This window comes from Condylura cristata, unplaced genomic scaffold (genome assembly GCF_000260355.1).
Source record: "Condylura cristata isolate star-nosed mole 26May11 unplaced genomic scaffold, ConCri1.0 scaffold00009, whole genome shotgun sequence".
NCBI lineage: Eukaryota > Metazoa > Chordata > Mammalia > Eulipotyphla > Talpidae > Condylura > Condylura cristata.
In genome coordinates, this window is record NW_004567110.1 from 58,107,655 (window position 1) to 58,251,833 (window position 144,179).

A 144,179-nucleotide genomic window follows, 5' to 3' on the forward strand; every position below is an offset into this window, starting at 1 on the left:
TAAGAGAAGTAAAAATTTGTTTTTGGAGATAGTCATACCAAGGAAGTTAAATGAACGGTTCTTTAATGATAAAGACTACTGTTAACTTAAACCTTTAAAAAGTCTATAAAATGAATCATCCTTTAGTATCGACTTGAAACTTCTGTCCCTAAGGAAAGTGTCCTAGTTATTGTTAGGGCCATTTTCTGTTTTCCCGTCATTTGATCTGACTGTAACCTATGACAACGATAAGTGAACACTTACATTTTGAAATTTTCTCCCTTTAATGTCATTTCTGCATAATTTTCCATCATGTATCTGAAAACTTCTTTTTATTATTTTTCTTCTTTTCCTTATCCACAATGATATGCTTTCAGACTCCTTAAAGTCATACTCTTTTGGCTGACTACATTTGTGCTAGAGATTTGAACTTGATTATCCTCACGGACAATCCTGAAAGCATTGTCTGCATTGTAGAAGTCCTTCCTGAATTCTTAAAAGATTGATTTTTGGATTCCTTGCCATTCCACCTGGCTGTTCCACCTGAATTTAAAATTCAGCATTTCCAAATTACTGGGATGAACAGATCCAGCTTATTTAGACTTCCAGTGAAGCCCCCAAAAATATAGAGGCCAGTTTTGTTCAATTACGTTTTGCTGATATCCCAGTGCTGGAGGCATCAGTAGAGAATTAAATATTTCCTGCTTTCAAACTGACTTACAGAAATTTCACATGGATATTAGGGATGAACCTCTGGGTATATTACAATACAGTATATATTTTAATTTCACACTATTTCAGTTTCATTCACATAGCAACCCATATTCTATAACTAAGTTATTAACAAAAGTAGCAGGATACAAATCAATGCACAAAAATCAGTAGTCTTCTTTATGCAAACAATCAACCTGAAGAAGAAATGAAGAAGGTCATCCCTTTTATAATTGAAATAAAAAAAACAGATAAACCTAACAAAAGAGGTGAAGGACCTCTATAAATAAAATTATAAAACATTGCTAAAAGAAATAGAAGAAAATGTAAAGAAATGGAAAAACATCCCCTGCTCATGAATTGGAAAAATCAACATTATTAAAATGGCCATCCTGCCAGAAGCAATTTACAGATACAACACTTTTTTGATAAAAATTTCAATGGCATTTTTCAAAGAAATAGAACAAATATTGATGAAATTCATATGGAGACACAAAAAACCCTCGAATTGACAGAGCCCTTCTGAAGAAAACAAGGGAAAATGGGGGTATCATATTCCTGGACTTCAAACTATAGCATAGTCATAATAATTAAACAGTGTGGTACTGGAACAAAACCAGACACACAACGATGGAATTTTTAGAAAGCCCAGAAATAAAGCTGCACATGTGTGGAAAACTAATCTTTAACAGAGGAGTAAGTAATATGCAATGGAATCAGGACAGGCTGTTAAATAAATGGTGCTGGAAAAACTGGGCCAACTTAACCAAAAAAATAAAACTATACCACTGCCTCACACTCTGCACAAATTTAACTCAAAATGGATAAAAAATCTGAACCTAAGACCTGATACCAAAAAATATATAGAAGAAAATATAGGTAAAACATTATAAGATGTATACATTTCAGTAACATCTTTAAAGACTCATCCCCGTAAAGCATAGAAAGTAAAGGAAAAGGTAAATAGCTGGGAATACAACAAACTAAAAAGCTCCTGTACAGCAAAAGAGACATTAACCAAAACAGAGATACCCTACTGACTTGGGAAAATTTTTTGCTCTCCATAAAACTGATAAGGGACTGATCACAAAGATCACAATTATATACAAAGAACTCATACCACTCAACAAAAACAAAGTAAACAAGCTAATCAAGAAATAGGTAGAAGAGCTTAAAAGACACTTTCTCAAAGAGGAAAGCAATTGACCAACAGATATATGAAAAAATGTTCAACATCCCTCATAATGAGGGAAATGCAAAACAAAACCACAATGAAATACCACCTTATACCAGTAGGAATGGCACACATCAAAAAAGAAACCAAAAAAACTAGAAACATGAAATTATGTCAAGGATGTGTGAAATAAGAATGATCCTACACTGTCTATGGGAATGCATGGAAAGCTATGTGGAGGTTCCTCAGACTTCTAAAAGTGGAGCTACCATATGACCCAGCAATTCCACTCCTAGGGATCTACCCAAAGGACACAAAAACTTTGATTCAATAGAATACTTATATCCCTATGTTTATTGCCACACTATTTATAATAGGTAAAATCTTGAAACAATTCGAATGCCCCAAAACAGATGACTGGATCAAGAAAATGTGGTATGTACTATGGAATACTATGCAGCAATCAAAATGGTAAAACTAACGCCATTGTAGCAACATGGATGGTGCTAGAAGGAATTATGCTCAGTGAAGTAATTCAGAAGAAAAAGAAAAATACTGAATGATATAATTTATAAAAGGAATATAGGTGAAGACAATAAGGCATCGGTGGAAAAAAATGATAAGAAAAAAACAGCACAACAAAACTAAATAAACAGACATCTATAAACCAGAGACATTCTTCAGGGGAGTGGAAAAGGGAGGGATCAGAACAAGGAAGGGGAGAGCAGCCGGGACTGTGGTGATGGTGCACCAGTAAATTGGTGGTAGAAATTCTATGGGGGTAACATCTGAGAAAAGCAGGCAAGCACTGCTAAAAAATGAACAATAATGCATAATATTTAGAAATTAAAAAAGGAGAGAAAAAAGACAAAGAAAATGCAGAAAGATAGAGCCAATCAAACTGTTCAAATCAGTGTTAAAAAGAAAATCTGAAAAGTAGCAGAAGATTAAAACTAAAGGCAACAGAGGATTTCTCATTAGGAACAAGGCAATTATAACATACTGGAGAAATAAAAGAAAAAATATCAATAAAGAATTCAAGTGCTGAAAGAAAAATCAAGTATTGACAATTAAAATAATTTATCCATTCAAGACAGAGCTCAAAAATGAAGGCAAAATAAGGATATCTTCAGTCATGTAAAAGCTGCAAGACTTAATCTTCAGTAGATTTAAACTAAAAGTGCTAGGTAAATTTCTTCATATAGAAGGGAAATGATCATAAGTCCTCATATCTGGATACAGACAAAAAAATGAAGAACACTAAAACTGATAACTATGAGGAGTTTATGAACTTTACAAATTATGAACATTACATGTTTATTTACTTTACAAATTATTTTATTCTCATTAAAAGACTTTCACACAGAATATTTGTCAATAACAGTATAAAAAAACAAAAGAGGGGAGTATGAACAATTTTTTAATAGAGAAATTAAAAATACTAACCTAGACTTTCACACCTAGAGTGAATTCTACTTTCTTATTTAGAATCAAATTTACATAATCCAGCCAAAAAATGTTGCAAGTACAAATAGTAACAATGCATGTTAGTGTTCATAAAAATATTACAAGGGAAATAATAAAGATTAGGGTGAAAATCAGTGACATAGAAAGCAAATAAGATTGAGGACAAAACCAAATAATCAAAAGCTGGTTCTATCAGATGAACAAAATTAATAAACCTCTAGACAGAAGGATCAGATGACTGTTACAACCTCAGAAATGAGAATTCCCATTTCTGAGATGGGTAGTGTCAGTACTAATTCTATAGCTATCAAATGGATAATAGGGAACATTGTGGAAATTTTATGCTAATAAATTAGACAACCTAGATGGAATGAACAGATTCCTTGAAGGACAAATATCAAAATTCATGTAAGAAGAAATGAAGTACCTAATAACCTTATATACTAAGGATATAGAGATTCTAGTAAAAAATCTTCCCAAAGTAAACTTTAGGCCCAGTGACTTTATTGGTACATTCTATCTTCAGTTTTTAACAGTTAAAAGTAAATCATGCTAAGTAAAACACATGCAACTATACAGAAAATTTTAAAGCAAAAAATCAGCACATCAGTCTCACAGTTACCCATTTTTGAAACACTTTATATCATTACAGATTATATTCTTTTCCATTCCCCTCTGTAGATGGGTTAAGTTTGAATTGGGCCATGTACTGAATGTCTGTATTCCCTCAAAATTTGTAATTGAATTTTGATTTGAAACCACAGCTCCCAATTGGCTATATTTGGAAATAAGGCTTTCATGGGGGTATTAGAGGGTAGTAAAGTTTTAAGTCTGGAGCTCTAGTCCAACAAGCTTAGTGTCCTTGTAAGAAGAGACAGGAGAAAGATGATGGCCTCTGTCCATCATGTCTGGTAACAGTGAGAAGATGGCCACCTGCAATTTAGGAAGAGAGTGTTCACCATAAACTGACATAGTCAGCACATTGATCTAAGACTTCCAACCTCCAGAACTGTTGGAAATATGCCACTTCGTCTGTGGCATTCTGTTATGGCAATCTGAGTTGGTAAATAGGGATTTTTTTTGTTACTGTTATTACAGAAAATATTGCATTGAAATCCTTATGCAGTTATCTTTGTACACTCATACTTATTGTTTTGAAGTTTAATTGCTGTTATGGAGTTTGCACTTTTAACACCTGGATAGACACTTAACGGTATTTTCTTCTTTAATGGCAGTGCCTAGCTTTGTGCTCAGGTTCTCCACTTGAATGTTATTCTGTAACAGTAAGAACATATTTCCACCACAGCATAAATTCTGTCTTCCTACTTTTGAACAACAGATTATCACATACAGTTATCTAATACTTTCTCCATGAGAGGACTAGTCACATTTCACCCAGAAATGAATTGCATGTGTTATGGTGATGCCTTTACTCAACATTTATCATCCCAGCTGGGGTCAAAGAGAATTGATGTTGCTAACTCTTAAGGTGGAGGAAGGCTCATGAACCAGGAAATGGGAATTGGAAGAAAATGGATTCTTCCCTAATATCTGTAGAAGGAACTCTCCTGCCAAACACCATCCAGTAAGACTCCTGACCTACAAAACTCTAAGATTAATTTGTATTGGGTAAAGCCAGCTAATTTATTACAGCAGCAATAGAAAAATAATACGGCATTATTAATAAACGTATTATGTATATTGGCTTTGTTTGAAAACTTGATGTACATTTGTAATTTGACCAGAAATATGTTGGCACTAGTAATATCTTTCCATGCTGATTAACTAAAATACGCGATTAAATACACTGACCACTATTTGCAGTGTAGTTTTATTCTTTATCTTAAGACCAAAATCGTACATGAGACCTGCATTAAGGGAAACTTATGCTTAAAATATGGTTGTCAGATAAAAATCAGGAAGGCTTGTTAAATTTCATTTAGAAAAACTTGTATAATTGCAAATACTACATGGCACATACACTATTTGCTAAAGTTGCAAATCTAAGGCAGGATAACTTTCGTAACTCATGGCTCAGCATCAGTTGCTTATTTAAAAATCAGTAAGAAATGTCTGCTTCATTGCATTGTTAAATTCAAGTGCAAGTCAATCCACTTAAAGGTACTAAACCTCGCGATTCAAAAGAATGACGGTTAAGGTAAATGAGATTAGGTTGTCCCGTCTGACTGTGGTGGGGACGGGGGTGCTCAACGGGCTCCCCACGCTGGGCACTGGGTTTCGGGGAACTGTGGTGCTCGCCCCACCGCCCTGCCCTTTCATAGCCCAACCAGCTTTAGCTCTAACTCACTTCCGCGAGGTACGGTCGCGTCGCTTTTCTTTCGTTTCTCAGCTTCCGGCTCAGGGACAGCCCCTCTTAAGAGCAACGCCCCGCTGCGGGCATTTTTGAACCTTCCCGGCTTCCGGCTCCAGGCTCGTCACGTGCCTCTCATCACGTGATCGGCGCTCCTGTCATTCTACTGCGGCCGCTCCGGCTTCCTCCTGCCTGTGTAGTCCTGAGCGAAGGCTTGGTGCGGGACTTCTTCATTTTCCGGTATCCGAGTCTCTCACAGCCGTTGAGACTTCCGGACCGGGCAGGAGATAACGACTTGGCTCCGACTTGCCACCCCAACCCGGCCGTGGCGCGGACCACCGCATCCGCCCTGCCTCCTTTGGGTGCGTTATAGGGTCCCTAGGTTTAGCTAAGTTAGGCCGCACTTGGGTGGTTTAGTCTCGGGTGCCAGCCCAAGTGAAGCGACCCCTTGGGATTCTCCACCTTCCGTGGTGCGTGCTTATTCTGCCCCTCCTGCCCTTCAGCCCCAGGTTCCTAGATTTCTTCCTGGCCTGAACTAATAGATTTACAGAACTACGTAGTCTTCCCCTCAGGGGCGAGGACTGTGAGGCGGGGGTAGCAAGGGAATGAAGACGGGCAAAAAGTACACTTTCTGTTACTGGGGTTGGGTGACGACCCGAGTCTGCTGGAGGTTCGAGCTTTTCATGGACCTAGATGACCTTTCTGAAACACCTTCACCTTCCAGGAGATTCCTTTGGGTTCCAGCCTGGCCCGGATAGAGCCTGTTTCTACCAGCGCCCTGCGATTTCAAATGCTCTTGCTTATTTAGGCAGCAAACCTCAGATACAGAGATTAAGTAGGAAACTGATTAGGTCGTTGGAACCCGCAATAGAATTTAGCATATGGTTTGAGCTGCTCTAGTAGCTATGGCTGTGAGCAGATATTTTGTGAACCTTTATTTTGTGTGATAAAATCAGGCTTAAGCTTTTATCTGTAAGGCAAGGAATGATAATTAAAAGCTCAGTATTACAGATTTTTCAACAGATCAGATTACCATTGTTAAATTGTAATTGGCATATGTCCCAAAAGTTTCTCCCAAGTTTGATTTTGAAAATATTGTGAACTTTTGTTGAAAATAGGGCCCAATTGTTTAAGAAGTTGCAGTTTCACTTTGGGAATTTGAATAATTTTAGAAAGCGCTTGTAGGTTTTTCACATGCACTTCAAAATGAAGCTTAGTAATTATATAAGTCAAATAATTGTCCCTGTCTGTACACATAGGATTTTATTTTTTCCTCTAGTAGAAGAGGATAGTTAACCTCAATTGTGTACATTTAATATATTTTTCTAACTTGTATGCCTAGTCTATTTCAGTATGATTTTTGATGTTATAATATAAATGTTTTAAAATATTTTAACCACAATATTAGTTTTAGTAACTAAAAAAAACTGTTCCTGGAAAAGCAAAAACCAGAGAACTTTTTTTTTTACTGCTGCAATAGAAAATTTAATCACTTTTTTTTTTCCACAGAGGACATTTTTAGGGAGCAGGACACAGTGGGCAAGATGAGAAATATTTTGATATGCTTATTATTTAGAATATTTAATATTTAGGTAGAATGCTAGGGAGAATAAAGTGATAATGATGATTATTTAATAATAATGCCTGGTAATCTGGTTTTACCTTGCATCTGAATTGAAGATCTCTTGAAAAAGGTTCAAGATTATAAAATTTAGATGACCAAAATGGATATCCGGGGTGCTGTGGATGCCGCTGTTCCAACTAACATTATCGCTGCCAAGGCTGCAGAAGTTCGTGCAAACAAAGTGAACTGGCAGTCTTATCTTCAGTAAGTACTGATTTTCTATGAATCATGGATAATCATGTGCTTTTCTAATAGCCTTTTTCATGGTCATGCTTCTATGAGAGAAATACTGGAAAATGCTTATGAATGTGGAAGAAAACACTTCCTTTTTAGAAGAACTAGCTCTCATATAGAGAGACTGTGTAACAGAGTAGTGTGGTGAGAACAATCTGGAGTTCTATGAGAGGCAGAGCTGCATATGGGACTTTTGGCCTTCTCTATCTGGAAAGCTGGTACCTTTCAAATGAGTGAAAAACATAGGAAGAATGCGCATAGCTGTGGAGGGATGAAGATAATGAGCCTTCCAGGTTGGCGCAGTATGCTCAATTATAGTAGTGCATACAGGTGGTATTGCAGAATGGCTCAGGCAACTAGTTTCAAGATCTGGGTTTGAAATCTGGCTCTTTTGTCTTCTCACTTGGTGGTCTTCTGCAAATCACTTAACCTCTCTGAGATATTGTCAATGAAGTAAATGTGAAATGGGGGTACACAACTTGCAGGGTTGTTGCTGAAATAATGTGTTTAAAATATTAGCATTGTTGAAATCAAGCACTAGTTTGTTGAATTCACTCAGTAAATTTAACTCTCCCTTTTTTTGGTGGGCATTAAGAATTAGCATATTGTTGTCCTGTATTTATCTGTAAAGTAAGTTTCTCGACCATATTTTGTTGTATTGACTTTACTTCCTATCTTTATATTGGCGAATTATTAAGAAATTTAATTCATATTTGCATATACATTTTGATCAGAACTGAGGAATTTTTAGTTTTATATTTTTGCAGTTTTGTTATTTGAGAGATACACAGTGTACAAAAATTATCGTTTTGCTTTTGTTAAGTTCTCTGATCATCGGACATTTCTTAATCACCTGCCAAGTTTGAGGCATTTCCGGGCTTTAGGGCTACAAAATAATAAACTCACAATCTAGTAGGAAAGTCAGGTATATTTAAAAAAAATTTTATATTAATTGTGAAAATAGAAAGGTGCAAGGGAATGATGGGTGTATAGAAAAAGGACAGCTAATTCTATCTCCAGGAAGTTTTCCATGTTCCCTGAACTGAGTTTAAAAAAAGTTATTAACCATTTTTCAAGAAGAAGCAACCTTTCCAAGTAGAACAGCCAACATAAGGAAAAACAGAGAATTAAAAACAGCATGCTGGGTAGGAAGTAACACATGTTTGGGGGCAGGTAGTGGAGCGAGTAGAAGCTGGAAAGGTGGCCAGAAACCAATAGTGAAGGCACCATATGTCATCATAAGGTGTTTGGACTTGATCCTGTCAGTGGTTCTCAAGATGATTCTTATGATATTAAATCTATTGTTGAGGTGAAGCCTAATGGAGCTCAGAAAGTAAAACAAGTGAAAATGGAGATAGGAATGTATGTTCAGAGCCTTCTTTTGAGACTGTTCACTGTCCTAATTAAGGTTTCAAAGAGCATTTTTTTTTTTTTAAAGATTTATTTATTTGTGCATACAGAACTGGGGTACAGGCCAGAGGTGCAGGGGCGGTGAGAGACTTCACCAGAGACAGAGTGGGAAGCAGAACAGGCAGATCAACGAAGCACACTGCTGAGGGGAGCAGTGGGCGGGTCAGGAGAGGTCTGCCTCTCCATGTGGATCTCCTCCGGGGCAGGCAGGAATTGAACTCATGAGGAAGTGGTTTAAGCTTCTTTGTGTTGTGCTTTAACCCGCTGCGCCACCAGGGAGGGCCTCAAAGAGCATTTTTTTAAACCACTTTATTGAGATATATATTGACATGAAAAAGCTGTGATTACTTCATGTACAATGTAAGTTTGCTGACAAATACACACTTATGAGATCATCACCACAATTTATGCCATAAACCTAACTCAAAGTTTTCCCCACCTTCCTATTTTCATTTTGTTTTACCTTATTTTGTGATAACACTTAACATAAGTTTAGCACATTTTTGATTACACAATATGGTATTGACAACTATAGGCATTTGACATACAATACCTCTCTAGCACATATTCATCTTGTATAGCTGAAACTTTGTGTCCTTTGATTAATACCTCCCCTCAGTCCCTGGCAACCCCATGCTACTCTTTGCTTCTATGAGTTTGACTATCTTAGATTTTTCATGTAAGTGGGATCATATTGTTCTTGCCTTATTTTAGCACAATGTCCTGCAAGTTCATCCATGTTTTGTAAATGGCAGGATTTCCTTCTTTGTTAAGGATGAATAATACTCCATGGACCATAAATAACACATTTTCTTTATTAATCTAACCATAGAGTAGTTGTTTCTGTTATCTTCACTACTGTGAGTTTTGCTGCAGTGAACATGGAAATGCAAGTATCTTTTTCAGATTCTGATTTTGAATCATTTGGACATATACCCAGAAGGAGTATTGCTTCATCATATATGGTCATTCTATATTTATTTATTTATTTTTTTAGTTTTGCCTAATTGGTACTTGTTTTTTTTTTTTATTTTTTAATTCATTCTTTCCTCCCCATTAGGTATATTTTATTTTTGGAGGAACCTCCATGTTGTTTTCTGTAGTGAATGTACTGGTTTACATTTCTACCAAGGGTTTTTTCCTCCACTTCCTCACCAACACTTTCTTTTTTTAATAGTCATTGTAACAGGAATGAGGTGCTGTCTCCTTATGGTTTTGATTTGCATTTCCTTGATGATTTGTGGTGTTGATCACCTTTTCATATACCTGTTGCCATTTGTATGTTTTTGGAAGGAACTGAAATTGTCTGTTCAGGCAGGTCCTTTACTGAGTTTTAATTGAGCTATTTTTTTTTGCTATTTGTTTTGGATAGTAACCCTTACTCAGATACAGTTTGCAGATATTTTCTCCCACAGGTCACTATGTTACTATATTGATTTTATTTCCTTTGGGGAGCAGAAACATTTTAGTTCAATGTAATCCTAGTTGTCTATGTTTTCCTGCTGTTGCCTGTACTTTTGGTGTCATTCAAGAAATTAATTTAAGTCTAGTCCATTTTGCATTGACTTTTATTAGTTGTGTAAGATGGGGTCCGGTTTCATTCATCCCCATGAAGCTACCCAGCTTCACAGAAGCATTTATTGAAGTGACAGTTGTGTATGCTTGGCACCCTTGTTAAGATCAATTGACCATATATACATGGGGGTTTACTTTTGGGGGAACCCAGAAGCACAGTTTTACAATCTCTGTTGTAGGTATAGGAAATCACCAGCATTTGTAAGTGGATGTTGGTTGTTTATATTTGCCATTTGGTTGGATCACTCTGCCAGCATGCGTTTGTGGCTAACAAACCTAGCGCTCAAAGAAGAGAGACTTTTTGATATTTTCACTATTCATTGCTACCTGTGTAATTGTTTAAATCCCCTATGAAGTTAGTATTCAAGCTCTGTTCTCTAACTTTAATCCAGAATGAGTTCAGAACAGAGAACAAAAGGTGTTGTGTTTATAAAGTCTGAAATCTGTTTATAACCTAAATAGAATAATGTTGTTATTAATCATAAAACACTGGCTAGCTGGCAGAAGTTCTCTAGCAGGGACACTTGGAACATGTAGTTACATGGAGCTTTTTCATTGCTTTCTCTTCTTTTCATCCTGTCCTTTGCCTCTGTACTGTGTATGTTTTATTCTCCTTTTTCTTTTTTTTTGGTCCTTTATTCTATTGGATTGTATGAATTTTTTCTTATAAAACCTCTCTTACTTGTAAGTCTATGCAGAAAAATTCACCACATGTTAACTGTGTACCTGCTGTTCATGTGCTTATTGTGGGGACACTAATGGGTGTGGAGCATACCTCCCGTAAAAGTGCTCACAGGTCGTTGGGGACCCGGCATGATAGATGTCTTCTTAGTGAATCTTCTGCCACATCACATGCTAAAAAAATGATATCCATGGAAGAGTTCCCTGGTGTCATAAGGGCAGTATGCTTTATCCTTCAGATTACAATGCTATCATGACAAGGCAGTATTTAAAGTATCTATTTATATTTGATTATTTCTTTTTGTGAATTAACTAGATAGGACATAAAGGAATTTAAATGCTAAAATTTCACTGAGAATGGAATCCCTGAAACTATGTTTGAGGATGTGAGAGTCTAAAATGGCATTCTTTCTTGTGAATTTATAGTTTAATGAAGAAATAAACCTTTAGGTAGCGTTTTAATATTGTGAGTGTTAAAATGAAGACAGATTGCCAGGTTTTCACAAATAATTATCTGCATTCAGAAGCAGGTAAAAAAACCTTTCAAATAATTACATGGAGCCTCAGGAACTTTACAGAACACACAACAATACTAAAGAGCTGTCTAAGCCCAGAAGTCGGGGCTATTGTGCAGGAAGCTCTCTCACCTTGTGGAGGGTTGGGTAATGAGTCTTGGAAGAATGTGCAGGTAGTCTGGGTAATTCCTTTGAGCTGTGAAAGGCCAATTTGTGGCACTTTCATTTACCAGTTTTATAGGGTAAAAATCTGGGAGTTATCTCCACTCTTCTCTTTCCTTTACAACCCATATCCATTAATAAATTCATTAGGCCTGCCTGCCTTCAACACTTGTTCCTTGCAGGTCACTTCCCTTGAGTTCTGCTACTGCTCTAGTGCAGGCTGTGATCATCTCTCATACATCCTCTTCTTACAACTTCAGACTAGTGTCTCTGCTCTCAGTGTTCTACCAGCAATTCCTTAGTTGCAGGAGTTATTTCAAAAAGTAGAAATTAGATCATGTCACCCTGCTCACAGACTTCTTGCTCTTAGCAGGCATTGCTTACTTGGGTCCTTCTACTTGCACTTCTGTCTCTGTGGAACTTACCCTCTCAGGTCACTTGACTCATTAGCCACTAGATTGAGATGTCTAAGTAGATACCTTGGAATGTTACTTCAAGGCTGAGCTACTATAGGTGACCTTAGAGAGGTCTTCCTATAATCCAGTTAAAATTGGTCTTTCTCTGTTGTCACTTTCTTGCTCTTTATGCAGCTTCAGTTATTTTCATCGCATTTACAGCCCTGGCAATATGATTGTATGTATGTAATTTTTTAAAAAGTACTTTTTATGTGTGTGTTTTTTATTTTCCCAATGAATTGCAAGCTCAAAGATGAGTATCTGTGTTGCCTGTTCTTAGAGGTATTTTTCTGGAATGTAGTAGACTGCCAATTAATATGAGTTCATTTATCTATGGTCATACCACTCAAAATGTGCCAGCTGAATCTGTCTGATCTTGGCTAATATTGGCTGCTTAAGTCATGATTAAGTAAATTTCTTGTTGGGAAATGGTGGAGGCAAGGGTTTGCAAAATGATACTTGGCAACATGTGGTTTCACATGGAAAAGAATGTGAAAGGTTCAGTTGTGATGATGCTGAATTTGTGAAAGAGGCATGATGGCAAAGACAGTTGGAGATGGTTTGGGAGAGAAAGACAGGACTCTATTGATTTGAATCTCACTGAATGAAATAATTTGGAAGGGAAAAGCAAGATTCCAAGGATTCAGTCATAGGGAGAAGCCTTGAGCACAGAGCCATTGAATAAGGGAGCCCTGGAAGAAGTAGGGGGACTCAGGGTAGTGTAGGGTCTGCCGGAAGGGTAGGAGGGCATTAGGATGACGAGTGTATTTTTTCAGAGATGAGAAAGATCACGTTTTTTGAATCTTGAGGGAAAGAATATGCAGGAGAAAATGACTGTAGATATTTATACAGTGATTTTGTCTTGATGAATTTGAGGTCAAACAGATTGTCTGGAGAGGGGAGCTAAGGGTGAAATTTTGGATAATACATTTTATTGCGTACTTATTGTGGGCCAGGCTTTGTGCTGATTATCTTAACATTTGATTAACATCCTCGGCATAGCTCCTTAAAGGCAGTAATGGTTATTGCTCCCATTTTACAGATAAGTTAACTCATTTCCAGAGGTTGTACTATCAGTGAGTAAACTAAGCTTTGAACTCAGATATTTTAGATGCCATTGCATCACTCCTTGGCGTTTACAACAGAGAAGAGAGGAGAAAGAATGGGAATTTCCATATTATTTGCTCACTGTGGTGCTTCAACATTGATGAACAAAAACAACTTATTCTTACTTTCTAGGGGGCAGATGATTTCTGCTGAAGATTGTGAATTCATTCAGAGATTTGAAATGAAAAGAACTTCTGAAGAGAAACAGGAGATGCTTCAAAATGAAGGCAGTCAGGTGACTGATGGAAACATGCATCATGAACACTATTCATTAAAAATTCGAGAAACCCTTTTTAATCACTGTGTAATATTCCATTATTGGCATGTGCTATAATTTAACTGAAAAACATCTTTTTACGGGGAGACAGATGAGTGAATTTCAGTTTTCTTTGGAAAAAATGTTTTTTTTTAATGTTTATTCTTTCATTCTTTTCTGTATTTCTGAGAATCTTATAATTGATTCCTAGAGGGAAATTTCAAAGTACATGATGTTTTCAGAGTTGCTTAGCTTTTCCCCCCCTTAGGAAATTCTTTCCACTTTGAATTCTTACTAGAATAAAATGCAATTCTACTGTCCATCAGATTTTTTCACATTTCAGATTTCTTCTGCTTGGCTGAATAAACCCATATTCAGCTCAGTTTGAGTCTCACAACAATACTGAGAATTGGGGAGGAACCTGCAGCTTTTATTGTATTTCAGCGAGATAATTACGTAGTTGAGAAGTAGTAGAATGAATACACGTCAAGGCCTTTGAATTGCAATCCACAGTACCCTTGTTACTCTGGAGTTTTGCTTTCCTGTTTTAGCAAAGCTAAAACCCCAAAACTAAATATAAATTTCAACTGTCTGTATAACTTAATCTTTATGCTCTTGTGGGCAATCAGGGGTTGATAATGATTAGGTCTGTTTAAGAATGGTAAACATTCTGAAATTTATCACTAGAAATAATACAAAAAGTCTGTGTCATATACTTTATAATATTGGTAAAAGGTGTATATTTTTCTGTAGTAGAAATCTTTTAGGTGCTCTTGTATGATAGTAACATATACATGTCTATCTAGGTTTTAATTAGTTAACTCATTAAAATTACTTTTTATGATTTCTGTGAGTAAAATAATATTTTACGAAATCCCATTAAAAATTTTGCAGTTGAAACAGTAATTAACGTTAATTTTATTTTTTCTAGTGTGCTAAAACATTTATAAACCTGATGACTCATATCTCCAAAGAACAGACCGTTCAGTACATACTAACTATGGTTGATGATATGTTGCAGGTAGGTATTCTTAATACATGTGGTGACTTCATCTTTTTGTGTACTGTGCTCTGACAATCCTTTTTGTAAGAGTTTACTGATGGCATTGTTTCTCTCCTAAAATGCAAATAAAATATTTTTCCTCGTTATGTAGTTGTAATTTGCTGAGACAGGTCATTTGATTGTTAAGTTCAATGCCTGTCTATGTCTTAGTCTTGAAGAAAAGAGTGTCTTGCAGGGAATTGTTTTTGGTGATACTATAATGTGAGTCAGGATCAGAATTCAGCCTGGACTGGTGCAGGCCTGTCGGAAAATGTTTTCCATCTCTGGAAACTTTTTCTTTTAAAGAGTTAAGAAAAATGGAGATGGCAGACGTTGGTTATCCGGTTATTGTATAAGACTGCACCTAGAATGAGGAAGCTGTGAGGTTCTCTGCTTACCTTGGGTTCTTACACACACACACACACACACACACACACAAGTGCTCATAAAATATAGTGAAATTTTATACACACCTGTACTGTACTATATGCTACAAAAGTAAGAGCCATGAGTTTTTGCTATTTCCCATTTCATTTAAGCTCAACACCAGATTTTATTGTAATCTCCCCTATAATATAACACTTTTCTGTGATGGTGGAATAGTAAGCTCCTCTTACTCCTTGTATATTTACTTGTTTGTTTTATGTGTAGTACCAAAAATGTGGTTTCAAAGTTGTTGGTCCATATAACTATGAAAACAAGTTCTTTATAGTGTCAGTATTTGTAGTATTTTACCTTTAAATTGAGGGTAGGTTGTCAGAGTACTGTATTCAGGTTTATTCAGAGTTATATATATAGTTACATAGTTATATTTCTTGAAATGCAGTTACATTATTTTGTTTTTGCATTCTTTATTTTTTGCTTATGTGTGTTGATTTTATTATTTTTGACTATGTGAAACATTAATGCTTCCAGAAGTCAAAACTTTGCAAAATGCTACACTCAAAACTTTGCAAAATGTACACCAATCCATATCCCATGTTTATGTACTTCTTGTAGATAACCAATATTGGAGATTTCAGGTTTATCCCTCCTGTTTCATTTTTTGCAAAAATAGATAGCTAAATATGCGTTTTCTTATTTTCACCCTCTTTCATATAAAAAATACATATTGTAATCTCCTGTATTTCACTTAATAAAACATAGCAGAACATATAGCAAGGGAGGGGGGACAAGAGGGGTTAAGTAGGGGAAAGAAGAGCACAAAATATAATGGTGGATCACGGGTGCTATGGTGGTGGGAGAGCTATGGGACTACACCTGAGGGGAGAAACCAATGACTGTACAAAAACAAACAACAGTGTAAGAAAATATAAAATGTGCCAGAAATCATTTCATGTTAGTTATAGAAATGCCCCCATATTCTTTTTTGACAACTATAAAACACGTGCATTACCATAGCAGATATGCCATAGTTGACTTAATCAACCTCTGTTGTAATGTACAGTGAGATTGGTTCCCATATATGTATGTGTGTTTGCGTATATATATATGTAAATATATCTGTATCCAAATTTATGCATAAATATGTATAAATCCACACACAAATGTACTGTTGACTCTTGAGCACTGGGATGGAGAGCTAATCTCTGTGCTGAAAATCCTTCTGTAATATTTGATTCCACCAAGACTTGACTACATTCATCCTTGCTGTCCATAGGGAATTGGTTTTAGAATCCCACCTCACCACCTCATCTCTTCAATACCAAAATTCACAGGATGCTCAAGTTCTTTATTGATATGTCTTCCATATCTCTGGATTTTGTATCCTTGGATTTGATCAATGGACTAGTATCTACCATTAGTTGAATTTGTGAATGTAGAGATGATGGATGGAACAAATAAGTGTTTTGATATAGTTCAAGCTCATGTGCATACATCCCATTTGTTTTTAATGAAGTTTTATTTTTCAAAATATACAATATCTGCTCACTCATGCATTTCTCACCAGCAACTGGGACATCTCTAGCCTTCATGTTTCTGGTATAAGTTACTTGAACTGTGTGCTTTGAAACCTGCGAATTAATTTCTTTACAGAAGTGCTCTTAAAGCATTGCCTTGGCCAGAGAAGCTCCAGTCTTCCATAGGTCAGAGACAGTAGTAGTTGAGCCTATAAGCTTTAGAGTTGGGAACTTCCTTGTGGAGCTTATCATATTTGGTTTTGTCAAATAAGCCTAGGTCATTGATCCAAACTTTGCCTTTGCACTACTTATGTTTTGACCTTGCCCTCAGATTTGTTCACTAGATCTTTGGCTGTCTTATTAGACTTCCTGACATCTTATTTCCTTGGATAACATGGCGTAGCTCATGCAACTGCTATCTGCATCCTTGCTAAGGTGTCAAATAAAAAGTGACTCTAATCTTTTATATTTAGAAATAATGAGGCAAAGAATAACCTTGTATGAATGTATTTTTATATTGTCAGGAGAGTACTTATTGGCAAATTCTGAGAATTGGGATTTCTAGGTAAAAGGGACTATACAAACTACACATTTAGCTTTGTCAAGATACTATGAAATACTCCATTTTGCAGTACCAAACCATAGGAGAGTGGCTTTTCCCCTACTTCCTTGTCCATAGGAGGCACTGTCAAACTTTTCCATTTTTTTTTTAAAGATTTATTTATTTATGCAGACAGATCTTGGCTACAGGCCAGAGGTGTAGGGACAGTGAGAGGATTCACCAGAGACAGAGTGGGGAGCAGAACAGGCAGATGGAAGAAGTACACTGCTGAAGGGAGCAGTGGGTGGGTCAGGAGAGGTCTGCCATGCCATGTGGTCACCTCCAGGGCAGGGATCAAACTCATGCTGAAGTGGCTTTAGCTTCTTAGTGATGTGCTTTAACCTGCTGTGCCACCAGGGAGGGCCCAAACTTTTGCACTTTTACCAGTCAAAATGGTATCATAAGTTGAACATCTTCCTAGCTAGGGATTTGTTTTTTTCTTTCTGAAGGATCTGTTCAGAGATTCAAATTTAAGTAGCTGACATTTTCTTTTACTACCAATTCAATATATTTTAGCATCTGATTTTTTATTACGTACATTTTAGTTACATTGAGAAATTTGGACAACTTTAACTATTTGATTCCTTGTGCTATTTTAAAAATTTTATAGTAAAAATTTTCCCATATTTTTAATCCACTTCACTGTGGCACTTTGAGTAGAATACTTTTGACAAAATTGCTTGTTGTTCTTCACCAATTTGAGTTATAACTTATCTTGATATGCATGTATCTGTTGCTTTGCATGGAACTAGTTGGGCATCTTGAATACTAACCTCAGTTTGGACTCCCTTATTGAGATGGTTTTCAATTCTTTCTTTAAGTAAATTTTCTGTGCTTTTCTCTTTTTATTTTACTGGGACCCCTATGATACATAACTATTTCTCTTTAGGTTGTCCCAGAGGGCTCTCATACTCTAAAAAGTCTTTTAAATTGTATTTTAACTATGTTGTTCTTCTTGTGTGTTCTTTGACATTGTGCTTTTTTTGACTTCGTTAATTCTCTTAATTCTGGTTGTCTGCTTTTGAGGCCCTCTTTGTTCTCTTTTGACTTGATTATAGTATTAGTCCATTACTTCTAATTGCAAGTGCCTTATATTTTCTTGGTCTTTAGTCTGTTCCTCTTTTATTATATCCCCCACTGTATTTTTGAATTCTGTAAGTGATTTCATAACTGTTACCTTGAACTCCCTTCAGTCATGATACACAGTTCTGCTGGAGTGAAACTCCTAGGGTTTTTTCTGTTTTTACACTAGTGTTTGTGTTATGTTCTTATATCTCTTCATTTTTGTCATTAAGGATTATAATAGGGATAGACTTTTAGACTATTGCCTTTGCCCCTATTGAAGTAATTAGAAACCTAGTACTGGCAAGGGGTAGTATGTAAAAAAAGGCCAGGCAATAGGGCACCATAGGATCACCTCTAGTGAGTGTCAGGGATTGAATCTTATATTGTTTTGTGGGGTGTACTGGAGTTGTGTGGTGGGGATTCACAGGGATCCCCGCTGTTAGGCCAGCACTCAGTCTAAGTCTCTCAACTGGTCTTTTGTCAGCTTCCACCTCTAGGCTATTTTTGAGCACTAGATACAATCTGTTCTCAGATTGTATTTGATATAAGGGTCACAGACTGGGAATTGTTTTCTTTTCTAGCACAGAGCCTCATCCTTTGTTATTTATTCCTATTGTTAGCTGGTGCTTAAACTCTGGTTTTTGCAAATTTGCATTTATTCTTTTGTTTTTACTCTTTGGGTAGGGTGGGATGTGTTTTGAATAGCAGCTTCTTCCCTCCCAAGACATTGGCCATCTGATCTGTATTCCCCACTGGTTCGGGCTTCTTTGTTCTGTACTGAGTGCCTCCTGCTCAAGCCAGTAACCCTTACTGGACTCCTGTCCTGCAGTTTTCCCACAGTGTACTGTCTGTCCTTGGTACCAGTTCTGAGTGTCCTCTTACCTAGTGCATTGTGGGGTCTCCTAAGTCCTCAGTGTTGGTTTGGGTCCCTCAGTTAACCCTTCACAGCAGCTTGCCCTCCCTTACTGCCTCAGTAGCACAGTAAGGTCTGCTCACTTAAAGTGTTTGCGTTTCTTTTGAACGGTCGCTCCTAGTGTGTGCTGTGGTCTGTTTTATCCTCCAGGGCTTTTGGCCTTATTCTGCTGCAGTTTAGTTACACATGTAGGAGGAGGTAAGCCTGGGCCTTCACTCTGCCACCATCTTTAGGCTTAGGTTTTAAAGCAGGGACTGAAGAGGAACATGGCTTATTTAAAACATGCAAAGTAGATTCTGCTCTTTACATATGCAGGGTACTTTGTTTATTTCTGTGTATACACAGAATATATAATAAGTACTACAATTTTGTAAATAATCCACCAGTGGAGTGGAGTGATGATGACTTCTCTGAACTTCAAGTTCTTTTATAAACTCATTATCACAACTATTCTAATTATTTATTCTAAATAATGTCTTACTACTTGAGGAAAGGTAGTTTGTTCTCCATATAGGTACTTTTTGGTACAGACCTAAAATTAAAACCAATATAGTTAATTAAAAAGAATTAAATGTTGGTCTGAAAATTTAAATTTTTGCTTACCTGGTTTGTGTTTTCAGACAATACAGTAGCCCCTTTGCCATGATTTCATTTTCTGTGGTTTAAGTTACTTATGGTCAATCTAGTGTGAAAATATTACATGTATATAAGATATTGGAAGGTGCAGAGAGGCCACATTCATTGCTTTTATTACAATATATTATTACACTTGTTCTTTTGTTACTAGTTATCGATAATCTCTTGTTGTGCCTAATTTGTAGATTAAACTGTATTATATATGCACAGGAGGAAACAATGTATACCTACAGTTTTTTACTATGCCTGATTTTAGACATCCATGGAGTTCCTGGAACAGATCCTCCATATGTATTGTTATTTAGGAACCATGTTCACTTAGTGAACCAGAAAATGTATTTCAGCCAGTGATAGACAAAGGAAATTTAGATTGAGAGGTAGAGTTTGCATGACTTGAAGTCAGAATGAATTTTTCTCTAAATCCTGCTAGTGTGACATGCTGTTTTTACTATCTTTATTTGCCCTGATTTTTCTGTTTGTATGGCAAGAATAACCTTGAACATTTGAGTTTCTCTGGTTTCCTGTTTCCCTTGCCTGCTTATAAGTAGTTTGAAGTGCTTTTGTCAATGCTTCTATCTAAAGCTAATCTGTGGTCTGTCTGCCTCTGCCTGAGTTTGTTTGTGTGGAAGCAGTGTGCTCACATGGTTTTATCACTGTGTTGAAACAACACAGGGGACCGTAGGTAGGTCAGAGGTGCAGGTTGAGGAGAAGTGTCACTTAAGGTGCTACAGCTTACAGAGCCGGGACCTGTTATTTTGTCTCACTTGATTTAAACTTATAACATTTTAAAACAAGATTTATTTACTTATGCATACAAGAGCTGGGGTATAGGCCAGAGGTAGGGGTGGGGAGGGAGTAAGTCAGAGCTTTCACCAGTGGGTAGCAAAACAGGTATATGTACTGAAATACATTGCTGAGGGGAGCAGCTGGAGATACAGGAGAGTTCTGCTATTCCTTGTGGGCCAGCTCCTTGGTTAGGGAGTGTGGCGGGTGGGATCAAACTGCAGTGGTTAGCAGGCTGGGCTGATAGCTTAATGGTGCTGTCTTTAACCCCTACACCACCAGGGAGACCCTAAACTTATAATAGTTTTTTTTTAAGATTTATTTATTTGTGCATACAGAACTGGGGTACAAGCCAAAGGCTCAGGGGCGGTGAGAGGCTTCACCAGAGACAGAGTGGGAAACAGAACTGGCAGATCGACAAAATACACTGCTGAGGGGAGCAGCGGGCGCGTCAGGAGAGGTCTGCCACGCCATGTGGTCACTTCCGGGGCAGGCGGGAATCGAACTGATGCGGAAGTGGCTTTAGCTTCTCAGTGCTGTGCTTTAATCCACTGCGCCACCAGGGAGGGCCTTATAATAGTTTTTTTTTTTTTTTTAAGATTTATTTATTTTGTGCATACAGCCAGAGGCTCAGGGGCGGTGAGAGGCTTCACCAGAGACAGAGTGGGGAACAGAACAGGCAGATCCACGAAGTACACTGCTGAGGGGAGCAGCGGGCCGGTCAGGAGAGGTCTGCCGCCCCATGTGGTCACCTCTGGGGCAGGCAGGAATCGAACTCATGCGGAAGCGGCTTTTGCTTCTCAGTGCTGTGCTTTAACCCGCTGTGCCACCAGGGAGGACCGCCTTATAATAGTTTTTAACGGTGTTTTTATTTTTAAAATATCTATGCCCACTCCCATTGCTAGCCTCAATCCATACTAACATTTTATAGACACTGGGAGAAGAAAACACACTGATAGGATATAAAATGAAAGGTTGCATATTGTTAACAATCTTTTGTAAAATGTATTCTAATTGGTGATCTCACTTTTCTTTTTCTATTTTAGGAAAATCATCAGCGAGTTAGTATTTTCTTTGAGTATGCTAAACGTAGCAAGAACACTGCCTGGTCCTACTTTCTGCCAATGCTGAATCGCCAGGATCTCTTTACTGTTCATATGGTAAATTTTTCATTAATCAAATTTCTGATTTAGGAAGGAAACAAAACAGGGCTATTTACATTTTTAAAAGATATTGTCACTGGTAACCTCCCAGTTCCCAGAGGAATTAACTGCTGTGTTGTTGACTTTTCACAGCATTTTTTTTTAAGATTTATTTATTCATTTATGCATATAGAGCTGGGCAAGGGTGCAGGGGCCGTGAGGAGATTCACCAGAGTACAGTGGGGAGCAGAACAGGCAGATCGGCGGAGCACACTGCTGAGGGGAATAGCGGGCAGGTCAGGAGAGATCTGCCTCGCCACATGGGTCACCTCCAGGGCCAGGGATTGAACTTGCACAGAAGCAGCTGTCACCAGCTTGCAGGGCTGCATCCTCACCCGTTGCACCACCAAGGAGGGCCCACACAGCAGTTTTTTTTTTAAAAGATTTATTTATTAGTGCATACAGAACTGGGATACAGGCCAGAGGCTCAGGGGCGTTGAGAGGCTTCAGGAGAGACAGAGTGGGGAACAGAATAGGCAGATTGACGAACTACACTGCTGAGGGAAGCAGCGGGTGGGTCAGGAGAGGTCTGCCACACCATGTGGTCACCTCGGGCTGGCGGGGATGGAACTCATGCGGAAGTGGCTTTAGATTTTCAGTGCTGTGCTTTAACCCGCTGCGCCACCTGGGAGGGCCACACAGCAGTTTTTTAAATTGATGTTTAGTAATGTGGGGGATACTGGGAAGTCAAGGAAGATAGAATTTGCCTGAAATGGCATAAAATCAGTTAGTCTGAAATTGACATAAAAACATGTTTAAACAGCTTTTGATTGTCAGTGACAGGATTAATTGAATTTGACCTCAGAAATTAAATTTTCTTTGAAGCTGCAGTGTTTAATTTTTTATTTTAGTTAAGTAATATTTAATTGCTTTTTAATAGTAAACACACTCCTGTTTTAAAGTTAGCGTTGGGGCTGTTTTTTGAGAGCTTTACCACTGAAAATCTTTTATGTAGTGTGGAGAAATTATTAGAAGAGGGTTGAGAAACTGAAGTTTTGTACAAGCTTTTTCTATTCCGAGAGTGGAGTGGGCTTAGTGGGGGAGGCCCTGAGGCTGCTCCTTTCTGTGGCTGCTTTACATTTTTCAAATCATGAACCATTTCCCATGAAATATTTTTAAAGACCAATAATACCTTTTCTTCCTTTAAATTGTTGAGGCTTTTTTTCATTGTATATATCTAATTTAAATATCTTCCTGATATTGATTGTTTTATAATAAAATTGATAAACAGTAATCAAGATCAAATAAACATTTGATGCAAGCTCAGGCTGGGATCAAACTCATGCTGAAGAGGCTTAAGCTTCTCAGTGCTGTGCTTTTACCTGCTGTGCCACCAGGGAGGGCCTCGAATACCTAGTTTAAAAAAACATAAAGATTTTTAAGTATATATTTTAAACAAGTTTAAGATGTGATCACTTACAAGTAGCTTGAAGTGAGGATGTATAGTGGTGGCGAGACTTTTTTTTTTTGGTAATTTGATGAAAGCCTGCCTCTTAAGAAAACTTTTTGTATTGGATTCTTGCTCGTCTTACTACTTTTGAATCCCAGAAAAATACAGGAGGGTCATGAAATTCTTAGAACACAACTAATTTTGTCTCACTCTAATGGAAATAATTTAAAAAGATGTCGCTATTTTAAAATATATTTTAAAAATGAAAGATTAGCAATTTTATAGAATTGTTAAATCATTTGGCAAATAGTTTTGCGTCTTGAATTTTAAGGTATATGATGTGATTTATCCATAGTATTTTAATGCATTCCTTATTTTTCAGGCAGCAAGAATTATTGCCAAGTTGGCAGCTTGGGGAAAAGAATTGATGGAAGGCAGTGACTTAAATTACTATTTTAATTGGATAAAAACTCAGCTGAGTTCACAGGTAAAAGACATTTCTTTTAGAATCTTTAGAAGGAATAGCATCCATATTCTCTTTTAAGCTATTTATGGTAATTATTTGAAATTAAAAAAAATTCATATTAAAATCATGCCATTTGAATTTGATAAGTAAGACTACTTTTAGGAATGGTAGTATGCTTGCTTTTTCTTTGACTGTATTCAACTCAATGTCTTTTCTGTCATTTGAGAATTTCTTATTTCTGCTTTTGAGTGGGTAGAGAGTATCTTTCTTCCAGGTGGCTGCTGAGATTACACAGGTCGGAGAATTAAAAGGACTCCAACAGTTCCAAAGAGCATATTTATTCAAGGCTTGTAATAAAGGAAGAGAAACATTCCAGCAGGAGAGAAAAGGCAAGCTTTGGACTGAGCAACTTTCAGGCATGGTTTCCATGGACTATGAACCACCCAAGACTTGTGCAGGAAATCTTGGTTTTGGGAGAGTTTTCCAAAAGTTGCTAGTGGGAAACTCCTGATCATGTATCCAGGCCATGCTGTATAATTAGTTACACCAGTAAAGAACCTGGTTCAAATTTCAAATTATAGATTGTAAGTAATCCATTTACCCTAGTCTTGACAAAGATTCTGAACTTGTCTTCCAGCACACTTAGGTAAGCCAGGAGCTGTTTGGTCCAGCTTTCACAAACTGTCTCACACAGTGACATCTTCTCAGGGTTTCACTGCATCTTGGGGAGATTGAAGCCTAATCATTAAGCTTGCTCATTAGTTACTTTGGTTGCTTTGAGGCTGCTGTAACCATACTTCTCCATGGAGGCAGGTAACTTGCTGATTTAACAGTTGGGAAAAGGCAATTTTTCTGTTTTGTTGCCATGGCAAAAGATCTGACACTCGGCTAAGTGGAGTGTTCCTTTATTTTATGCTCCAGTGGAAAGCATTAGGTTCAACTGGGGGTGGGTGGGTGGGGAGACTTGATGGGAATGATATTTAGAAAAGGAGTGAATGAAGGTGTGTGGGAAGAGTATTCTGGGAAAGAAAAGACTATGAGATAGTTTGGTATAGGATTGGTGACATGGCAAAATGGAACCAGAAGTAATGTTGGTCATTACAATGTTAGTGTTAGATTACAAATAAATGTCTATTGGAAATAAATTTTTGTAATTTAAACTTCAAATTTAATGTTTTCTTAGATTTTATATTGAGGCATAAGAGACCCATGATGACATTTTGCTAAGATTTTTTTTTTTTTTAAATCTTGTCACTGCCTGCCTTTTTTGATGGGAGTCTCACTGATTTTTTTTTTTTTGTTCTTGGATTAGGATATTCTAGCACTTGTTTTGGCTTACATTTTAAAAAGTATTTCACAGGAACCACACATTTACAGATATTGCTGAGTTTTTGAGGTGTTTCAACATAAGATATTTAGAGCATGAAAGAATGGGTGTGAAGACGAGATTTAAACTTTCTCAGTATCATTTGGGTTCAGAATGCTTACTAGTTAAATAGTTAAACTCTTCTTCCCCTCACCATTATTATTATTTTTTTTTCCTATTTTGAAGTTTTTCCTTTGAACAGATTACATTCTGCTTTCATGCATAGTGGTAATGAGGTTCTTCTGTAGCTGAATTCATAAAATGAAAATTTCTTGGAAAGATACTGTAGTTTACCACTACCACTAAGATCATGGGTTGTATTTTCATCACAAACTTTTCCTCATAAAAGAAACATTTATTTTGTGCCTCACAGATGATTTTTCTCTTTTGGAACCATTAACTATCTTTGTAGCCATATCCACCAATTGGGGGAAATATATCTCTTGTCAGTAGCTGAAGGAAATGTTTCAATGTGTAGGACAGTTTATATTAGAATTGAGCTTCTTGGTATTAGATAAATGCTCAAAATATGTTCTATATCTTCCTAGCTCGTTCTTTTTATCGCACCATCAATGATTTTTGTTATGGTGTGGCATTTCTGCTTTGCAAGTCCTTCTGCTACAGGTGACTTCAGGCTGTTGGGTTCATTCTGGCTTTGCTTCTCAGAGTCTATTCACTGCTTCTGCTGGGCTCTGGATCACACTATCTTACTGTGAAAAGACATGTCTTCCATGGTGTTTTATCAGGATTATATTACAGAGTTCTTGTTTAAAGAATGAAGTACAGGATCATTGGTGATTTTTACTTGCTGCTTAGCTTAAATATTCCGTGATAGTTCTCTATTTGGCTGGCTTCTTTGTCTCTTAGATATTTTCTCTGTCCTTAAAAGGGACAACATTTACAAGATTCTAATGAAAATGAGCTATCAAAAATCCAACTTAGCAGCAATTTTGGGTATTTTATTCTTTGACTTTATAGTGAAATTTAGGAGTGTTTGGTAGTTTTAAGATTGTTCTTAGGTTACGGGGGCACATGCCTAGCACTTACTATTTAATTATTGAAAAAAATCAAAATTTCCTTTTAGAAATTTATTCATTTTCACTCTTCTCTTGTACATTCAGCTTCTGATTTTCACTCTTAACTTTTCTTTGATCATTTCTTTACAGTATATGAGATACATATACTGTACTTTTACGTATATGAGTATATGAGATTTGATACTATAACTTGTTCATGTCGCTGTGGATAACCTAATTTTAGGTTTTGTGTAGTATCTTCCCATCATCAGGTACCTGTTTTGAACACTTTACGATGGAATATAGTATAGATGGCTCAGCTTAAGGCAGTGTCTTTTTGGGGAAACAACTCAGTAGGTAACTCCTGAGACCTGGAAATTTGTACTAGCTTCACTTATGAATTTAGCTAGAGCCTAATATTCAACTTATTTCTGTTTCAGTTTAAGTAATTTATTGATTAAGTTATTATCTGGAACACCATAATGATATTTGGAATATTTTATAACATCCCTATGCTTTTTACTAGTTGGTGGTACTTTGTTAAATAGGATTAGGGAAAAGATTATAAAATATAATTAACTCCCATACATAAGCTGATAAATTAGAATAAAATTAAAAACAAAACTAAGTAATAAGTTATTTATTTCATAATAGAAACTGCGTGGTAGCGGTGTCGCTGTTGAAACAGGAACAGTCTCTTCAAGTGATGTAAGTATATTCCTTCTTAATTTGCTGATCTCCTAACATTAACATCCTAAATATAAATTTATTTTTGAGTTGTGGACTTCTACAGTTTTGAAAGTGTTTACTAGTTCCCCAAATGTAAATCTATGAAATTGTTTTCATCTCCAGTTGGATTAATGGTATAATTAAAACTACATAAATATTTGTTTTGTGATGATCACTTTTTCCTGTTGGTAGACATGAGACTTGGCTTTTCCTGTTCTTTTTTTCAGGCCCCTTGAGTAATAAACTATAGAAATGATCCCTCAAAGTATAGTTTTGCCATTGTAGAATCAAAACCATAGTCTGACTTCAGATGTACTAGAACAAGGTGCTCTTTGATTTCCCACCTGCTTTCTGTTGGTACCCTTGAAATCTGAACATATTCTCAGTCTCTTTCTTGAAGGTTCTTTTTCAGATAGCTATCAGCTTGAAAAGTAGCCTTCATAAACTGAGATTAGTCTGTTAGCCCTTTCTTTGATAGTTGTAGTAGAAGAATCAACGGGTAGTTAATACTTATTGAATATTTACTATGTGTATAGTACTGTTTTACTCATTTTATCTTTATATATCTTTGAATATTCTTACTTGCTTTTTGACAAAGGTCTTACTCATGGTTTATGAGTTAGTTGTGCAGAAAGGTATTTTAGCTTGTTGCAGGTAATAAAGCTAATGAATGGCAAAACCTCCTAAGAAATTAATTGCTTACTGAGAGAATTATTTTTGAGGCAGCTAAACTGGAGTATTATATCTTTAGGTTTTCTTCATGTCACAAAGCCTATTCAGGTTTAAAGAAATATTTTATTGTATCTTAAAATTCTTTTAGGTTGTCAGAACTATTTGGTAAGCTGCATTATATGATACTGCCACTTGATGTCAGTATAGACGAAAGTTTTATGCTGCAAAGTGAGAAAAAGGCATGAACCAATAGTTCTTATCATTTAAAATGACCAACAAAGTATCATTCTAAGTTCTAAACGGACTATTACATTTGTAAAATAATATCAAATTATAGGTGCTTACTATAAACTATATGCTTCTTTACTGGCTCTTCAGTGTGAATTGTCAAGTTTCTTTTGTTCTGAGGAAGCAGCACAGCCCAGGAAGTAGATTGTTGAGTAGATGCCCTGACAAGAAACTTTGGAGGGTTAGTGAGAATGTGGGATTTCTTTTCTGGTTTGTTTTTCTTTCTCCTCTGCCTGGTTTGTTAGATATGTGGAAGTTGACCTGTCCTGTTCTCTATTTTTGTTGTAGACCTTGTTTCACATTAATTATTGCTAGATAGATGTCGGAGACTAGCTCCAACTTTTGAGGTGTCTGGAGGCAGCACAGGCAGGACCCTAAGATGGGAAGGCGTCGGTGAGCAGAGATTCCAAAAGGGGAGACAGGAGCGGGTGCGAGGAAGACACGGGAGTCAGGATAGGTTGCAAGTCTTCATCCTTCCCCTTCGGTAGGTCTTTATTTATACTGTGTAATAAGTGGTTAATTGTAATAATGTATAGGGTAAGTTAATGAGATATCTCCATAAAACATTCTCAAGGACAAGGGGAAAAAGCATTCTTTTCTTAACAATTTATGGTATAATAGATTATACATTTTGTGATAGTTATCATGTATACAGCTGTCTAGTTATCACTCAAAGGAAGAGGGGTCTGGAAGGGGTGAGCTTGTTAGCAAAAGGTTGTTAGGGGTCTTGGGGTAGTAATAAATTGTATTAGCAGTGTTATCAGTGCTTGTTTTAAAAAGGAGTAAATTAAGAGAAAGTTGTACAGTTGTATATGAAACAACACCTGTGTAGTCAAGGTTAAAATTTGTCCATTATGCCCTGGATGCCTTATCTGAGGTTTGCTTTTTTATTTAAAGAAACCAAGGAAGCTTCCCAGGAGTTTTTATGTCCTGGGGTCTTATTTCTCCTGGGGCTTGCCTTTTGTCTCAGGAGACAGAGGAATTTCTCCTCCTGGGGCAGCTTGCCTGAACCAGGCAGCCGCCTGTGTGGCTAAGACAATCCAGTTATAAACTGAATGTTGCTCAGAATATTTTGTTATTATGTTTATACAAAAAAGGGAGGTCATAACATAAGTTAGCAGTGGACAGTCTGATTTTCCAGAACTTATCCCAATCTACCCGGAATCTGTCAAGACGATGGACGTTGCATAGCTTGTGTCAGATAGATAGTTTTATTAGTGATAGGTAACTTAAGTTGTTAGGTTCTCCTTATTGCTTATTTTTATCTTGCCTTTTAATGTTCGTAAGCAGTTCTGTCTAATAGAACATTCCATAGTGATGGAAATGTATTATATACCTGTCCTTTGTGATGGATACTAAACACTTAGAAATGTGGCATGTATGAAAGAGAAGGTAAATTTCCAGTTTTGCTTGTTTATTTTACAAGATGTATTTTTCATGCCATAAAATCCATTTATTTCTGTAGGTTTTAGTATATTCATAGAAGTGTGCAACCATTTCCACAATCTGATCTTCTTAACATTTTGAGTATCTGAAAAAGAAACACACTAATAGTCATTCCCCATCCCTGCTGCCAACCAAGGCAGCCACTTTGTGTCTTTGGATTTGCTTCTGGGTATTTCTTATGAATGAATCATATAATTATAAATAAATCACATGATTGCCTATGAGTATCTATTTTCACTTAGCATGATATTTTCAAGATTCACCATTTTTAGAATGAGAGAAAAAACTTAACTTTTGAAAAATTTTTCACCAAATTCCTGAAATGTTTTTCTGTGGCAGTAATAGCTTGTTAATGTGCCATTGACTTTACAGCTTTGCTTTTAATTTAATTGTATGTAGTACTTTTCAGTCTTTTAAAAAAAGTGGAATCTTTTTGAAGAAGTGATTTAGTTCTTTACTACTTTGTTGCCAAGTACATCAAAAGTAATCCCCAGATAGCAGAGTAAGTGAACTGTGGCAGTGATTCGTACAGTTCAGGCCTGTTTATTTAAGTGTAGTTTTCTCTGTCTGGTGAGTTGTAAAGTCTGTGAGAATCCAAAATAATTCAGTTACATTGTTTTGTGTAAGCTTTAAGAACATTGTTATTTACCTAAACCAATTCTTGGATGATTTTCATTGTTCACTTGCTTTATACCTTACTAAAATCTTTAACACACTGAAAATATTGAGGATAAGTACAATATATATACAAAATGAATGCTAAAAAGAGGAAATAGAAAAGTTTAAGTTTTAAATTTTATGATCAGAAATTTGGAAGGATTGCTTGGAGAGGCATCTGGCAATGCAAAAGAAAATTAAATGGTAAAGTATTTTACTACAAGATTTTCTTTTACAGTCATTATCAAAGCATAGTGCTGATAATAATAAGGTTGCTTTAGATGTGTTCTTAAAAGTTGTATGTAAAGCAGTAATTTATAAAGTAAATCATACTTTAAGTCCATATTATTTTTGCCTCTAATAAAGAATCCCAGTAGTCATATAATTGAGCTATATGCCTAAGCAAATTCAATTGAAAGTAATATTTGAAGATTTGTAAATTTTTTTTTATTTGTTTATACAGAACTGGGGTACAGGCCAGAGGCTCAGGGGTGGTGAGAGGCTTCACCAGAGACAGAGTGGGGAGCAGAACAGGCAGATAGATGAAGTAACTGCTGAGGGGAGCAGCGGGCGGGTCAGGAGAGGTCTGCCACGCCATGTGGTCACCTCCGGGACAGGCGGGAATTGAACTCATGGGGAAGTGGCTTTAGCTTCTCAGTGCTGTGCTTTAACCCGCTGCGCCACTAGGGAGGGCCGAAGATTTGTAAATTTTTAAGTTAATAATGAAATTACTTTTTCTGTAAGATTGCATCTTCAGTTAGATATCATTCAATCTAGGTATTTTATAAATATTGATTAGAGGATCCCTTTTAATATGCCAACTTCAAGAAAAGTTTTGAGCTACATGTTTTATAGTTCCTTAATATGAGATGGTAATATGGCCCTCCCTGGTGGCTCAGCGGGTTAAAGCACTGCACTGAGAAGCTAAAGCCACTTCCACGTGAGTTCGATTCCCGCCTGCCCCAGAGGTGACCACATGGCGTGGCAGACCTCTCCTGGCCCGCCTGCTGCTCCCCTCAGCAGTGTACTTCATCGATCTGCCTGTTCTGTTCCCCACTCTGTCTCTGGTGAAGCCTCTCACCGCCCCTTAATCTCTGGCCTGTACCCCAGTTCTGTATGTACAAATAAATAAATCTTAAAAAAAAAATATGAGGTGATAATAATCATAACTTACAATGTTTTAGTGCTTTATAGAAACTGATTTTAGTTACTTCCATATTTTAAAAAATCTGCTACTGAAATTAGTATTATTTTCCTTCATTGATAATAAAGCAAGTTTAAAAGCTTAAGTGATTTGCTAAAGATAATTTAGCTGAACTTTTGTGATTAGTAAAATCTCTCTTCTAAACCATTTTATGTGACTATCAACAAGGCACGTGAATCCCATTTGTTAATACTTGTTCTGTGATTCAATGTGTGGTCAGTCCTGGACAGTGTTCCTTGTGCACTTGAAAAAAAATGTATTTTCTTCTTTTCTGGGATGTAATGTCTTATAGATGTCTATTAGGTCCTTGCTGTCTATTCTTTGCTTAATGCTATTGTGTCCTTACTCGTTTTCTGTGTCATTGATCTGTCTGTTGGTGAGAGGGTTGTTGAAATCTTCTACCACAAATTTATTTTTTTCAGGCTTGAAAGTAGTTCCCAAATATATTTTGGAGCTCCTTTTTTTTTTTTTTAAAGATTTATTTATGTATATGAGAACTGGGATACAGGTCAGAGGTGCAGGAGATGAGAGAATTCACCAGAGACAGAGTGGAGAGCAGAACAGGCAGATCAAGTAAAATACACTGCTGAGCGGAGCAGTGGGGGTGGGTCAGGAGAGGTCTGTCATGCTATTGGTGCTTCTTTGTTTGGTGACTATATATTGATGAGTATTATAGCTTCTGGATGTATTGTTCCCCTAATGATTATATCATGTCTATCCCTGTCTTTTCTTACCTTTTTTTTAAAACAGGAAATCTGTTTTGTCAGATACAAGCATGCTTATCTCCACCTTCCTTTGTTTCCCATTCACTTACAGGATTGTTTCCTAACACTTTTTCTTGAGTCTTGATTATTTTTGAGCTCAGATGTGTGTCCTGGAGATAGATGAAAGTTGAATATCATTGGTGATATTGATCAATGATATTTGAAACTCTGTTGCTGTCCTTTGCCCTTTATTTTTTTTGGTTGTATCTGTTTCCTTTTTCAATTCTTTGTGTATATTTTGCAATTTTTGCTTAGATACTGAAGTTCCTTTCATTATTTCTTGGGGAGGAGTGTCTAGTTTTTGCAAACTCTCAGTTTCTGTTTGTCTGAGAAGGCCTTTTATTCTTCCTCATATCTAAAGAAGAGTCAAAGCAGAGTATTCTTGTCTGGCTGTCTTTTTTTTTTTTTTTTTTATAATGTTCTATTCTCTCCTTACCTCCAGTGTTTCTTCACAGATGTTTGATGTTTTTCTGACTGGATTGCTTTATAGGCTAACTACTTCTTGCCCCTCACTGACTACAATATTTTTTCTTTTTTTGAGTTTTTAGAAGTTTCACTATTATATGTCTTGGTTTAGAGCTCATTTTATTTAGGTACTCAGCTGTTGTTTTGCTTCATAGATTTGTGTATTTAGTCCCTTCTCCAGTTTCACATAAATAAGTTCTCTATTCCTTTCTCTCTTCCCCTTCTGGAATACACATTATTCTTATGTTACCGTTATTCATGGTTTTGGCTGGTTCTTGAAGTGTTCTTCCATTTTTTCCCTGTATTTCTCTTTTTCCCTCTTCTATTGCTTCATTGTATATTTAGGTTTTCAGATTCACTGGTTTTTCTCTTCCAAGTCTACTTTCATACCTTCTACAGTATGAAATATCTTTTACAACCTGCAGTTCTGTTATTTCATATTTAGACTATTAATTCTTCTGATTTTATTTTGAGGGCATTAATGTTGTTATGTTGAATTTTCTTAAACCTCTTGGATCCACTTTTCTGTGCTCTTCAAATTTCTTTATCATGGAATTTTTGAGTTCCCTTAGGAAGAATCAGTTTTTAGTTTCTTTTTGCTTGGGTTCTGGGAACTTATCTCTTTCTGTGGTATAATATTCCCCTCAGGACTCATAAGGCCATTTGTTGAGTTTTTCTGTCTACTCATTCCTTGTCATGGCCATACTTCTGTGGGTGGAGCTTTTAGCTGGTCAGTTTTCGCCCATGCTCTTGGCTTGGAAATTGTACTTCTGCCTCTTACACATTGAACTGAGTTTGGTATTTGGGCTATACCTCTTTGTGTGAAGGATATTGAAATTTCTTGCAGTGGAGTTTTAAAAAGAGCTACATATCACTCAGGATTTCTACACTGTTGCACAGAAATTCTAACTGCTTTAGTCTTGTGAAGGGTAATGAAGGGTATTGAGTAACTTATTTATTCTGCTCTCTACTGATTGGATACACAAAACATCTCCTGTAAAATTGAGGTCATTAAAAATTATGTACGCAAATAGCAGCATTGCTCCATAATATTTGACAAGTCATACCTCCAGTTTATGACTACATTTAATAATACCTAATTATATAGGCACCCTCCTTGGGGGTTCTGAGCATAGACATTAAGGGGATTCATAAAGAGGTTATCTGAGAAAAGGTGATACTCTGCTACAACTCAGAGAGAAAGCTTAGAGAGTCTCTTCCTTATTTGATTCTTTCATGTGACATTCCTGTTTCGGAGGAGCAATATTTTATCAACTCAAATACTACTTCATCAGTTTGGTGATTCTCAATATTGTCATGTAAAATAGAGTGTTTCTTTGCCTTTCAGTTCTTGTTTACTTTGCCTTTATATGAAATTGTGTGACATTTGAGGATTTTCTATCAGCAATTATAGCTATTTCAAGAATACTTTTCAAATGTCATAGTGTCTGCTAATAGAATAGGAAATACTAACAAAAGGAAAAATACACAGCAAGCAAAGATCAAGGTTGGTGATTGCACTGACTTGTTTGGCATATAGGGAGACATTCCTATGTCATAATAGAAATCAACTTACGGGAAATGATAATATAAAATTTGGAGCTGTCTACGTTTGGTCCTTTTCCTAAAAATCTTGATAGGTGTAAAACAAAAATGACTTTAGTTGGACCAAATACATCACAATACTTTCTGTTCTACTGTTTTCCTTCTAAAGCCAAATGACAAATTAGCCAAAAATAAAGGTCAAATGGAAGAATAATTATTCAGTAAACAAACACTTTTAAAATGCTGCTATTTACTAGGATTGTGCTTAAGTGCTGTGATAAAAATACTAAACTTTACCACATTTTGGTCTATTGGAAATTATTCTTTCCCCCTTTATTCAGGTAACATTAGTTTACAAAAGTAGATGGGGAAATAGATTCACACCTCATCAGATGCATGTTTCCACTCTACAAATGGAGATGAGTGATAAATATGTGTTACACACACAGACACACACATAGTACAAGTGTAGAGATTGGTATGTGATACTATGGAAGTTATTATTTCCATTGGAGAAAACAAAAAAATAATAGATGCAGCCGCAAACACTTGGTGGATATTACGTGACAGGTAATATTGAAAACTTTCAAACATTAATGAAATTATTTGCTCACACTGTAGGGTTTGTCCTATTAATCTGCTTTGTAGGTAGGAAGTTTATTCAAAGTTAAATAAATTATAAGTGGCTGAGTGTGGTAGATTAGTTTCTAGGATCTTTGTTCTTAACCATTATGCTATGCTGCTGTATTTCTTTCACGGTGAGTAGATCAACCTTGGATGTAAAACTTAGAGCATGTGAGTCAATGTAAATGGAGAATACACAAAGGGAGAGTTTAGTAAATAGTTGGAGAGAACTGGCCACTTCTCAGGTAAAAATAGCTGTTGGAACTGGTAATTAACATCACTGGTAATCTTGTCATTTGCTGTATTAGTGGCGTGGTAAGATAGAAGACAGGTAAATGTTTGGTGATAAGTACTGGGGTGAAGAAAGATGCAGTAATGGGGATAATTTTAAGATGGGAAAGGATTGAGTATATTTAGAGGCTGGGGAGAGGATTATCATCAAACAAACAAACTGAAGATGAACTGGAGGGGTCTGACTGATAGACATTAGGTGGGAGGAATGGGATACAGACCCTGCTGGAGCTGTGCCTCCTGGGTAGGGAAAGGGCTGAGTATCTTTTCTCGGTGAAAGGTAAGAATGGTTTTAAAATTAATTTTAAAGGAGGTGTGTGAGATGCTGGTCCTGACCTTTAACTAATGGTCACTTTTTATCTCTTGCTGGGAGTGAAAGAAGAACTTTTTCTTGATAACTTTTGATTATTATGGCAATTGTACATTCACTATTGTGTTTTTGTAAGTTTCAACAAACTTTGTTTAAAATTAAAATGAGCTTAATAGCATCATGTATATTAGTTTTTGTAAATCGATGTAACATCAGCGATTCTCCATTTTCTTTTATAAATTAGTATGTTCTTTTCTTAAGGGTAATATGAAATTTCTTCTTATCTTGTCGTTTCTGGTAGAAGTAGGCTCCTTGTAAATTTTACTTTAAAAGACCTAGCTTTGGTAAAATGGAGGAGCCAGTGACTTTCTGGTGATATTCTGGTTTATTCCAAGATTTAGATTTAATCAGTATTTGACTAAGACTGTGCTTTTGGACTAACAGTTTTTAAAAATCAGTCTTTTCTAGTGTTAATTAGGCTTCTTATATGCTGTATAACTTTTTCTTTAAAGTTCCCATTTCTACGAAATGGCTTGTATGTGCTAAATGAATTCATTCATTTAATTCTAAATTCCTTGAGTATACTTGGGGATGTTATCCTCATTAAGAACAAAGATACTAAGTACAAGAAAGGTCCAGTAACTCACCTAAGTCCATTAAAATATAGGTCTGCCTCAAAGTATACACTTTTCTCTTATTTTCTTGTTCTTTGGTATTTCTATAATTGTGATGAGCTCTATTCTCTACACTAAGCGGTAAATAAAGCATTGAAAAGTATTGCTACTTACCAAACAATATCAAGGAATTAATTTTTTCCTTTTTTCTCCCTAACTGTGTATGTCAAGCAACCTTGAATTGTGTAGGCTTAGTTTGGCAGAAAAATCAGCTTCATTTTGATAGATAGGAAAGCAAGAGTAAGTTTTGACTTTTAATATTAAGAAATTTTGTTGTTCTGATAAGAAACATCAGTAAAAGTAAAAGCTCAGACTTTTCAAACATGTACCATCTTTGACTAAACTTTGTCTTCCTTCTTGCATAGAGCTCTCAGTATGTGCAGTGTGTTGCTGGGTGTCTGCAGCTGATGCTTCGGGTCAATGAGTACCGCTTTGCCTGGGTAGAAGCAGATGGGGTAAACTGGTGAGTCCCCTTTTACTTTTAACGTATAGTAACATCTAAGAGCATCTCTCCTTGACATTTCAAGGAAGTTAATGCATGTAATCATCTAAAGCAAGTTTTTTTTAAATGTCTGCTAACCTTCACAGAAGTCAGTGACTACCAAACTGAGTATTTCCTCTCTCTCTTGCTTGGTCTGTTATTATAAAAGGTCAAGGATTCCTAACATTTTAATGCTTGACAGAACAAATTCTGGATATTCAGAATGGAAAAATAATTATAGATGTCTCTTATGTAAATACAGGCAAAAATCATTTGTAGTGTGAATATAAACTATTTGTAATGCTATGTAGTTAACCCATCCTTTGTTGGTTTTCATATGCAGATGTCAAAAGTTTATAGGTTTAACAAACTTATACAAACAGCCTAAATTTTTTGCTTGTATGTAATTTCTTAGGGTTGGTAATTTATGTGAATGAATTGTCATGAATTATTTAATAATCACTGACTCAATAAATTAGTAATCTTATATTAATATGCAAAGTTCAAGTATAAATTTTGTTTAAATAAAGTGTATATAATTATATTCCATAGAGACATATTTGTTTATATTTAAACTTTGCATATTTATATAAGATTATTTTTTAACCCTGTTAGCATGATTTGCCATCTATTATGAAAAATTAATGGAATTAAGAATAAAGAGTTAGAGAAAAGCAGCATTAAGAAATTTTAATTAGAATTTATATATAGCAAACATTTTTGTTATACATGGATTTTGATGCACAAATACCATAAAAGTTGAAAGAAAACCATCACATCTCCTTTCAGCAAAATATAATGGTATAATGGTCCTGGTTCTTTTTGTAAATATTGTCTTTCATGTTGAATATCTGCGTAGGTGAGCATGCCATATTTTCTTTTTGCTTTTAGGAATATGTTGCTTGCTTACTGATTTTTGAGTTTGAGTAAATGCACAGTAGTCATTTGAAGACTCACATTCTGAGAATTCACTTATATACTTGACCATCTTCTGATTTACCTAGTATGTGCAAATTGCTTTCTCCAAGTAATTACCATTGCAGGCAGAAAATAAAATGTTCTATATCTTCTGATTCAGCTTGTAGCTATTCTCATGGCTAAACTCTATTACAGAAACAGAATAAGGATATACAACTGCTCACAGGCATATTCACACAGACTGAGTCAGGGAATCTGTAAGGCTTTTTATGCTCTCTCCTTTACATCATGGAGTCAACAGCCCATCCTTTCCTTAGCATCAAAAATATAGCAACATTTGCATGAGGTTTTCACATGGAAACCCACTAGACACTGAGGCACCCTCTGACTACTGTGCAGCAAGTTCCAGACTCCAGGGGGAAAGCATGTATTCAGCAAACATGAAAGAATATTGTTCTGGTTCTTCGTTTAGGTAGAGTGAGTCACCCTTACATTCAGGAAAAGTTTTGTTAGTGTAGAGAATTGTTACTAGTCAAGGTCCCTTAATCCAGCCAGGGGCCAGCTTTGCAAGCAGCGCTTTCTAAGGATACAGTTGTAGGGCTATGATGTTAATTGTCCTTTACACAAAAGCCTAAAGATAGACTGCAAAACTGCCATTCTGTCATTTTACTTTCTTGAGAAATGGTATTGTAGGCAGTATAATAAGAAAGTATAATTATTTTACTCTTTTTATTTTTCTAATAAATGACATTTTCATTGAGTTATAATTGACATAAAATGTGAGTTTCAGATACACAACCTAATGATTCAGTATACACATTTGTTAGGGAGAGGATCACCACAACATATTGAATATGTAACCAGTTACAACTTTTTCCTTTGTGATGAGAAATCTTAAGGTCTGTTAGCAATGTTCAAAGGTACAATACAGTTATTATTTCACTATTATTTGGAAATTCATTCATTTGCCAATTTTCGTTTAATTTTAGCTTTTAGTTTTTTAGCCTAGTTGGAAATAATGAATGAGTAATGACAAAATAATATCTGGGATGATTTAATTCTTTAAATTATAGGTTACATAAAATCACTAAGATCTCAAGTATATCTTTGGTTTATAAATGGATTAAATAGCTCTGTATGGTAATTGCAAAATAAATTTGAACCTTATTCTATTAAACAGAGAGTAGATTTAATTTTGTTCTTTGAAGGACATGTAAGAAAGAATAAAGGTCATGATCAGTAATTTCTACATATAGTTGTAATTGCTCAAAAAAAATCTCAAATACTAAAATATGGTCCAGTGGACCCTGATGATATACCAACATTCTAATGATGCTGTTCTAACTACTGGCACTTAATTTTTTTTAGAAGGGTTATTCAGCTTAATAATAACAGGATAAATAGAGTATTCCATGTTTGTCTTGTACATTTTGATAATCACTGGCAAGTTTAGCAGTAATCAAACAAATAGACATTTAGGTTGAGAAGAGAAAGTAATAGAGAGATGATATATTAATTTGCTGATAGTGTAGCAACTTAGAGAAGTCATTTAATTGTTTCATCTTTTAAAGAAATAGAACATATGATTTCTCACATCAAAATTATGAGTAGGGATCATGTGAGAAAAAAAATTTTCAAGCAAACCTGTTTAAAGAGAACTTATGTTTTAAAAATTCCAGTATGTTTTTATCTCTATGTTTCCGTTATTTTTTCACTAAAAAGCCCTATTGTAGGTATGAAAAAACACTGTTTCTGTTTTGATCAAAAAGATATAATTGCTTATTGTTCACTTCACTCAAAAGACTGAAGGTCAACATTGATTTTTTTTTTTTAGTGAAGCTAACAGGAGGGTTTTGCTGGGTGCTATTGCTCCACACTTTCAGCTGGCATTAGTGAACATTTATATGCCTCACATTTGAAGTACTTTGAATGTATAAATATTTCCATATAAAGTATTATATATATAAAAGATTTATTTTTAAACATCAAAAATTGCATTGTTGGAGAATATTATATGATGAGTACATGTGGGTTTCAAGAGCAGCAGGAAACTTAAAATGTAGAAGTTCAGCTATAAACTAGTTGTTTGACATCGTCCTACTTTAGCTTCATGTAAAAAAACCCCTTTATTTATTTAATTAACTAATTTATTTTTAATGAAGTACCATTTTTTTATTTCCTTGTTAATTTTTTACAGTATAGGAATTTTTTGCCTCAGGTGTTATCCCTACAGTTCTCCCGCCACCAAAACACCTGTAGTCTGTTGATTGTGCTTTTTCTCTTGTCCCTCAGCCCCACTGGATTTCTCTCCCATTTCTTTTCCCTGTCCATTCTGGTGCTGGATACCTCAAATCTCATCTTTCAAGGCTTGTTTTTAAAGTTTGTCGTTATCTGCCCCTTACTTTGTTTCCTCTATATTCTACACATAAGAGATAGCATCCAGTATTTATCTTTCTTTTTCTGGCTCATTTTACTTAGCATATTCCCTTTCATGTTGCTACAAATGTCACAAGTTTATCTTTTTTGATCCCTGTGTAGTTTTTCATCTTATTCATATACCACAACACCTTATTGATTCACTTATCTGTTCTGGGACATTTAGATTAGCTATTGTAAATAGTGCTGCTTTAAACACAGGAGTGTAGGTTTTCTTTTGAATTAGTGTTTTGTGTTCATTGGGTAGATGTCTTACGTTGGAATTGTTGGGTTAGATGGCAGATCCATTTTTAACCTTTTGAGGAACCACTACGTGCTTTCCATTGGGGCTGCTACAGCCTACATTCCCACCAATATATTAGAGGGTTCCTTTTTCTCTATATCTTCAACAGTCATTGCTATTTCTTGGATTTTTTTAATATGGACCATTTTTTTTAAAGATTTATTTTATTTGTACATACAGAACTGGGGTACAGGCCAGAGGCTCAGGGGCGGCGAGAGGCTTCACCAGAGACAGAGCGGGGAACAGAACAGGCAGATCGATGAAGTACACTGCTGAGGGGAGCAGCGGGCCGGTCAGGAGAGGTCTGCCACGCCATGTGGTCACCTCCGGGGCAGGCGGGAATCGAACTCATGCAGAAGTGGCTTTAGCTTCTTAGTGCTGTGCTTTAACCCGCTGCACCACCAGGAAGGGCCAATATGGACCATTTTTACAGATGTGAGGTGGTATCTCATTGTGATTTTGATTTGCATTTCCCTGATTAATGATGATGAACATTTTTTTCATGTGCCTGTTGGCCATTTAAATACCTTCTTGAATAAAGTGCCTGTTTAGCTCTTCTGCCCATTTTTTGATCAAGTTGTTTTCTTTTTGTTAGCTGTATAAGCTCTTTGTTGGTCTTTGATATCAGTCCCTTGTTAGATGTATGGTATACAAATATTTTTTCCTATTCAGTAGGATATCTGTTCGTTTTGCTTACTTTCTCTTGCTGTACAGAACTTTTCAGTTTGATATAGTAGCACTTGTTTATATTCTCTGTTGTTTTTCTTGCTGCTTGAGTTGATTCTGTAAAGCTGTTTCTGAAGGTTATGTTAATGGAGTTTTGGGCTATGTTTTCTTCCATGTCTTTAGGTCTTACATTCAAGTCTGGCATGAATTAGTAGTATAGTTTTATTCTTTTGCATGTGGTAATCCAACTTTTCTAATGCCATTGTTGAAGATGCTACCCTTATTCCAGTGCATATTCTTCACTCCTTTGTCATAGGTTATTTGCCCATACATGTGCAGTCTTATTTTTGTTCCATTATTCTATCTGTCTGTTTTTGTTCCAGTACTATATTGTAGTAATTAGTATGGCTTTATAGTATAGTTTGAAGTCTGGAAGTGTAATACCACCGTTCTGCTATTTTTAAGTCAGAAGAACTTTGGCTATTCAAAGTGTCTTTTGTTGAATTTCAGTAATATTTGTTCTGTTGCTTTCAAGATTTTTATTGGGATTGCATAGAATGTGTAAATCACTTTGGATAGTATGACCATTTTGACAATGTTGATTTTTTTCTAGCCATGACCAGGGAATATCTTTCCCTTTATTTGTGTCTTCTTCTTCTTTGAACAATGTTTTAGGTTTTCCTTATGGTCCTTCACATCCTTTGTTAGATTTATTCCCAAGATATTTAATTTCTTTTGTTAGATTGTAAATGAGATGGAGTTCTTAATTTCTTTTTCTAGCTGGTTGTTTGCATATAAGAAAGCAATTGACGTTTGGTGTTGTTTTTATATCTTGCTGCTTTGCTGAACTGGTTTATTGTTTTAATTTTTCTGTGGTATCTTTGGGACTTTCTTTGTAAGTAGATCATCTGCAAGTACTGATAGCTTTACTACTGCTTTCCCAATTCAACTTCTTTTTTAATTTTATTTTGCTGATTGCTCAAGCTGGGACTTTTAATACTATATCAGTGGACATCCTTATCTTGTACCATATCTTAGTGGAAAGACTTTCATTTGTTCTCCATTGATATCATTCTAGCTGTGGATTTGTCAGTGTGGCTTTTATTATATTGAGATATGTTTCATTTATCTCCAGTTTTCAACATAAATTGATGCTCAGTCTTATCAAATGCTTTGTTGACATCTATTGATATGATCATATGGTTTCAATTTTCTTTTTTGTTGATGTGGTAAATTATTTTGATTGATTTTATGTGTTGAACTGTCTTTATGTTCCTGGTGTAAATTCCTCTTGGTCATGTATAGTCCTTTCAGTGCATTGTGAGATTCAGTTTGCTAAGATTTTATTGAGGATTTTCATATCTGTATTCATTAAGGAAATTGGTCTAAAATTTTTTTTTGTGTTGCCTTTTTTTGGGGGTATTAGCATAATGTTAATCTCATAAAATGTTTGGAAGTATTTCTTCTTTCTCCATTTTTGGGAAGAGTTTGAGCAAGATAGGTTTTAGTTTGTCTTTGAAAGTTTGGTAGAATATACTTGTGATTCCATCTGGCATTGGTCTTGGTATTTTTTTTTTTTGGGAGAATTTTGATTACTGTTTCAATTTCCTTGCTTGTGATTGAAATAAAAACTTTATTTACAAACAAAACAAGATGAGGAAATTTATGCTAGTTAAGGTCTGAATTATTATTAAAATTTCCTCTTGAAATGAAACAGTATCAGAGCAGGTAGTTGCTTTGGCCTATGGGCCCAGACTTCTTTCTGCTCTTGGGTTTGACAATTATTTGTATTTTTTCATCTGTCTGCACAATGTTGCACTGTACTTATTAGGTCTATCTATGAACACACATGTCCTTTCCTTTAGGAAATTTACAATCTAATAGGAAAGTATTCAATACCTAACAAAGTTAGCATGTAGGATTTGACAGAATCATTTAGTAACTTTTTCAGTGACTTTAAGAATACATTAAACTCACCAATTTGAGAGGGTTAGCAGAGACCTATCAGTGCCCACTTTTTCGTCAGTGCCCACATCAGTGCTCACTTTTTCTTCAGGTCTGGACTATCTATTCCTGAAAGGATAGCAGTCTGTATGCTTACTGTTGCTTTCCCTAACACTCTGTACCTGCTTCGCAGATTTTTTTTTTTAAAGATTTATTTATTTATGCATCAGACCTGGGGTACAGGCCAGAGGCTCAGGGCAGTGAGAGGATTCACCAGAGACAGAGTGGGGAGCAGAACAGGCAGATTGATAAAGTACACTGCTGAGGGGAGCAGCACATGGGTTGGGAGAGGTCTGCCTCACCATGTGGATCACCTCCTGGCAGGGATTGAACTCATGCTGAAGTGGCTTTAGCTTCTCAGTGCTGTGCTTTAACCTTCTGCACTACCAGGGAGGACCCACAACACAGATTTTTAATAAATATTTGCAAAATTATTATATCTACATTTATTTGGGGCCTGTCTCCTTTGTGTCTCCTTAACATGTTCTTATGTTCCACTATATTCAGAGTTAGGGTTTTTGCCTCTAAGGGAATCCCATCTTTTTTCTTGTGAACAAGAACTTTATTTTGCTTCATTAGGGTATTTTTTACAATTAATATTTTGGATATAGTTATATTAATATTTTGGATTTACTTTTTTTTTAAGATTTATTTATTTGTACATATAGAACTGAGGCTCAGGGGTGGCGAGAGGTTTCACCAGAGACAGAGCGGGGAGCAGAACAGGCAGATCGATGAAGTACACTGCTGAGGGGAGCAGCGGGCGGGTCAGGAGGTCTCCCGCGCCATGTGGTCACCTCCGGGGCAAGCGGGAATCGAACTCATGCGGAAGTGGCTTTAGCTTCTCAGTGCTGTGCTTTAACCTGCTGCGCCACCAGGGAGGGCCTAGAAAACTTACTTTTAATAGAATCATATCTATTACAAAGTTTATTTTCTCTTGAACATCTTTGCTGTGTTCATAATTGTGCACCATGCCTTCCTTTGAAACTTTTCTGTCTTAATTTCAGCAGTTGTGTTCTACCTGTGAGAATGTGGTAGCTTGGTCATTTAAAACCTTTTGTTGTGGCCCTCCCTGGTGGCACAGCGGTTAAAGCACAGCACTGAGAGGCTAGAGCCACTTCCTCATGAGTTCGATTCCCGCCATCTCCGGAGGTGACCACATGGCGTGGCAGACCTCTCTTGGCCCGCCTGCTGCTCCCCTCAGCAGTGTACTTCGTCGATCTGCCTGTTCTGCGCCCCACTCTGTCCCTGGTGAGGCCTCGCGCTGTCCCTGAGCCTCTGGCCTGTATCCCAATTCTGTATGAACAAATAAATAAATCTTTAAAAAAAAAAAAAAAACAACAAAAAACCTTTTGTTGTAATAGAGATAATTTACCGTGAACTGTTAACTAGGTATTTATTTGTTAACTAGATTTCTGAAAACAGAAGGATTCTCAAGTATCAGGGAGGTAACAATAGTAGATACAATCCCTAAGCTGGTAAGTAAAGGTTAAAAGGATTAGAATAACTAAAATTGCCCTCTTTAAAGAGGGGCCACGTGAAGTTGATCTTAGGCTTTAGTGAGTAGATTACTGCTCATTTGATGCTTGTTACCCTGTGTGCAGTGAAGAACCTCATAATTTGTGCTTTTCTGGCTGGTGGCTCTGTGTGTGGAGCATATGCAGTGAGGTTTGTTTTGCCATAACTGCCGCAAAATGAATTGAGCTGTTGTCACAGGAAAGAGTGGTTACTGTTGGGGTGAGTACAATTTCCCTGAAATGACATTTCAGGAGCAGGAAGCCAATAGGAGAAAGTCTTTTTTTTCCCACTCCATCTTTGCCGTTAATGTTTAGCACCTCCTATTGGCAGAAACAGCAAAGCAGAAAAAGCAGTTTACACTCCACCACAACATCACAAAGGAAAGTATAGAAGACTTAACTACCTTAGTAACTGGAATAATCAGAGAGTAAAGGAAATCAGTACTAGGTATAGTGCCAGTAGTGCAAAATTACATGATTATATAGCTTTTGAACTGCTGATATTAGCATTAAATAGAAACAAATCTTATGGACAGTTGAAAAGCAGGAATGCTCAAGGTAGAAATCAGGCACAAGGAAAGTAAAGACAATTCAGCATGTTTATAATTGTATATAAGTTACAAATATGGAGAAATGGCACAAGTATACCCTTTCACTAAGTTGATAATTTGGGATAGTAAAAGTAGGCTTAAAAGTTAATGTAGGGCCCTCCCTGGTGGTGCAGTGCGTTAAAGCGCAGCACTGCAAAGCTGGCCTCAACTGCTTCAGCATGAGTTCAGTCCCCAGTCAGGGAGGTGACCCACATAGTGCAACAGACCTCTTCTGTCCCTCCTGCTGCTCCCCTCAGCAGTGTATTTTGTCAGTTTGCCTGTTCTGCTCTCCACTCTGTTTCAGGTGAGTCATTTTGCTCCTGGCACCTCTGGCCTGTACCTCAGTTCGATATGCATAAATAAATAAATTAAAAAATATTTTTGTTCATAGACTTTAATATTTTAGAGCAGTTTAGATGTTTTTATTAAAAAAGAAAAGCATAGATAATGTCCACATATACTTATACCTGTCTCCCCCTATAGTGTACAATTATTGTCTTACATTAATGGGTATATTTGTCTCAGTTGATGAATCAGTACTGATACTTTTTTTAAAGATTTATTTATTTGCGCATACAGAACTGGGGTAGAGGCCAGAGGCACAGGTGCCATGAGAGGATTCACCAGAGACAGAGTGGGGAGCAGAACAGGCCGACTGTCGAAGTACACTGCTGAGGGGAGCAGCGGTCGGGTCAGGAGAGGTCTGCCGCACCATGTGGGTCACCTCTGGGGTGGGGATTAATTCATGCTGAAGTGGCTTTAGTTTCTTAGTGCTGTGCTGTAACCCGCTGTGCTACCAGGGAGGACCCAATACTGATACTTTTTTTTTTTTTAAGATTTATTTATTCATACAGAACTGGGGTACAGGCCAGAGATGTGGAGGGTGAGAGGATTCACCGGAGACAGAGTAGGGAGCAGAACAGGCAGATCAGTGAAGTACACTGCTGAGGGGAGCAGCGGGAGGGCCAGGAGAGGTCTGCCTCACCATGTGGATCTCCTCTGGGGCATGCAGGGATCGAACTCATGAGGAAGTGGCTTAAGCTTCTCAGTGCTGCGCTTTAACCCTCTGCGCCACCAGGGAGGGCCCATTGATACATTTTTATAAGCTAAAATCCCACCATTTGTATTAGGGTTCACTCTTTATTTGTACATTCTGTAGATTTTAAGTTCCCCTTAGCCCATCAATCATTTTTTAAAAGATTTATTTATTTATGCATAAAGAACTGGAGTGCAGGCCAGAGGCATATGGACAGTAAGAGGATTCACCAGACACAGAGTGGGGAGCAGAATAGGCAGACTGATGAAGGACACTGCTGAGGGGAAGAGTGGGCAAGACAGGAGAGATCTGCTGCTCTGTGTGGTTCACCTCTGGGGCTGGAGATTGAATTCACACTGAAGCGGCTGTCTAGCTTGCAGTGCTGTGCTTTAGCCCACTTTGCCACCAGGGAGGGGCTCTCAATCATTTTTTAAATGGTCCTAATTGATTGATTTCTAACTTTCATCGTCTAATTGATTGATTTCTGACTTTCTTTGTTTGGATGTAGACATTCACCTGGGAAATTTTCTGTAATGCTTTTCCTTGATCTGTCATTCTATGTAGTTTTCTCCAGACTCATCACTGATCCTAAAATAGTTTCCTAATATATATATATATATTTTTTTTTTAAAGATTTATTTACTTATTCCTACAGAACTGGGGTACAGGTCAGAGATGCGGAGGGTAAGAAGATTCACCAGGGACAGAGCGGGGCGCAGAACAGGCAGATCAACGAAGTACACTGCTGAGGGGAGCAGTGGGCGGGTCAGGAGAGGTCTGCCTCGCCATGTGGATCTCCTCCAGGGCAGGCGGGAATCGAACTCATGCGGAAGTGGCTTAAAGCTTCTTAGTGCTGTGCTTTAACCGGCTGCTCCACCAGGGAGGGCCTCCTAATATTTTTTAAAGCTATAAATGATTTTCTTGGTGTTCTGACTCAAAATCTTGATACATCTGACTTCACAAAGATACATATCTATTGTGTCACTAAATTCTTTTTGATTATGGCTTCTCTGTTTTTCAGGTTCCTCTTCCTCTGTTGTATTCTAAATCTACATTTCCTTTCTCATTTCTTTGCTGCAGCAGACTCTCCTGCTTGCTAAAGTCCTGTGTCAGTAGGAAAAAAGGCTAGGTGTAGTTGTGCAGGAAATGGTCCTCTGTCTTAGGGATTAAACTAGCTTGTTACTGCTGCTGGAAAAGAAACTGAAAACATAATTCAGATAGATTTGTTGCCCTACTACAAAAAGCGAATAATCCATTTTTTTCTTTCTTCGTGTGCCATCATATTGAAATTATTTTTTAAATCTGTTTCCTTTCAGCATAATGGGAGTTTTGAGTAACAAGTGTGGCTTTCAACTCCAGTACCAAATGATTTTTTCAATATGGCTCCTGGCATTCAGTCCTCAAATGTGTGAACACCTGAAACGTTATAATATCATTCCTGTTTTGTCTGATATCCTTCAAGAATCTGTCAAAGAGAAAGTGACAAGAATCATTCTTGCAGCATTCCGTGTAAGTATTTTGTAGCTTTAAAAAAAATGTCTCCGTATAGTTATAAAACTTGAACATGTTGTAAAACATTACTAATCCGTGTTTATGACATGGGGGAGTGGAACAGGGGTGAAGAATTAATTTAACTGGATGAAATATGTGAGTGATAGAATGCTTGCAAGCAAATATATTATGCTTAAAAAAAAGGAAACCCCTTTTTGTTATAGCGTGTTCCAACAGACTGTAATTGAAATTTTTCTCTAAAGGGGCTTTATTTTGTATCTGGTCGCCTTATATTTCTGAAGCAACTTTAAAAGAGGTGTTATTATTTTGAACAGTGAAGTTACCCTACTAGGATATTAGGATTTTGGTGGTTATCAAAGTCAGCTTCCTCCATTGAATAGGTGAGGAAGTTGAAGACAGGATGGGTTGGCGGATCCATGCTAGAATATAAATCCTAAGACTTCTGGCTGCTGGGCTTTGTGACACAGAAATATTGTTAGGAGCCTCCCTGGTGGCACAAGAGGTTAAATCTCAGCACTATGAAGTTATTAGCAGCCACTACAACATGAGTTTGATCCCCAACCAGGGCTGCTTCCCTCAACAGTGTATTTCAGTCAATCTCCCTGTTCTGCTCCCCACTGTCTCCGTGTTCTGGTAAATCCACTCACATACCCCCTGTCCCTGACCCTGCACCTCTGGCCTACACACCAGTTCTTGTATGCATAAATAAATTTAAAAAATCTTAAAAATATTTAATATTGTTGTTTTGTTATACAAAGTCAATGGATTTGCTGCTGTAATTATCTGTTGGTGGCATTAGAATTTGTATGGCTTCTAAGGGCATTAGAATTTGTATGGCTGACCATTCTTAGTGTCTACTAAGAATGTTGTTCAAGAGTAGGAATGGTGTTCACACCTCATTTAATGCTTGCTGTATGCTATGCATCCTTCCAAGGCTTTCCATTTGATAATTTATTTAATGCTCACCACAGTCTGAAGATGTGACAGTTGTTGTTTTGTTAGTGCATTGGTCATTAGTAATGGTTGATCTCCTTTTTTTACAAATGTGGTTACTGAGACAGCACATTGTTAGCAGGTGGTAGACATGCAAATCCAAATTATTGGCTTCAGAATCTGTGCTTCTCACAGATTTCTGTTCTTACGCTTTCTTTAAATAAACAACAATGAAAAACATAGTACAGCTGTATTGCAAAATTTAAATAGCTTAGACATCACATTTGTCAGATATAGTCACTAACATCTTTTGGATTTTTATAAATACAGAGAAAAATGTGTAAGTAGATGCGTCATTTTGTTTTGTATTTAAGAATTAAAGTGGCACCATATTAATACTGTTCTATAATTTTATCCTAAGCAGTATGCAGTGACTGTTTTCATTTTCACTTACATAGCTCTTAAGGATTCTTTTTTTTTTTTTTTTTTTTAAAGATTTCTTTATTTATACATACAGAACTGGGGTATGGGCCACAGGTGCAGGGGCAGTGAGAGGATTCACCAGAGACTGAGTGGGGAGCAAAACAGGCAGATTGACCTGATACAATGCTGAGGGGAGCAGCAGGTGGGTCAGGAGAGGTCTGCTGCGCCATGTGGATCACCTGTTTGGGGGGGTGGGAGGGATTGAACTCGAATGCATGCTGAAGTGGCTTTAGCTTCCTAATGCTGTGCTTTAACAGCTGTGCCACCAGGGAGTGCCCCAGGATTCTTTTTAATGGCTGTATTCCACTGGGTTAATATAAAGTGGTTTATTTTAACCAGTGTCCTATTGATGAATGTGTAGGGCTATTTCTAGGTTTTTTTATTGATTGACTGGAGACAGCTGACTCCTTTACTGAATGGATAGGAATTGCAGGGGGCACACTCAGGAGCTGTTGATGGTGTGGGAGCTATTCATTTTCACTGGTTTCCGGCAGGGCAGGATGGCAGGCATGTGCAGTTAGGGTGGCTCTTGCTTATGAGTGCTGCTGAGGGTGGCCTCTGTGTTCTTGTTAACAGTGGTCTGCAAGTAGGAGGTGACAGGCTTTTGCTGCCCGTGAGATCTTATGATCTCACTATACCTCTGCCATCAGCCACCTGCCCACATCTGATGGTGGATCAGCCAGTTGTAGCAGAATGAGTTGTGGGCCTTGAGATTGGGTTTGGTGCTATACCTGTTCTTGTTCCTCTAGCTGAGGAAAGGGCAGTTCCAGCTGTTATCCAGGGCAGATGTGGTAGTATGCATATCCAATGTGCAGCCATGGTAGTGGCTTCTCTTTCTGTGGTGGCTTGAGATAGAAAGAACAGTTTTTTTTTCCCACATATATTTTAGTGATCTTTAGACTATTAAATTATTTGAAAAGTAATCATTTCAAAATTGTATTGTTAATGAATTAACAGCATTTAAAAAATAATTTCATCAGCCATTTTTTTCTATCCAATAAAATGCTTATTCATATCATTAGTCTCCTTTTAAACCTAAACATTTGACATATAGGATCTCTTTTTTGAATGTTTATAGTTAGTGACAACAATAATAATAGCTAATATTTATTGAGTGCTTATTTTGTGTTAGATATTGTTCTAATTTTAAATGCTATGCATTTAATTTTCTGGTTGCACTAGGCCACCAGAAATAATTTGCCAAAATAGCGAGGAAGTGGTAGAGGAATTCAGACTCAGTTGGATGACTCATGCTTGCTAATCACCTTGCTAATCTCTCTTTAATGCTGAGACTAAGATGTTATAATTTACTGAATGGTTTTTATGCATTGCCATATTTAATCTTCATGATTGCACAATAGTTTCTATTATTTTTTATGGTTGAGTAAATCAAGACTTAGTGTTTCTATGATTTTTTATGATTGAGTAAATCAAGACTTGGTGATTAATTTCACAGTTAGTAGGTGATAGGATTGGAATTTCAGTGAGGTCTTTTCTCCGCAACCATCCCTTCAAAGGAGTCAGCTTGTCCTTTGAAGGTTTACTAGCTATGGTCCTGTAAACAGACTGGGAGAGGTATGTTGTCAGCACACTGAGATATCTGCAAAGGAATTCAGTTATGGACATTAAACTAATTACCACCTAGGGGATCTGTATTATGGGAATAAACCTCTGCTTCCAGAGCTGGTAATAAAATGTTCTAACATATATGAGGCTAATGGTGATGATGCCACACAGAATGCTAAGAAAATTGGACTGCTACCAGAAGGTAGATAATGAAAAATAAGAGCACATTTCAGGATGCTCAAAGCAAAACCAGGAGGACTAGCATAAAGGAGAAAAAGTAGAAAATAACACTTGACAGGAATTTATAGACTTTGAAACTCAAAGTGTATTTTGATACATCTTCAGGAAAGTACATCTTAATAAGTATTGCTGCAGGAGCTTTCCACTGTAGATTTTTTCTTTTTATTGAAAATTGGTATTTAAAGTGAAATGGTGACTTATAATTGGGAAATTGATATTTGGAAGCATTTTACTCTTTAGTTTGCTTCACAGATTGGTGACATACTTTGTTTTGTCACTTGTTGACAAGTGATTGTTTTATGAACTATTTTTTTTTTAAAGATTTATTTATTTGTGCATACAGAACTGGGGTACAGGACAGAGGCTCAGGGGCGGTGAGAGGCTTCACCAGAGACAGAGTGGGGAGAAGAACAGGCAGATCGACGAAGTACACTGCTGAGGGGAGCAGCGGGCGGGTCAGGAGAGGTCTGCTGCGCCATGTGGTCACCTCTGGGGCTGGCGGGAATCGAACTCATGTGGAAGCGGCTTTAGATTCTCAGTGCTGTGCTTTAACCCGCTGCACCACCAGGGAGGGCCCTGTTTTATGAACTTTTTATAAAGAAATGTATACTTTAAGTAAATATATTGTACTATGAGCTTTTGGGGTGATTTCCAACTGTGCTTGTATAGCAAGTGTATTTTGTTCAATTAAGATGTAAGTGAAGGGTAACTGCCGATGTGATGGACATGACAAGTGAATTAGAAATAGAGCCTAAATATGTAACTGAATTGCTTCAATCTCCTGATGAAACTTGAATAATGGAGAGTTGCAAAGAAAGTGGCATGTATGCTTTTTGTGAAGATGCTGTGAACATTGACAACCAAAGTATTAGAGTATTATATAAATTTAATTAATGAGGCAATGGCAGGGACTGAGGGGATTGACACCAATTTTGAAGGAAATTTTATTGTGGGTAAAATGCTAACATTATTGGATGCTACAAAGAAATCTTTCATGAAAGTGTCAGTTGATGGGACAAACTTCACTGTTGTTTTATTTTAAAAACTTGCCACAGACACACCAACCTACAGTGAACACAACACTGATCAGTCAGCAACTAACACCAGCAAAAAGAGTACAGATTGTTGAAAACTCAGGTGATATTAGCATATTTTTAGCAATAACTTATTTCTAAATTAAGTTGGATACTTATCCGACTGAGTGCAATGTAAACATAATATACATGGACTGAGAAACAAAGTAATTTGTATGTCTCACTTTATGGCTCTATTTGCTTCCTTGTGGTTATCTGGAGCTGAACTTGGACTATCTCCAAGTAATGCCCATACTATATGCTGGCTGGCGCATGAGGAAGAGTAATTTGCTATTGTAAAAATGTATTACATCGTTACAACTCAGTATCTACTTTTCTTGTCTGTGACTGTCTAATGGAAAGTCTTTATTTTATTAAACCTTTCTATTCCAAATGAAACACCTTACATTTAAGAAAATGCAAATAGTTTGATCTTACATATAAAAATAGTGCTGTCTTGTGGTTAAGAATAAGATCCTATAGAAAACATTTATGCGTGCTATGATATATGTGTTATATGATAATACACTTAGAAAAAAGCAGATGTGATGTGAGATAAATATGAGCACATAGCAGGCTTATAGTAAGTATTTGTGACTGTAGGAGAGATTGAACCAAAATACTGAAATAGGGTAGTGGCATTGATTTTACTGATATTTTTATTGGCTTCTATATTGACTAGTTAAATTTGTTTTAAAATTTTGACTGTTTTGTTTGGTTCTTCTATTTTAAAGCATGATGATAATAACATTCTATGATGAATATATTGGCTTGGCATTACTTTTAAATTGAGAATAAACTCATTTCCAAGTCTTCTACATCTAGGTTTCATGAGTATGTTAAGATAAATGTTATAATTAGAAATTTATTAAAATAATCCACTCAACAAAACACATTGCAAAAATCAATTCCAAAGGGACAGAGCCCTGATTTTCTGTTTGCCCAGTTTCTGTTTGGAAACTGTTCTAAACTTGACATGAAAACTCTTTTCCAAAAATGAGGTATATTATATATATGCTCAACTATTAGGAAAGAGTAATCTTTCACTCAGTGTTTTTGCAGTTAGATTAACCTAGAAAGGTCTTGGATGATATTATTATTTGTTGCTATTATTTCCATGACTTTGATTTTTGGGAACTAAAACATCATTGTTTGCCAGAGTAATTAATATGGAAGCAATAGTATTATAAATACTTTCCTCTTTATGTTAGTTATGTTTTCAGTTTTTATTTTTCTAAATGCTGAAGATAAATATTTTTTTCTTTTGTTAATTTGTTGATAGGGTAACTTTTTGCTTTAGGTAAAATACAGGTGTGGGAAAAAGAGCTGTTAAAAGTCAGGATCTTAAAGCTAACAAACTATAAATTGAAAACATTTATGGGGGGTGAGGAAAAGGATCAAAATGAGAGTGAAGAAAATAAAAGTCTGTGGTGATGGTTCATGGGTGTCTTGGTGGTGGGAATTTTATGGGAACAACTGCGAAGAGAAATCAAACATTGTAAAAAAGTAAACAGTGAAGGAAGGAAGGAGGGAAAGAGATTTGTTTTTACTGTTTCGTTGCTTCAGACTGTATCTCAACATTTGATTAAATAATGTGAAATCAGATTCTAGTAATTTTGAGTAGTGGGTTGGGATTTAATCTAAAGCTCATCATAAGCAGTTATACACATAAGGTGTATGGTTAGCTGTTCTGTTTGAGCCTTCTGCAAACCTTCTTATTTTGTTGTTGTCCAGTTCCTATTTCTGCATTGGAAGCAGGTATCTCTAATATTGTTATAAAGGTGTTAGTTGGTGTTAGTTTAAAATTCTTTCCTCCTTTTTATCCCTCCCTCTTTTCTCTTCATTATCTGTTCTCTCCCAACCCCTCTTTCATTCATGGATTATCTCTTCACTGGTATGTCAGTGCATCTCATGTTTACTGAAGACTATGTAACAGTGTGCTCCTTAGAGTATGCAAGGACAAATAAGACAGGATAGTTTTTCTTAGTGTTTTTTAGTCATTATTTTCACTTTTCTTTAATTATTTTTTATTGTGGTAACATTGGTTTACATTGTTGTTTGTATTTTTTTTTTTTAAGATTTATTTGTGCATACTGAACTGGGGTACAGGCTAGAGGTACAGGGGTGGTGAGAGGATTCACCAGAGACAGAACGAGGAGCAGAACAGGCAGATCTACAAAGTACACTGCTGAGGGGAGCAGTGGGTGGGCCAGGAGAGGTCTGCTGCACCATGTAGTCACCTCCCGGGCAGGTGGGAATCGAACTCATGTGGAAGTGGTTTTACATTCTCAGTGCTGTGCTTTAACCCACTGTGCCACCAGGGAGGGCCTGTTGTTTGTATTTTGAAAGTATAGGATCTCTCCCTACCAGTAATGTCACTATAGCATTCCTACCACCAGAGCAATCATAGTTCAGCACCCTTGTCTATAATCCTCCCTTCCTTCTTGTGTACTCTCCTCCCATCTTCTCTTCCTCTGAATATCTCAGTTCTATAGTCTTCTTTCAAGGACTAGTTATGGAGTTTGGCTATTTCTGATCCTTTGCCTGCTTTCTGTATATTCCACATGTAAGTAACACTACTTGGTGTTTGTCTTTCACTTTCTGACTTACTTTCCCTAGCAAAATCTTTCCAGCACCATTCATGTTTGTGTACTGTTTAAATATGTGTCTTTGATGGCATGACTTCAAAAAGTCATCTTGAAGGATATTTACAAAATATAAAGCCCAAAAGTCACAAGACTTGACAGAACTAAGCTGAGATGCTCAGTTTTTCTGTTTACCTGATTTAGATTGATTATTTTTTAAATTATTATTACTATTTTTTAAAGCGAGGATTCACCAGAGAAAGAGTGGGGAGCAGAACTGACAAGTACACTGCTGAGGGGAGCAGCAGGGATGGGTCAGGAGAGGCCTGCCACACCATGTGGTCACCTCCAGGGCCAGGATTGAACTCATGCTGAAGTGGCTTTAGCTTCTTAGTGATGTGCTTTAACCCGCTGTGCCATCAGGGATGGCCTAGATTGATTATTTTTAATGGAATTTGAAAAGTAAAATAATTTATATCTTATTTTCCTTTCAGTGTGGTGTTTTAGAGTGTAGGCATTTATAAGGTGTGAATTCCAGTACTAGATTCTTAGGAGAGTAGTTTGAATTTTAGAGTTATTTTCTCCATTTCTGAAAGGTAGGTAGTAACTTTAACTCTTTTCTATATTGAGTTTAAGGATTGAGTAAGATAACAGATGAAGTGACTAATAATAGTACACATCCAAAGTGTATTTATCTCCTGGTTTTCCCCCCTCCCTTTAAATTTCCTACCTTACAGAGTTGCATTCTTTTTAAGTTAATGTTGAACCTAGGCAAAGATCCACTGCTGCTCTGTTTGATTTAAAAGAGGAAGTGTGAATATTTTAGCAAAATTTATAAATTTTGTTTAAACTTTCTTTGTAGTTTAAAATTTTGCCTTCAATGCATGGAACTTATGCCGATTTCTGGGTTTATAATGTCTAATTTGGATTTCAGATTATTTAAAGTAGATCCATTGCGTCGACAGGAAGATTTGTTTTTTGGACTCCCCTGTTTTTTGGGATAATATGAGTGAATATGCTAAAGGCTAAAGGTCAGAAGAACATCTTTAGATATCTACAACTTTGATGTACACAACTGAATTGAAACTAATAATTATAAAGGCATTTGATTTAGGTTGTTAACCTGTTCATCAAAAATGAAGAATGATATTTCCTATTTTACTTTGGCATTCTAAATTTTCATAGCCTTTAAGAAAGATTTAATTGATGAGTTTGTTTGAGAATAGTCTACTTATGTATATTCCTTCAACTTCCTGAAACTCAGGAGGAAATTTTTTTGTGCTGCGGATGTTAGGAATTCTAACTGAGCTGCTGTAAGATGAAGAAATATAGCAGCTACTGTTATTTTTTCTCCCATTTGACTGGCAGGTGCTGACCTCAAGGCCTCTGCAAAAGTTATTTTATTGGTTACATTGACCTGTCAGTCTTTAGTTCCTAAAATTAATTAGTATGTTTTGAGGATGACTAAGACATTGAAGATCATATTTGTTGTCTAGAATTTTAAATGTTGTGAATTTTATTTCTGTTTGATTCTTGAGTGCCTACATAATGTACATATCCTAAGGTAAACTACATTTCTTTAGTTGCAACATTTTTGTCAGAATAACTTAGGGAAAAATATCACCAAATTGAATTTGAATTTTCATTAGATTAAAATTGATATTGTGTTTAACTCACTCTCCCATACATGTATATTCAAACACAGACTTGGTCCTACATACATTTTCCTGTGAAGATAGTTTATAGTCATAATCCTTCCATGGAGGCCAGCTCTACTTTGAGTGTAGGGAGCTGATTTTTTTGAGGTTTTTTTAAAAAGATTTATTTTTGCATACGGACCTGGGGTACAGGCCAGAGGTGCAGGGGTGGCGAGAGAATCCATCAAAGACAGAGTGGGGAGCAGAACAGGCAGATCAACGAAGTACACTGCTGAGGGGAGCAGTGGGCAAGACAGGAGAGTTCTGCTGTGCCATGGCCTGGGATCGAACTCGAACTCGAACTGAAGGGACTGTGGCTAGCTTGTAGTGCTGTGTCCTTACCCTTTGCACCACCAGGGAGGACCCTTTTTGGCATTTTCATAGTTTTACAAACAGAAAAATCACAGCAGAATAATCAGAAATTTGCCTGAATGTCATAGAACTTTTTGATATGGGATAGAAGCTCATGGAAAAAAATTAAGGATTTGCAATGTTGTTGTTCATTTAAATGTGATATTTAACATATCAATAGAAGAGAAGGGTGTAAGAGGAAGTACAGAGGGCTAAGAACAGCACATAACTAATGATATGGTTCCTCATTATGTCTCTGTTTAACTCAGAACTTTTTAGAAAAATCAACTGAAAGAGAAACTCGCCAAGAATATGCTCTGGCTATGATTCAGTGCAAAGTTCTGAAACAGTTGGAGAATTTGGAACAGCAGAAGTATGATGATGAGGATATCAGTGAAGATATAAAATTTCTTTTGGAAAAGCTTGGTGAGAGTGTCCAGGATCTTAGGTATGTTATCCTTTCTACTTATAAGACTGAGTGTATTAGGCTTCATTTCAGTGGCCTAGTATTTAGAAAATTCTAATTTATTACTATCTATAAATTCAAAAGATTTTATTCAAACATTGTATCCTCTGTTATAGACTGAAGGATATCACTATGGCACCAGTCAGCCAGAGCTTGTGTGTTATTTCTTTTGGGAAGATTCCCATCATTTTCTGTTTTAAATCGGACTGGCAGTTCTTCACAGGATGTTAGCACCTTCCTGAAGCCCCTGGATAATCTTCCCCTTGGTTAGGAATTGTTTTAAGCAACAATGGTTCTTAATTTGTTTGTGGAGGTTTGCCCAGATATGGAAAGAATATTTTTTTTCTTGCTTATTTGAAGGTCTTATTGTTATTTTTTTATATTAAAAAGTTATACAAATAATGTTTATGCAGTAAAGAAAAGAACATCTTACAGAGTACAGATGGGACTCCATGTCATTCTTGCATCTTCCTGGCACACGTGCACACACCCATCTAGATGGAGTTCTACATAATCTTCTGAACCTTATTTTTTGTTGTTTTATAATACCTTGAAATCTTTCCCATTGACACACACAGTCTTAGCTTTTGAGTACTGATGCATTTTAAAAGAGAGTTAATCTTTAGAAATAGATCTTTCTTTGCAGGTGGGTTTGGGAGCCAGGTGGACTCCTGTTTGAATTATTTGACTACTTTCTCTGTGTGCCCTTGAACAAACTTCTGGACTTTTTAATGTCTTTTAGTTTTCCTTTTGGCAAAATAACAATAAAAATTATAACTTTTTAGGTTTAGTTCTGAGGTTTCAAATGGCCAGTAAATATCTCATGGTGGTATGTATTCAGAAATGTAATTACCAGATAATTCAATGCAGCCGGTAATTGGAAGGCTCAGAAGCTTTTATAAGATGGAGGTATCATCCATATCAGTGGCTTATAATGGAGTTTTATGAAGATAATCATGATTTTCATCTTTCTATGAATTCAAATATGAGTAAGTTAATGGTAATGTTATAAGCATCCAGAACAAAGTTTTTGTAAATTCTATTTACTTTATAATAGGTATCATTAGCTTTGTTAATATTACAGAAAAAATAAAGAAAATGAAGTTATTATAAAATATTTTTAAGTCAGATTGATAGTAAGCTTTCTAAATTAATCTGTGTTAACCAATTATTACTTTTTTTCATGTCGAATGTAGTAATTTGTAAAGTATTGCTGTTCACATAAAGATAATAGGGTGAAGCCTTCAGTTAAAAGAAATGTGTATGTTTTTGCTATTATAGGTTTAAGATATAAAGAAATGTTAAAAGATATTTTAAAATACTAGCTTCTCATGTGAATAGGCTATATAGCAAAGCAAATTGCTACTTTATGCAACAGGATACTCTGATCAACTTAACCAGCAAATCCTAGTTATATTGAGTTACCAATCAGTTTTTAAATGGCCATTCCTTTTTAAGATTTTTCATTTGAAAGAAGTACATGCATGCCTTATATCTATATACTAACTAGTGCCACTAACAACTTTTAATGGAGTTTTGAATTAATTGAATGATTTCTGAATTAAAGTATGTTACATTGTGTTGTATGTACATAGGACTTAATCTATTTGCATTAATTCAGCTAATGAATTAACCCTACTATATTGGTAATCATACTGTAAAATATTGTATCAGTGCTTATATTTTCTTTTTGTAATGCAGTATATTAATATTATAAGTACTCTACCACTTTATTTATGTTAAAGTAATATAATTTTTTATAAATTTACATTATATATATTTAGTGATTTGGTAAATACAGTATTTTAAGTCACTTGGTATAGAACTTTTGCTATATTATGTGATAATCTATTGTTACATATTAACACATACATGAGGGTAAGGATTTTACAAATCACATGGTCTTCTCAACACCTCACGATGAACATTCATGTTAGATAGGAGAATTGGACCTTAATACCGTCAATAAATTTCATGTTTTTTTATAAAGTTATTTAAGCTGTTTAACATTTGTTTATTTATTATTAGTAGTTTGCTAATGTACAAAGGATGACCAGTTTTTGTAGGTAAGTTATCGTGGATATATTGTACTTAAATTTAGAATAACTAAGGTTCTCATAAACTTTTAATTTTTTTAATAGCTCATTTGATGAATACAGCTCAGAACTTAAATCTGGAAGATTGGAATGGAGTCCTGTGCACAAATCTGAGAAATTTTGGAGAGAAAATGCTGTGAGGTTAAATGAGAAGAATTATGAGCTTTTAAAGTAAGTTTTAAATTCTCCTTTGTACTCTTAATACTTGTTCCACATCCTCATCAACATGTTTTTATCACTATTATAAAAATTTTAGATAACTTTAATTTGTTTTTTCTTGCTCAGTAATGTGAATGAGTAGCTTTTCATAGACATTTTAGTTACTGTCATATCTTTCTTCCAGGAGAGGTGCCTGTTCAAACATTTTTTTTTTTTACGTTTTATAGGCATTCTTTATGTATTCTGAACATGAGTTAATGGTCATGTCTGTTTACCACAGGTATTTTCTCCTATTCTGTCTGTCACATACTGTTTAATTTTAATGTATCTCAATTTATTAATCTTTCCTTTTATGGCCACTAGTTTTTAGTATCCTATGCAGGAAGTTTTTGCCCATCCAAAGTTATAAAAATATATTTCTGTGTTATTTGATGGAAGATTTTTATTGTTTAACATCTCACTTATATCTCCATTCCATTTCGAATTAGTTTGGGGATAAAGCAGGGATCAAGATTGTTTTTCATGACAACTCTTTAATTGAACGAGCATCATTTATTGAAAATAACATTTTCCCCACTGCATTGTCTAAAACTGTTTCTGTTTAAATGAGATATCAGTCACATGCCACATAATTCTCCCATTTAAAATGTTCAAGTCAGTGGCTAAAGAGCAATGTTGCTGGTGTGATTGACAAGTTGATTATTTACTTTAATGAAATTTCAATCAAGTTAAATAGCTCATGTTGTTAGTGACTTCAGTTTGAGTCTGGTTTCCAAAAACACAGATAGAAACAGTTGTGTGTTGCAAATCAGGTTGCCAGTAAACTGACCTCACTGTCAGCGTGCTTTTGGTTTTCTCAAATTATTTATCTTTGTTTTTATGACTTTCCACTTCAGGACATGTTACTTTTGTATAATTCTGCATGTTGTTCTTTCCTTTGGGTTTTGAAAACTTGAATGTGATGGAGGGAGGATTTTTACAAATTACTATTCAAGTATTATATATATATTTATTATGTTATGTCTCAAGAGCTTTCTGAAATACATTTGTGATTTCTGGCATGTGGTTTTAAATTTTATGGTTCCTTCAAGTTACTCCCTTTATCTTTTTATGACCCTTCATGATTTTTCTTAATAATTAGAAGCAATGGCATGCAAAATTTTAGATTTATTTCATGCTTATGTGATGGGAAATTTAAAGTTAAAAAATTTTTTATTTATGTTTACAGAACTGGGGTACAAGAAAGAGGTATGGGGGTTGAGAGGATTACCAGAGAAAGAGTGAGGAGCAGAACAGGCAGATTGACAAAGTACACTGCTGAGGGGAGCAGCAGGTGGGTCAGGGGAGGTCTAACATGCCATGTGGGTCAGCTCCTTGGCCGGGGATTGAACTCGTGCTGCAGTGGCTTTGCAAAGCTTCATAATGCTGTACTTTAACCCATTGCACCACCAGGGAGAGCCCGCTAACTGCTTTTTAAACACGTTTGTTGAGATAATATTGGTTTACAACACTATATGTTTTAGTAATAAAGGTTTTCATACCTCCAAAAGTATGTTACCATAACAAGTTCACCACCAAAGTACCAAATCTACTATATGGTCGATTGGATTTCTGCTCCATGTTGCTCTCATTACCCCTCAACCCCCCGGCCCTTCTGGTAACTTCAGTACTGCAGTTCTGAGGGTTCGTTTTAGGTTGGCTTTGTCTGCTCATTTGCTTTGTTTTTATATTCCACATATGAGTGAAATTATCAAGTATTTGTCTTTCTCTTGATTTATATCCTTTAGCTTAATCTCCTCCAGTTCCATATAAGTCGCTACAAATGACAAGGTTTTGTTTTCATTTTTATATGAGTAGAATTTGATTGTGTATACATAATACATATTGTATTTTATTTTTTACATCATTCTTCATTTTATGTATTTTTCCATCTCAGTTGTAATCCCCATGGGCTTCCCACCACCAGTTCACCCGTGTGTCATCACCATAGTCCAGTGCACTCTTCCCACCACATACTGTATTTTCTTTATCCACTTATCTGCCCTTGACACTTAGTTTATGTAGCTTGGCTATTGTAAACAATGTTACAGTGTGAATTAGAGTTTTTGTGTTCTTGGCTGTAGATACTTTGGAGAGAGTTTGTTGGATCATGAAATACATCTTTTTTAAAAAAGATTTATTTATGCATACAGAAGTAGGGTACAGGCCAGAGGTGTAGGGAGGTGAGAGGATTCACCAGAGACAGAGTGGGGAGCAGAACAGGCCAAATGACAAAGTACACTGCTCAGGGGTGCGGTGGGCGGGCCAGGAGAGGTTTACCATGCCATCTGGATCACCTCTGGGGCAGGGATTGAACTCTTAGTGCTGTGCTTTAACCCGCTGTGCCACCAACGAGGGCCCAAGAAATACATCTATTTTTAATGATTTGAGAAGTCTGTACACTGTTTTCCATGTGACTGAATCAGTCTGTACTAACACCATCAGTGGACAAGGGTTTACATTTTCCATTCCCTTACCAAGACAGGTTGGTTTTGGTCTTAAGTGACAGAGGACTTTCTTACAGGTGTGAGAGAATATCTCATTGTGGCTTGCATTCCCTAATGATAACTGGTGATCTTGAGTATATTTTCAAGTGTCTGTTTGTCTTTTTTAGACAAGTGTCTATTTAGGACTTTTGCCCATATTTTGATTCAGTTATTGCTTGCTTTTAGTTGAGTTGTATGAGTTGTTTGCAGGTTTTGGATATTAGTCCCTTGTTGGGTATGGGAATGTAAACATTTTCTATTTTGTAAGTTGTCTTTTTACTTTAATGATAGTTTTTTTTTGTTGTTGTGCAGTAACTTTTTAATTTGATACAGTCTGACTTGCTTATGTTTGCCTTTATTTTCCTGCCAATATAGTCAGGTCCTGAAAGATCCCTGAAGGCAATGCTGTGGAGTGTTTTCTTTTATGTATATCTTAATGGCTTTTGACTTTTAGTCAATTCTTTAATCCATTTGAATAATATTTTTTTTGGATAGTATGAGATAAAGGTCATTTCATTTTTTTGTTTGCATATGGCTGTCCAGTATTCCTGACCTCATTTGTTGAACAGACTTTCCTTTCTTCATTGAATGTTCATAGCTCCTTTTGTCATAATGAATTGTTTATACAATTTGGGTTTATTTCTGGAGTTTCAATCCTATTTCCTTTTATAGGCATCTTTTTATACCAATACCATATAAGTTTGATTATTGCTGCTTTGTCATATAATTTGGAGTCTGGAAATGTAACACCCTTATTTACCTTTTTCCTTAGAATTGCTTTAGCTGTGGGATCTTTTTGTGATTCCATACAAATTATAATTTTTTCTGTATTTCATTGAAGAAAGCTATTAAAATTTTGATAAGGGATGTATTAAATATGTATATTGCTTCAAGTAAGATATCTGTTCTAAAGATGTTACTTCTTCCAATCCATGGGCATATGCTATCTTCCCATTTCCTTTTTTTAAAATATTTTTAACTAGGTTAGCATTTTTTTTTTTAAAGATTTATTTATTTGTTCATACAGAACTGGGGTACAGGCCAGAGGCTCAGGGGTGGCGAGAGGCTTCACCAGAGACAGAGTGGGGAGCAGAACAGGCAGATCTAAGAAGTACACTGCTGAGGGGAGCAGCGGGCGGGTCAGGAGAGGTCTGCCACGCCATGTGGTCACCTCCAGGGCAGGCGGGAATCGAACTCATGCAGAAGTGGCTTTAGCTTCTCAGTGCTGTGCTTTAACCCGCTGCGCCACCAGCGAGGGCCGGTTAGCATTTTTTTTTAATATTTTCATTGTTCAGGTCTTTTCCTTTCCTTGTTAAGTTTATTCCTAGATACTTATTTACTTTTAATGTAATAATAAATGGGATTGTTCTCATTTTGTCTCTTCTAGTTCATTGTATGCATGTAGGAATATAATAGACTTTTGTATATTGATTTACTGCTACTTTATTACACTTATATTTATCATTTCTAGTAATTTTCTTATGTAGTCTTCAGAGTTTTTTGTATATTATGTAATATTTTAAAAGTTATACTTGTTAAGGGACGGGGTGAGAAAATAATAATAATGATAATGAGCAGTTATATACCAGAGACATTTTATGGGGTTGGAATGGGGAATGAGATCAAAAACAGTGGGGCGTGGGAAATGCACTGGACTTTGGTGATGGCACATGGGTGATTTGGTGATGGGAAGCCCAAGGGGATTATAACTGAGATGGAAAAATGCACAAAATGATGGAAAAATAAACTATTGAAAAAAAGGGGGGGGAAAAAAGTTATACTTGTACTTCATTCCCAATTTGGATTCCTTGTGTTCCTTTCTTTTGCTTAATTGCTATAGTCAGCACCTTCAATACTGTGGGGTGAATAGTAGTGGTGGAAGTTGACATCCATATCTCAGGCCCAATCTTAGGGGAAGGCTTTTAGTTTTTCACTGTGTGATGTTAGATATTGATTTGTTATAGATAATATTTATTATGTTTAGGTATGTTCTGTACCCTTTTTATTGGTTATTTTAATCACTCATGGACACTGGATATTGTCAGAAACATTCTCTGCATCTATTAATGTGACCGAATATTTGCCTTTCTTTTTGTTGATGTGGTGAATAACATTATCTGTTTACATATGTTGCATCCCAAGGAGAAAATCTGACTTGGTGATGGTATATAATCTTTTAACCTGTGTGAATTCATTTGCACAGAATTTGTTGAAGATATTTACCTGAGTGCTCATCAGGATTTTGATTTCTAGTTTTCTTTTTTAATGATGTTTTGCCTTCTTTTAGGATCAGAATAATGTTGGCTGGCAAAATGTGTTTGGAAGTTCTCATTTTGTTATAAAGAATTTGAGAAGGAATGAGTATTAATTTGTTTTTTGAAGTTTTGGTAGAATTCACTATTAAAACTATGTTATTATGGGCTTTTCTTTTACAGGATATTTTGACTGCTGTTAGAGTTTCCTTGCTTGTATTTGGTCTGTTCAAATTTTTTATCTGTTGCTGATTCAGTCTTGGCAGGTTGTATGAATTTTTGAATTTATCCATTTCTTCTATATTTTCCAATGTTTGCATAAAGATGTTCATAGTAATAATTTCTGAACCTCTGTATTTCTTTGACTTTTGTTGTAACGTTTCCTCTTTGATTTCTCATTCTATTTGTAAGAATTTTCTCTCTTTTGTTCTTAATGATCCTAGCTAGAAACTTGTCTTTTTTTTATACTTAAAGAAGTAGCTTTTGGTTTCACTGATTTATTTTTCTTTTTGTTTTCTGTTCCATTTATTTCTGTTTTAATTTTTATTATTTCCTTCCTCCTGGTGGCTTTTAGTTTTGTTTTTTCCTGGTTCTTAAAGATTTGAAACTAGATTACTTTTTTGAGCATTTTCACTTTTAATACTACTTTTGCAGCATTTCATAGTTTGTAGTAGTTCACTTTTAGTTTTTATTCATCTCCAAGTATTTTTCAACTTCTTCAATTTTTTCCATTAATTTAGTTGCCATTTAATAGTGTGTTATAAAATCTTCATGTTTTGAAGTTTGTTATCATTCGTTTTGCAGTTAATTTCAAGCTTGATACCATTGTGATGAGGGAAATAACGCGATATGATTTCATTCTTCTTGAATTTATTGACACTACTTTTTTGACTCAATAAATGGTCTATCCCTTGGAAAGTTTCCATGTGCACTTGAGTAGAATGTGTAACAAAAGTTTTTAGGGGTACAGTATTCTGTAAATATTTTAAGCCCACATTTTCTAATCCCTCATTCCAACTGTTGTTTCCTTGTAGATTTTCTGTCTGATTGAGCTGTCCATTGATGTGAGATGTTAAAGTCTCCTTTTATTATTGGGCTGCTGTCAATATCTGTTTTAAGGTTTGTTAGTAGTTGCCTTTATTTGGTTCATATAAAAACTGATGAGTGTTAAAAGTGTTAAGTCTTTCTGAATATATTGATCCATTTATCATTATATAACATACATCTCCTTTTTTTTTTTTTTTAAAGATTGATTTATTTGTCCATACAGAACTGGGGTATAGGCCAGAGGTGCAGGGATGGTGAGAGGATTCACCAGAGAGAGAGCAGGGAGCAGAACAGGCAGATTGACAAAGTATATTGCTGAGGGGAGCAGCCGGCAGGTCAGAAGCAGTCTGCCAGCCATGTGGGTCACCTCCAGGGGGAGGGGGGGATCAAACTCATGCTGAAGTGGCTTTTAGCTTCTCAATGCTATCTATGCTTTAACACGCTGTGCCACCAGGGTGGGACCATCTCCTGTTTTTTTTTTTTTGTTAAGTTTTTTTCATTTGGAAGTCTGTTCTATGTTACATGGCTGTCCCTGCCTGTTTTATGGTTCCATTTGTTTGCAAGAATATTTTTTAGTTTTTTTTTTTTTTACTTTGAGCCACTGTTTATCTTTGGATATCAAATGGATCTTGTGGAGAAGGCACTGTGTTGGGTTTTGGTTTCTAGTTTATCAACTACTAACTTCCATTTTGGTTGGTGAATTCAGACCGTTGTTGTGTAGGGAAATTATTGGTAGATAAGTATTTATTGCCATTTTCCTACTAGCTTTATAGGTTTGTTTATGTTCTTTTGTGCTAATTCTCTTTCCTTGCATCTTTAAAACAAGTCTTTGTGTGGTGTTTGGATTGTGATTTTGTCTTGTTTCTGTTCTATATTTTTGTTCTGAGGTAACCCAGTTATTTATATAGCCTATGTTAAATTGAAGACAAGTTAATCTTGACTTTCTTATACTAGCTTCCATTTGTACTTCCTTCTACCCACACCCATAATTTCCATTTTTGCAATCTTTATGTCTCTGTCTCCTCTAAAAAATTATTCATTTCATGTTTTGTGCCAGGCTGGTTTAGTGGAGATTGACTTCTTAAGTTACTGTTTGTCTTTGAAGATCTATACACTTCCTTCAGTTCTGAATATTTAATTCTGAATATTTGCCTCGCTGGTTAGAGGGTTACTGGTTTGAAATCTTTTCCTTTCAGCATGTTGAAAATATCATGCCATTCCATTCTGGTTTGTGAAGGTCTTCTGAGAAATCTAATATTCCTATATGGGTTCTCTTCAATATGGCTCTACTTCTGTCTGACTGCTTTTTCTTTATCGAACTCATGCTGAAGTGGCTTTAGCTTCTCAGTGCTGTGCTTTAACCCGCTGCGCCACCAGGGAGGGCCTATTTACTTTTTTTAAAACTTGGAGTTAGAGGCCCTCCCTGGTGGCGCAGCGGGTTAAAGCACAGCACTGAGAATCTAAAGCCACTTGTGCATAAGTTTGATTCCCACCTGCCCCGGAGGTGACCACATGGCGCGGCAGACCTCTCCTGACCCGCCCGCTGCTCCCCTCAGCAGTGTACTTCGTCGATCTGCCTGTTCTGCTCCCCACTCTGTCTCTGGTGAAGCCTCTCGCCGCCCCTGAGCCTCTGGCCTGTACCCCAGTTCTGTATGCACAAATAAATAAATCTTTAAAAAAAAATAAAATAAAACTTGGAGTTAGATATCATATGTGTACATGTTCCACTCTTCCTCTAATTAATCTAATTCCTTTTAATTAATTTCAGTGACTGCATTCTCTATGTAATTATTGTTCAGGACTTAAAAAAAATATTTTCTATGTCCCACTTATAGTTCTTGTTTTGTTCATCTATTCTCTTAATTTCAGTAAGTATAATTAAGAATATTACGTTAACATCTTCATCTAATAATTAATAATTAATAGTTAATTCTGTTCCATTGGGAATTTTCTCCAACGTTTATTGTGACCTATCAACTGGAGTGAATTCCTGTTTCTTTATTCTGTTTGATGCTCTGTGACTATTTCTATTGATTAATCTAGACTCTTTTACTTTTTAGTCCTACTAAGATGATCTTTCATTAGAATTACAGGTCAGTGTGTTGGTCAGTAAGCAGTACTTTCTTTTGTTGCATTGGTAGAAACCAAACAGCATGAATGGAGCTCAAGAGCTAGTGCATGGTGAGGTCCAGGAATGCAGCCTACTTGGTGTAGGCCAGATGTGTGTGGAATTTAGCAATTGCTGCAAGTAGATTGACAAGGCAAAGGCCTCTCTTGGTGTTGCAGCCACATGCAGCCACAGCTGGTTTTTATGGCATAGAAACTCTAGGGTGAGCAGAATAAGCCAGAAGGCTGTGGATTTAGGTCACAGTCAATTGCTCAGAAAACTGCAGATTATATATTTGTTAGCCTGTTTAAATGCTTGCCAAGGCCAAATAGTAGGAAGGTTTGGTACTTCTTGGGGCCATCAGGATAGCCTAGGTGCCATCTGCTCAGCAGCTGCCTCGCACTTGCCTGGCTGTGATGCTTTATGAGCTTAAGTAAGCACCAGGGATGTGGTCAGTGAAGTAGTCTTTTGGGTCCACCATTCTGGTTCTGCGTACATCAACTCCAGACCTACCCAACAGTCTGTTCTTTTGGGGAGGGAGAAAGGTAGGACTTGCTGATCTGCAGTAGGCTGGGGCAGAGACAAAGTCTTGGTGGTCCATGCCAGGGAAAGGCACCAGGTGTCTTTTGGCACAGAAGAAGCTGCCAGCAGCTTGAGGTGTGTTGCTCAATTCCTGCCTGGCACTGAATATTTTTTATAGCAGATGGGAACCCAAGGAAATCTCAGAAAGTATAGACCAGGGAGGGGTGTGTCCTTTTTGAGATGCCCATCTGACTACCCAGAGCTCTAGATAAGTCAGATCCAAGCCTGTTCAGCTGTCAGTATTTTTAGAGTAGGCCCAGGTCAACCAACTATAATGGGCTTGGTTAAGATTAGTAGAGTAGGTTTTGTAACTGGTAGAAATTAAGAATTGTTAGCTAGGAGCAAATTTCTGTTTTTACTAAGGGTTGGGGAGAAGGAATTCCCAGCCAGTAGATATTCTGAGGAATTCAATCTAACTACCACCTCTAGCTTCAGGTGGCTCACCCCATCTTTGTTTAACAGTGCTATAGACTTGGGCCCCATAAATCTGAACATTTTTGCTCTATTCCAGACTCCAGCATGATAGGTGTTGCTGGTTGCTGAGGCGGCTTATAGTGGCTGCCTTCTCTGCCACTGCTGGCTTTGTGGCCCAGTCTTCCCTCTGCTGACTCAGCTAGTGCCGCCAGCTCATCTTCAGTAATGCTGATGATTAGGTAATCAAGTGTTCTCCAATAATGAGGTGATATGAAACACTAAACTTTTTGGATGTCCCCAGGGAGATATTTTCCTGAGAATGCTAACATGTTTCCTGGGCATGACCCTGAAGTTTATTATTTTTCTTTATTTTTTTATTCATATAAATTAGCATGGGGATGATTGACAGGAGGGACATTCTAAAGCTACCCTTAAAATTAGATGATTAAATAAATACAGATGGAATCTTTATTCTGTTTTTAAAAAGTACAGTGTCTACTGGCCTTTTTGTCTGTGGAGAACTGGACTTATGTCAGGCTCTGACCCATTTTCCAGATGTTTCTAAACTTAACAAGTATGTGATTTAAGTTAATTTTTTTACTCTTTCGTTTTTGAATGTGATAGTATTCAGAAAATTTTGAATTAGGTATATATTTTGAATAAGAAAATAATTGTGAAATGTAAGAATTAGGACAGATGATAAATAAGAGAAAAGCAAAAGCAAAAGGTGCAAACTAGTTTGTGAAACCGAGGAACAACATTGTGAAAGAGAACAAGAGCAAATTTGTGAAGTGACCTATTAGGATCATAATTAAATTCTGTTTTGGGTTTGAATAGACACTTTCCAAAATTAAACTTCTAGCAAATATCAGAGCCAGAATTTACTTTTGGTCTAACTCCAGAGTGGTGGTGTATTATTTTCTTGATCTGTTTGGAGTATTGTGGTTAATATGATGATAAGTGAATTGCTTGGATTATGGTTGATGAACCTATTGTTGATTTAACAATTGCATTTAGAGGTAGAAGAAACTCTTTGCTTAACCACAGAATCTCCCTTTGTTGAACTTACTCTTTCAAAACTCTTTTTATTGATCATTTGAATATAGAAATAGAAAGCATGCTTAATAGATTTTCAGATAATAATACAGTAATATATTTTATCTTCACAAGAAGTTATTCAGTGAACTAAGTGAACCTATAAAGCACAACCATTAAAATAACTTGTTTCCTAACTTTGAGAAGAAAATCTCTATGATTAAAGAATCTAGTTCTAATGTACTTTGAATCTGACACTATTCCATTCAAGTGTTAATGGTCTAGGTTGGGTTTGTCATTCAGCAGTTCTAATAGGTGTTCAGGTGAGAGTGGTTTGCAGGGCTGGTTTGCAGGGATCTCAGTCCTATGAAGGACTTGAGTCTTTGACTATGCTTTAAGACAGGCATTGGCAAACATTTTCTCTAAAGGCCCAGTAGTAAACATGCCTGTGTGAGCCATTCTCTCTCACAACTACTCTTTTTTGTCCTTGTAGCACCAAAGTAGCCACAGACACTAAGAGAATTAATGAGCATGGCTGTATTCCAGTAAAACTATTTATAAAAACAGGCACAGATGAACTTGAGCTGTAATTTGATGACTTCTGGTTTAAGGTATTCAGAAGAATTTGTTATACTTTCAGGGAGCCTTGTGTTAATATTCTTATTTCAAAAAAGAATCATTGGCATTTCAAAATAATAAAATAACATCCAAGTAATTTAGTCTTTTGAAATTATTAAAATGTTTCAAGTGAATTAAATTGAACTTAGCTTTAGAATAATTTGCAAGTTGGCCTTTTATAAAGAATGTGGTTTAAAATTTTAAAAGTATAAGTATACAGGAAAATGGACTCAATGTCTTTATTTTTTCTTAGTGGATTGTTATGTGCTTAAATTGAATGATCTGCCATCAGGGTACTATTGTGCTTTGTGTGGGTGACACTCAGCAAATAATTTAGCTCTCAGTTTCAGTACTTGTTTTGTCCTTAGGCAGATTACATAACTCCTCTGGATTTTATTTCTTTGTTTATGGGTTATTGTGAGGAATAAATTTACACAGTTTGGAACTTGCATGTGTATATTAAATGCTTATTTCTTATATTTAGAAGTGCTGATTTCCCAATTAGTCTGAAAGATAGGAGACATGTAATTGCTTCATAATGAAATTACCACTTGATTGAAACAGTGTTCTTTATCAGTGCTTCCTGTTGTTTATACATACTACATAGTTTTAACTATTTGATTGGCTAAGATGATGAAAGAAAGATGGCAGAGAAAGCTTAAACTACAATCTTAAGGTTGCATTACCAAATAAATGTACTCTAGAAATAAAGAGCCTCCCAGTTTGCCTGCTGGTTTTCAAAAATCATGCAGATTATCAACATTTACCCCTTGAAGTATTTGACTTCGTGCAGATGGTATGAGCAAAGATAGTTGTGATTCAAATTGTTTTCTAGTAAAGACTAAGAATAAGACATATTTTGCATATTGTAAATGCTTTTATGCAGATAACTAAGTGGTTTCATTTTTTCTCAAATATTTGAAACTGAAATGTAAACTTAATGTTAAGTTCATAGTTGTAAGGGATAATAACATCATGAACATCTTGAGAATATTAGGTTAACTTTTTTTCTAAATTGTGAGATTTGTTAAATATTTATGTCTAAGTTATTGTTAAACAGCATGGGGCCAAATCAGTCAGGTACTCTTGAAGGTCTCCAGAACTCAAGACATTTTTACTGTCTTACCTCAAATTCTTCCCCATGGTAAACAGAATCAATAGGCATTATACACTCCTGTCCATAGACTTGCCTAGGTAGAGGAACTTAGATGTTGTCACCACCTTAAATGAGTTAGTTCATGACTAGTCTTTTTACTTAACTGATCTTTTAATTACTATTTATTTGGGATCGTTTAAATGACTGAATCTTTCTTTAAAATGATTTATTTATTTATGCATAGAAAGATTGGGGTGTCAGTCAGAGGTGGGGGTCGGAGTGAATGGAGAGGATTCACCAGAGACAGAATGAGGAGAAGGACAGGCAGATCTGCTGAAAAACACTGCTGAGGGGAGTAGTGGGCCAGACGAGAGATCTGCTTCACCATATGTGAGTTAACTCCCTGGTGAGGAATTGAACTTACAATGCTAGGTCATAGCATGTTAGCACTGAAACTTAACCCCTATGCCATTAGGGAGGACTGGCTGAATATTTTTTAAAATTTGGCTATTTTATTTCACTGAGCCTCAGTTTACTTCTCTGTAAAATAAGAAGAATTGGTAAGCTTGGTTGTAGGAATTAGATAATATGAAGCTGCTTTGTTCACTAGTTCCTGTCATTGCACAGAAAAAAGCCCAACCCTGCTACATGGCCATATTTGTTAAGTAGTATACATAGAAAGCTTTGTGAAAATATTTTTAAAGGTAGATTCTTAGAAACAGAATTACAGGATTGAAGGGTTGTGCATTTTAGATTTTGTTAGACACTGTCAAAATTATTTTTCCCAGTTGACCTCACTGTTATACACTAATTATTTTTTCCATCAAGCATTTATTGAGTGTCGGTTGCACAGTCAATACTGTAACATATATTTTAGATACAATGGCAAGTAAAACCAAGCTCTTATTCTCATTAAGCTTACATTGTATTTTGAGGGAAAAACCGAGAAAATCCTTATATAACTATCTAACATATAATAGCTGGTAGTGATTAGTTCTGTGTTGAAATATAAAATTAAAAAGGACATGGAGAATAATGGGGACGTGATGTATCATCTCGGCATAATTGGAGGCTCTCAAGCAAGAGAGGTGACATTTGAGTTGAGAGCTGAGTAAATAGATTCTCTAGGTAGTCTACTGAGTTCATCTAGCTAATTCTTTATGGTTTTAATATGTCTGTATCTAAGTGACTATTGCTGAAAGACTAAAAAGCAGTTTTTTAAAAATATGTAAGTCTTGGCCCTCCCTGGTGGCGCAGCAGGTTAAAGCACAGCACTGAGAAACTAAAGCCACTTCCGCATGAGTTCGATTCCCGCCTGCCCCGGAGGTGACCACTTGGCGTGGCAGACCTCTCCTGACCTTCCTGCTGCTCCCCTCAGCCGTGTACTTCCTCGATCTGTCTGTTCTGCACCCCACTCTGTCCCTGGTGAATCCTCTCACCCTCCGCATCTCTGGCCTGTACCCCAGTTCTGTATGAATAAATAAATCTTAAAAAAAATATGTAAGTCTTCTATTTATGCATTAAAACAGATGCATTCTGATTGGTCACCATAGTTATTCTTTGCTTGTAGAATGAGTTGAAAAGTTTTTAGATTTGTGTCTTTTGGCAGTTTTAATAATAGGAATTTTCTGTTCCATGATCTGCATTTGCACTCAAGAGAAGGCAGCCTTTCCCCTGTTGATTCTAAACAGTATAGCCCCCTTCTTTCTGTTCCCCCAGACACTTCCTTTACGTAAAAGGAACCCTCTTCCTGGAGATCTTGAGGAGGTCATGGTCATGGCTCTAGGCTCCCAGCAGAGGGGATCTTCTCTATTGGTCGTGGTTAATGCCTCTTCTCTAAAGTCCTTGTCAGGCTCTAGCAGGTGTTTTACTCAGTTTGTATATTGTTCTTGAGAAAATATTAGATAGACAGTCTTTATTCAAAAATGTGTGCTGTTATGAATTTTGCTGTATTTGTAGAAGTATGTTGTGTGAGTCAGAGCAGGAAAAGAGGGATATGTATATACTCAGAGCTCAGTTCCATGATCACATCTGCAAATAATTTTTCTAAAATACTAACAAAAGTTCTGCAAATGATTTGTTTTTAAAATATAATTCTAAGGATCCACAGATCCTTCTTATTAAATGTAATTAAGGTAGCATTTACTCATGCCTTGTTTTTCTTTTTTGAGAGGAACGGGAGTGCCTGATAGTTTGAGAATGGTGTGTAATTTAATTTGTGAATTTGAAAATAACCTGTTATATATATGTAAAGGTTTGAAAGTTGTTAACTTATGTGTAATATATTATGAAGTCTGTAGAAAATAGAATTTTCTATTTTCTAAGAGTATATGTGTATATATATATATTATATACATATACATATATAAACATTTATTTCAGAATGGTATTCACTTTATACCAATGCTTTGCTGTGCTGTATAGAAGCATTAAGATTCAGTCTTTTTAAATTTATTTCAGAATTTTGACAAAACTTCTGGAGGTATCAGATGATCCACAAGTGTTAGCCGTTGCTGCTCATGATGTTGGAGAGTACGTGCGACATTATCCACGAGGCAAGCGGTAAGAGAAGTGCCAGTGGTGGGGGAGCACAGGGGACTATGGTGATAGAGTATGGGTGAATTGGTGGTGGGAATTCTATGGGGACTACACCTGAGAAAAGAAAGGAAACTTTGTATAGAAATGAGCAGTGATGCAAAATATAAATTTTCAAGTTAAAAAAAGTAAATTGAAACTGAATGGGTCTCCAAACTATTGTTCTTATCTAAAATAGAGTAGATTAGCAGATAAACTAGTAGAGGAGTAATACTGAGATTACTGCAATACTAGAAATTATGTTAAACCTAATATGTGCAGTATAAAAATATAAGTAACCCATATATCAATAATACTACTGTATAATAGCTAATAATAATTTCATGTTTAGAATTTTTATGGTTTGTGTTATTTAATTCAATAATCATTTTGTGAGCACTAATTATTTTTCTAATTATATAATTCATCATATAGATGAATGAGACATTGATAGTGAACAACATAGGTTCAAAGTATAAGAGGAAATATAATAACTATAAAAAAGCTAATAATAGATGTTAAAATGATGCAATTGTGTATTTCATAGTGTTAATGACTTTCAGAGGAGGTGATGTTGAACATATAATTTAAAATCACATATATATTAACAATGAAAAAAAAAAGACAAGCTTTTTCCCAAAAAATAAGAGCTCAAAGTGTCAAAATTTATTGAGGGACGAAACATTAAGTGGGACAAAGGGCTGTTTTATGTGACTTGGAAAAGCAGGCATGTATAGTGCCTTGCTTTAAATTGTGACTATTTCATTTGTTGATTGATTATTAATATATAAAGTTGGGGTGGTAATCATATTTCTTATGAGGATTAATGAGTTAAGGCAAATATAACATTTAGAATAGTGCTGGTAGGTGCATAGTAAGTACTCAATATGTTGTAGCTACTATTTTAATGTTTTGTACACATCAGAGTTATATAGGAAGGCATAGCAATGTTTTCCTCATTACAAATAGTGTTATATAAACCCAGAATTCCATATAATTTGAAGAAAAACTGGGAGAATTGTAGTTATACTTGCAGAGTTCAGCATTTTACAATTCATGATTTCTTCTTTGTCCTTATTTATAAATATTTAAATATCATAAAGCACGTCAACAAACTAGTTGGAGATGAATGTTTTCAAAAGAGAGCTTAAGTTACCTTTATTTCCCAATATCTGGAATTTAGTATATTTGGTTTATACCTTGTTTTTCTATATCTGCTATATAGTAGCTCGGGCTGCTTTATATTGGTGAACTTTGGTAACCATGACTCCAGAATTCTAATAGTTTCATCTGGAACAGAATTTGCCAGTGCTGTCAAATGTCTTGTAGGTCACATACTGGGTTTCAGTTTTGACACTATTGAAGTAGACCTCTGAGGTAAGGTAATCCACTTTTTGGTTTGGATAAGGGAAAGAGAGATTATAACTTGTTTCTTTTGTGGTAAGACAAATGTTTCTCTTATTTCTTCTTGGTTGGAATAATAAATATCCTGCAGTCCATGTGATGGATTAATGTGCGAATGCAGCATAGTGACGTGTAGGTGTGGTGGGATGGATCTTGTACCATAGTTGGAGTTGACGTGTAGGTGTGGTGGGATGGATCTTGTACCATAGTTGGAGTTCTTTTTTTTCTTAAAGATTTATTTATTTATGCATACAAGAGCTGGGTACAGGTCAGAGGTACAGGGATGAAAGAATTCACCAGAGGCAGAATGGGGAGTAGAATAGGCAGATGTACTGAAATACACTGCTGAGGGGAGCAGTGGGCAGATCAGGAGAGTTCTGCCACCCCATGTAGGTCACCTCCCTGCCAAGGATCAATCTCATGCAGTAGTGGCTGTGGAGAGCTTCACAGTGCTGTGCTTTTAACCTGTTGTGCCACCAGGGAGGGCCCCAGTTGGAGCTCTTTTTGAGAATAAATGAGAGAAGAAACATTAAGCAGGTGGCATGTGGAAGACTACTCAGGGCATTGGTATATAATTCAGGCTTAGTAGAAAATTATTTAGTATAGCTATGGAATCTTTGTGTTTGAAGTGTAAGATGTTTTCAATCTGACCCAGAAATGAAAAATATGGTCTTTCATATTTTAGGCACACATTAAAATGCAGATAGTATGGGTATAGACAGCTGCATAGATCTTCTTATGTATAAGAGTTTAATACATTTTAAGAAACTTCAAAAACAAATGGGAACTATTGTGAAAAACATATTTCATAGGAAGATAACTAAAAAAAAAAAATTATGCCTCACTCCATAATAAAAAAAAGCATCAAGATTCTATGTGATTTCTTTTTTAAAGTTTATTTCAGTGAGATAACATTGGTTTATAATATTTTGTATGTTTTTACGGAACAGATTCACACCTCTTCAAATGTATGTCACCACACCATACCAACCACAAAAGGACCAATAACCCTCCACTTTTAATCCTTTCTCCTCTTTTCTACCCACCCTGCATCCTCCCTGACTTGTAGTCTAAATTCTGCAAAGTGCTGTGGTTTGTTTTGCCCCTTTGCTTTGTTTCTGTATATTCTGTATATGAATGAAATTATCCAGTAAATGTCTTTTTCATTGTCCTTATTTTCTTTAGCATTGTCCTTATTTGTCTTTTTCATTGTCCTTATTTTCTAATCCCCTCCACTTCCACCCATGTCCCCTCCAGTTCCATCCATATTGTCATGAGTGGCAAGATTTCATCAGAGTAGTATTTCATTATCTACACTATTTCTTACAACATTACTTATAACAACAAAAAAATTTTAATACAAGCCTTAACATGAAATGTTATCTGCATTGTTAACACTGTGGCACATTCATGCAAAATAATGAGAATTTTTGATATGACATAGAAAAGTGTTTGTTATGATGTGCAATAAACTGAACATACTACAACCTCAGTTATTACATATGAACATACACATTCTACACAAAACAATTTAATTAAAATATTACACTCTCTCTCATCTGTCATTCTGTCACATCTACCAGCAAGGTATGAGAAAAGCATTATTACCATCCTATCATTTCCTGTAATCTTTACTGGGTAAAAAAGGCACCTGGTGCTTTTAATTTATATTTTGATTATTTAACATTTGCAGGAATATTTACTACCTCATTTAAGATAAACATTTTAAGTTTGCTGTTTATATTATTATTCTGTTCATAAATTTTTGTCACATATGATTTCCAGTTACTATACACAGTAGCATTTTCATCCATTATTCATTTTTTATTGAGGGTCTGCTGGCACTTCTATTACTGCCTTGTGGTGCTTATTGTCTAGTTAAAACCTTGTGGTTTTCTTCCACTATTTTTATGTTTAGAAAAAACTTACCCACTTAGAAATCTGAAGATTATTTTCCTAAATTACACTTTTGTTTTAAAGATATTAATAATCTTCCTGTTATAAGGAGAACAAAATATATATGATTTCAGTGGTTACTAAAGTTATAGACTCTACAGAGTATATTGCTGTTTAGGTATGAAAGTTACTTTTATATCAGTGGAATCAATCATGCAACTTAACCATTTATAGCAATGTGTTATAAAATTGTAATGTTATAGTATAATATAATTGGAATGCTAACCCATAATACTTTTTGTATATTATGAAACTACTTTGAGGGAAAATGACCTTTAGAACAAACAATTACAGTGCTGTGTTATTTAGGGTACTTCAGCTTTACTCTAGAAGTACCTTTTTGTTTAACTATAGCAGGTATATTCCTAATCCATTCTTACTGTTACAAAACTTGTTAATCCTGCAATGTAGTATTTCAAGTCTTGAAAGCTTAACACGTTGTCCACTTGACATGTTTTGAAGTACAATGAGCAGTTTTCCATATTGGAAGACAACAGGTACTCAAATTTATTTCTAAATTAAATCATCTTAAGAATCCTGTCTTTTAAATGCTGTCTTAATCTTCCAACTGGAAAGTTTCAAACACCTGTGATTTTGGACAACTGTATAATCAGAAAATAACTGGTGTTTCAGTTGTATCTTAAATTTACAAGACTGAAAACATCGGTTTATTTTACAGCAACAACTTTCAGTGAGTGGAGGTTCTCCGTCCCTTTGTGAGATCTATTAGACTCTGTGGAATGGAGGGCAGTAAGTTGTATGAAAATGAATGATTAGTGAATAAGTACATTAATATAAATTATTAAAAGAAAAACTTAAGGTTTCTTGCCTAGGGATAAGATTGGTAGCTAGTGTAAGTAAGGGCAAGGGTTTAAAAAAAAAAAACAACTCATAAAAACTATACTACTCTACATAGTGCTAGGTAGTACATTTGCTGTGAGAAGTACATGAGATAAAAACAAATATGAGACACTTACCATAGTGCCCAACATGCATAAAATTGCTCTTATTATAAATGGTGTATGATCTCTTGTTAAAGTCTGTTATTTTGCAGATGTGTGGCAGTTTTCTGAATTAATAATCATATAAAGTTGATCTTATTTATGAATCTAGATTTCTGAATCTGTTAAAATTTGCTTGTAACTTCCAAATCAAGACTTGGCTTTCAGAATCGTTTGTGGACTCACGCAGAGCAAAGTTTGAGTCATTGAATGCACACAGTCCTAGCTGGCAGCTGGAGATATAGTCTACATCCCCCTTTAGCTTTTAAATTCTTAGCAAATGCCATTTTTGAGATATGTTCATTGCATATCTTTTGTTTTGTTTATATTTTGTTGTACTCTTTAAAAAGGCCCCAGGCTTAGTACTGAAGTGCTGTCTAGTGTTTCTAAACATGAGAAGGCTTAATGTCCTTAGGGAGAAAATCTACATCTTGATAAGCTTCATTCTGTCATGAGTAATAATGCTATTGCCATGAGTTCAATGTTAATGCATTAACAGTATACCTTAAATAAGATGTCTTTAAACAAAAACAAACAAAATAGGTTATGTATTGCTTGGTTGATGAAAATGAAACCAGAGGGTTATTGTAAATTAGTGCTGTTACCCTAGGAATCTCAGCATCTAGATCATTGTTCACAGTGTTTCTCTATGTAGAACATAGTTTCTGAGAACAGTGAAAATAACTATTTTCCCATGAGCCAGAGGTATAAATTATCCAACAATTTATTCCTCTCCTGCCTGCCTGAATCTTGAGCTATTTGAGAAAAGATAAAAGCTAGAGGCCAAAATAATGTATAACCTCAAAAGTCTCCTCTGAGGAGATTAAGCAAAGGTGGAAGAGATAGGACAATACTCTAAATATCAGGGAAAAGATTCCAGTCTTTCCTGACACCTCAAAGTAGCTCATATATTCCAAAACCAGATTGGTTGGTTGAATAAGCAGTTTGTGATGAAATAAAAATGATTTGTTCCCTAGCATTCCTTTAAAATGTATTTAGTAATGGTACCATTCTATTTCTCTGGATGTAAGTCTCCATGGGTCTGGTATCTTTTTTTTTCTTCATTAAATAAGAGATAACCCTACGGCCATTTAAAGTCACAAAAATAATTTAGTCCGTTTTCTAGTAGCACTTCTTAACCAAAGTAGGATTCCTGTCCATTGTGTCCCTAAAGACTTTAGCAGGTGGAAGAATCTGCTTCCCTGAGCTTACCCACTGTTCACTTAGGCTCCCTGAGGCTGGTAAGTGAAGAAATTGGGTGGCAGTGGGGAGAAGCACTGCCATTAATAACTGTCATTAATAACAGTATGTTCTCGCTCCGGTGGATTTCTGAAGCTGAGAGTTTTCCTTGCGAGCACCTTTCTTTGGTTCATTGGAAGTACTTTTTCTGGGCCACTAAACTGTGGGGTTGAGTTGGAATGGGCTAAAATGAGCCATTTGTATATTTCATTAGCCTCATGGTGACATTTAAACCTCTTTTCTCCCAGATTCTGAGAATGTACACTGATATACATACTGTCCCATCTTCCCCTACATGTTGCTGCTACAGGTTGCTGAGAGTTTTAAGACTTGTGCAGCTTTCAGGTGCCAGTTTACTGACCTCTCAACTGCAGAGAATACACACCCATCTCTGCATGTGATTCCCTTGGCATGGGAGTAGAAGCTATCATACCTTTTTCTTCTTTGTATGTCGGGGGCCTACAGCATGATACAATACTCTCCCCAAAACACTTGAAAACATCCTTCTCTTTCTGGATCCTTTTATGTTTGAAGTCATATCTCCTAACAGCATTAGGAATTATTAGAATATGTTGTTACATTCTATCACAGAATCTGCATGCTGTGTTTTCTCACAGAATCACTTTAGTGTTTGATACATTGGTTTGATAGCTCAGTTAAAATAGGCTGAAAGAGTTCCACAATATTATCCCGTTATGGGCCCTCCCTAGTGCTGCAACAGGTTAGGACACAGCACTGCAAGTTGGCTGCAGTTCCTTCAGTGAGAGTTCAATCCCTAGCCCCAGAGGTGATCCACATGGCATGGCAGACTTCTCCTGTCTTGCCTGCTTCTCCCCTTGGCAGTGGCAAGGGATCTGCCTGCTCTGCTTCCCCACTCTGTCTCTGGTGAGTCATCTCACTGCCCCTGCACCTCTGGCCTGTACCCCAGTTCTGTATACATAAATAAATAAAACTTAAAAAATAATAGAGGAAAAATTCCCAAACTGGGAGAAGGAACTAAAAATACAAGTTCATGAAACTAAAAGAACACTAGAACACCTGTGAAAACAAAATATGAGGCCTACAGCAAGCCACATAGTAGTGAGTTTTCTAAAAGCTCAATAACAAAGAGAGAACATTAAAGACAGGTAGGAGAAAGAAGCAGATAATCTATGGAAAAACCCAAATCATACTAACATCAGATATCTGGATAAATACTGTGGGCAAGGAGAGAATGAAATAATGTAATGAGAATACATCAAGATAAAAACTGTCAGCCAACAATCTATCTTGCAAAGTTCTTCTTCAGATATGAGGGAGAAAGAAAGGAACAGAAGCTGAAAAACAGCTACCCTGAGAAACAGAAGCTGAAGGTGTTTTCAAATACTATACTCTCCTTCCATAAAAAGTTGAAAAGCACTCTTTTATCTAAATTGGAGAAGAATATACACAAGAACTGAACAAGAGAATAGAACCAAAAAACTGTCAAAATGGCAGCAACAGATTTTCACATATGAACTGTTTCTCTATAAATAAATTGAACTTACCAATTAAAAACACAAAGTGGTTAGATTTAGAAACATTTAGCCTTTTTGCTATCTCCAGGAAATGTACCTAAGCAGCAAAATAAAGGGTTGACAGTGAAACAAGCAAATGATAACCAAAGGAAGACAAGGACAACTGTACTTGTAGCACACAGACTACATTTCCAATTAAAAAAGCTAACAAGAGATAGGGATGGACACTGTATAATGATTAAGGGAGAATTCATTAGGAAGACTTAACTTCATTAGCATATCCTCATAAAATTAAAGTGCAGCAAAATATGTAAGGTAATTAATGTCAGCTTTGGCAATACTTTGTGAAAAACACATTCATGACGTGGCTTCAACATTCCCTTTTCACCAATGTACAGGTCAAGTGAACAGACAATTAAGGCTGTAGTAGCCTTAAGAAACCAGACTACACATGCTTTATAGATATTTATAGGGGGCTGTACCTCCCAAAAGGTGAACATACTTTTCTTCTCAAGTGCATATGGGACATTCTCCAGAATTGAACACATATTGTATCACAAGACAAGTATTAATCAGTTCATTAAGGCTGAAATCAGGGCCCTCCTGGTGGTACAGTGGGCTAAAGCACAGCACTATGAAGTGATCTGCAGCATGAGTTCCACTCCCAGCCATCCAGGGAATTGCCCTACATGGTGTAGCAGAAATCTCATGACCTGCCTGCCGCTCCCCTCAGCAGTGTATTTCAGTCATTCTGCCTGTTCTACTCCTCACACTGTCTTTGGTGAATCCTCTCACCCCTCCCCCACACACCTCTGGCCTGTACCCCATTTCTTATATGCATAAATGAATCTTTAAAAAACATAGATTAAATAATACCATGCATTTTCTTTAATCATAAAGGTATCAAACTAGAAATCAACCACAAAAAGAAAGCAGAAAAAGCTTTCAGTACATGAAAACTAAATAACACACTACTGAATGACTATAGGATTAATGAAAAAAATCAATAAAAATTCAAAAATGCCTTTAGACAAATAAAAATACAGATACACTTTCCAGAACTTATGAGGTACAGCAAATAGTACTGAGGGAAGTATAAATAGTACAGCCCCACATCCAGAAGTAGGGAGTGCTCAAGTAAATAAATAACCTTAATTCTCATCTCAAGGAACTAGAAAATGACTAACATCAAAAGCCAGGAGAAGAAAGGAAATATTAAAAACTAGAGCAGAAGTAAGTGAAGTAGAAATAAAAAAGATGGGCCAAAATCTCAATGAAACATAAGCTTGTTCTTGGGAAAAAAAAAAAAAGTACAGACTGCGAACCAGGCAAACAGAAAAAGAAGAAGAAAACTCAAACAAGATTAGAAATGAAAGAGAAGTTATAATATATGCACAAATTCAGAAGATACTATGAGCATTTGTATGTTTTATAAATTCAATAACTAGAGGAGATACACAAATTCTTAGATCATACAACCATCTGAGATTGAGTAGGAAGGAAATTGAAAGCCTTAATAGATTAATCACAAGCAAGGAAATAGAAACAGAAATCAAAGCTGTCCCTCCAAAACAATGGCCCAGGACCAGATGACTTCACAAGTAAATTCTGTGGCCAATGACAAGCCAGTCCTATTCATTTCTTTCAAAAAAATTGAGAAAGAGAGCGTACTTCTAAACACAGTTTATGAGGGCAGTGTTAAGTCTAATGTTAAAATTAGACATAGGTCATACAAAAATTGAAAAATTCAGGCCATTTTTCCTAATGATCAGAGATGGAAAAAAAAAATCCTCAACAAAATCTTAGCAAACTAAATCCAGAAAAGCCACATGAAGGTTCAGCAACCAAAAATCAATCAATGACCCTTGGGAAAAAAAAAAATGGAACCCATGACAAACCAACAACTAATATTATTTTCAGTGGTAAAAAGCTGAAAACTTTTCCATTAAGGTTAGGTAAAGGACAAGGATGTCCTCTTTGACCACTGCTATTCAACAAAGTATTGTTAAGTCCTAACTAGAAAAAAGAAGTAGTAAGTCTATGATTATTACATGACATGAAAATATACAGAGAATCCTAAAACTATAGTGAAAAACTAATTGAAACAGCAAAGTAGCAAGTTAACAAAAATCAGTACACAAAAATTATTTCTCTTTGTACATGTAAGTAATGATCTGCCAGAAAATATTAAGAAAATGTTCCATTTGTAGTTGCACCAAAAATAAAATTAAATGTATTTAATAAACCTAACAAAGGAGGCAAAGGACTTACATATAGAAAATTGTGACACAGAGTTGAAGAAATAGAGAATGTCTTTTGCTTATGGGCTGGAAGAATAACATTGGCACAATTGGCACTTTACCCAAAACAATATACATTTTAGTGCAATTGCTGTCAGTTCCAGTGGTGTTTTTCAAAGAAATTGTATGAATTTTACCACAGAAAACTTAAATGCCCAAATTAATCCTGACCAAAAAAAAAAAAAAAAAAAAAGGAAACAGTGGCATCACATCCCAGCCTTTGAACCATAATACAAAGCTATAATAATCCAAAAAAGCATGGCACCAGAACAAAAACGGATATACAGACCAATGGAATAGAATTGAGAGTTAAGAAATAAATCCACACCATATAGTCAGTTAATCTAGGACAACAAAAACAAGACAGTTAATAATATTGCCCAAGAATGAAAGTAGAATATTATCTCAAACCATCCACAAAAATCAAATCTAACTGGATGAAAGACAGTTAATTCTAAGACCTGATGCTATAAAATAGATAGAAGAACACATAGGTGAGACATTCTATGCCATAGAGTTTAGTGATCTCTTTGGATTCATCTCCAGTAACAAGGAAAAATGAAGGGTATATAAATTAGTGGGACTATATTAAACTAAAAGGCATCTATTTAAAAAGAAACTATTTAAAATAAAAGAAACTATTTAAAGAAACTATTTAAAATAAAAAGATAAACTATTGAGTGGAAGAAAATGTTTGCACACCATATATTTGACAAGAAGCTGATGTAAAAATCTGTAAAGAACTTGTAAAACTCAACCAAAAGAAGTCAAATAACCCCATGTAAAAATGGGTAAAAGAACTAAAGAGGCACTTCTATGAAGACACACAGGTGGGCAACAGACACTGAAAAACTGTTCATCATGACTTATTGTCAGGGAAATACAAGTTAATACCACAGTGAGGTATAATGTGAGAATAACCTCACCCCTGGGAGAATAGCCCATATTAAAAAGATCAAAACAAGAGCTGGCAAGGATTTAGAGAAAAAGGAACACAGTTCTTTCACAGTTGGTGAGAATGTAGGCTCCTAATAACACATTTCTCAAATGATACAAAAACACTAATTTGAAGGGAAACATCCTCATTTGTGTTCATTGCAGTACTGTTTACAACAGCCAAGCTTTCAAAACAACCTACATGTGATAAGTACAGATGAGTGAATGAAGATTTGATATCTATATGCATTGGAATTCTACTCAGTGATCACAAAAGATACACTCTTGCATTTACCAGAGGTATCTGGAGCTGGAGGGAATTATGCTAAGCAAGGGGGGAAAAAAAAAAAGACAAATACTGAATGGTGTCACTTTTATGTGAGGTTTAGAAGAAGCCAAACAAAAAGTCAGATAAAGCCAAACTAACAAATTGACTCTTGAGCACAGCAGACCTCTCCTCTCTCCAGCTGCTTCTCTTAGCAGTGTATGTCAATAAATCCACCCATTCTGTTCTCCCCTTTGTCCCTGGTGAGTTTTTTCACCCATGCGCCTTTGAAATACACCTTGATTCTTCCCAGCAACATTCTAGGTGCTCTCTTCTGTTCTGTTGTTATGTTTGTCTATTCCTATATCAATTCTAAGTTTCAATTACTGATTTATAATAAATCTTGAAGAAACAAAGAGAAAACTTCCTCTTGAACAAGCCTACTAGAAGAGGGTGGAGGGGAAAGGGATAAAAACAAGATGGTGGGAGGGGATACAGTAGACTATTTTAGCATACTGTGGGTGTGTTGACTGAGGGTACAATATGTTCACACCACTTGAGGGGGAAAAGTGCTATATTTCTAGTATCCCAATAGTGTTATAAACCACTGTTACCAATTCGTAACAATGTTACCAAAATAGAAAAATTGAAGGGGGGTAAACACCCCTACAGTACCTCAATATTTGGTTACAATCATACGGTGTATTTTAAATATTCAGTTTAATATATTTTTTATAAAATGTTTAGGGAAAAAAAAGTCTCTCTCACTTTAATCTCCTCATTTGTTAAGTTCCCTTATACCACCACAAAAAGCTCTATTATATTTCACTGACTTCAGTAGTGATATCAGCCACTGGACATGGTAGACTGGATATTCCTCCCTGTTACGATGTAATTAAGATGCTGTCCATAGCCACATCCTTGCAAAGGAACAGAGAGCATCCTTCCATTCATGAAACAATCCTTTTTGCTTCATTTTTCATTTGTAACTGCATGTCTCAGGATGTGAGGGGCTCCAGTGATAGAAAGCAATATCAATCATCAGTCATTTTGATGTTATTGATGATAGGAATTTTCTCATCTGTTTCAGTGCCCAGGAGGGCATGTAACATATCCTGTGGTTACAAGAGAGGGCATGTATCTTAAAGATTAGTAGTCTTTTTTTCAGGAAATTAACATTCCTTTACTGGGTTGTTTTAAACCTATATTCCTACTATCTGCATCTCAGCACCTATTTATCTTACAGTAATAAGGTGACTGGTGAACTTAGCATTGATTTGATATTATGGATATTAGGCTGTGCTCAAGATACTGATTTTAAACATGCCATTAAAAGTTGATAATAAAGAATTTATATTCAACTATCTAGAAAACAATAGAATTCTTTATCTGTAAGGTATTTGTCTCTGTTAAGAAGTGAAAATAACAATTGAGTTTATTATTAAGAAATCAAAAGAGAAAATGTTTGAATCTGTGTAGTACCCAAACAATGTTATAAACCAATGTTACCTAAATAATTTTTTTTTAAAAGCACAGTACCTGGCACACAAGGATATAAAAAAGATATGTTGGTTTACTTACCTATATTATAACTACTTTATTAAAAGACTGGCTCCTTGGTTTTTTACCTGTTGTTAATTAGCAACACAAGCTTGAAAGTAATTACAGCATCTTCACAAAGTGACTTTTTCCACAGGGTTATTGAACAGCTTGGTGGGAAGCAGCTGGTGATGAACCACATGCACCATGAAGACCAGCAAGTTCGCTACAATGCTCTTCTGGCTGTGCAGAAGCTCATGGTGCACAACTGGTATGTGTTGCTTTTGTCTCCTGCTCACACTTTCTGCAGGATCTCACTTGCCCATTCCAGTATCTCTTTATATAAATGCTCTGATGAATGGTAGTTTTATAAATCAGTGACCTACAAATATAGAAATATATTTTAGTAATAAGAGCAATGAAATATTATTTTCTTATTGTATTACTTTTATTGAGGTAAAATGATTAACATTGTACATAATTTTGGGGTGGCATCCTGTCCACCACCAACACATCCAAACATAACCCTCTATCATATTCTATTGGCATTCTTTCTGCCTTGATCCTCTTGCACCTTGCTCCTCTGGCAGCTTCAGTTATGTAGTCATATTTCTAGGGTTTGTTTTGGTTTAGTTTTATCTGTTCCTTTTGTTTTGTTTCTCTATATTCCACAAATGAGTAAAGTCATTCACTATTTGTCTTTTTCCTCATGACTTACTTTGCTTAGTGTAAATCCCCTCCAATTCCATTAATGTCGGAAATGGCAGGATTTCACTTTTTGATTGCTGAGTAGTATCCCACTCTGTGTGTACATACATGTACACATACATGTGTGCATCTATATACACATGTACATACATACACACTAGAACTTTATCCACTCATCTGTTATTGGGCACTTATGTTGTTTCCATAATTTGACTATTATAAATAGTACTGCAGTGTACACAGGAGTGCACATAGTGTTTTATTGTTTTGGCATCTTTGTGTAGATACCTAGCAGTGGGATTGTTGGAATGTGAGATAGATATAGTTAACAAGATTTTAGAAACCTTAGTACTCCTTTCTGTAAGCTGGACAAACCTGTATTCTCACTGCCAGTGTACAGTGATTCTCTTTTTTCCACACTCTTGCCAATACTGGTTGTTGCTGTTCTTATTGTTATGGGCCATTTGTACAGATGCTAGGTGGTTTTGATTTCCCTGATGAGAAATAATGATGAGCGTTTTTCACGAGTCGCCTGGCCATCTATATGAGTAACATGACAGTTTTAAAAGATCAGCTGCATTAATGTTTTGAAGAAACATGCATGCAAAGTACTACTATAAGAAACAACTGCAGAAGTAACTGAAAGAACCCTTCTGAAATGAGTTGAATCAGTCTTTTTGGACTTGAATGGAATATAGGTTGGACTATTAAATAGAGATGCTCTGGTTTTGCATGGTTCACTATTCAGCAGATGTTTAACCTGAATGTACTTCCCCAATTCATATGAAAACAGTAGAAGCTGACTTCTACTTTCATTCATGTAGCCTTTTGCTTTTAAAGCTTATAAGTTTTTTTTTTTTTTATAAAGGAAAGAATTAATAGTACTTTGAATGTATGTTTGAAAGATAAAAGACAGATAGGGTTAGGAAAATATCCTGGAGTGCTACTGTGGCATCATATATTGAATATTATGATCTTACCACTTAAACACTTTTTTCATGAATACTGACATATATTTATTTTTCCAGCAACTACTTTTTGAGTATTTTATATCCTTATGCTTAGTGTTGGATATAGATATAGTAGAAGTGAGTGCAACTTTAAAAGGATAGTAAGAGGAGATTTCTTTGAGGAGGCCACTTTGGCTAGGCTGATACAATAATGTTTAGGAGCTGACTTACAGCTCAATTATTGGAAGTTAGCTCTGCACATAGAAGGAATTAAAGGGGAAGACACAATGAGCAGTAGTGATCTGGTGCTGCTGTCCCTTAGTGACTGAAGGGCAGGGATTCCATTCTGTCTAAATGCCCAACACTACACACACACAGTCCCCCTCAACAAAGAACTGTGCTGCCCAGTATGTCAGTAGTGCCAGGGTTGAGACACTCTTAATTGGAAGGACAATGTGAGGGCTAGCATGGTAAAAGATTGATGAGGTGAGGTTGGCGGCGCTCCAGACTCGTAGTGTCTGGCAAGCTGTGATTTGATTCTTCCTTTTTTTTTTTTAAAGATTTATTTATTTGTGCATACAGAACTGGGGTACAGGCCAGAGGCTCAGGGTTGGCGAGAGGCTTCACCAAAGACAGAGTGGGGAGCGGAACAGGCAGATCGGTGAAATACACTGCTGAGGGGAGCAGCGGGCGGGTCAGGAAAGGTCTGCCACGTCATGTGGTCACCTCCTGGGCAGGCGGGAATCGAACTCATGCGGAAGTGGCTTAAGCTTCTTTGTGCTGTGCTTTAACCCACTGTGCCACCAGGGAGGGCCTGATTCTTACTTTTATAAGATGAATTGAAAGCCACTGTAAGATTTTTAGATAGGGGAATATCAAGATTTATGTTTAAAAAGATCACTTGGGTTACTCTATGAAGAATAGATTGTACTGGGATATTTGAGCCATATCATTTTAGTAGGTTCTCATGTAGTGTATAGCAGAGATGGTTGGTCACCTGGACTAACACCACACAGTTGAGACAACAAGATGGGCTTGGCACAGATTTCAGTGTAATGCTGGCAGCACTCGATGCACTAAAAATCATCATTTTTCTTTCTTCATATCTTCAGTGCAGAAAGAATGAGATCAACGTAGAAGCCAACTCAAAACGCTTTTTGTCTCTATAGCAGGAGGAAGAAACTTTACAAGTCTGTTAGTAAAATATAAAGTAGTCCCTTGAATTTCTTTCCTTGTTTCACTTTTCTAACATAAATGAACTGTTTACTAATTTTATATTTCTTAGTTTACATCTGTTCAGTGATATTAAAGAATGTTGGTATTTAAACAGAGCTCAAAGCTTTTGCAACCAGCAAGCCAGATGTTTTTCCAAAAGTTTCTATGAACAGCTTTATTTATCTTCTTGTTGAAATTAGACTTGCTAAAGAGTACTTTTATTTTATTAAAGTAAAAAGTTTAATTTTAGTAGTCTTTTCTTTTGAAGGATTTGTTGTGGGACTTTACTTTTCTTATGTGTATCTGAATGTGAAAATAAAGAAGGGTGTAAAATAGGTAGTTGATCTTTTGCTTTTGCTGGTGGAGAAAATTGTTTCGATTGAAGATTTTTATTGTTCAGATGATAATGCATTGAAGATAAAACATTCATTCTTTTTTTTCATGCTGACTCTAACCCTAAAATAAGACATTTAAGTCTGGATTTTTTCCTTGAGTTTAGAAATTTGATTTAATCTCATTGTTCATTTTTGATGTATGACTACAAAAGGAAAAGTATATGGTTTTATGACCAGAAACTGATAGACACTTTTTACCATTGACTAGCTGATGAGGAACTACCCTTTCAACCATCTCTCTATGTGCCAAACTATTTTAACTTTAATGTTTAATTATGTTGAAATCCCTTTAAATGGAGAAATTTAATATATTTTCCTACATTTTTAATGTAAAGAAATTTTCACATGAAGAAAGACTAGAATTCACATGTGACCTATATATTTTGTGATGAGATACATATTTCTATGACTACACCAGAAAACAAAAATGTCTTAATTAATAGCAATTTTTCAGTATAGTAATATGAGACCAAATAGAAAATGACTTGGAAAGTGAATCTTCAGCAAAGAGTGTCATCAGATGTAAAAGGATTTTGAATCATCTTTGTATAGATTTTCATTTCATTTTTGCATGTTATCTGTGATCATTGTGCTCTAGGTCACGCTTTCAGATTTCAAGCACACTTTGATTTTATGCCTTAGATAATTGTTTGGATTTTTGATATTGCATTATTCCTAAAGTTTCCGTTCATTACAATAGATCATAATTATGGTTCTAGTATAATTAACATTTAAATTTGAGGAGATGTATTATTTTAAAGTATTAGTTCAAAATTACATTTTTATTATAAATTGGACACTTATAGAATCATAGGACTGGGCTGTCTATCTTAATTTCTATTCTGTTTTAAGGAGTTGAGCACTAAATTTCTGATAATGTGAAGATAGATCTGGTTTATATATTGATAACATGGTGCATAGAGGTGTAAATCCTGTGAAAAGATTAATTCTTTTTCAAGATTTTATGATTGATGTCAAAATTATTTCCATGAATTGCAGGTTTCAAAGTGTAGCCATTGTTTCTCCTCTCACAGTTGTCTCTGTCAGTGTGGAGTACAGGATTACAAATAACCCTAACAGATATGGATCAGGAGCGGGAGTGAAGTGGGATGGAATAGAGTTGGGGGATAATTGACTAGCCTTGGTGCTCCCCCTTCTGCCTTACTCCTAACCAGCCCCCCATTCAGAGTTACTCTCACATTCCCTGTAAATGACCCTGGAACTCTTGCTGTGTCCCCTCCCCACACCCCTTAACCTTCCCAGTGTGTTTTCAGCAGTGCTGGGTTTATACTCATCAGTTTGTCAAAATATAAATGCAATGACAACCTACTCAAGAGAACTTTTATATATAACCTCAGTTTGTACTGTACAATTTAACATCATAAAATGTCATCATTTTTCTCCTACAGAATGATTTTAAAATGTAATCAGCCTCTAATTCAGGAGCAACAATATGTGCATATGGACAGCTCAGGACTTCAGGAAAGAAACACTGAATTTTGTAGGTAGAGGATATTATGTAGAATTTTCTATTTGTTTCTAGATTCTTTTCAACTTTTTTTTTCCAAGCAGAATAGTAAGTTATAAGAGTGTTACCCTTGTATAGCTCTTTTGTTTATAGATAAATGATACAGCAGAATTCACCAAACAAGGGTGTGGATGTTACTGCTTTCTTCACTGAATGTTTTAATTACTTAGGATATTTTCATTATTCTGTAATAACATAGGCATAAAGATAGTGATGAAAATAGTGACTTATGAACTGAATCAAAGAAAAAATCTTTGTGTTTTATCTTTTTAGCATTGATAATAATGTTACTAAATATTCAATGTGATTTTTAATTAACATAAAACATTTGTAGACTTAACATTTTCCATAATAATAACTTTGAAAAATTGTTCTCTCTTTGACTGCCTCCAGTTTTTCAGATTATTTTTACAACAATATTAGTGAAGGATCCTTTGAAAAAGTCTTTATTGTCATGTGTTTGGTATATTTCAAAAACAAACAGAACTTTTTGGATTTCTTCTTCTTCTTTTTGTTAAAGGAATTATTGTTAATGTTTTTTTGTTAAGGATTTATTTATTTGTGCATACAAGAGCTGGGGTGTAGGCAGAGGTGTGGGGGGTAGGGTTGAGAGGATTCACCAGAGACACACTGGGCAGTAGAACAGGCAGATTGACTGAAATACACTGCTGAGGGGAGCAGCGGGTGAGACAGGAGAGGTCTGTTGTGCCATGTAGGTCAGCTCCTTGGCCAGCGATCACAATTGTGCTGTAGTAGCTGAGAATAGCTTTCTAGTGCTGGGAATTAACTTCTTGCACTATCAGGGAGGTTCCTAAACAGGAATTCTTTATAGCTGTTGTCTCACCATCAGTTGAGCAACTCATAATCCCCTCTAAAGTAGTCCATGCAAAATAGAAGCCTTGTAAACATTTGGAAGAGGTAGATAGATACTGAGCATTCTGATAGGATGTAAAGAAAATAAAACCACGAGTGGATAATAGAATCTCTGTATTTTATAACTAAATATAAAGATTTCACCTGTAGATACCTATGTGGATCAAGTTCATGTTGTGGTTTACCTGAATTGATTTTTAAAAACTGGTTAAATACAAAGGAAACATCTGGTCTGTAAAGATAGGAAGAGAATATTAGTAGTGACACGAATATTTCATTTCATGAACTTCATTCTGTGTGTGCGTATATACTTGAATTAACTGAATAAATATAAATATAGGATAAAAAACAATTCAATAGGATCAAGCAAGTTTTATATTTATTTATCCAAGAGAATTAAGTTTTTGAATTATTAGCTCTTGTTTTTTGTGTGTACCATACCCAGATGTTATATTTTCTTCAGTAATAGAAATGTTTTGTTAAATTTTTGTCACCAATGGAAATTTGAAGAGTTAATTAGAAAAATAATAAGTCTGCCATTATAGAGAGATACTTTCTGATGTAAATATTCTGTAGTTGAATTTTCGTTAAATGTAGAGAATTATTCAGCTATTCAGTAGGTGATCTACCCCATACAGCATATTTTCAATTCTTATAAGCTTAAAAAAACAGTTCAGTAAAAAAATACTAGAGAAACCGAACAAAGGATCAGGAAAAAAGACAAAACTTGCAAGCTCATTATAGAGAACTATAGCAGGAGAGGAAGAGGCAGAGGTGTCAAAACAAGGCAGGGAAGCGCACAGGACCTGTGGTGATGATAATGGGAGCTGTGGTGGTGGGAGAGCTGCGGGGAATACAAAAGCGAAACCACCACAGCCTGGCCCCTGGGTGACAGCTTTGCCTCCTTGCTAAAAGGCTCAGAAAAAAATATCATATGAGAGAACATTTTCATGTTTGCCTTAGGAACTGTACTGGTTCCATTTATGTCCAATTTTATATTTGATTTTTTTTTTTTAATCTCTGTGAATAGCCCTCTGTCTCTAAGTTAGGCATGGAGTACTTACTAGATAATTCAATATGCATTAAATAGACATGAAGTAGAAAATAGAGGCAGAGCACATGGGTTCAACACAGTGTCATGAGGGCTGGAATAGACCTGGTTGCTAGGCCTCAGCCAACCTGAGCCTTTCCCAAGGAGACAATGCTTGGGTAAATCTTAATACTCTACAAGGGGTTAGCTGGTGAGGATGTAGAATGTAGAGAGAACTTCTAGGCAAAGATACGTATATGCATATATGAGGAAAGTCATAGCAGTGTCACCAAATGTGAAATTGGGAGTCCAAGAGTAGCTGAACTAAAGCTGAAAGGCCACCTTGAGTCATGTACACTAGCTTAGTATTTCAGGAAGATAATATAGTCACAGTAACCTGAATACTAATTTTATTTCTTTTGGAATTTTTTTTTTAAATACATAAAGACCTAATCTTTCTGATGGAATGTGAATTATATGTGTTGACAAGTCTAGACCTGGAACACAGCTGAACAAGATCATAAAAGAACCAAGAATCATAAACCATACCACTCCTCCATCCTTAGGATGTAGCTTTCATCCCCTTTGTTGTAGTAAATCGTTTGTGGTGGGTACTTTGAGATTATAAATGCTTTTCTTCCCAGCAAACGTTCACTCATTTTTTAAAGCATTCATTGGTGTTTCTTGCCTATTATTTATTACTATCATTTGTCAAATGCCTTTTGAAATTTTGTGTTTTTATATATGTGTGTGCCTTTTGAATCAGTGGCCTATTGATAGATTCATGGTTGCAGAGGAAATGAATCGTAAGAGCTAAATAACAGTCAGTGAAAAAATGTGTCTGGATTGGGTGTAAGGCGAGAGGAGGAAAGCATGGTCACGTGCTTTGCATTCCAGGCTCTGCTTTTCTGAGCCAGCAAGAATTGGATTTTATTTCCATTTCTCTTTCCTTCTAGTACTTAAGCATTATTTAAGGTAGTGATTTTGGGAGAAAGGTGACTCAATATCAACTGTAAACTTCTGAAGATGACATTATATGGGTCTGATCTTGTTAGTGTGTTCTTATGATCGATGTTAATAGCCTTTTAACCATGATTTTCACCAGAAGTTAGTACTTGAGTTTTTATTTGAACATCAAGAGTGAGTGTTCAGCAATTTAATACAATGCTTAACAATGAGAAATGCATTTCTGAGAAATGCATTGTTAGGGAGTATCATAGATCGTAATTACCAAAACTTAGATGATGTGGCTTTATTCTACACTATTTAGTCTATTTAGATCTCTGTCATACAGTTTGCCATAGACCAAAATGTGGCTAAGTGACATGTGACTATATTTAATATGGGTGAGGTTCATGGTTTTCATTAAATTTTCAAAGATATCTTATGATCCAAAAAAGTGTTAAGAACCTATTACAAAAGGAGACAAAGACATCTAAGGGACTGTCAAAAAAGAGTTCATTTCACACAAAGAGGATATGGGCTTGGAAAAATTCGGAGAGATTCTAAGAAGTGGCCAGAGAATTAGGAGAAAGCCACTTAAAAACTTATGCTTGTAGAGAAGCAAAAGAGTGTATTTCAAGCAGGATTGAATAGTGGTGAGCTGTGTAAGATAGTATGGAGAGGATGAGAGAGAGGAGTACTGAAAGCTGTACCTTGAGTATGGCAGCTAGGATGCCATTGGTGACCGAGCCATTGTGCTTGATGGCAGAGATTGCAACAGCTGAGGATGATGAAGAAATAAAGTGTGATTTTTTTCTTTTGAAAGCTCCATTAGAAGAGGGGGAACCGGCAGTGCTTAGTGGAAGGCCTTAGGAGAGACTGGATTTTTATTGATCATCTGTTTTAGGAAATGTTTAAATGCTTCCAGAGGGAGTTAGAATGGAAGCAATTGAAGATTCAAAGGCTGAGTAATTGATGGAGAGAAAGCCTTAAAGGACAGAATAGGGAGTATTACTTAGGTAGGGATTGTCTACTTTTAAATATGTAGATAAGCTTCCCTTTGAAGTACCTTTTCTATTGATGAGATTAAAACTTTTGTCTGGACTGGTTGAGCAAATAAGTAACTCATTGAAATGAATTGGTAGATTGGAAAAAATAGGTGCTTAATGTATGCTGAATAAATAGTTTTGTCGTGGTGAAAGATTTAACTATGTGTGTGCCAAATGTTTACTTTGAAGGTAAGGGTAAGGCTCAGAGGTAGGTAGAAAAGAATGCATTCTTTAAAAATGTTCAGAGTATTTCCCAGTCTTTATCAAGCATTGGAAGTGCTGGAAATAACAGTTAGAGTGGGAGAAACCTATTCCAGACCATGAAAAGGAAGAGAATAAACACAATTGAGGCACTAGCCAGGACATATATTATCACTTAGATCTTCATACACATCTCTGCAACATAGGTGTTAACTGTTCTCATTTCAGTCCCTGCCTGCACTGCCCTATAGCTGCCTAATTATCCTTAACTTGATGTGCTTGTCATGAGAAAATTTACTTTTGCCCTGGTACTAAACTGTGTAAGTGAAGTGACCCTGTAATTTCTGGTATTTGGTTATATAGCTGATGTTACCATGTGTTTAAATTATAATGTTGAAGTTAACATACTGAGTGATACGATCATATATGTTCAATACAGTTACAAAGGGAAGAATGAAAATGTTTGACTCTGAACAACCTTAATGAGGTTTTGCCAATTAAGTGATGATGAAGGCCAGTGAAATGCTTCCTGACATCTAACAGAATAGAACCTATTAAGCATTCTAGGTGGTGCCTTGTAAGAAACTGGAAAACAATTTTCCAGTATTATAGCAGATGCCTTAGCATGGATGTTTTATAGCCACCGACAAGAGAATAAAGTGGATATTTCTCAATCTAATGTACAGTCATTTTTAGCACACAAAATTATCTCTTGTGAGCTGTTTCATACTCCCTGTTTAAAACTGGAAGTCTTTAGATTATCTTTGTTTCATTTTCAGGGAAGTTGGAATGTCTTGTGATTTAAGTTATAGATGAAGTTAAAGAGAATAAAGTATTCAATTTTCAGATTTTACTTCTTAGGTAGTAGAAGCGAAGATTTGAATATCAAATTACTATAGATTGCTGTTACAAAATGCACACTCTGAGTTAATTATAAGTTGAATTTTTATTGTTGTATAGAAAACGACTGGTCAGTATTCAATATCAGCTTATTTAAAATGATGTTTTTGGATACTTTGTTTTAGATGTGTAGTAATCCCCTGAAGTGGTTTATTATAGTGTTCCTTTTGCCTGATAGTAGTGTATTTTTAAGATGAAGAAATTATTCATACCCTCTCATTATTTTCTAATCTATGAAAATAGGACCAGTGTCTCTGCACCTCTGGGCTTGTTTAGATGCCAGGTACCTGGAGAATTGACACTAATCCTGGCCAAGGGCATGCTCACTTTCTTTCTGAGCAAGTTATCAAAGATTTCTGAGATGTCAATACCCATTTCCCAGGATGAAGATGGGGGAATATAAGATGTGGGCATACCTATAATCATCTTTTGTGATGACTTGTAGTAAAAGCAGAGTGTAGCAGCCATTCTATATTCTCAGTGCAGGCACTTGGTGTCCGTATTCAGAGGTGATTATTGGGTGAGTTTTGGGAATGTTTTCATTGACTATGTGTTGTCATTTGATATCAGGGAAGCAGACTTAATGTGTTACAAGCAGACTTAATGTGTTCAGAGCAGTAGCTTTTTCCCATTGCCTTTTATCCGCTAGTCTCTTTGTATAGTACAATATATTTTTCAGTTGAACTTCACTTCAGTCCCATTTGATATTTTGAAAACCCACATGGCTTAGCAAAGATAGTATTTTTAAGAAAGCCTGAGGAGAATTGGTTTTCCTTTCATTGGGTGCCATCTGGGCTCTTCTCCTGTGAGACCTGGGAAGATTTCATGACCTACAATATCTCGACAGGCTCACAGTGGTCCATCTGGAGCTCCTGACATGCAGGTTCTGTTGAACCCTTTATGTTTATATGTGTCCTTGTCTTTTGCCTAAATTCTAAATTTCATAAACCCTTGTTAGCAGACAAAGGAAAAGAGACCCTGACTTTTCTGCACGCCTGACACTAAGTAGTGAATGCCTCAGCATCACCTTGTATGTAGGAGAATGATGAGAGTGTAGTGGAACATATTACCCATTTTAAATTGTCCAGGGAAATAAGGGACGAAGCCATGGTTGGTCATGTTTGTAAATTCTCTGTTGGAAAAATTGGCCTTCACTCTGTTTTAATATCCCCTTACTTTAATCCTTCCTCAACATGTATCTTGTGAAGAAATCACTTATCTTTCCCATTTCCAAGTGTTCACTATTTTCCCCTAAGTAATTAAACCTGATATTGGAAACGAACTATCCTTCATGTCACTGAAAGGGATGGAGCAGAGGGGGACTTCTGTATGACACATCCAGAAGGACCCTGTCTGGTCACTTAGCAGGTCACAGCGCTGAGAGCCTTTTTCTCTTCCCAGGTGACCTGGAACTTACATTTAGAACATAGTCTTTGACATTGGTCTTTTATTGAAAGAACCAAAGCTTACTATCGAAGGATAGTGTGGTATCATTGCATAAAATCTTAAAATGTTTTCTAAGAAATCATTCTAATGAGGAAGAAAAATAAATTTCCTCCTAACTTTCTGAGTTCTTAGTTGAGACCATTCTGGTAAAGGCAAACTTTTGTTTTCCCCCGAAATAACAGTTATTAATATGTATGCCTCTTATATATATGGGAAGTATCCAGAAAGCAGTGAAACAAAATGCTTTAGATTTTAGGATTAAATGCATCTTACTAGGGAAAGGTGGAAATGTAGTCCTATTAGGAAGGAAAAAAAAGTTTTTAGGCAAGATGAGTGGGTCCTTAGAAGGATAGATGGCAAGTTTTGACAAAGTTTGCCTGTGTGTAGTATAGATTTCAAGTTTTTCTTTTGATAAGTTTTTTCTGGTTGATATTACTGGCTAGGGGACTTAGGATAGCTAACTCCTTTTGGGAACATTTATCTTTTAGCAGATAAGGGGAATTCAGAGAAAGCTTTTTCTTGCATTTAGGAATTTTCAAGGGCTTACAGATCAAAGTAATATTTTGGAGTTGACATATTCTGTTGCCCTTCAGACTAAATAGTCTAACATTCACAACTGGAATATTTGAATGTCTTGGTGAAATGAAGCATATCTAGTCTCAGGCTTAATTCACTCATATGTATTCAAATATGCATATTATATGAATGATCTGGAGAACTTGTAGTAAATACTATACCACTCCGCCACTCCCTCCTCCACAGCAAACTTATGCTGCATAGTGTTAGTTGAATGTAAGATCTCCAGTTGTCTAAATTATGATGTCAGGTAGTAGTCATACAAGATTATACTCCTAAATAAGATAATTAGTAATCAGTGATAAGAAATTTCCTATAAAGACAAAAAACAAAAAAGCCATAAACCACATTCATACCATAGGAAGTATCAGCCTCATATTGTTTTCAATTATAATTCACCTTCATTTCTGGGATGTCCTTGACCCCTCCACTAGTTGACACAACCCTCTTTCCAATTCTGAATGCTGCTTTCTTTTCTCAGTCTTGTTTTATGTCTTTGATAGCTTTGGACCAAGGCTTCGGGTTGTGATAGCCGAGGAAAGAGCAGGAAGTAAAACGCTAGGTCACTACACCCTTATTCTGTACTTTCGAGGGGTAAGACCAGAGGGTCATATTTGCCAGTAGGCACTGTGTGTAGCCGAAGGGTGTGCTCTGGAGGGACTCAGATCAGGAAAGGTTTAATGGCTAGTTGGTGAGGGAGGGAAGGATGATGGTCCCTGTGTGATCCTTCCAGGCATCTTCACACTCTATCTTGTAACCCTCACATTAACACCGGGAAGGGGTGAGGGGTTTCCTTCCTATATACCACCTCTGGGGGCCAACCAGCTGTGAAATGTGGAACTGGAATGCACAACCAGGTTTCTAATGCTTTTATTTTATAGGAGGGAACCTTTTAAACAATCTTTGAAGAATATCTTCTTATCCTAATTACGTAGTTCAAAGACAGCTCCTTGAGGTAAATAGGAAAAAGATAGTTTTCTGTCCTGGAATTAACAATTTTGCATACATGTAATTAGAACTAAGTATAAACATATTATGGATGCACAGTCAGTTTATTTTCTGAAGGTGAATATGATTTAAAGAGCTTGACAATTGCTGCTCTATATCACAGTTGCCTCAATCCAGAAAATGAGACTACTTCTCAGTTCTTGTGGTTATTCTGTTGTTTCTGTATAAAAGTCTTTATTAAGGTTTTAAACTGTGTCAGTGCAAAGTAAATGTGCAGCTCATAGCTCTATAAAGTAGTGATTGTTTTTTAAAATTTTAATTTTTTTAGTTGAGGTAGTGGTGGCTTACATTATTGTCGATATTTTGTAAGTATCATGATCCTGACACCATAGTCTGTGATCTGTTTTCATCTGCTAAGGGGTAGATATCTTGTATTTTCCAGCATCAGGACATTTACTTTCATGTGTTAGTCCACATACTTGGATTCATACTTAAATTGATTTGTGAGCTTTTTAGACTGGAGATTAAGGGTAAGCAAGACTTACCTAACGAGTAAGTAAACTTTTCCTGAGAAGTAATTACATTGCTGTATAATCATATGCAGAACTGCTTGCTTCTGGGTGTAATGACTTGATCATGTATGGTAAGTAGAGTGTTTTAAATTAATATAGTACAGGTATCTTGACATTTGGTATCTAGAGACTGAAGTAAATACACTTCAGTCTGACAGTGTATGTTATACTTTGATTTCAAAAAGAGGTATTTGTTATTTTAATTCTGACTTGCTTGTTATTTTATTTTACATTTTTAGGGAATATCTTGGTAAACAGCTCCAATCTGAGCAACCCCAGACTGCTGCCGCCCGAAGCTGAGCTGTGTCCCCCAGCTCAGGAATCTCCCACCTTTCCACTGTACCTCCGATGGAACACCTGGAGTGTGAATCTCAGTAGTTAGGGTCATGAACAAATTATTTTTTATTTTGCTTACTTATATGCATATGTTGTGTAGCTTTTCCCAGTGCTTATTTCTGATAAAAGTGTTTGCCTGATAAGTTGTATAAAAGTAATTGCTTTCTGTGTCTAAGGAAAATATAACTGTTACATACACTGCTTACAAATCTGTATTTATTATTCTTTCAAAATCAATATAGTTATTAAAGGATTCACATTCCAAATGTGTTTCTCTTTTTGCTCATTCCTTACTTGCATTTTCACAAACTCACCTATTGTTCCAACCAAATTAGGAGAACTGTGGCAGAATAGTGAATCCCAAGTAAATACTTGAAATTCGGTATAAATCTATATTATATATCCCTCTACCCACACATACACATTGTAGCAATCTTCTGCTAATAAGAAGAAAACTTTTAACATTTTTAGCTTCATTTGTAACTTCGCGCCCAAGAGATTTATCTTCCTATTCTTTTATTTTGGATCTTAGCAGCTCAAGTTTTGTTGTCTTTCAGTATTTCTTAGTTTAAATATTGCCAATAGATATTTTATTTCTCTACTCTCCTCCGACCTTTTTATTGAGGAATCGCAAACTTTAAATAGGGTGTATGTGATTTCTTCCAAATTAAAGCCTTTTCTTATTTAGCTTCACCTGGTAATCTTTCTGAATCTCATTTTTTAATCCTTTCATTTTATTTTTGCTTTTATTTTCTAACATTTATCTAAATGTCAAATGGGTAAGGCTAATAAAGGACTTTTTCTTTATAGAATGACGATCATAGTATCCATCTCCTACTTAATGATCAAACATGTTTCATTTTTTTTTAAAGATTTATTTATTTATTCATACAGAACTGGGGTACAGGCCAGAGGCTCAGGGGTGGTGAGAGGCTTCACCATAGACAGAGTGGGGAGCAGAACAGGCAGATCGACGAAGTACACTGCTGAGGGGAACAGCGGGCGGGTCAGGAGAGGTCTGCCGCGCCATGTGGTCACCTCCGGGGCAGGCGGGAATCGAACTCATGCAGAAGCGGCTTTAGATTCTCATTGCTGTGCTTTAACCTGCTGCGCCACCAGGGAGGGCCAAACATGTTTCATTTTTAACACAGATCTTGGAAGAAAAGATAATTAAGATGATGGCTGTTTTTCTTGGTCAGTGAGTTTACATGATACAATGATTTTTCTTAAAGATTTGACTTCATGTTTGCTAAGAAAATATTGATATCGAGTCAATTTTTTTGTAGACAGAAAGTTTAAAATCTTTAAAAATTGCTTAGTCCTAGGGTTTTTGCTTTTTAAAACATGGAAAAATTCTAGACGAAATTTTCCTCAGTGGTAATTAGATTACGCATTAGCAAAGGGTCACTTGTCATGTTATTGTATTAACATAATGGTGTATACAGTTAATAGATCTTTAAGTCTAGAAGTTCTGGTAACCCGAGTCCCTGTGGTCTTCTGAATCTGCTAAGAACATATTCTCTGAGATCACAGGTACCAGTTAGGTATCAGTGACATCATTCTGGTGGACATCATTAGAACTTTGGTTCCAAGAAGTGCTTTTGTATGGGAGAGACCACCTTCCCATAACCTCCAGTTTTCATTATTATCCCATGAATAAACTCAGTTTACAGAGCTACTCTTAACAGTTACAAAAAAAATCACTTTGAATTTTCCCTTTCTGTTTTTGATTAACATTTAATAACTGAACCCTCCTAAAAATTCAGTCCTACCTATATGTTCTAGTCTACCACATCTCTTAACAGTTGACTTACAAACCTAACAAAATCAAGCAGTTAGTGCTTATAAATGTCAAACATGCATTTAGTAGAACAAATTATTGTACATTTAAAGCATATTTTAAAAGCCTAAACAAAGGACAATGATTACAAAATGTGTTACTATAACTGTGTAAACCTAGTTTACACAAAATATTATGGAATTGAATAATTATTTTCTCTGTTCTTACACATTCATCCTTAAAAATCCTTTTGTTTCTCATTGTGCATCTGTCTGTTCTCAGCTAGTAAAAAGTAATTTCACCAAAAGCTGAAATACTTTAGAGAAATGGTATAGAATTTAGATATGTTTTATTGGATTTTTTATTTAAGGCATAATAGGTTCAACAAAGTTTGACTGGAAATCCAGCTACATAAACTAATTTCTAAAATATTCATTAATCCAGGTATATGAAAAAATGCTCAACATCACTTATCAGGGAAATGCAAATGAAAACCACAATATGACATCACCTCACACTGGTGAGAATGACTCATATTAAAAAGACTGGAAGCAGCAAATGCTGGTGAAGATGTGGAGAAAAAGGAATCCTCTTCCACAGCTGGTGGGTATGTACCCTGGTGCAACCATTATGGAAAATTGTGTGGAGGACTCTCCAGCTACTAAAAATGGAGTTCCCATATGACACAGCAATTCTACTGTTAGGAATATACCCAAAGGGCACAAGAACACTAAGGAAACCTACACTGCTATGTTTACTGCAGCACTATTTACAATAGCTAAGATGTGCAAACAGCCTCAATGAGCCAAAACAGATGACTGGATCAAAAGAGATGATACATATACACAATGGAATACCATTCAGCAATCAAAAAATATAAACTCATGCCATTTGAAACAACATGGATGGAACTGGAAGGACTTACGTGCAGTGAAATATGTCAGAAGGAAAAAGAAAAATGTTGGATGGTTTACCTTAGAGGAGGAATATAGGGGAACCAAACGAGGGGTCAAAAAAAAAAAAAAAAACTAGCAGGCAACTATAAATCTGAGACATTCAGCAGCAGAGGAATCGAGAGAGATCAAAATGGGTGGGAAGAATACAGGAGTCTATGGTGATAGTTTCATGGGTGACTTGATGGTGGGAATTTTATGGGGACTACACCTGCAAGGAGAATTTAAATAGTGCACAAAATGAACAATGATGTAGCACAGACATATTTTATAAATAAAATATTCATTAATCTCTTTAGAAGAATAACTTGATTAGGTATACATAGTAATTAAAAAAAAAAAAGCCCCAGAACTTCCAACTTTTAATCTTGAGAAGACATTCACAGTAAAGAGAGAATGAAACCATATCTTGCTTTTTTTATACTTTCCCATCATCTTACTGATGATCATGTTCTAAAAGATGTATGAAATTGATATTCTCATTGGCAGGTGAAGTTTATCTCCACAAATTGTATCTGATCAGGTACAAATAGTTTTATAGAACAAATACAATTTAAAAAACCTTCCATTTTATTTATCTACATCAGAGTAGTTTTTATTTTCACATAATTAAAATTTAAGTAATTTGGTAGCCTCTACCTGGCAAATCTTGGAAAACATGTATGTTAATTTTTGATGCTTGGTGGTTATTTAATAACTGTTTAAGAAGTTTTCAGTTTTTAATGTTTGGAAAATGAGAATATTAGTGACTAAATTTTTCGTTTGAAGTTAGTAGGTGTTAATGTTACTTTCTATATCTGAACCCTGTGATAAAATTATGCATTACTTTGAATTTTTTTTTTCCTGTACAAAATGTTCTGTTCTAGCTAAGAGATGGGGCTCTTCTGACTTTCTCAAGTTTTGTGGAGAAATCACCTGGAAAGAAAAGTGAGCTGTGAATGTTATATATATATTTTTTTAACATTTATGCAAATCTGACATTGAGTTCACATTTTCTTTTAGTTCTTAAAACAGGAAGAATGGATTATTTTCCAAAATTAAAGTGGAAGAACACTTATTGAAGGGATATTAGTTCTAGATGCTTTCTTCAGTATCGATCTATGCTTTGATTTCCCCCACCCTCAAAGAAAGAAAAGGGAATTTAGTGGTAAAATTAAGGTATATTAAAAGATTTTTGAATAATGTAACAGGTAAAAAATAAAATATATGTAACAGTAACAAAGGCTATAGGAGAAGAAAAAGGAATCATTTTCTAATATGATTCTAATTTATAACATTTTCTGAAATTTCTTACACTGTACATGAAGTGGTATAACATTAATATAAGGGTAGATTATGATAAATTAGGTAGGCATATTTACTTTCCTAGAACAAGAACTAGTGAAGGTAAAATGGAATGCTAAGAATACTTGATTAACCCAAAAGAGGACAAAAGACAAGGAAAAATAAAAGTATATACATATAATTAGCAAGAACTAGATTTAACCCAATAATAATAATTACATTTTTAGAAGGGGCCTGGAATTCCCTCTATTAGGCTCCTCGAATTTTTTTTTCTCTCACACAGGAGAGAATGCACCAGACATTCACTTTTTTCTTCCATCAAATGGATGACAATGAACTATACAGAACTTGCCTTAGTACAAAAAAAAAGATCTTCTTATTTATGCATACAGATCTGGGGTACAGGCCAGAGGCGGGGGTAGTGGTGAGAGGAGTCACCAGAGTCAGAATGAGGAACAAAACAGGCAGATTGACAGACATACACTGTTGAGGAGAGCAGCAGGCAGAACAGAAGAGGTCTGCTGCACCATGTGGGTGACCTCTTTGGCTAGGGATAGAACTTGTGCTGCAGTGCCTAAGGATAGCCTCATAGTGCTGTGCTTTAACATGTTGCGCCACCAGGGAGGGTCCCAAGCATTCATATTTTTAACACAAATGACAAAAGCCCAGTTACCAACGTTTTAAGCCTAAAGTCAACATTATATTTTTAAACAATTGTCAAAAAATGCTTAGTTGCCAGTATTCATGCACAACTAGAAAACATCCTTAATTTATATTAAATCAGAAATGTATTGCCATGAATGTGGTAATATATTTACTAAATACTGGAAAAAAATTACTTTTGTGGAAGATTCATCCTGGCAATGTTCACAGCAGCCTGACACCACTTGGCTCACATTTCAAACAATGAAAATTCAGGTCTGTGCCAGTGTTAGAGTATGAAGAAGTCATGGTCACTTTGGATTACGTCGATAAAAATGCAAAGTTCATGCAGCAATCTACAAAAATGTTCAAGACGAAAAAATATGGTCTTGTAATGGAATAAACATTCAGGGAAACCAGGGCCGACTCATGCACTGTGTCCTCATTCGCATGCTTAAAAGGACACTGGGCATGAGCCAAAAGAAGATGCACAGGGAAAATCGATAAAAATGGTGTTTAGTTACAGAGGGATTAAGTAAAAGAACGGCTAAGAAAGAGAGTATTTCCAGCCTGGCATCTCACCAGAGATTCTGTTCCAGCCCAGGTGAACTAAGCCAAAGTCTCCAGTGGCAAACTGGCAGCTTCTGCACAGACAACCTAAAACATATCAAATGGGTCTTCAAAATTGAACACATCTTCTGGGTGCTAGTCTGTAAGTCAAACTCAAGTGGATTGTCAAGATACGTTCCACCTCTACCATTTAATCCTATCTTGCTATTTTTTGTCACCGATATTCCATTTTTAGCATATTTTTATCATAGATGTCCAGTGTTTTAGCATCTGATAACACCCCCTAAGCCTCAGCAAGTTGTTAAATTTTCTCTCTGCTGAGACTAAAGTGTCTCAAAATTTTTATCTGCGTGCCATTTTTTAAAAAAATTATTTATGCATACAGAACTGGGATACAAGCCAGAGGTACAGGGGCAGAGAGAAGATTCATCAGAGACAGAGTGGGGAGCAGAACAGGCAGGTCCATGAAATACACTGCTGAGGGGAGCAGCGGTGAGTCAGGAGATTACATCATTGCCACACCATGTGGGTCACCTCAGGGCCCAGGGATTAAACTCTCAGTGAAGTGGCTGCTGCCAGCTTGCAGTGCTGCATCCTAACCCGTTGCACCACCAAGGAGGGCCCTGGGGGCCATTTTAATAGTCTTGGTCGAGACATTAAAACCTCATACTCCACCATGTTTTCATGAGTTGTTGGAATAAAGAGGTCAGAGCCAGTGGCAGGATACATTTGGCTCCAATTCTCTGTGCTACTGACAGGAGCAGGGGCTACTTTTCCTGTCTTCCTTTATATATACCAGAATTTTAACTCTTTAGTGCCACCCCTCTGGGAAATCCATTGCTTCCAGTTCCCAAAACTTAAGGAGTGGGAGTATTCTCAAATGCTGAGGTTCGATTTGATCATTGCTCCTCTTCTGCCTCACAAAGGCTGCTAAAAAAAGTGGAAAAGTAGAAATCTAAAATCAGCACTTATTCATCGACTCTCCAGATTTCAAACTTTCCTGGATGTCATTCGCCATCACCTCCTTTGTTCCTTGTTCTTGTGGGGTTATTCCTTTTGATTTTTTTCTTTCTTATCCTGTGTAACCTTTGCAGTGGGGTTGGGAGGAGGCAGAGATAAATGTGTGCGTTTTAGTTCACCTAAAACCTCAAAGGTGTGTTTTTAAGCCAAGCTCGTTTTTTAAGTTCCTGTATTAGGAAAAAAAAAAAAAAAAAACAGGTTAAATTTGGGAGTAAGGAGGCAGATGTGCCAGAGAAATAGATTCAGAGTCGGAAGGATTTTAGAGGCTGTCTATTCTAACTGCTTTACATTTGGAGTTTTAAGAATTGAAATTAGTATGTGTAAAGGGTAAAAATCAGATCAAATTATACATGTGATTGTTAGATAGCATTATAAGCAAATGGATATCTTGTCTTGATTTATAGCAATGACTTGCAACCTATTTTATTGTAAATAGCTCCAGTTACAATGAGTTTTGCATTGAGCCAGTATTAGTTTCCAATAATTGTCAATATTTGGGCCAAATTCTACTTGGAATACCACTAAATAGTCTATCATCTTTTGAGAGGTTTATTTTTAAAAGAACTTTTTTTATTTGTGTCACTCAAAATGCTTCTATATGAAGGCTAAATATTTTAGATCACGTTTTGACAGAAAAGTGAAAGCAGGTGTATGTCCTGTGATGTGTTAATCAGCTGGTATGGCCATGATCTACTCCCTGAGCAGCCTGGGCATTTGTTGGAAATGTCTGGAGAAATTATTCCAAAACTGAAGTGTTAATTTGAGTGGATGTCACCAATGACTTTATAATAGGACATTTTCATGCATGGAACAAGGCCCACTGAGGGCTTGTTGTCTAAAGAGAACATCTGCACCTTAAAGTCTACCTAAACACGCCTTCTTGACTGGGACTCTGCAGGGGTGCAGCTTTGGTGGTGTTGCGACCTACTGGCCACACACAGGTCAGGAACTCAAGAGATGGAAATACATGGACTTGATGGCCTATTCCAGGTAAGGGACCCAAGTTATTGCTTTTGAGACCTTGACATCTAAAATTTAGGGGAAAATAATTGGCAGTGAGGTGCTATAAATGGGAGAAATACCCAGAGACATAAAGAGACATAAAGAGGCAGTGAAAACACTAATCAGACATCCATGAGGTAAAGATGATAACAGAGAGTCTGGGTGAGCTGGGGTGACAGCTAAGTGGGAAAAGCAAAGAGGTCAAGGAGTTGGACTTGCATCTCTGAAGGCCAGTGTAGCTCCCTGAGTCTCTGGGAATACTCTGGGATGCCTTTCCCAATGTTGCTTCTCTGGAGGCTGTCTCCTGTTTGTCCAGTTTTCAGGATATCCTCCCCTGTCCTCATTGATCCTGAGCATTCCTCTGAAAGGCATCTGGAACACACAACAAGACACATAATAAGTACACAAGAAGTTGCTGAAAGATAGGACACATTTGTCTGGGGGGAAATAATTCTGAACTGCAAAGGAAAGAGGGTAGTTTTGAAGGAGAAAGAACTTTGCAGGATCACAGTAGAAAGTTCTATACCATCACTTGACATCAAGGGAAGTTTATTCACTTACCAATTCATCTTCTGCTTACATGCTCATCTGTTTACTCACTACCATCTGCATCACCTTATGGAAGTTCCAGTTATTTCTAGTGAGATCTCAGTCCTTTGGAAACCTCAGTGGCTGTGAAGATAAAAATGTGTTGGTGTTTGTTTTCCTCAGGCTCATGAGAAGGTGGTATTTCTGCCTTATTTCTTGAACACACAGCTTTCACCCAGTGAATACTGTCCTACCTGTCCTCATTGAACACACTGTTACATTGACCTCTAGCCTTCTCTCTCTCTTTCACTTGACTCAGGAAAGGGGCCTTAGCCTCTAAGTTGGTCCTACACATTCCTGTCACCCTACCCAGAGGTGACTTGGGTGCTTATACTGAAAGAAATCCACTCTGATTGTGGGAGAGTTAATCAATGGTCCTTTTCCAGCTTGAGGAATCATCCATAAACAACCTTAGAGCACTGGTATGGTTAAAACATGAGCTGCAGAAGAGCAGTATTCCATTACTCCTTGGGAAGTTAAGTTTTTGTGAGACTGGAGAGAAATCAGTGAGGAACTGAGGATGCTATAATACGGAAATGGAGGTGGGGGAAACAGTCTTAGGGAGTGGAGCTTCGACTGGTTTTAGAGGGTGAAGCAATACCACAGGCTTTCTAACCTAAGAGCCTCCCATTCTAACCTAAGAGCCTCCCATTCTAACCCAAGGCTCTCAACAATTACTGAGGTCTTCCTCTTCCCTACTCTTCTCCTACTAGAGGAACAACAGCCCAAAACTAGAGCCGCAGTGCCACCTACTGGGAAAAAAACGGCAATTCACACGTTAAAGAACACTGGAAAGGAGGGATAGAACAGTTGAATAAGAAAGACAAAGCAGCAAGTGAGAAGTATTATGACAATGGATTGGAGGAATAGACAAAGAGTGAGAAGAACAATCTTGATGCAAACTGATAAAGTTCTAGACTCCATAAGCACAGCAAGGCAGGTCCAGGATAGCAGAAAAGATAGCCAGGAGCAAAAGGAATTCTTTATTGAGGAAAATGAACCTATTAAAAATCAAAATAAATGAACAAAAATCACCCAAGCAGAATGATAAATGTGAGGAATAATATGAAAGAATGGAATACAGACATAGAAAGTACAGTTAGTTTAATCTTGCAAAATAACACACTTTGGAAATAGAAGACAAAAATATGCAACTAACTAAGAGAAAAGTAAGAAATAATATTTAAGGAATATGAAGAAATGCCATGCAAAATATCAAACGCATGAGAAGAGGAAACAATGTAATTTATATCCTGGAAGGTGAAGACACAGAGAAGGGAACAGAAACCTTATTGAAAAAAAAAAAAATAGCTGAAGTCTTCCCAAGCCAAGGAAAGAACTATGTGTAGATGTCTAGGAAGCACACAGAGTACTCACATTTCTAAATGTAAAGTTACTACACCTTGAGGCATCATTGTTAAATATCAAGAGCCAAATATAAACAAAAAATTTAAAGTTTGCAAAGGATAAAAAAGCAGGTAACACACAAAAGAACTTTAATCAGGCTTTCGTCAGACCTCTCAGTGGAAACTCAGAAGGCTAGAAGAGAGCAGAATGACATATTCACAATTCTGTAAAGTAAAAACTGGCAGCCAACGATACTATATGCTACCAAAAGATCATTCAAGTATGATGGAAAAATATTTTCCCAGACAAAGGTTAATGGAGTTTACTGCCTCCAGATCTACCCAACAATTTGTTTCAGAAAAAATTCTGAACTAACCAACAATTTGTTTCAGAACAAATTCTGAAAGACAAGTTTGATAACTTAAAATTATCAAAATTATCAAGTGGCATAAATGGTTAAAGCACAACACTATGAAGCTATTGCAGCCACTGCAGCACGTGTTCCATCCCTGGCCAGGGAGGTGACCCACGTGGCACAGCAGACCTCTTCTGACCCGCCTGCTGCTCCCCTCAGCCGTGTACTTTGTCAGTCTGTCTTTTCTGTCTCTGGTAAATTCTCTCACTGCCCTTGCTCCTCTGACCTGTACCCCAGTTTTTTATGCATAAGTAAACAAATCTTAAAAAAAAACAAATCAGTAATCAAAAATCTGTTGTGCCTATGGAAAGAGGTATTTTAAAAATAATTCCATTTACAATTGTATACCAAAAGGAAGAAAATATCAAGGGAGATGAAGCACCTATAAACTGAAAACTACAAGATTGCTAAAGTAAATAAAAGAAACAAGGAAATGGAAAGATACCCTGTGCTGATGGCTTGGGAAAAGAAACACTGTTAAAATTTTTACAGGAATTGGGTCTGGTTATTCTGCACTTTAAGATAAAATTTGAGAGAAGAGAATTGGTGGAAAGAAATCTGGTGCTAGCAACCTGTAAATCATTATTGCAAAGGCAAAGGAAGCTGATTTACTCTCATCTCTCAAGGTGTAGGTTAAGAGTGGTGAGTATCCAGACCCAAGTTCTGCTAACAAACTGGTAACAAACATGGGCTTATGCACACTAAGCCATGCAGTTCTCTTGTTTTACAACTGATGGAACAGTTGACTGTGGCAGTGTTTGGGGGAAAGGATGTCCTGAAGGAACTCTGCAGTCTTGTGGACTCCACCCCCTACTCCAGTAAACTACAACTCCCAGCAATACTATGGAGAGAACTGCGAGGACCCAAGGGCGGAGATGAGCAGGCATCCTGGGACTTTTGGGGAGATATATATATATATGGGAGCCAGGTAAGAGGCTCTCTGGACCTTGGGGCGCTCTCTAGACTGAGTGGCTGGTGGCTTGTCGTTTGGCTCTTGATGAGCTTTCAGTGTGTTGTTAGAGTTCCAAGTCAGCAGAGCTGGTAGGATATTCTAGTTAACTTGTATCTCTCTCTCTCTCTCTTTCTCTCTTTCCCTGGGTTGTACCTTTTCCTTTCCCCTTTGTAAATAAACCCATTATTGATCCTTTTTGTGTTGGCTGCAGTATAATTGAATTTTAAGGGCGCAGGTGAGGACCAACAGTTAGGCAACCAGGTTTACATTGGGTTGCCCTGTAACAGTTGCACACCAGGTTTAATCAATTTGTGCCTTGGGAGTTGCTTGTGAGGGCCAGCGTCTCCTAGCAAACTAACCCCACAACTGGCAATTTTGCAGTTCTTGAGAAAGCATTCTTCTTCTTCTTTTTAAAAATAATATAATAGTTTATTTTTACATCATTTTGTGCCTTTTTTCCATCTCAGTTGTAATCCTCATGGGCTTCCCATCACCAAATCACCTGTGTGCCATCACCATAGTCCAGTGCATTTCCCACCCCCCACTGTTTTTGATCCCATTCCCCACTCCACCCCCATTAAATGTATAGTTGTTCATTATTATTATTATTTTCTCCCCTGGCCCTTTATACTCCTGCTACTAGTGAAACCATTCAGTATTTTTCCTTTTCTTTCTGGCTTATTTCACTAAGCATGATCCCTTCCAGATCCATCCATGTTGCTGCAAAAGACTTGTGTTAATGCTTTTTGGTTGTTGAGTAATATTCCATTGTGTATATGTGCCACATCTTTCTAATCCAGTCACCTACTTTTGGGCATTTGGGTTGTTTCCATGTCTTTCCAATTGTAAATAAAACAGCAATAAACAAGGGGTCTCAGGTGTCTTTTTGAATCAGTGTTTTTGTGTCTTTTGGGTAGATACGTAGGAGTGGGATTGCTGGGTTATATAGAGGCTCCATTTTTAGCAGTTTGAGAAACCTCCGAAGAGTTTTTCATAGTGATTGTTTGCATTCCCACCAGCAGTTCAGTTTTCCTCTACATCCTCACCAACATTTGTTGTTGCTATTTGTTTTAAAATGTGCCATTCTCACTTGTGTGGTTTAAACTTTCATTTCTGCCACATCCCCTCCCGCGGCGCCTAAGTGAGAAATCCTTAGAGCTTGGCATGGTCAAGGTACCGGGCACACGGGAGGAATACGTGGCCCTCCAAGAATAAAAGAATGGCTGATTCTCGAATGGTCACTGTAACTTTTTGATTTGTTTTCTGATTCTGTTGATGCACAACTATGCTATGCTATGCTATGGATACTGTAACTTCTTCTATTCTCAATACTGATTTACTTCTGAGAACTCCCTTACAATCTTTAATATTATTATACAATTACTCCCTGTATACCAGGTGGCTTGTAAAATGAATGGAGAGAGTAATTAAAAGGATTAGAAAGGCATAGGGGATAGATAGGGTATTTGTTTAGCACCACTGAACCTTGAATACATGGTGGTTTCCTAGGGCCCCACGTTGGTTTTGGGCCCCTGGCAACATCACAGAAACAAAAAGAAATTAATGTATTACCTGTCATGCCTCTATTGAAAAAAATCATTGTACCTCTATATTTGCTTGCCAAGCAAATATATGTATAAATGCTCTGCACTCTTAAAAATAAATTACACTCAGATATGCACTCCTAGAAGTCGTGTCTGTCACTCAACCTCATCCTTGTCCACCCTGCGCCAGAATTGCAATCCCTGAAACTTGTCTCCTGCTCCTGCTGCGCTGGTCCGCGGCAATTTCCCTTATTACAAGTGATGTTGAACATTTTTTCATATGCTTACTGGCCTTCTGTATGAGAAAGTATTCTTTTAAGGGCCCCTTTTCTCCTGCTCATGGTTTCAGCTGCCTACAAACACTGTTGATGGAAGGCAATGTTTTCTGACAAGAAACGGATGGAGTCCCACTCCTGGGTAAATATCATCCCAAGTTCACTCCAGGTCTTTGTCATCTGGTTGCTGGTAACAGGTCTTTGTCATCTGGTTGCTGGTAGGGACAATATGGGTTGCCTTGGCAACCAGCTGGGTCTGGTTTGGGTCATATGTGCATTTCAGTATTAAGTAGAAGAGCGCAAGGTAAACCACTGAGATTTGGATGCCTGTTTCTGGGTATGCACTTCTATAATCTCTTTCTTTTTTCGATAGTAGACTAAAAAGGAATCATAAGGACTCCAGTCTCATTCAACTAAATAGTCCACTTGGGCATGTTCTAACTAATTGAAACTTTATAGCTCTGAATCCATGACAAAGAAAAAAATTGGTCTTTTAGTGTAACATTGCCTGGCTTGTATGAATTAAAATCAAGGGGGAAAAGGGCCTTGAAAAGAGCATTTTCAAAGAGCAACTGCATTAAGCTTCTGATAATGGAAACACCTACTCTAAAACTCTTGCATTTTTTCTTTTCTTTTTTTTTTTTTTTTAAAGTTGTGGTTTTAATCAGTTATTTGAATGTAAAATTACCAGGAGAAACCCAAAAATACTGATGACAGACAATGAAGGGGGGGGCAAATAAAAATGGATTCTTAAATTTCAAACTGTCTGGAATTTTTTCATGACTTTTCAATTTTACTAGGAGTTAAGGATGATAGAAAAATTAAAAATGTATTTGGGGGGCCCTCCCTGGTGGTGCAGCGGGTTAAAGCAGAGCACTAAGAAGCTAAATCCACTCCCGCATGAGTTCGATTCCCGCCCGCCCCGGAGGTGACCACATGGCCCGGCAGACCTCTCCTGACCCGCCCACTGCTCCCTCTGCAGTGTACTTCGTGGATCTGCCTGTTCTGCTCCCCACTCTGTCCCTGGTGAATCCTCTTACCAACTCTGCATCTCTGGCCTGAACCCCAGTTCAGTATGCATAAAGAAAAAATCTTTAAAAAAATAAATACACACACACACACACACATACATATGGGAATTAGGTAAAGGAACCAGGGGAAAAAAGAATGTAATGTGTTTTCTATATAAGGAAGGATTAAGGGACATGAGTTTTATTTTGGTGAAAGAAGAAAAAAGGAGACAAGTTGACAAGTAAAATTACTGCTTGAGAATGAATAAAAGGTAGATAAAATGGAATGACTATTGCATGTTGCAGAAGATCTGTGGAAGATGATGAAGACTAGGGGAGTTAGGTGGAGGAAAGAGAAAGATTTTAGGTATTATGATTTGTTTGGTTCAGGTTGGCTGGATTAGAATTCCATCCTAGGAAAAAATAAACTGTAATTTTTATTAATTGAGTCTTGATAGAGTACTCTGAGTCTGTTTCTTTCAGTATTGGTGAGTAGTTTCCAATGTACTGTTTGGGACCTGGGATTTTACTAATTTTAATAATGGGAATTTACTAAGTATTCATGTCATTCCACTAATCTGTTATTTGTTGAACTTGGGTTTATTTTTAGAACTAAAAAAGTTTCATTTATGAATAAACTGTTATGAATAAACTGTTCTTTTTGCCAAGTTTAATTACACTATTCAAGTACACATTTTAGATATTAAAAAGTATGCTTGTTAGTCTTTCAATCTAAGGTGATAAGGACATAGTCGCTCTTAAAATCACATATCATCTAACAATTAGGAAATAAAGGTCTTAAGAGTTAATAGTTAATGCTAAAGTATAAAAGCATAAACTTCTAAAGTTTTAAAAGTATAAATGTATAAATTCTAAAGTATAAAAATAAAAGCTAAAAATGATGAGCAAGATGATGCTATAAAGAAAATGAAATGGGATTCCCTGGTGGCTGAGGGGTTAAATCCCTCAGAGTTCTCATGGCTGCCATCTGAATTAGATCCCTTGCCAGGGAGCTGACCCACACAGTGCAGCAGACCTGTCAGGGCAGCTACTGAGGGGTTAGCAGTACATTTCAGTAAATACTCAAGACAAAATTGCCCTGAAAGCTTTAGTTAATTGGAAAAAAAAGTATTAGATGTGGCATCAGAATTCCTAGGGTATTCCTCAGAAAAAAAATTGATCACATATTGTGGGAAAAAAACACAAGTGATACTGCTGTTTGAAAACTTCAGGGAAACAATGCCATTTAAGGGAAAATATTTAGCATTGCAAAATTTATGGAAAAATTGGACTCACAATAATTCTGAGTTTGACTCATAGAAGTCAAATCAAAGATAGGTCAAAATAAATTGAAAAACTAATATAACTTTCTTAATGTTAGCTTTTAGAAAAAATACTCTTTTCTCAAACTATGACCTACAGCAATGGTTAATTAATTACACCCTCCTTTTTTTTGGGAGGTGAATAGAACAGAAGTCATGTTTGTCTCTCTTGACATCTTAAAACTCTTAGTAAATATTCTTTTTTCCCTCATTGCAATGTGTTTGCATAAATCTAATAAGGCTGTTTTTTTTATTCCTTTCTATAATAGAAAATTGGAAATATGGTTGTATTATCAAAATTTTGAGTGGACTGTCATGTTTGAATCAAACTGCTTCAGGAACCAGGGTGATGCAAGGGCCAGAAGAGAGCATCTCCTCCACAGGGTTACTGACCTGTCAGGGGGTAAAGAAGTTGTCTCCTTGACTGGCCTGGCAGCCCCAAGACATCTTGGGGACCTGGAATTTACCCAGAGATACAGGTGCTGCTGGCAAAGACTCTTTGCTTTGAGCAGGTGAAACTGTGTGGGTGCAGAGTCCTGACAGACTATTTAGGAACTCAACCTTATGAGTTAGGAACTCAACTTTAGTAACTCAACATTCCTTATGAAAAGCACAAAAAAAGCAAATTGAAAAATTCTATGGCTCTTTCTCTTGTTGATTTATGCAAACAGATCAGGGTTATTGAAGCTAATCTTAATTAGCAAATGAACTGTTTTTGCTGTAATTACTTGGTAAACTTGAAGTGAAAATGGAGAGAAAACTGTTTCAATAATACGTATTTTTGTGGCCTTCAAATTCTGGTCCTTTTAGTCATCTTCTAGGTTTTTGTTTTTGAACCTCTAAACTGGACTGGATTGATCCTGAATTATTTTAAATATCAGATTATGATTTTCTGAGCTAACATTTACCAGTTTTCTTGTAAGCTTTTTGGCTTTGAATGATTTAAAGCCCAAACTGCCCTCCTTCTGAAACCACCAAGTAGAAATAAAAATTTAATGACAACTTTAGAGAAATCACTATAGTGACTGCACTTACAGTCCTCATAACTAACTGCTGTTTTCTGAGAACTTGACATATCAGAGATAATACAGGAATCCAGGTCAAGCTGGGTCTAAAGATGCTTCAAGTCTGAAATCTAAAGTTCTTCTCTACTCACAGCCCTCAGAACTCCCTCACTGCATTTGCATTTACCTCAGTCCTTTACTTTTGTTTTTCTTTCATTTCCATAGCAACATGAAATTCAATTTGGAACCCATGTCTAAGACCGTCTAAAAATTGGATACAACTGTTTAATTGAAGTTGGTTATTCTCAGGATTACAATTTGGTTAAATATAAAATATTTTCTACATTGTAAACATTTTAAAGTTTATCCATAGTGGCCATTGCCCTCAAATCCCTCAAATATGAGGAATATAAACACAGGAGGGAATCATAACCCTTGTGGAAACTATCAGTCTCTAGCCATTGCCCTAGTCCTTGTTCTGCTCTGCCTTATCTTTCCTTACAGATGAAACTAGAAACCGGGTAGACCCAATGAAGCCAAGATGGAGACAGAAGTAAGACAAGGATACATTCACAACTCCATTGCACAGTGAAAAACATGCCAGCCAGTGCCACTACAGATCCAGTCAAGGCCAAACTTGGAAGGAAAAGGGGCATAAATGCTGTTTATAAAATCCATGCTTCTCTGAAATCCTGAGAACACAGACACTTTACTCTGTGCTAATAACAGACAGAACAGTGAGGAAGCGTTCTGGTGTGACATGCGCAGGTGAGTGTGGAGGTGTTAATGTTGGTCCAGGTGTGACATGAAGATGGCCAGACCAGTGCAGAAAGATTATAATTTCTTCACTAGGATAAATCAGTAAGTTCGGCTTACTGATGATGAGGGAAAAAATAATGGATGGGATAACTTGTTCAAGGTATTTTCACTAGTCCATTGAGTTTGGATCCCAAATCTGTGGTATTTTAAAGCATTATTTAAACTGCTAGAAAGAACTATTAGAGGTTGGGTACCTATTGAATGTTTTTAGGGAAGGTGAGGTTAACATTCTGAATGGAATTTTCTGGAAACATCTTCATTTTCTTACTAGAATAGGAGAGGGGGGAGGTGGAGCTGGCTTTTATGGAGCTGGGAGTAAGAAGATGGAAAAGCAAGTGAGAGGAGAAGGTAACAAGGGTATCCTAGACAAATTCAGTACTAGAGTACAAAGATTCTTGCAGAAAGGACTTTCTTTCAGAAAGGACTGGTAGATAAAAGATGAGACTTTTGGAGTTTAGACAACAGAGAGAAGAAAAAGCTGATAAAATAAGTGAAGAAGCCAGAGCAAACACAGCTGACATTTAAACAACTCAGAGGTTAGGGGCTTAGTTTCAGAATGCCCTTGGATACCAAATCTCCAAATACTCAAGCCCCTTATAGTTGACCCTCCTTATCTGTGGGTTCTGTATCTTTAAATTCAGTCCACTCATGGCTGTCACGGCTAGAAGAAAATATCCACAATAAGTGGACCCATCCAGCTCAAATCCATGTTGTTCAAAGGTCAGCTGTATGGGAGATATGGTTAACCCACCATGAAGTGTACAAAGGAGAGCTACTGATTTGGAGAAGATCAATGTTTAGTGAAGTCCCTCTGTTTCCTTTCAGCATTGGGCAAATGTGTCCAGTGATGCTGAAATGGAGTAAAAACAAGTCCTGGGACAGAAAAAGAAGATGAGTTAATGTTGCCCACCTTATACATGTAGGAAAAATCTTTATCTTTATTTGTTTCCCAGAAGGGAAAATTCCTTAAATTAATTTTCACCTAGCTGCCCCCCCCCCCCCGCAACCCCCTCAGGCTCTAAGCCCTCCACCCCACATTTTTTATTTAGATACAGGACCTTATGGGTATAGCATTAGTGATAACATTGTGGTTGTTTGCTGCCACAGCTTTGCCCCCTAGCCAGGCTTATATTTATGCATGCATTCTTTTAATTCAGATATTCCAAAACCCTGAAAAGTTTGACAGTTGGTTATGTCTTGATATAGATTAAAAGATGTGATCCTGTATTTTTAGATTTTATTCCATATCTGAGAAGAAAGAGATTTCAGGACATGAATGTTACATATTCAATATATATTCTTACTAAATACAAATCACAGGCATTTCAATTTCCTTGCAAAGCTGACAGTAATTTTGTTGGGATTGGATACACAGATGCAGACTGATCTGCTTCCTTCCTCTCACAGAGCAGGATTAGGTAACTTTGGAGGTTTCATTTTTCTCAAAGAACTCAGACAAACTCATAAATATACTTCATCCAGGGTGGGGTATTTCCCAAATAACCACCTCTAAGATAAGCACAGAAGTGATCTTATTATAAATTATCCTAAAGAGCCTATTGTAATTTATAATAAGCATTCTTATTAGGAATTATGCCACTGTTTATTGGATCATTTTGTTTTCAAGAATTTATAACAGTGGAGACACATCTCTGGCTCCCAGAAGGTATGTTTGTGCAGTGTTCATGTTCATCCTGCAAGCTCCCAGAGAGTATGTGCAGTGTTCATGTTCATCCTGCAAACTCACTGCAGCACCAGGGATGGTGTTGACTCTTTGGGAACCTCTCAGAGTTTTCCTATTTTTTTTTTTTTTATAACCTCTTGTTCTTTCTTCCTCCACAAATAATACCAATATCTAACCTCCTTTGGGGCGTTGCATTTTTTAAAAAAGATTTATTTATATATGCTTACAGTACTGGGGTACAGGCCAGAGATGTGGTAGGTGAGAGGATTCACCAGAGACAGAGTGGGGAACAGAACAGGCAGATCCATGAAGTACACTGCTGAGGGGAGCAGCCGGGCAGGTCAAGAGAGATTTGCCATGCCATGTGGATCAGTTCACTGGCCAGGGATCTAACTCGTGCTGCAGTGGCTTTGGTGAGCTTCATAATGTGGTGCTTTCATCTTTTGTGCCACCAGGGAGAGCCTCAGGGGGGTGGGGGGTGGGGGGGCTTTGCATTTTAATACTAAAGCCTGGAGGGAACTTTTCACCCTAGTCCCAGAATTGCAACCATAACAATAACATTAATCCAACCCAAAACAATGCAACCAACAACAAAATTTTGCAGGTAAAATACAGGTTCTTGTTTATGGGACCAACTTTCTTTTTTCTTTGGAAATAGAAGTCCTATTTAATTTATTTGTGTTAATTTATGAGTGGTCATAGACTCATATTCAGTTGCTATGAAAAGTCTAACACAAGATATTTCAGTGTATTGATTACTAAATTGAGAACAGCTACTCTCCAACACTTCTAAATTGATTGTCACATTAAGATGATATAACTATATCTTAGACAGTGAAATGGCCTTGTTGCATATAAAGGATTCTGTGATAAATATGAAAACAGGTCTTTACATATATTTCAGGTTTGTCATAGTGTGTGTAGTTATACAGAGCTGTAGGATGGCTTAAAATGGAGATAAGGTTGACTCATAAATCCCTGTGGAGAACTTGCTGCCAGACTACTTTACTATTAAAAAGGAGGTGTTCCTGTCAGCACAGACATCTTAATTCATCCTGAAGTTTTCTGCCTCTCTTCTCTCTTGTTTTTATTTTCATCCCAGCAAACCTCAACCTCACCTAACCACTCTGATAATAGCACCTCTGACATCTTTTACTGAAGTTTATATGCCAGGGAGGTGGGAGGAATAGATAGAGGAAGTTCAGTTTGACAATGTGAGTGGCCTCAGAACCATGGTGGTGAGTTTGGTGTGTTATATGCACATACTAAAGGGTGAAGCTGTGCTCCTGAACACAGCACTAAAAACCAATGGCAAATCAGTAAAAGTTACTTAAAATAATTAAGTATAAGAGTGCAAAATCAAGGCCCCAGTAACCTCTCTTATTTAAAAGTTAGGTTTGGTCCATACCAAACCAATGATCATAACATCACTAGCTTCTGTTACAAAAAAAAAAAAAAAAGTATTCTTAAAGTCTAGCATATTCTCTAACGACTTCCACCCAACTCCATTTCAAAACTATCAGGTATTTAGGGAATAATAAGAGCAGGCTTGCATCTCAAAACTGTAGTTTTCTAGAATAATAGTGGTAAAGTAGTATGGATTAAAGAAAATCCAAGAGTATTGACCAGTTTTTCAGAAAGGGTACTTGTTTTCTGATGGGCCCTTTGGAAAACCTATGGATTGGGCACACCTCCACACATGCCACACCACTGTTGGTAGTGTGGACTTCCCTTACCCATGGGGAGTAAGTTTTAAGACCCCTAGTGCTAGCTGAAATACTGGATATATCAAACTCTAAGAATTATGTGAATAATGTCATTTTGTTATCATGTTCATAAGAAAAATAATCAATTCTTGGCCAGGGCCACCATCTGCTCTCCCTGTGTCTGTGTGGGTTTGCTTTGTGTCTTCTGGTTTCCTCCCACACCACACAGATGTACACAATAGGTTCATTGGTGCATCTGAATTTTCCTAGTTGGAGTGATGGTAGGTATATATGCTGGGGACGCTGAGATGGAAGGACGCTGTCTCCAGGACTGTGTCCCACTGTGTGTCCTGAGCAGTCACCTTTGCCTCTAGTCACCTGAAACTCTGTGGTGGAATAAGCATGTCAGAAAATAAATGAATGAATTTTTTTTTAGATTTATTTATTTATTCATATAGAGCGGGTACATACAGGCCAGAGATGCGGAGGGTGAGAGGATTCACCAGAGACAGAGTGGGGAGCAGATCGACGAAGTACACTGTTGAGGGGAGCAGCGGGCGGGTCAGGAGAGGTCTGCCACGCCATGTGGATCTCCTCCGGGGCAGGCGGGGATCGAACTCATGCGGAAGTGGCTTAAGCTTCTTAGTGCTGTGCTTTAACCTACTGCGCCACCAGAGAGGGCCCATAAATGAATGAATATTAACGATTGTTTCAGATTAGAAGTGTTTGGTATCTTTATTTAGAAGTTTGGTGATGTTTTTGTGCCCAGAAATAGTCAGTAGAAACTTAATTCTCTATCAAGTAACCTATGATCAAATTGGTATTGTTACATATCATTTTGCTTAAAGCCACAGTTTTGTGGAGACAAAAGAAGCTAGAATTTTGGGACGGAATATTGTGAAAAAGACAGCTACACAGAACAGACTGAAGATCTAACGAGAACTCCCATGAAACCTTTGCTGAATGCCTGGGGCGTCTCTCCACAAGTCTGAGAGGCAGCAGTGGGGATAATATCCAGAGCTCACAGGGCAAGGGAGATTTTGTGAAGAGACCTTGCAACATAGAGGTGATCAGACAGAGTCCTCAGTAGTGTTCTGCTTCAATTGTGGGGCTAACTTATCCTTACACTCTGTATCTACCCTAACAAAGCTTAAAAGCAACCTCTGGAAAGCTCTTTCCTAAGTAACATTAACTGTGTGCCGACTCCCTTCAGAGGAGTACAGTGAAATTCAGTACACAAACAGAAAAGTCTCAACATCTGGCACCCCATTTAAAAATCATAAAACATGCAAAGAAGCAAGGAAAATAAACGATCACAAACAAAAGAAAAATCCCTAATGAAAACAAAACCAAACCAGGAATGATAAAATGAGAGTATTTACAGGCAAGGCTATTAAAAACAATTATGTAATTGCTTCAAATTAGAGTAACATGCTCCAAATGCTCAAATATGGAAAGCACAAATGTGAGGAGGAGAGAAATCAAAGATATTGAGAAAGACCCAAAAGGCACTTTCTCACCATGGCATGAGGTGACTGTGGTGTAAGTGATGAGCTCCAGGAAAGGGAACATGCTTGTTCCAGTCCTCAAAGACACCAGAACACATTCAGCTTAAAAATGACAAGTTTGAAAAATGTTCAGGCCAAGAAAATAAATGCAAAAATTCATGATCATATGTCAGCACTGTGATGATGTTCCGGGTGGCATGCAAAATACAGCAAGTATAAAATACTCTCAAAGTTTTAAAAACCTGTTAGATGTTTGCAAGATTTATGTGCTGACCATAACTATGTAAACTTGAGAGTTTTCAACAAATATGGAGGGAAATGAAGACATTATTATTTTCTTTCATAAATAACCCTAAATGAAAGGAAATATTGTAAATAATATATACTCTAATGGTAATATATAATTAATTCAAAACTCCAGTGGTAGAAGAAGCTATAGAGGAAATGAAGAGGGAAGTGATAATTTAGGTTTTGATATTGATTTAGATGACAGTCCAGTGCATTAATATAAGTGCATTAAAGGTAGGAAAATAAATTTTGAACATGTTTTGACTTAATTTTACTTAAAAAAATATTCTGAAGTCCTAATGAGGAAATCAGAAAACCTATAGAAAATTGTCACAATTTATACGAGGACATTATAAATTATTTATTATACTTGAAAATTATAAAACATTTGTGCAGAATTTTCTTGCAATAACTTTACAATAGTATATGCTAGAATATGCCAAATGAACACTGGGGTGTCATATTACAATTCATGGGAATTAATTAGAAGGATGTGCTACCTAACATCTCACTAAATAAGGTTCAGAATTAATGGCTGGGTAAGAAGTATGTCATGTAAAATCCAGATGACATTGTATTGCTCAAAAATAATTCATCAGTAAGTATTATCTTTTTTAAGACTTATTTGTTTATGCACACAAGAATGGGGGACAGGCTAGAGGTGCTGCGGGTGAAAGGATTCACCAGAGACAGAGCAGGAGCAGAACAGGGAGACTGAAATACACTGCTGAGGGGAACAGTGGGCAAGATAGGAGTGGTTTGCCATGCCAAGTGTGTCCCCTGCCTGGCCAGGGATTGAACTCATGCTGCAGTGGCTGCAGACAGTCACATAGTGCTGTGCTTTAAACCTTTATGCCACCAGGGATGGCCAGTAAGTAACTTCTGACAGGTTGATCTCAAGTAAATTGCCCACATAGCAAAAGCCCTTTACCTATTTTGCTTGCTCTAAAACAAAAAGTTTACTTTTGCATGTTAATGTATAACAAATATATAGCAATTTTCTTCAAAAATATTTTTAGGTGAAGCATAATATTTTTAAGCTTTCTTCTTTTGTGAACTATGTAAATAGAAAAATGCATGAAATATGTGATTATAGTCTAGTAAATGATTATAAAGAAATCATACATCTATGTGCCAGAAGAAGAATATACTCCTAAATAATACAAATTAGTTTTGTCTGAGTTTGAGCCTTATTTTTCTTTTTATTGTGATAAATCTCAAACCTAAAGTAGCAGAAGAGTACAAGGAATCTTCTTTACTTAGATTCTCAGTTTTCACTTGCTGAACCATTTGAAAATAACTGGCAGGCATTGGATTTGAATGTTCTATGAACAGAGCTTATGCTATGTATGTTTCTTCATATGAAATTATTATGAAATCTGTAAGATTGATTCATGTTGTTGCACCAGCTTTATTTGCTCATTTTTCATTACTGTGTTTTTCCCCATTATACTATGCACCACAATGTTTCCTCTATATTTTTGATTTACATTTGATTTATCTCAAATTTATCTTATTGCAAGTACTTCTGTGAACTTTGTTATTTGCATTTCTTAGTACACACATCTTATTTCTTGGCAACACTTTTGTTAGCTAGAGGGCTGGCAAAGGCAGAGGGTATCAGCTTGCTCATCTTTAATCTTCCCATACATATACTGCCAACCTTTCCAGGGTATAGCTGTTTCCTTCTCTATAGTAATGAATTTGTATTGCAATGCAAGGATGCTTTGCATCTTTTCCAATACTTGGTGTCACACTTTTTAATTTTACTTATTTTGATATGTGTGCAACAATATTTATTTATCTTATTAATTTACTTTCCTAATTAGCTATAAGTTTCATTCCCTTTAATATTTATTGACTATTTGGGTTTTGGATAACAGATGACGTTAAGAAAAGAAAGACTGGTCCTCATAAGTTAACACAGTATGGTGAAGCTATTGCAGCTACTACAGCACAATTTCAATTCCTGGCCAGGGAGGTGACCCACATGGTGTGGCAGACCTCTCCTGTCCTGCCTGCTGTTCCTCTCAGCAGTGCATTTCAGTACATCTGCAAGTTCTGCTCCCCACTCTGTATCTGGCAAATCTTCTTACTTCCCACAGCACCTCCTGCTTGTACCCCTGTTCTGTATGCATCGATAAATAAATCTTAAAAAAAATTAAAGACCGGCCCTCCCTGGTGGCGCAGCGGGTTAAAGCACAGCACTGAGAATCTAAAACCGCTTCCGCATGAGTTCGATTCCCGCCTGCCCTGGAGGTGACCACATGGCGTGGCAGACCTCTCCTGACCCGCCCGCTGCTCCCCTCAGCAGTGTACTTCATCGATCTGCCTGTTCTGCTCCCCACTCTGTCTCTGGTGAAGCCTCTCGCCGCCCCTGAGCTTCTGGCCTGTACCCCAGTTCTGTATGTACAAATAAATAAATCTTAAAAAAAAAAAAATTAAAGACCTAAATATATATCCTAGAAAGATGGTATCAGAGATGAGTGGTTGAACAGCAGATTATATATTGCAGAAGAAAACAACAGAGAACACAGCAAAGGAAGCTTCTAATGTGAAGTCTGAAGAGGAAAAGACTAAAAAATAACTGTCAGTGAGTCTAATAAATGTGTAATTAAAGTAAGTGAAGGAGAGGGCAGAGTGGAAAGACTAAAGCATTAAAAGAATTAGGGCCCTCCCCGGTGGCGCAGCGGGTTAAAGCTATAAAGCTATTAAGCTAAAGCGACTTCAGCATGAGTTCTATCCCGCCTGCCCCGGAGGTGATCCACATGGCGTGGCAGACCTCTCCTGACCCGCCCGCTGCTCCCCTCAGCAGTGCACTTCGTTAGTCAGCCTGTTCTGCTCCCCACTCTGTCCCTGGTGAATCCTCTCACCGCCCCTGCGCCTCTGATCTGTACCCCAGCTCTCTATGTTTAAATAAATAAATCATTAAACAAACAAACAAAAAAAACATTAAAAGAATTAATGGCTACCAATGTTTCACATTTGACGAAAACTATAAAGCTAGATACAAGAAACTATAAACCTAAATAGAATGAGTATGAAGAAAACCTGAATAGACTTAAAAACTACTCTAGAAATTCAATGTGTAGGTAAAAACATTCCCAGTACAGATCACTCTATATAGATTTACCTCACTGGTGAGATACACTAGAATTTAAAGAAAACTTATATTTGATGCCAATTCCTCCATACAAGAGAAAAGAAATTTATTTATATGTATGTTTCCTAAATCAGGCTAGAACTGCTGTGCCATAATAGCCAGAAAAATTATTGAAAGAAAAATAAACAGTAGATAGATATGTTCCATATTCATGGATGTAAAAATCTTAATCCAAGAATTTACAGAAAGAATACTACCTGATGCCCATGTGAAGTTTATTGGAGTAATTTTATGTGACTTAACTTCAAGCACAATCAATGTAATTAACCCCCCTTGCAGACTCAAAGAAGGAAGAAACATGATCTTTTGGTAGGTACAAGAAAAGAAATTAATGAAATTAAATATTCACTTTCAAACTTGGCAAACTAGAGATCAAAGGAAACTTCCTCAACTTGATAAAGCACATTTATTAAAAACCCAACAGTTGACATTGTATTAAGTGATGATACAAGTGAATGCTTTTACCCTACAGTTAGGAAGAAGGCAATGATGTTTGCCCTATCCAACATTGCAACAGAAGGAAGACAGGTCCATGTAATATGGAAAGAAAAAAAAAAAGGCTATCTAAGTTGGAAAGTTTATTTATTCATAGATTATGTATTATTTAGAAAATATGAAGTAATTTTTAAACCCTCTGGGGCTAATCAGTGAGACTAGTAAGACATTAGGCAACAAAGTGAATATAAAAATGCATTTCTTGATGCTAGTAACCAGTAATGGTAAATTGAAAATAGCACAAAACACTTTAAAAATTAAGCAAAAAATGGGCCCTCCCTGATGGCGCAGCGGGTTAAAGCACAGCACTAAGAAGCTTAAGCCACTTCCGCATGAGTTCGATCCCGCCTGCCACGGAGGAGATGCACATGGCGAGGCAGACCTCTCCTGACCCGCCCGCCGCTCCCCTCAGCGGTGTACTTTGTCCGTGGGCCTGTTCTGCTCCCCGCTCTGTCTCTAGTGAATCCTCTCACCCTCCGCATCTCTGGCCTGTACCACAGTTCTGTATGAATAAATAAATAAATCTTTAAAAAAAAATTAAGCAAAAAATGAGTGCAAGATGGATACACTGAAAATCCTAAAGCATTGCTGAAGCAGCATCAGGGTCATAGGTTTGGAGACTGCAGTGCAGTTAAACTCTTAATGCTCCCAATTGAAACATAGATTCTATACAACCCCAACAGAAATAACATGGGGCTTTTTTTTTTTGGTAGAAAATAAAAAATGAATTTTAAAATTTACATGGCAATACAAAGGACCTAGAAGAGTAAAAAATTTGAAAGAAAGAACCAGTTTGAAGGACTTAATAGTTTTGGTTTAAAGACTTTTATGTCACTGGCATGAGTCAATATATAAACCATTGGGACAGAAAAGAGTATAGAAAATAGAGTTTAATGGAGTAATAGTGAACAAATGATGCCTAATTTGGGATATTAAAGTAAAATTCAGATGGAACAAAATATTAGATGCTACAAAATGTGATTCATACAGATTGTGATCCTAGTTTGTGTTGTAAAGTCCTTACTTTGCTTGGGAGGAGGAAAAAAATATTGCTTCAATTTGAGTCTGATGTTAAATATTCTTGGTGAAATACTTTAAAAGGGTAACTTGTAAAATAACACTAAAACCAACAATGTAAAAGTGGGACAGAGATAAGCTGAAATGTCAGCTACACAACTCAAGCTTTGTGACTTCCTTTCCATGTGCGAAACGTCGCCTAATTCATAAACTGTTAAAGGCCCAGGGAGACACACAGATGCGAGCTCAGCTGAGAGCCTGGCTCGTGCACAGGAAGTGCTGGTCCTTCTGCCAGTGTCTTGGCTTACGTAGCGCTGTTCACACAAGCCCAAGGTCTTTCTGAGTTGCCAGGGTCTGTCCCGGATTTTTTTTTTTTTTTTAAAGATGTTTGATGTGTGTGTGTGTTATTTTATTGTGGTAACACTGACTTACAATGCAGTATGTGATTGAGAGGTATAAGTTCATACTCTGCAGGTGCATGTTATCATATCAATACCCACGGTCCCAAAGTTCATTGTACCCTTTTCTCCCTTGCTTGCCATCCCCCCCCTTATCTCTGGCAGCCTCAATCCTACTGTCGGATTTCCAGGATTCCTAATAAATAAAAAGGGAGGGTGGGGGCTGACTCTCCTAGTCTTGCACAGTTTTGAGTGTGTGCATATATCCATTGCTGTTCCTCCAAATATGACTGCTGCTGTCAGCCGAACGGCAACAATTCTCAATTTGTTTTCTTTTAGAGTGTACATGCACATTGTTTATAGGTTTCTATTCCTAATACCCAGTACTGCATTTTATGCATAGTAACTGATTGGGAAATATTACTGGTTTTAATGAGATACTGATCTGTAAATCAGTCTTCGCTAAAGATTTTGGAGGATTAAAAATAAGAATAAAGAAGAATTTTAGAGGACTAAAATAAAAATAAAGAAGTACATATAACAGTTGGATTTTTGTATAAAATTTGGTTTAAAAAAGGAAAACCTGACAGTCTTTAAATAGAGTCAGTGAAAGGTGGCAGGAGTTGCCTAGGAACCTCATCCTGTTCTAATTATAGAGTTTATTGCACAGGAATTTGTGATACTGGTTAATTCCTTTAGGATGCAGAATGTTCTTGGGGATTAGTAGTTTACTCAGGATGAACAGTTTGATTGACCCCAAATTAAAATTATCTATAATTCATTAATTTTATTTGGAAATAATGTTATTCTTGCAAAAAGTTGTAAAAACATAAATAGTACGAAGAAATTTATACAGGTTAGCCTTTGCTAATTTTTATTCCGTTTGCTTTATCATTTATCATCATTTGTTTGAATTTTATCTTTCTCTTTTTAGTCACACACACACACACACACAAACACACACATGCTTTTTCTTAATGATTTGATGGTAAGCTAACAGACAACATGATTCATTAGCCATAATTATAGATATGGGTATTTATTAAGATACAGATATTCTATTATATAACCACAGTAAAATGATCAAATGAATGTACATTTACATTGTTTGATTTACTATCTATATTCCAATTTTTTTAGTTGTTTTAATAATCTTTACAGCATGCTCTTTTATAGCCTGCACATATGAAAGCCATGGTTCAGAAACAAAATATGTTAAGTTAGAAAAAATTCAAATATTAGAAAAGTAAATACAAGACTATTTGATTGCAAAATGTATATGGAATTACAAAAGACCTAGACCAGGCAAATACTTTTGCAAAGGAGAGGCAGTGTCTGATTTAAAAACTTACTCTAGAGAGCTAGTGATTAAGTCAGGATGGTATTTACCTGGGAATAGAAATAAATTAATGGGATTTAGAAATTTAAATTCTTTGAGAAAGTTTAGAATTAGACTCTGTATATATAATAATTGATTTAGCAAAGTGTAAAGGCAATTCATGAAGCATTGTCTTTTCAACAAATATTACTGGAACTATTATGTAACCACATGCAATAACTAAACTTTCAGTTATGTCTTGCACCATATAAAAAGATGAAAGCAATCAACATCATATACCTAAACATAAAACCTAAAACCATCAAATTTCCAAACAAATATTAAAATTTTACAGCAGACACTGTAGGCTGCTCCTTTGCATTCTTTGCATTTTTCATTGTACTTCAGAGAGAGCGAGGCCCAGAGTTTATATCCTTGAATTGCTTCCTAGATTCCCCCATGGAATGTTAGAAAGGGGTCCATAAATAGGAGAAAAAGGACACTTGACATTCGAAATATTGGGCATGGGAAGGAGAGATGATCCAGAATTAATATGTATGACCTCTGGATGTGATCCTGACCCAAAATAGTATTTTAATTAATACTTTTCTATCCTTTAAAGCAGAACATTAAGAAGGAAATTCTTATGAGTATTAATCATTAATACTCATGATTAAATATTGAAATCAAATCATGATTTCTTAAATTCTGCTCTAATTTCAAATAATCTAATTTGCTGAAAATAACTTTTCCCATTTCTGAATACATTCTATATTCCTTTTCCTTTTTCAGAACATGCATTTGATTTCTAATTTAAAGCCCATTCTCTGGTCTGCTTTGCACATGGGTATATTGTTATATTCCCCTTTTAAGAGACATTGTTATTTTTTCATTGATTTGGGTAACAAACAGTTACAGAAGTTATATTAGATAATGCTCTACTTCTCAATAGACTAGATTAAGTAGAATCTCAATGTCCAGAGGCATTTTCATGCATACAGAATCCCACCTTGAGATCTTTTGTTGACCTTAAATCATGATTTATCACCAGATATTTTAACTCTCAAGTAAAAATCTTAAGTAAAAATCTATTTTATAAAAATCTTTTTCAAGAATAGAACTCAAACAAGCTCCTCCAAAGCAGATCTCTTCTTGGAGAGAAAAAGTGAATGAGCCTTCTCCCCTTGCTCATGGGGGAGGATTCAGCTGGAGGAGCGCTGGTTGTAGGTGTCTGGGAGATGAGGGGTTGGAAATGTCAGTGGGAGTGAATCCAGTCTTGTTGAGCTCAGTTACTTGTCGAGTAACTGCCCTGTGTGTGGACTTCTCTAGATCTTTGTTATATTGTCTTTAAGTAGTCTGCAGTTCAGTGAGACTGAAAGTCAGCATTAGGTGAAAATTTGCATTAATTTTCCAAGTGGAGGAATATGAAGTGGGAATTTCTTCCACCTTCCTCCTACTTTCTAATGTGCCCTTATGTGTCAAAAAGAGTTCTCACTGTGAAACTCACCTGTTTCTCCCTGTCTCTCAATGTGTCTAGGAGAAGCTGTGATTTAGCTAACATTGAACTTGTGAAGGGAATCTTGGCATGTGAGGCTCAGATCCTTCTTCTCAAATTTCTCTGGGAGGAAGCTGCCTGCAGTAATTCTGCCCCTGTTGGGAGGGCCCAGGCCTGCTGGGTGAGTCTGCCAAGTTCAATTGTGAAACTGACTTGCTTGCACACTTCAACAGTAGCATTATTTTTTTTTAAATTATTTATTTGTACATATAGAACTGGGATACAGGCCAGAGGTAAAGGGGTGGTGAGAGGATTCACCAGAGACAGAGTGGAGAGCAAAACAGGACGATTGATGTAGTACACTGCTGAGGAGAGCAGCAGACAGGCCAGAAGAGGTCTGCTGTGCCATGTGGATCACCTCCAGGGCAGGGATCGAATTCATGCTGAAGTGGCTTTAGCCTCTGAGTGCTGTGCTTTAACCACTGTGCTACCAGGGAGGGCCCAGCATCTTTATTAACATTGAACAAAACACGTTACCTTATTTTCAATGGGTTTGGGGTTAAGGAAAGGGGTAACATTTACTAGGATCCTCACAGATATTTATAATAAGAGTATTGAATTGGACCCCTAATTTAGCCTACGAGTTCAAGAAGTTTTTTTTGAAGACAATGATCCTGGAACTGAATGTTTAAGGATGAGAAAAGGCTCATCAGCCAACAAAAAAGGAGAGAGGTTATTAGCACTATTGTCTGGGAAAACAAAGTTGTGTAGAGGCCGAGATTCAAGAAGCATACTATTTGGGTGAAGAATAAAAAAATGCAAGATTTCTCTAGGGTAGGGTAGGTCAGGGAGAGGGTGAGATGGACTCAGATAAGTATGTGGGGTGGCCTTTGTTTTCCAACGCAATTGTTGTCACCATTAGAGACTCATAGTCCACAAAATCCCAATGGTTTCTGGAACTGTGTAGAGGAGGTCTTGATGGTAAGATATGTGAAATAGGCTTGGAGTCTTAAACATTCCTGCAATGAATCAATATGTCATGCTGCTGTTACTATAGTGTTGAGTTACAGTCACGTAGTAGAACCTGCCTGCAAGGGTCAAGCAGCCAGACGTGGAACCCTGGCATGCTAAGAGCTACAGCATATCCCCAGGCTTGAGCATCACAATGTCTGAGAAATAACAGAAACCAGGGAACATCGAGTGATTTATGAGCAGCAATTTAAAGGTTCTACAAAAAGCCATTGATTATATTTGCATAAGTTGGACCTATGGTATATTGTCAGAGAATGTTGGCTGTGTATAAAGAAGAGTTGTATAGAATTAGAGTTGTATAGAATAACATGTCCCTGAGAGGTAGAGATTATAAAATATGCTAGTATGTGATGAGTCCTACTTTGTGGGAGGCCCTGCGTGAAGGGATTTTAGTGCCTTGTCTTGTTTAAAGCTTAGAACAACCCTATGGTGAGGATATGATGTCATATTTTTAGAGATGAGGAGATGGTCACTTAATCTCATCTGAGCAAGGTTAAGTGACTTACCCAAGCTAATGGGATTTGATCCCAGCTTTAACAACTATCTTGCTGAGGTAGTTTTTTCTGGAAAATCAGGAATAATCACATCATAGAGCTGTTTTAATGTCAAAACAGATTTTACTAGATGAGTTACTTTCAAATATAACATAGAACCAATTTTAAGTGAGGAGAATCCCAGTATTTATCACAAAGTGGGCTTGCTCTGTATTCATTTGGAGATAAAAAGTTGTACCTCCTTCCCTGCCCTGTCTGAACCTCCTGCACCTTCAAAAATCCATAGCACTCAAGGGGGCAGAGTTGAAGTATTATCTGTTGTTTTGTTTTCAGTTCATTGATTCTTCCTCTAATTCTTTGCTTTTGTTAAGCGCATTCTTGGAGGTTTTTTTTTTTTTTTTTTTTTTTTTTTTTACTTGAGGCACTGTATTTTTTGCTCTAAAATTTCCATTGTTTCTTTATCTCTTCTATTATTTGCTCAGACTTTTGTTATCTTCCCTGAAAACTTCTAGGTTTTCCTTCACTTCAAGATTGTAATTGCTCACTGAAACATATTTATGGTGACTATTTTACAATCTTTCTCAGGTAATTTAGTGGTGCTGACTCCTATTGATCTCCTTTTTTATTGAGTTTGGGATCATGCTGGTTCTTGATAGGGTGAATTCTTTTTTGATCGAATCCTATGAAACAAAGAGAAAATCTAGGGAACTCACCATTCTATTCTCTGAAGCCTGAAATGCTTAGCTGTGTTGCTTCCAGAGTCTTTTTACTTATTTCTCTTCATATGTATTGACCAGGATTTTAAGTTTAAGTTAGCAGGAATTGAGAAAAGTTTTATCTCCATCTTCCCAAAGGCACAATCTCAGAAGACCATGTTTGCTAAAACAGCTGGGCGTAGGGAATGAAGCTGAACACCACAGGTTAAAGCCAAGCAGGAGTTAGCAACAAATATTCCATTTAGAGCGCCTTTCTTGTTGCAGCAGTGGTGAGTAGACAACAGTATTGAAATATGACAAGCAGGAATCCTATTTAAGGGAGGTCAGGAAACTTGAAGAGCTCACATGTGTGAAATCAACAAACTACACTACACACAACTTTATATCTCTGACGGGAAGAGATATTGTTTCTTTCTTTCTTTCTTTCTTTTTTAAAAGATTTATTTATTTATGCATTACAGAACTGGGGTACTGGCCAGAGGTGCATGGGCGGTGAGAGGATTCACCAGACATAGACTGGGGAGCAGAACAAGCCGACGGACAAAGTATACTGCTTTGGGGAGCAGCGGGCCCATCAGGAGTGGTCTGCTGTGTCATGTGGATCACCTCTAGGGCAGAGATGGAACTCATGGCTTTAGCTTCTTAGGGCTGTGCTTTAACCTGCTGCGCCACCAGGAAGGGCCCAGATGTTGTTTCTTTACCCCAGCAGAAGGAGGATGGATCTTCAGAGGTTAGACAGGAGTTTTGTGGCCTTTGATTTGGGAAGTGCGCACGGGTACATAGGTTTTGACATGAGACACGTTTTCCAATCTGTCCCCTTTTCTATTGTTTGTTTCCCAGTAAGTTCATTTTGTTGTTGAGATAGCCAGTTGCTTTTGTTTGAGTGCCACTGCTTCAATTTCAGAATCCAAATGAAGTGCAAGGCACGAAGCCAAACTTAGAGTATCATTTTGGTAAAAATTTAAGACTTTGTGGTTAGATTTATTATGTACTTTTGGTCTTTTTACTTCCAGATAATTTCTTTGCTTTTATTTCCAGATAATTTCTGTCATTGTCAGGGCTCTGGGCCCTGATCAACCCAGGAGTCATATTTCATGAAGTCAGAATTGGGAGAAGGGGCTGTCTCAGTTCCTGGGACATTGAGCTAAGAATGAAAAGAATTGATTTGATAGTTGTTCTGCCCTCAGAACCCACTTCCATTCTCTTGTCCCATGATTGTGCACTGTGTGCTGTCTCTGACAGTGTGGGTAACAAACTACCTTTTCAGTGTCCTTATTTCCTTGTCTCTTGGCCTTTTAAAACTCATATTTTTGGGGTCCTCCCTGGTGGCGCAGTGGGTTAGGATACAGCACTGCAAGCCACTGCAGCCACTTCAGTGTGTGTTTGACCCAGGCCCAGGAGGTGAGTCACATGGCATGGCAACCCTCTTCTGACCCACCTGTTGCTTCCCTCAGCAGTGCACTTCATCAATCTATCTGCTTTGCTCCCCATCCTGTCTCTGGTGAATCCTTTCACCGCCCCTGCACCTCTGGCCTGTACCCCAGTTCTGTATGCATAAATAAATAAATGTGTAAAACAAACCTTGTCATTTCTAATTGAGTGCCTAGGAACAAGGGTAAGAAAATAAAACTCGGCCCTCCCTGGTGGCGCAGCGGGTTAAAGCACTGCACTGAGAAGCTACAGCCACTTCCACATGAGTTCGATTCCCACCTGCCCGGAGGTGACCACATGGTGTGGCAGACCTCTCCTGACCTGCCTGCTGCTCCCCTCTGCAGTGTACTTCATAGATCTGCCTGTTCTGCTCCCCACTCTGTCTCTGGCGAAGCCTCTCGCCACCCCTGAGCCTCTGGCCTGTACCCCAGTTCTGTATGCACAAATAAATAAATCTTAAAAAAAGAAAGAAAGAAAGAAAGAAAGAAAATAAAACTCAAATTTCTATGAATATATTTTATTTTAAACACCTGTATCTGGGGTTCCAAGGAGAGTGAGGATTTGCCGTGTAATGGGGCCTAGGAGCTGCATTAGAAGCTGGCCTCATGTCCTGATGTCTTGTCCTCTCCTTGCTGGTATGTGGGGCTTTCCTGATATAGAGCCTGAGTACTGGTCTAGGTTCCAGGGCTGAGAGCTGGTCACTGCTGCCACTACAGTGGCTTCTGATCGCCGGGCACAGCTATGGTTTGTGCTCTGGAAGGAAACAGACCCAGTGGAAACCTTCCCACACTCATATTCCTTATGGAGGTGGTGACAATGTGGTATCTGTCGATCTTGGGGATCGTAGACCTGGGACACAGAAAGAACTGAGTCATAGAGAATTTGGTGAGTGACTGAGCTCAAGGCTTCAGTGTTAATCTTTATTTTTTCAGGGTTTTTATTCCCATCTTCTCAGCATTAGGCAACACAGAAAGCATTTTAAACACAACATAAATTTAGCATTTCATCCTAGACCTTATGTTGACCTTTTGCTAACCATCTGTGAAAATTGTATGTGGCATTAAATCATACAGGCAGCGCTTGTGATTAAGAAAGGAATACATTATCAAATTAAGGCCTACATTGTAAAGGATCAAAGTTATACATGGTAAGATTTTTTGAGGAATATTAGCCACCTCTGCCCACACCAGGAAGGACATTTCTTGTGTCCAGATGATGGGTCTAGGGAGGACCAAACCTTAAGTTTGCTCAAGGTTCATCCTGGAGAGATTTGGCCAATAGTCATGTAAACTTGAGGCCTATTTTCAGGCCCTGTTTGTGCAACTGTACTTAGCCCTCCGGTCATCGTAAACTTGTCATATTCCACAGGTGCCCCTGGCTGTGATACTGTTTCTCCACACTATCATTCTCACAGTCATTCCAGAAGGTTCTTCCATCAGTTTGCTGCTGCCACCCTTTCAGCAGTGGTGTAAGCAATGGATTCCCTCTGTTAAAGCTCTTTTTCTGCGAATTAACCTTGGCTTTTACAAAAGCCAATAAATTTTATTCTCTTGAATGTGATAATAAGAGATGCCTTAATTCATAGAGGAAATTTTATTCTGATAGTGTTCTTAGGAGTAAGTGCCCCTTGTGGAAGCAGACACAGTACAGGTTCCCTGTCAATTTGGGCAGACAGACAGAGGAGAGTCCTGGGGCCCTCAGTGGTTTTTCAGACCTTAATGCTCTTTCCCCACCAATTGTTGTGGGCAAGCCCAGAGGCTTCCTCTTTGGGCTTGCTCTGGAGGTTTCTTTATCTCATAGCTATTCCATCATAGCCCTCTTTATAGACTCGTCCTCCAGGCTCAGGTGTAGACACTGGCACCCACACACGACTTCAGGTGTTCACCCTCAGGCATGCGTGCCCCTTACCCACACTCCCAAGCTTGTCCTGCATTAGCACAATTAAGGCCACAGGTGATACCCATAAAGGCCAGGAATGTAAAAGCCTGAACAATTTCATTTACCCTACCGTGGCCAAGCTGAGAATCAGAAATATATCTTCCAGGTAGTACACAAAAGCAACAAAGATATTCACATTTTGAACAGTAATGTATAAGTGGGTCTGAAAGCCAGAAGCTCACATAGTTTAGGAAGACTAATGTCAAGACAGTGTTCTGTATAGTATTGTCAGAATGTGTCTACACAGAGAATAAATGAACAGATGGTGGACAGGGAAGAGTGGATTTGCCAGACACCAGGCTGATTAGTCTGTTTACAGGAACTAGCACACCAATTTTAGGACACACTCGCTTCCAGGATTTAACTTGTGTGATGTGTGATGAGTGTTGTCACGCTCAATCCCAACTATCCTCTTTTTAATCATTAAAAAGTTATTGGGGGCATGTTGCAAGCTGGAGAAGAGAGTGTAGTGGTCATGTGTTGTGGATGTCAAATTTTGGGCAATTTGTTTTCTAGATTGCTGAGCCGACATTTTCTTACATGCTACTCTCCGCAATGGACACCAGAAAGGCTGATAGACTTTCAATGTTTTTGTTAAATCATGGTCTGGGACTAAAATGTTGAGGAGTAAGTCTTGGAAGGTGAGTACCTGAGAGAGGAGCAGCCTACAAAACACCTTCTATCTTGACAGCGGCCACTTCCAGCCAAGTGATAAAAAATTCACTTCATCTCTGGAGCCACTATTTGCAAAGTTTATTAATTTTCAGTTGACATTGCAAGTGAAAACTAACCCGAGCATTGAGCTCTAAAAGACATGTCATTTATATCCAAGCACCACAGAGATATTTAATAAGCAAATGATTAATGACTGTGCAGATATACTCAAATTTTTGTTTTGAGGTGAAAACATAACATTGAGAGGGTAATACATCAAATGATTTAGAACAGTTTCTGTATCACTATCATATAACCTGACAATAAATCAGTGGACTAGAATACCTATTTTAAAAAATGTTAATAAGGCTTAAAAATTGTACATCAATACAATTCAGACCAACTAATATTATTGAAAACTACAAATGCAAGACTGATGTAAACACTTATACTATCTAGGACACGTGTGTGTGTGTGTATGTATACATGATATGTGAATGATGCTACTTTCTGTCTTTATTAGAGTTTACAGTACAAGATGAAAGATGAATAATGGCTTTAATGTAAGATATATGTGATAAATATTATAAGAAAATTTGAAATGTTCTACGTGGGTGCCAGAATGATGTATTGCTTTGGCTTAGAGAAAAGTACTACAGAGGTGATGATGAGATATGAGGTCTGTTTTTCAGGGGACCTCCTCTAAGTGCTCGGCTCACCATCACTTACTTTCTATTGTTTTCCTCCATTGTGACTGCACTCAGTTATCTCCCTGTTGATATCCCTGTTGCTAAATCAAACACGTACTGGTCAGCCCTTATCTTAATCAGTCTTCATGTCATTTGTCATTAGCTACTCTTCTCTCTCTGAGGTTAATCCAGTTTCCGCTCCATTCCAGCAGAATGAGTCTTTTCCCCACCCTCTCAGGAGAGAGGATACTCTTTGATGAGGCAGAGGAACCTCCGTCCTTCCTAAGCACCTTGGAACCCAGAGGGAGGTCCAGACTGTGCCAGCACAGAGGCCAGTCGAGAAGCATCCAGCAGGTGGCGCTGAGGAGAAGGCTGACTCTCAGTCTCCTGTAGGCGGGCCTTTCACATGATGTAAATCAGAACTCGTGAGGCTTTTTTGCATATCCCTTTTTTCCCCACTTCACAAAATACAGAAACAATTTGCGAATTGGGATTGCAAAAAATCTTTTCCTCAGAGTTCTATAAATCCATGTCCTGACATTCCCTGCCTTAAGTGAATTTGTACTAGAGTGAAGTTGATATTAGAAATAGTACTTTTGCTCAATATTAGGATGTTCTTATTTCAGATATATTGTAGAAGAAGCAATTCACTGAAAATTATACTTTTTATTTTGTGTTTCATCTTTCATGCCCTGGCCCTGAGCAATGCACCTTACTTTAGGGAGAGCTCCCCGAGAGTGAGGCTTCAAAGTGTCCTAAAAATGACTGAAGGCAATGAGACCACATTTTATCTACCCAGATATAAGCTCATGGCAAGGTTCCAGGCGTTATTTGAAGTATCCTTGGATAAAATATTAGAGATTTGTAAAAAGTATTCTGGGAACCAACTCTCAAGAGCCCCCCTCTGCATTTTCACTTGTGAACCTGAAAATTCAGGAGTCATAAGGCAAATTATGTTTATTTGGCAAACCAATTTGGGAAACACAGATTGTGGTAGAAAACATGAAATGTGCAATGGATAAGCCTTGCCCTGGGAAAACCACCTTCGTGATCATGGTAAGTATTAGGCACAGTGAAATAAGCCAGAGAGAAAAAGAATATTGAATGACCTCACTTATAAGAGGAATGTAGCGAAATCAATTTAGGAATCAGAAAAAAAAAAGGAATATGATAAAGTAAAAATCAAAATCATCAGGCAACTATAGATCAGAGACATTCTGTAGGGGAGGAGGAGGAAGGACCAGGAAAGGGGTGGAAACAGCACAAGGGACTATGGTGATGGTGCTGTGGGGAATTGGTGGTGGGAATTTCATGGGGAAACCATACATTATACATAAATGAAGGATGATGTAATGACTATATTTAAAAAATTAAAAAGAGAAACCTGCAATGTGCTTCCAATTAAAATTCTTTGACTCTAAATATACACACTTTGACTTTTAATGCTCCTGATTTCTTAGGGTGAGACACTAAGCTCAGAAATCAAACCCTTCTGTTGCTCCATTTTTTTTTTTTTTTTGCTGTACCTTGGTTCCCAATTTAACATGAGTCAAGGAAGAAGAGGTGAAAGATACATGCTTTCTTCTAGAAGAAAAATGTTACAAGTTTGCAGAAAAGGTACATAGAACAGAGATAGATAATTCTTTTCTATTTTCATAAACTTGTGTTCAGCTTCATAGAGAAAAGACCATTTCCATATTTGCTAGATTACATTTGCTAGATTATCAGAGGTTGTACATTGCACTTAATAACAATTAGTAACATATCTTTCACAGACTCCCTATCAACAAGTAACACTGTTGTACCTCTTATTTTTGCTTTTTATTTCCATGGAGAAGATTACTCTTAAAAGCAAACATCCTAAGCATGAATTGAGACCTAATGTCCTTCATATCCAATCAATAACTTGAACTTTAGAAAATCAATTTAATTTAATTACAGTTAATCTTTATATGGTTAAAGCCTGGACATGCTATTATAATTCTATCAAATACATTATTCTAAATTTAATAATTTGAGATGATTGACTATCATTTATTTATTTCAATAAAATAAGTCCAAACTATTTTCTCTACATAGTCATGTATTATTATTAAAGAGGATGGACACAATCAAGAATATGGAAATTTAGTGTGAAATAGTATGTATACTTCATAATTAGAAGGAAATATCTTAAAATACTCAATACTCAATTTTATAGATTTTGTTTTGATTCCAGTTCTGTAAAGGTGTTTTCAAGTTAAAGGGAATCAAGGGAATCAAGAAAGCTGCAAATGGATACATTTGGAAAGTCTGGAAAAAACTTGAAAAAAATAAACTGTGCATACTTATTTTTATTTATAGTTTCTGCTAATGATGCTATTCAATCTATTTGTGGCCATATGTGACCAAGGCATCTTACTACACTATTTAATAAAAATTCTTTATTAATTTAACATTTAAAATTTTCACTTTGTTTTGGTTTACAACAGTGTATATGATTCAGAGGAATAGAATCTCACCTCTTCAGATGTATGCTTCACATGACATTCTCCAAGAAAGCACCCATAATTCCTCACCATAGTCCATTGGCTTCCCAATACCTTTCGCTCTCCATCCTCTCTTCCCCCTCTGATAACCTCAATTCTATAGTAAGATTTCTAGGATTGGTTTTTCGTTTTCTTTTGTCTGATCTTTTCTTTAGTTTCTCTATATCTCACATATAAGTAAAACCATGTAGTATTCGCCTCTCTCCTAAACTTACTTTGCTTACTACAATGCCATCCAGTTCCATCCATGTTGCTGCAAATTGCAAGAGAACCATCTATTTTCATGTTGGATAGTATTCCATCATGGATATATATCCTATCTTCTTTATTTACTTATTTGTCTTTGACACTTAAGTTATATCTATAACTTGACTGTTGTAAATAATATGAACATAGCTGTGCATATTTCCCTTTGGATTAGGGATTTTTTTTTAATTCTTTGGTTAATACCTAGGAATAAAATTGCTGGATCATGACCTATTTTTACTATTTTGAGAAAGTGACATTCAGTGGAAAAACCTTTTTTTGAAAAAGAAAATGACTAAGAAATCATTTTGAAAATCAATTGAGTTACAAATTTTTTGCTTTTGGGGAAAGTTGATATCTGTAAAGACATTTAATTTTATTTAGTTTCAATTAATAATTAATTGATATATATTTTATATCATTGTTCATTTTTGTATGTTTGCTCACTTTTCTCAGGTGTAGCCCCCAAAGAATTTCCACCAATTCATCCATGCACCACGACCATAGTCCCTTGTGCTCTTTCCACTTCCATTTGACTCCTTTTTCTCCCCCTTCCCTGCAGAATGTCTGATTTATACTTGTCTGTTTTTGCTTTGTTGTGTTGTGTTCTTTTATTGTTATTATTTTCTTTGATGTCTTGTATGGTTCCCCTATATACCTCCTATAAGTGAAGCCATCAGATATTTTTCTTTCAGTTTATAATCAATGTTGCTGCAAAAGGGATTAGTTTATCTCTTTTGATTGTTGAATAATATTTCAGTCATTTACTTTTGGGAATCTGGTTGACTCTAAGTCTTACCTATTATAAATAGTGCTTCAATAAACACAGGGGTGAAGGTATCCTTTTACATTAATGCTTTTGTGTTCTGTGGGTAGATCCCTAGGAGTGGAATTAATGGATCATATGGTAGCTCCATTTTTAATAGTCTGAGGAATCTCCATACAGCTTTCCCTAGCTGTTGGACCAGTTTGCATTCCCACCAGCAGTGTAGGAGGTTTCCTTTTCCCCCTACATCCTTGCTGAAATTTGTTGTTGCTAGTTTATTTTTTTTTTAATATGTGTCATTCTTATTGGTGTAAGGTAGTATCTCATTGTGGTTTTAATTTGCATTTCCCTGGTTATGAGGGATGTTGAACATTTTTTTATATGCTTGTTGGCCATTTGTATATCCTCTTTGGAGAAGTGTCTCTTAAATTTTTCTGTCCATTTTTTGATTGGATTGATTGCTTTGTTATTGTTGAGTCATGTGAGTCCTTTGTTTATCTTTGTGATCCTTCCCTTAGTTGTATGGAGTGTAAAACGTTTCTCCCAAACAGTGGAGTGTCCCTTTGTTTTGGTTAATGTCTTTTTTTCATGTACAGAAGCTTTTTAATTTGATGTAATCCCAGCTTCCACTTTCTTTGCTTTGGGGGGTGAGTCTTTAAAGATGTATGTCTTGTAGTGTTTTACTTATATTTTACTATATAAATTCTATGTTTGCAGGTCTTTCTGTTCAGTTATTTTATCCATTTTAAGTTGACTTTTGTGCATGCTATGAGATAGTTGTCTAGTTTCATTCTTTAGCTTCTTGTGGTCCAGTTTTCCCAGCACCATTTATTGAACAAACTGTTGTTGTTCTATTGCAAATTCGTTGGTCCTGTGCCAAAGATTAGTTATTCATATATGTGTGTCTTTATTTCTGGGCTTTCTATTCAGTACCATTGGTCTGTGTGTCTGTCTTTGTTACAGAACCATACTGTTTTAATTACTATGGCTTTGTAGTACAGTTTGAAGTCTGGGCGTATGATACCACCATTGTACTTTGTTTTAGTCAGGAGAACTTTGGCTATTTGAGGTTATTTTGTGACTGCATATGAATTTCATCAAGTTTGTTCTATTTCTGTTTCTTTGAAGAATGCCATTGAGGTTTTTTTTTTTTTTTTTTGGAATAGCATTGAATCTGGTAGCCATTTTAGTAATGTTAACTTTTCCAGTCCATGAGCCTTTCTATTTCTTTGTGTCAACTTTTATTTCTTTGCACATTTTTATAATTTTATTTACAGAGGTTTTTCACCTCTTTTGTTAGGTTTATTCCCAAGTATTTAATTCTTTTTTTTAATTATAAAAGGCATAATTTTCTTGATTTCTTCAGGTTGATATTTTATATATAGGAGGGCTACTTATTTTTTAAAAATAATATAATAGTTTATTTTTACATTATTTTGTGTATTTTTCCATCTCAGTTGCAATCCCCGTGGACTTCCCATCACCATATCACCCATCTGCCATCACTATAGTCCAGTGCATTTCCCTCCCCACACTGTTTTTGATCCCATTCCTCTACCCTTACAAAATGTCTCTAGTATCTAGTTGTGCATCATTATCATTATGTTCTCACCTGTTCTATTATATTCCTGCTATGAGAGAAACCATCCAGTATTTTTCCTTTTCTTTTTGGCTTATTTCACTAAGCATGATATTTTCCAGTTCCATCCATGTTGCTGCAAAAGACATGTGTTTCTTTCTTTCTTTTTTTTTTGGTTGCTAAGTAATATTCCATTGTGTATATGTACCACATCTTTTTAATCCAGCAATCCATTTTTGGGCATTTGGGCTGTTTCCATGTCTTTCTAATTGTGAATAAAGCAGCAATAAACAAGGTACAGGTATCTTTTTGAGTCAGTGTTTTTGTGTCTTTTGGGTAGATACCTAGGAATGGAATTACTAGGAAGCTCCATGTTTAGGAAGGCTACTGATTTTTGTGTGTTGATTTTGTATCCTGCTACTTTGCTAAACTGGTTGATTGTTTTGATTAGTTTTTCTGTGGAGTTTTTAGGTTCTTTATGTATATTTTCATATTGTCTTCAAATAGTGGTTATTTTATTTTTCTTTCCCTCTCTTGTTTTATTGCTTTGGCTAAGACTGCTGCTATTATATTGAAAAGCAGTGGTGAGAGTGGACAGTCTGGTCTTATTTCTGATCTTAAAGGAAAGGGTTTTAGCTTTTTCACCATTGAGAATAATAATGACTGTAGGTTTGTCATATATTGCTTTTATCATCTTAAGTTATGTTCCTTCTATCCTGAGGATTTCAAGAGCTTTCATCATAAATGGATATTGAACTTTGTTGAATGTTTTTTCAGTATCTATTGACATGATCATATGGTTTTTATTCTGTTGTTGTTGATGTGTTGGATTATATTAATTGATCTCAGATATTGAACCATCCTTGTGTCCCTATAATAAATCCAACTTGGTCATGATTTTGATGCATTGTTGGATTTGGTTGGTAAGGATTTTGTTGAGAATTTTTGCATCAGTGTTCTTTAGGGAGACTGGCCTGTAGTTTTCTTTTTTTGTGTTGTCTTAGTTGGTTTTGGTACTAGTGTAATGTTGGCATCATAGAATGTATTTGTAGTATTCGTCTTTCTCAATTTTTTTTTGAAAAACTGTATAGAATGGGCACTAATTCATTTATAAATGTTTGGTAGAATTCATTTGTGAAACCATCTGGTCCTGGGTTTTTGTTTTTGGGGAGTGCTCTGATAACTGTTTCATTTTCAATGCTTATAATTGGTCTGTTTAGGTGTTTATTTCTTCTTTGTGTTAAGATATTTTAACAGTGGAATCAGGGAACTAGTAAACAGGGAAATTCCATTACCTGTCTTCTTGATTTGGGCCAAGTCCTCTGATCTGTATAAAAGTAACCACTTTAAGAAACAATCAACAAACAATTGTTTGAGAAAACATCTATATAAAACTAATAATTACGTATTTTTAGCTGATGGGTAGAGTCAGTCCATCTCTTTTTGATCCTTCCTATAAATCAATAAGCAATTATGAACAGACAAGAATAATTTAAGTCTGTTTGCACAAATAAAGTCTTTAATCACTTACCTCATTTCTTTTCCTCCCCTCCCCACATAAAATCCCTGACTTCATGCTTCCAGGAGACATATTTTAGGTTTTCTACCAATATATATGTATCCTAAATTGCATTTCTTGGATACCAAATAAAAATACTTGGTTTTTCAATGGCTTCCTGAATTTTTAAGTTAACACTTTAAACAACTGACAAAGAACCTTCGTGAAAAAAGTCAGGCAGTAGATCACTTACAATATTTTTATACACTAAATCAGCATGTATTTTTGTGAAGCATATAAATCAGATGTAGTTCAAAGGATTTAGTCACTGTGCTATAAAACACCTTCCTTTCCCATCTACTCATCTATGTGAGCAATTACGTCTTATAGCCATGCATATAATAATACTTACCCCAATTAATTCTAGCAATCAACAGTCTTCATGAATGGATACATACAATAAAAGAATATAACCTAATTCACCTAAGAAACTTTTACATGTCCATGTTTAATAATTTTTAAAACTTGTAAAAAGTTGATATTAATAGCTTCATCCAGAAGAAGTTGTGATTAGTACTTGGAAAACAAAAGTCTAGGAAGTTAAATATGATTTAATTCTGTCTTAATCAGTCTATTTATTTATGAAAAGATATATAATATTTCACACTCAGGAGTATATTTAAGTCAGGTTCTATGTAGAAAAAGATTCTACATATAAACTTGAGAGGAAAAAGGAATGAAACATTTTCTGACTTAAATTGTAGGATTTATTTTCTAAAATTCCTTTGTATATAAATAAAGAAATCTTTTATGTTATTCTGGTTTTTCACATCCATTCTTTTGCTCTTTTAATAAGTTTTATGCTAAGGAGACCATTTGGGGATTGTTTTATATTCAACCACAGACTGTGTAGCCTTTAGAGGTTACACAGTTCCTGCATTTTAAAGCTGAAATTCTTGTCCCCAGTCTCCCAAATAAAGAACATTGTTATTTAGGATTCACTCTTGTTTTGTCTTATTGTGCCACATAATACACTTTTTAAGAGTTGTCTCACCCCATATATTTCCAACACAAAATATTCATAACATCTTCATGGAGCTTATAGAACAAGTTTTATTTTTTCTCTTTGTACAGCAAGGGCAATGACACTAAACATGTGCATAACTTTAGTTATGAAAATTCTTAACACTATTCTCAACTGTAACTTAGTTTATTACATTTAAATTTTAATATGCAGAGTTAATTTTTAACTCTATCATTACCTCAGAGATGCACAAATTCCAGAATAAAACTCATCTAAAACTAAAAATTGTACTAGATACTTAAAGTAGTTGAGATTTAAATTTTATATTATATGTATCATCACAACAAAAACAATTGCAAAATCCTTCTTATGTGATGCAGTTAATGCCTAGATGCTTGTGACAAGGATACTAGAAACTCAGCCTAGAGTGCTGAATTCTGGAGCATCCCAAAACCCTGATTTTTTTCTCCTCAGTCAGGAGGCCAGCTAGGGGCCTTGCTTTGAAGGGTGGACAGCACATCGATCAGGACTGAGCATGCCTCAGATAACAGTGTAATTTCAGAAGCACCAAGTAGACATATCTTAGTTTTTTGGGCTGCTTTAACAAAATATGAAGATAGTTATTGTTAATACACCAGAAAGTTATTGCTCTTACTTCTCCAGGCTGACAGTCGGGTAAGGGTTGCAGGCTTCTCACTTTTGTGCCCCACCTGGTGAAAGAGACAAAGGATGTGGATCTTCTTTCACAGAAACACCATTCTTCTTCGTGAGGGCTCCACCCTCACAACTTCATAACCCCCCAAACATGCTGCCTCCTAATTTCATAATTTTGGAGGTACAGGATTCAAAATGTGAATTTTCAGGACAAAAAATTTAAGGAAGATGGCAACCCAGAGTGGGGTCTTCTTAAATAGACTTCCCTGAGTCCTGAGTCGACTTGGTAACTCATGCACTGTGGGATCTTGGACGTGTTACCTAGCTTTTTGTGATGTTTGCGTCCCCCCATTTATCTTGGGTGATCATCATTATGCTTACCTTGAAGGGTGATGGTGAGCACCAATGAACACAGGGCCATAAGTCCCCTGTCACTGTCATCTCAATACTGCTGCCCTTGTGACCACTAGTGT

The 144,179-nt window shown here is 36.5% G+C and overlaps 1 protein-coding gene across 3 annotated transcripts; it reads left to right on the plus strand.

Moving 5' to 3' along the window:
* The first annotated feature begins 5,772 nt into the window (after positions 1–5,772).
* Positions 5,773–99,124, plus strand: ATP6V1H (ATPase, H+ transporting, lysosomal 50/57kDa, V1 subunit H). 3 transcript variants are annotated; one of them, XM_004679879.2, is made up of 14 exons: positions 5,773–6,004; positions 7,323–7,470; positions 13,538–13,640; positions 14,593–14,682; positions 21,649–21,762; positions 23,577–23,681; positions 26,697–26,750; positions 36,077–36,174; positions 46,959–47,151; positions 56,352–56,530; positions 58,690–58,815; positions 72,940–73,041; positions 85,347–85,460; positions 98,762–99,124. In XM_004679879.2, the coding sequence occupies exons 2-14, from the start codon at positions 7,358–7,360 to the stop codon at positions 98,820–98,822; spliced, it is 1,452 nt and encodes a 483-aa protein (XP_004679936.1). In that variant the 5' UTR covers positions 5,773–6,004; positions 7,323–7,357; the 3' UTR covers positions 98,823–99,124. The 3 variants fall into 3 exon arrangements, with proteins under 3 accessions (XP_004679936.1, XP_012578524.1, XP_004679937.1); XM_012723070.1 differs by having other exon boundaries at positions 7,337–7,470; XM_004679880.2 differs by lacking the exon at positions 26,697–26,750 and having other exon boundaries at positions 5,774–6,004.
* The last annotated feature ends 45,055 nt before the right edge of the window (positions 99,125–144,179 follow it).

Excerpts from the sequence above, each read along its gene's own strand:
- ATP6V1H (XM_004679879.2), top strand. The coding sequence starts at position 7,358 with ATGACCAAAATGGATATCCGGGGTGCTGTGGATGCCGCTGTTCCAACT. Across the intron at positions 36,175-46,958 it reads GAAGCAGATGGGGTAAACTG|CATAATGGGAGTTTTGAGTA; the intron begins GTGAGTCCCCTT and ends GTTTCCTTTCAG. Across the intron at positions 73,042-85,346 it reads CATTATCCACGAGGCAAGCG|GGTTATTGAACAGCTTGGTG; the intron begins GTAAGAGAAGTG and ends CTTTTTCCACAG.